Source organism: Mytilus trossulus, chromosome 4 (assembly GCF_036588685.1).
Source record: "Mytilus trossulus isolate FHL-02 chromosome 4, PNRI_Mtr1.1.1.hap1, whole genome shotgun sequence".
Classification (NCBI taxonomy): Eukaryota; Metazoa; Mollusca; class Bivalvia; order Mytilida; family Mytilidae; genus Mytilus; species Mytilus trossulus.
This window is the reverse complement of record NC_086376.1, coordinates 16,630,987-16,774,548: the sequence shown is the minus strand read 5'-3', so window position 1 is coordinate 16,774,548 and position 143,562 is coordinate 16,630,987. Positions and strand designations below refer to the sequence as shown.

The 143,562-nt window shown below is 32.2% G+C and overlaps 2 protein-coding genes across 2 annotated transcripts; one reads left to right on the top strand and one right to left on the bottom strand.

Annotated features, from left to right (window-relative positions):
• Positions 1-34,710: 34,710 nt before the first annotated feature.
• Positions 34,711-36,567, bottom strand: LOC134716456 (uncharacterized). The gene has a single exon (XM_063579456.1). The coding sequence runs from the start codon at positions 36,565-36,567 to the stop codon at positions 34,711-34,713; it is 1,857 nt and encodes a 618-aa protein (XP_063435526.1).
• A 40,585-nt stretch (positions 36,568-77,152) lies between these two features.
• Positions 77,153-143,270, top strand: LOC134713762 (adipokinetic hormone/corazonin-related peptide receptor variant I-like). Its single transcript, XM_063575050.1, has 6 exons — positions 77,153-78,082; positions 127,144-127,348; positions 136,403-136,525; positions 138,310-138,373; positions 142,184-142,272; positions 142,653-143,270. The coding sequence occupies exons 1-6, from the start codon at positions 77,456-77,458 to the stop codon at positions 142,778-142,780; spliced, it is 1,236 nt and encodes a 411-aa protein (XP_063431120.1). The 5' UTR covers positions 77,153-77,455; the 3' UTR covers positions 142,781-143,270.
• Positions 143,271-143,562: the final 292 nt, after the last annotated feature.

The window sequence follows — 143,562 nt, the reverse complement described above, 5'->3', positions numbered from 1 at the left end:
CCGAAGCTCGGATAATATACTATTATACACAAATTTTGACATCTATAAATGTAAATATCGAAAATGTTAAATCTGTCGCATAACTTATATTAGCCATTTAAAAAATACACGTATGTGCAAAATAGAAAAGAAAATCTCGCGCGGAAAGGCCGTACGATAAAATGACCCAGCATTGAAATAGGTGTAAATAAACCGTCCTCAAAATAGAAAAATCCGTCTGCTTATCACCCCCTCCCCGAATACCCCAATAAAATTCCAAATGGTCTCCCCTTTACCAGATACAAATACCCCACCCCATCAAAAGATCCAAATGATGTCCCCTTACCCGATACTGCAGACTTGATAAGATATAAAGGCCCTACCTTGAGCATGGTATTCTGTATATAGATACATTGAATGATTTACTACAGAAGGAAGAACACGACGATATCAATTGAATGAAAGTTTAAGTGTCAATCAATTGTACTTATATATTATTTAATGACCGATTTTTCCCCACAACTAGCAAAGGAGACATCTGATAACAGTATGACCTAACCGCAATCACATGAAATACTTTACAGCTAAGATAATGTTAAAACACCTAACCATTACTGTGGTGTTGAAATGTCTTATGACTCAAAACTGGATTTTTCCATGGTAGGATATTTGAAACATCTGCAAATATCGTTATAGTGTTAATGTTATTAACCGATTCGAATTGTTTTAATTTTCATTATTTTGAAGAAAAAAAGAGTAAAATCACAAACAAATACTGAACTCAGAGGAAATCCAATTGGAAAGTCCATAATCACATGGCAAAATCAAATGACAAAACACATCAAATACGAATGGACAAGAAATGTGCTTATGTTGTGAGTTTTAAGGTGTTTTCAAACTATAAAAGTGGTTGTTCTGCTTTGATTCTAGTACAACTTCCTGGTCCTTTACATTTTTTTCTTCTTTTGTCATGATGCCTTCATGTCTCATGAAGTGAAAATTACTACATCTTATGTAAAGTTGAATCACAAATGTTTAAACTAACCGATTATGTCAGTTTGTTTTGTTCACACATCGTTGTCAAATTATGTTAATATAATGGAATTTTATTCGACTGTCTTTCAAGTGAGAGAATGTCTGTACCAAATTAGGAATATGAAAGTTGTTGTTTGTTCGTTTGATTGGTTTGAGCTTTTGATTTTATCATTTGACTTTCCGTTTTGCGATTTTACTCTTAACTGAAATACAACTTTAGGGCAATTGTCATTGTTACATGAACTTTTTTAAACCCTCAGTGCAGGGTTTGATTCTAGTAATGAATTTGTTTTGTTTATCCTCACCTAGAATGACGTAATACATATACGTGCACTGTAATATCTTGATTTGCATTGCAAAATGCAGTATCTATCAACAAGTTAGAGATAGGAAAATGTGGTACGAGTGCCAATGAGACAACTCTCCATCCAAGTAATAATTTGTAAAAGTCAATCAATATAGGTCTGAGTACGGTCTTTAACTCGGAGCCTTGGCTTACACCGAAGCACCCCCTCCCCCCCCCCCCAAAAAAAAGAAGACTAGAATAAAACCATCCAAATAGGAAAACCAGTAAAAAAAAACGTATTGATACATACTTATATTATTACGGTCCTTATGTAGAAAAAAGTAAAATCACAAAAAAAGAAACATACGTTTACGTTATTTGTACTCCGATATACATAAACCATATCGAATTGATTTATAATTTATACTAATAATTTGTTCAGACGTAGGATTGACACATTTTTGTAATAACTTGTCACTTTGTACTCATAAATTATCATGATAAATAAACAGTTGATATGATACACTTCAAGGAATCTTTAATTAATTTTATTTATAACGTTAGGTCAGAAATTGACTGCCCTTGATTTCTTTTCAGTCAATATATATTATTAATAAATTATATATAAATGAGGAACAGGTGTATCTCATATAGATGGATCATTTTAAACATGTATAAAAAAGGCGTCATTTAGATTCAAAAATAATGTTTCATTAATATTTTAAGTTTCATCACTTGTGTATCAAAAAACATTCGTATACAAGATCATAATTTAATTTATCTCATAATAGTTTAGATCATAAAAGAATATACACCTGCTGCATTTTATTCTAAACCGAACAACGCATGCAGAAATATTCGACCTCTATAATTTCAAAATCTGAAAGTACTTACAATTTCATTATTTAGAGCAGGCGGGTATATCTATCCGAAACAATCGGTTGCGACAAGCACTGCTCGATATTCGTATTCATGATCTTTTCGAATGATTCTCTTCTTCCTGTACTAATCTGTTATGTGGTAAATGATGGTATAGGCAGTTGATTGAGATCTGCCAAAGTAGGGTCAGTAGATCTCAAATGTCGACTAGGAGTATGGTCTGGCTTATGACAGTCCATATATTTGAAAAGCGTCTGTTTTAACTCGAGCTCACAGCTATCCAATATTTAATGTAGAACCTGATAGGATAAACTCATTGATGGTCAACAATAAAGGCAACAGTAGTATACCGCTGTTCAAAACTCAGAAATCCATGGACAAAAAACAAATTCGGGGTAACAAACTAAAACCGAGGGAAACGCATTAAATATAAGAGGAGAACAACGACACAACACCGAAACGCAACACACACAGAAACGGACCAAGCATCAGACAAAACACCACGAGAATAACAAATATAACATGAAAATCAACATTACGTCAAACAAGCAAGAACAAGAGTCTTTTGGCAACATAATGCCATTTTTGTTCGTGAACACACGATACTTCTGTCGTGTTAAATATCCATAATCAGTGCATCTATCATATCCTCACGCGCCAATTACTTGGAGTTACCACTTTAAGACAAGTACATTTTTTTGTACTTCTATTTGCATTTGTATGAAAAGCACTCAAACCACTAAATTTTATACACTTTTTCGTATGTTCAAATGAAAGATCGATTACAGCTCTCATTTGAACAGTGCTTTTACAACAACAATAAGGGAATCGTTTATATAAGGTTCTTGTTTTGATTTATAAAAAAAACTAACAACAAATACATCGAAGACGATATCATAAAAATTTTTTTAATGTAAATTTCGAATTATAACCCTAGGCCTTGTTCATATTGATACAAAATATTTCAAATGCAAACAATCATCTTACAAATTTTCAGAACTATTTATGATGTTTCGACACTGATCAGACATCTGTCATGGTGGCTACATTGACACAGTTTTACATTCAACATCGATGATATACACATTCAAATCTTTCTTCCGTTTAACACTTTGTCAATTTAAAAGAACTTTATAATATGAACGCTTTATTCAGCATTTCCTAAAATTGAAATTAACAGAACACACAAAAACATGGGAGCTAGAGTCACTTTGTAAGCGACACAGACAGAGGCTTCTAATCATAAAGTAATGACAAACAATGGACTTAATATTTAGAAATACAAAAGTGAGACTGAAGAAGCCAATAAGAAGGTCATATTCGAAAACGAAATAAAAGCAACGAGAAAAACAAAGTAAAAGGACGACCGAATGCACAGACAACATTCTACAAATCAAACATTTATATATAACACACAGGTATGACGAACATTATCTTTATTAACATGTACAAATAGCCGAATCTAGGTTTTGACAGGTATTTTACATTATTCTTTTATGTTTAGGGTTTTTTAAACGCACTATGGTAAGACGTCAGCGATCATTCCAGAATGAATGCTGTATCAAAACAACAGAAAGAAGTCTTATTATTTCCCTCATCTTTTATTGATGATAATAAAATTGAGAATGACAATGGAGATTTGTCAAAGAAACCTCAACCCGACAAATGATTTGAAAAGAATACAGATGAAAGCATATATAATGAGATCATCGGAATTGGAATCCCATGCGTACGATTTGTGTTGTTAATACCTCTGCACATAGAAGAAGAAAAACATTGGCATAGAAATACAAAGTCTTGCCGATTGTTTTTTTGCATACAGTAGACAACTTATCGAAGAAATAAGAAAGAGTAAGAAAATGTAGTAGAAACGAGCACAACCTTATCTAATAGAGAAATTGACAAATACACCTCTTGAGATTACTCATCTGACAAACAAGTGCATCATATGGTATCAAACAAGTTCAACAACAAAAATTCATGAAAATGCTTTCAAATATCAGGAAAGAATGCACCAGTGATGTTTGACGAATTTATGTATAATGAAAACCTTTTTGATTGTCATATCAACGTTAGCTATGTTCTGCCATCTACAACTTTCGATAAAAATTGATGCCTCAAAATTCAGTTCTGATGGGTCGTGCTTTCAAAAGTATGATTGGTACATGTTTCAAAAGACATATCAGACCTTCAAATTCTAACACAAGGGGCTCACCTTTTCAAAAAGATCAAAATCAAACTGAAAGAGTTTCATTCCAGAGCACAACACAAGATGTTTTTTTTTTAAAATGAAACACATCTGCAATTCCTCAGGTTTACCGTTGGTAGTGCAAGGATGTGCACAGAACTGACATTAGATGCGTCAGTAGCTGCATTCAAAGGGAAGAATAAGTATTTTCAGTTAGGAAATACAAGTCTCATAATATGTGTGTGTACCTTTAGTGCAGGAAGACAAACTCCAACATATACCGCTCTTTCCAATGCTCTAGCAGGAAAAGAAGAACCATATCGCAATACCTAATGACAGGAAAATTGGTTTGGTGCTTTTTAAGATATCTCTAGCGTAAATGATACTAAAATTAAAGAACTCAGTCCCTTAATGAACAAACGTACAATTAGCCCCAACACACCTCAACATAAAGAGGGTTTTGAATTTCACCCCCAGGATAAAGGACACATCGAACATTAAGAGACTGCAACTAAACAATTAGTCTCGAAGACGATCACTTTTGTAATGCTTAGGTTAAGTATAAGAAAGAGATGGCAAAGGACAACTCTTGCTACTCTTTTATGATGACAAGGCTGATGTTAGTTTCGGCGATCCAGACCATGCTTTTTCAACGAAAGTAAGAGGAAAACAGTCAGTTGTAATAGCTTCAGCAAGTGGGATCGCTCAGGACTCTTTTATTTCTAACAACACGGTGCATGTGTTACTGGAACAATGAATCCCACTTTTGTTCATGTTTTAGTGGCCAAGTTACCACGATTGTTAGTAATTAGACTTTTTAGAAATATCTAGCACTTGAAAAATGATTGGTGGTCGGGAATCAATATCACAAGACTACTAAAATATTCAATACACATACACCGGAGCTGACCAAGACAATACTCTCGTGTTTAATTAGAACACTAAATCTATATATGATCATCCTGTCAAGTTGGACTGCAAGCCATTGCTAAACTAACATAGATGATAACATATATGAGAGGGTTATGCTCATGTGAAAAATGTATGTCTCCTAATAAAACTGTTAAAGCCGAAATCGAGACCAAACTAGTATTGCTGTCGTAAAAGAAACTGATAAATCAAAACAGAAACTTTTAGAACAGTGGTTAAAGGCTCTGGAGTTAAAATTGTAAGAAGAACGTCTATTCTTAATTGATCAATCATTCTCGCTTTGGATCTTGTGTCAGAATTAGAAATTAAGTTTATCTCAGTCGATTTATGACTTTTGAACAGGTAAAATTGAGAATGAAAATGGGGAATGTGTCAAAGAGACAACAACCCGACCATAGAAAGAAAAACAGCTTAAGGTCACCAACAGGTCTTCAATGTAGCGAGAAATTCCCGCACCGGAGGCGTCCTTCAGCTGGCCCCCAAACAAATATATACTAGTTCAGTGATTATGAACGCCATACTAATTTCCAAATTGTACACAAGAAACTAAAATTAAAAAAAATACAAGAATAACAAAAGCCAGAGGCTCCTAACTTGGGACAGGCGCAAAAAATGCGGCGGGGTTAAACATGTTTAGGAGAACTCAACCCTCCGCTAAACCTCTAACCAATGTAGAAAAGTAAATGCATAACAATACGTACATTTAAAATTCAATTCAAGAGGAGTCCGAGTCTGATGTCAGTCAGAAGATGTAACCAAAGAAAATAAACAAAATGACAATAATGCATATATAACAACAGACTACTAGCAGTTAACTGACATGCCAGCTCCAGACTTCAATCAAACTGATTGAAAGATTATGATTTCATCATATGAATACCAGGCACAATCCTACCCGTTAGGGGTTTAGTATCGTACCATTATAATATATATGAGACGAACATAACCAACAACTGGTTTTTGAATAAATATGTAAAGTTCCGATGCAAAGACCCTATAAGAGAATCAATATTAACGCCAAAATAAGCAATCTTTAATGACCTGACAACAGTATCGTAAATATATCCCTTCTTGATAAGTCTATTTAAAGTTTTTGGTAGTTGTATACTACTGGGGCCTTTATTTATGCCTACAATGCCTGGATTGAAAACATCTGAAGAACTCCGAACTACAAACTTCAAATAAAGAAATGCAATCATGATTTTTGCCGCATTGCAATAAAACTCTCTCAAGAGTACTGTCATTGGTTGCAGGATCCAGTGTTTGATCATACGGAGAATCAATTTAAACCTTAATTAGTGGTCAAACTGACACTGATTAATGATAGACCTTCACAATAAATAAATTCAATAGGAAAATAACAGGATCAAGAAAATCAGAAAAAAAACCAACTACTGACAATAAGATAGAATGGATATCCGAATCTACAGTATTGTATCAATCTATAAATGATTTAGAATTCTATAACGTAGTCATTCTCGCGCAAGAGTTTCATTTATCATTACACAAAATGCACGCATTGTTGTGTCTTGTAATGAACCCAGGAAGCCAAGAATAATTGATATTCACCATAGATTTACCGACAGGTAAATGGTGACGTAACAAGCAGTAAATATGACAACGCCTGTGATGGACATTCCCTATCATAACACCTTAATTTTGCCATAAATAAAATGTGATATGTCATAAATCGATTTAATGCATCTCACTAACTGAGGTATGATATTATGCCAATGGTAAACTTGATATACTAGTATACAGCTTTGGCACAAAATTGTTCAGTTGACTCTGATTTGAAGAAATAGTTAAAAAACATGTTTTTGCCGGTGTGTCAATAATGTTGGATATCATTGTGATAATTGTTGTTAAAATGACGTACTTTTGTAAAACGTTGTAAATCAGGATTATAATTTATACGCCAGACGCGCGTTTCGTCTTCATAAGACTCTTCAGTGACGCTCAGATCAAAAAAGTTATAAAACTAAACAAGTACAAAATTGAAAAGCATTGAGGACACAAAATCCAAAAAGTTGTGTAAAATACGTCTAAGGTTATCTATTCCTGGGATTGGAAATCTTTAGTTTTTCGAAAAATTCAAAGTTTTGTTACAGGAAATTAAAAAAAAAAGACCATATAATTGATACTAATGCCAACACCATAGTAAATTACGAATTTAATGTTTCATGGACAATTTCTCTATATAATCTACTCAACAATAATACCTTCTAAGTGTTTGGTTAGATTTGTTGAAATGGTTTTGGAATTAACTTTTGATGTGTTAAAACATCTGTAGATAGTCATGGAAATTAGAAGAAATTGATTGGGAATGTTTGATGTTAACAGCTTGTTCAAATGAGATCATTGTAAGCAGAAACTCTTTATATATAAGGAAGTTATGATATGAAATTTAAGCTACTAATATCCGGGATATATACTAATGTATTATAAAATTGGATTAAAACGTTTCACTGTTAACCCTGATCATGAATAGTTTTATAACATCTTGAAACATGCTTAAAGTGTTTCTACCAAATGTTACTTGAAATGTAATATAATTTGATAATCTTAATTAAATTCTTTCAAGACATATTGTATTTATATTGGCATTTCAATTACAAAAATACATTGCAAACTTAAGGTAGATATGTAGAGTTACCTCGCATTGCCTATCACCTTTCTTGTGAAAATTAATGACTGCATTTTAAATCGGAATTGCAATACAAAAATATATATATAATAATTTGTTTAAAAAAAAACACCAATAATGTTGCAGTCGACTGCTCTATGTTTTTTTTTTTAAATCAAACAACATTGCATTGCTATGAAAAAAGTAAAATCCCAATAATACTGAACTCCGAGGAAAATTTAAAACGGAAAATCTCTAAACAAATGTCTAAATCAATGATAAAACACATCAAACGATTGAATTATTGAGACGTGGGATATATAAACGTGTGTTGTCTAATAAAATTATACTTTTCTTACGTTATATAAAAAAAAGAACATGTGGTATGATTTTCAAATGAGACAGCTTCTAACAAAAGACCATTTATATAACGAAATATGTAGACATCTCTCTCACAAGCAAAACATTTAACGGTACAAATATACGGGCATATACTACAGGCACTAGGACGCATTCTACTGCATCAACACAGCACAAGTAACAGATCCTGAAGTTAATATAAAAAAAGACTTCTATGTTTTATTCGGATACCAAAAAGGTAAGTTAAATACACTGCACATTGAAATTACTATAACATGAGTAAAAGTAAAAACAAAAGGATGGATATTAATAAAAAAAAAAGTATGTGGGTTGTGCAAACAATGAAACAAAATACAGATTCGCTCTTTAAATAGATGGGACAGTAATATGTCAGGGCATTCGGCCAATGCTTGCATTTTCCTTCTATAAAATTTGAAATGAAAACGTGGGATGCGTCAAAGCGACAACAAATCGACTACAGAACTGATGGGTTTTCAACACAGAGAAAAATTACCGCACCCAGACTCAGGCTTCAACTTGATTCTAGTTGATAAAAAATGAACGTTACACTTAACTCCGAAACATTTGAATGAACAAAAAATTAAAATAAAAAAAAAGAAAAAACATTCAAGACTAACAAATGCCAGGGGTCGCTGAGTTAGGGCATGTGCAAACATTTGACGGTATTGAACATGATATGTGAGATTTAGCCCCTTCCCTGTTAGTCTTGTATTGTCTGTTTTCCTATGTATGAACTTATTAAAAAAAAGGGGTCACCGTGATCTACAAAAAAACTTTTTTAACCCAAACTACATATTTCTTTTGCCTGTTCCAAATTTAAAACCTCGCCAAATGTTATATGTCATATTATAATTTTTTTAAGATAATTTTGAATTCATTTCTGACCTTGAATCGTATTTTATTTTTAAACTTTGAACATTTAAAAAGGCTGGGGCCTGATTACGTGCTTCATACACGCTTGTCTATTATTTTATACTTAGTTGTTTTTGCTGTTTTATGATTTGTTGTGCTGATGCCCCATTGACGTATACCATCATAGTCGTTTGTTTATCCTATACTAGTCATTTACGTGGTAAAATGACCAGTTTGGTCAATTATGTTTCGATATAATCAGTTTGTTTACAGTATCATTTATATTTTTAACGTGATAATTAATCTCATTATGACATTTACTAATAGGGGCTTATCGAATATATCCCAAAAATCAAATATGCATATGAAAAGTTGATTTTGTTATAGAATAATAGGGAACGGCAATTAAACTAAAAAAAGGACCAGAAAACGAGATATTGAAATAGGGAAGTGATAATTTGCTTTTATTGGATTATATCAAGAGGACATTCATTAAAACTCAAATATTTATGGTATTTTTAAATCAAGAACGAATGAATCAAACATTTCCACGCGAGAATAATATAGGACACTAATAAACATTCTGACAAATACCAAATGTAAAGAGGAGGGCTGAATTTTGTAATTCAAAGATGAAACAGAATAGATATAAATTAATGTGATCTTATTTGATTTTGTCGGATTTGATTACAAGTACATGCAGTCAAAGCAGACATGCTATGCGTTTTAAAAGATTACTTTCCACAACATACCATTACCGTCGCGCTCTGGGAAGGAGTGCTTTGAATAAATTTGACAACGTAATGCACTTTATATCAGAGTTAATAGTAGGTATTCATGAAATTTGTATCTCAATTAGTAACTGGGAAAATGTGCACGTAAGAATATCAATTACTTAGACGTAGGGTTTGCGCCATTAGAATAATTCTACTTCACATATGACATATGCCCAAGAACAAAAATGAAACTAATTAACAATCATCGCAAAACACTGCATAGAAAACTAATGTCAATGTGTTTAATAAGAACTGTTGTGCTAACTGTCGAACATATTGTTGATTTTCTCTTTCAGAAGGAAGTTCAATAATTCTATTGAGTGATATTGCTTATTCTACACCAAAGTGTATTGAATGTTTTTCTAGTTATGAATTGTTACTCCACTGTTTGAAAACAGGACCACTATGAACAAACTTATATGTGAACGCAAATCACATATGTTATGGGGCAGTTCAAAGTTTGAAATTTTTAATAGATTCGTGTTGATTGCAGATAGTTCATTTTAATGAATATTTAAACATTTTAAGGATGGGGACACTTGACTATTGTAATAGACTGATTACCACCCATAAGATGTCGTTTTCAATGTTATGTAAGTCCGTTATTGGGTTATAACAATTTAATACAATACAGACAAATGAGGTATAAATATCAGTATGGAACGCCAAAACTGTCTTATTATGGCCATTTGACATTATATGATGTGAGTTTACCCTTATATGATGTGCATTTGTCAATATATGATGTGTACAAACCTTTATATGGTATCTTGTTGACATTATGTAATGTCCAAATATCCTTATACGATGTACATATACACTTTTATGATGTGCATATATACTTATATGATGTGCAAATATCCGTATATGCTGTGCAAATATCCCTATATGATGTGCATATTTACTTATATACGGTGTGCACATATACTTATATGATTTGCATATTTACTTATATGGTGTGCACATATACTTATATGATGTGCATATTTACTTATATGATGTGTATATACACTTATATGAAGTGCATACATCCTTACATGATGTGCATGTATACTTATACTAGGTGCAGGTTTCCTTATATGATGTTCAAATATCATTTTATGATGTGATTGTGTCCTTATATTATGTACAAATTACATTATATGATGTGCAATTGTCTTTATATTATGTGCATTTACCCTTATATTATATGCAAAGATCTTTATATGATGTAATTTTATCATTATATTATGTGGTTCTATTCACTTTATTATATGATGTGCAAATCTACTTATATAATGTGTTAATATACTTATATGATGTGCAAACATCCTTATATGGTGTGATTTTGTCCTTATATTATGCACGAATGATTGTATATGCTGTGCACATGTCTGTATATCATGTGCTTTTTTCCTTATATTATGTGCTAACATCTTTATATTATGTGATGTTTCACTTATATTATGTACAAACATCTTTATATTATGTACAAATATCTTTATATTATGTACAAATATCTTTATATTATGTACAAATATCCTTATATTATGTACAAATATCTTTATATTATGTGCGTTTTCCATTATATTGTGTGCAAACATCTTTATATGATGTGGTTAGACTTACTTCATTATATGATGCCAGAACGTCATTATATGATGTGCTTTCATCGTTGTTATGGTCAATGAACATGATTATGATTAGAATGATTATACCACGTGGATCATACGGTCTACGTCAAAACTGATTCCGATCCGATGTTTAAATAATTTTTACTTAAGATGGCGTCGACGCTAACAAACGTGGAAGCAGTGCTGACAAAAATTAATTTAAATGACTTGTTAAACAATTTCATTGAAAGTAAAGTTGACAATTTAGAAACGTGTCGTGCCTTAACAGATGCAGACTTGTCGCGACTGGGAATTACGACAATTGGAGACCGAACACGGTTCAGGTCAGAGGTAAATAAAGGTAAGAGCCAACATATAATTATATATATTTATTCATAAACATTTGCGGATACAGAACTTTTTGTTAGGGGAGAGAATGGGCTCCAGCAGTGGCGGATCTAGAAATTTTCATAAGTGGGGCCCCACTTACTGACCTAAGAGGGGGCCCGCTCCAGTCACGCTTCAGTAACCAATTTTTTTTCCCAAAAGTGTGTGGGGGGGGCACACCCCTAAATCCGCCTCTGTCCAGTCATGCGAAAGTGATTCCCTATATAACCAACCAATTTTTTTCAACTTAAAGGTTCCGGGACCTCTAGGCTCCCCCTAGTCCAAATAATTATGACGTCTTGAAAGGTTTTTCTTTTTTTTTCTTTGACGCCCTACATCGACGTCTTGAAAGGCTATTATATTTTTTTTCTTTGACGCCTTTTGACGTCTTTGGTTAAGGCGTCAAAGAAAAAAATATAATATGTAAGGCGTCAAAGAAAAAAAATATAATAGCCTTTCAAGACGTCATTATTATTTGGACTAGGCTCCCCCTAAATCCGTCCTTGGGCTATATGTTAGCACAGGAGTTTGAAATCCTAAAAATAAGGGGATACATATACCAAAGTCGACTATCAAACGAGAGAAGCTCTACTGTGATAGCCCCCTTATTGATAGGATTTCAAACTCCTGTGATGTTAGTCCAAATATTTCTGTCGTCTTGAAAGGCTATTTTATTTCGACTAGAGTATATGTATAAAAGTGAAGTTTTCCTTTGCCACAAGTTTGAAAAAGTCAAAGCCTGCATTAACCGTTAAAGTAACTGTTTTAGCATAGGTCCGTTAGGGACCCGCCCCTCCCTGCCCCTCCCTGACTCCTTCTCTAACAAGGGCTTTGTTTTTATCCAATCTGGATCATAAAAAAACGTAGGTAAAAAAGCAGTAAAAATATGTGCAAGTTGGGTGCTCTCACGTAATAAACTATAAAAAAATCAACGTCAAAGAAAAAATATAGGTGATGAGTGTCAATATAGTTACTATATAGAGAAAAAAATAAATGAATAAAGAGAAGTGGACGATCTAGAAGTATTCATAAAAGGGGGAGGGGGAGCAACTCACTGTAAAAAATTCTTTATTTTGTCTGGAATCCGGTAAAAGTAGTACATAATTTTTAATTTGTAATTTAAAAATGAAATAAAATAAAGCACATGTTTGCTTGCACTAATGGAACAAATTTTTCCACAGTTTTCTTTAATATTGAATTTGTAAGTGGAAAATAGGAGCCATGAACATAAATCAAACGGATTTCATTAAAAGTATATCAGTTATTCAACGTTTTACTGAAAAACTGCAATTATCAGCTTATTGCATGGCATTTTTCATATCGTATAAATTATCAGTCCTAGGTACAATATCAGCTCAAGGGTCGCATGACTCAAAGGCTGATATTGACCGAGGGCTGATAAATCATGCGATATGAAAAATGATTTATTATATATGCTCCAACAATGGCGAAAAAAAACCCAGATTAATGGAAAAATAGAAGTTCAAAGAGTGAAAAGTTCACAGACGTCTGACCCAAAAGGAAATACATTCAAAATGAGAGATGTCTATCAAATGCCTCAACAGAGAAATAAAACAACAGTATGACTTATTCTTATGAGAACGATTGAAAAAAAACAATTCAACAAAATACATAATGAATACGGTATGGAAAAATCATCCAAGTAATTTTCTGAGATATGTTGCATTCTTTTTAGAATGCGTTTTTTTATCATTTGTTAGTTCGTTTATCTAATTGATTGCTTGATATTCTTTTTATTGAATTTTACACAATATACTTTCCTGTATCCAAAAAATTCTTTTGTACCCTACTTTTTAATGTTTTTTCACTAAAAAGTATCATTGATGTGATGTGTATCACCCGAATGTCCAACGATAACGTTACTACGGAAAGGCACGTGCTAATATTTGAAGCATATGATAAATATTTCATATAAGCCCACTAAGCACCAATTCGAAATTTATGGAATTTACGATAATTTCAGTCTATTATCATACGGTTATAATCATACTAATCATATATTTAGTAGTATTAAATACAGTAGTTTGATAAATAGCCTGCTCGACTGCTGTAAGACAAAAGAAGAAATGAAGGTAACCCAGGTGCTAGGGATCAGAAAGCAGTTCACATATATACTCTCCTGTTGAAATATATGATACAGAGTATAAATCATTACCAGGCTCAAGCTAGCAGCCACTCGCTAGCAGTCACTACGCTAGCAGCCACTTTTCGGGTATGTCTATGAACCCAAAAATTGAATAAGATTCAAACGTACTCAAAATTCTTTTATCTATATATAACCAATGTTTAATATATAAACAAGTTGCTTTTTTTTTTTAAAAAGAAATGCAATCGTAAACCCAAATGCTTGTTTGACATTATATATTAGATAGTTGTTTAATAAAGATGTATTGTTTTATATTACTTTTGTTGTGCATAAGAATTAGAAACTGACATTGCCTGCTTACTTAATGTAATACCGGCTTCACACATCAACATATAGCTCCGACGTACGTCGGCCATGGTAAAAAAAATCATGCACGCTACCAATACGTTAGTAATGTTGATGCATTCAGCCTGTCAATCATATCTGTATCGTGTGCACAACGAGCTTAAAGCGTGTATTGGGTGTGCGTGAAGCGTACCTATGCGTTTCCCCTAGTCTTTCTACATTCCCAACTGCAGGTCTGTCTATATGTGAATGTATGTCAATAAGTCTGTCACATTCATCCGTCTGTTTACATGTTTACCAGTCCGTCTATGTCCACTGGTTCGTCTACTTTTTCACTAGCTTTGGAATAGCTTTCGGTAAGTGCAAGTACTTTTATTCCAGTGATTTGTTTCTATTGTTTTATGTAAGTGATTATTGTGCACCGTACCCATATCTTTAGGGACGCGAATTGCAACTGATATTTTACAGTTTTTTCTTGCGATGTGCTGTCCTAGGTTTGGTTCATATGGGAGGGTTGAGTTTATGGCCACCCCATTGTTTATGTGCCAATGCCCATTCTTAAGCTAGGAACATGAGTACAGTGGTTGTTGTTCATAGTTCATGTCGGTCAAGTTTTATTTCGTTAATTATTTCGTTATCAATAAGGCTGTTTAGTTTTGTTTGATTTTTGTTTTTAAATCTTAATGGTCGGGGCATTTAATAGCCGACTAATTATAAATAGTTTTTTTTTTTATTGTTGGAGGCCGCTCGGTGGCCTTTGAATACTTACTCCCACGTCATTGTAACTCTGATTGATACTTGTATCATTAGTGCTGGACCATGGTCGATCCTATGCACCTTTGAGGCAGGTGGGATATTTTAGTAGATCTTGTACAGCTCAAAATAATGGGAGCATTCCAGTGCTTCTATGTCTTGTCCCATGCTGCATGGTTGGAGAGGGTGTAATATCTTCTGTAGGTTTGATGAAGTTTCACCCGTATCGGACTTCTCCTGAATGAAGGCTTTAAGGAGACGAGTATTTTTGTATGCAATGTGCCCTTAACGTGTCTCAAACTTATCTGTAGCGTTTTCAACGCTCTTGTAGCGTGTATATTATGTGCGTGCAGTTTACAGGTATACGCTTGACAAATGCTTCAGCTGAATGATTGTTTTTTTATGTTCCAATAATTGCATTTGATGTATGTTTCATTATAATACGTTATTCTGATTGGCTAACTAGCAACCTCGTGATATTCCTTAATCAATTGCATTACACAATGCAACTTTTCATTTATGATGACACGAGGTCCCACAATAAAGTGCACAGAAAAATGAAATAAAAACTTGATAAAAGGCGTGTTTTCATGATCCTATAGGTAAAAATGTAATTATAAGTATTGAATGTTTTTTTTTTGTACCTTTATAGGGTTGTAAAAGCGTTGACCGTGCGCACATTTTTAGTATGAAGCGCTTCCGCGCTTCATATTAAATGTACTTGGTCAACGCTTTTACACCCCAATAAATTTACAAAAAAAAGCATTCAATTCTTAATTAAAATTTCCTGAGGTAAAAGCGTTCACCAAGCGTATACCTTTGCATTTCGGCGTACTTCAAACTTATGCAACGCGCGTTTAAACGCTTGCGTAGTGTTCCTCTGGTGAGCAACTAAGTTACGCATACGATGATACGGACTTTGTTAATTTTCTGTTTTGACTATTTGTTTTACATTATCATTTCGGGTCCTTTTATAGCCGACTATGCGAAATAGGCTTTGCCTGTTGTTGAAGGCCGTACGGCGACCCATAGTTTGTAAATCTGTGTTATTTTGGTTTCTTGCAGATAGTTGTCTCATTGGCACCAAACCATATCTTCTATGGGTGCCCGACCCCAACTTTGGACCAAATTAAAAAAAAATTAAGCCGAACCACACCCTTGATTTTTTCTCAAGTAGACCTTAGCTATTCAGCTTCACATTGCACCTAGTGGCAAAAAAAGTATTGCCGTAGAACATTTTTTATTTATATTTCCGTAAGGGTGGGGTAGGGTGCCCGACCCCAACTTTGGACCAAATTTTAAAAAAAATCTAAGCCGAACTACACCCTTGATTTTTTCTCCAGTAGACCTTAGCTATTCAGCATCACATCGCACCTAGTGGCGAAAAAATTATTGCCGTAGAACATTTTTTATTTACATTTCCGTAAGGGTTGGTTAGGGTGCCCGACCCCAACTTTGGACCAGATTTAAAAAAAAATCCAAGCCGAACAACACCCTGGATTTTTCTCAAGTAGAACTTAGCTATTCAGCTTCACATCGCACCTAGTGGCGAAAAAAGAATTGCCGTAGAACATTTTTTATTTACATTTCCGTAAGGGTGGGGTATGGTGCCCGACCCCAACTTTGGACCAAATTAAAAAAAATCTAAGCCGAACCACACCCTTGATTTTTTCTCAAGTAGACCTTAGCTATTCAGCTTCACATTGCACCTAGTTGTGAAAAAGTATTACCGTAGAACATTTTTTATTTATATTTCCGTAAGGATGGGGTAGGGTGCCCGACCCCAACTTTGGACCAAATTAAAAAAAATCTAAGCCGAACTACACCATTGAAATTTTCTCAAGTAGACCTTAACTATTCATCTTCACATTGCACCTAGTGGCGAAAAAAGTATTGCCGTAGAACATTTTTTATTTACATTTCCGTAAGGGTGGGATAGGGTGCCCGACCCCAACTTTGGACCAAATTTTAAAAAAAATCTAAGCCGAACTACACCCTTGATTTTTTCTCCAGTAGACCTTAGCTATTCAGCATCACATCGCACCTAGTGGCGAAAAAATTATTGCCGTAGAACATTTTTTATTTACATTTCCGTAAGGGTTGGGTAGGGTGCCCGACCCCAACTTTGGACCAGATTTAAAAAAAAATCCAAGCCGAACAACACCCTGGATTTTTCTCAAGTAGAACTTAGCTATTCAGCTTCACATCGCACCTAGTGGCGAAAAAAGAATTGCCGTAGAACATTTTTTATTTACATTTCCGTAAGGGTGGGGTATGGTGCCCGACCCCAACTTTGGACCAAATTAAAAAAAATCTAAGCCGAACCACACCCTTGATTTTTTCTCAAGTAGACCTTAGCTATTCAGCTTCACATTGCACCTAGTTGTGAAAAAGTATTACCGTAGAACATTTTTTATTTATATTTCCGTAAGGATGGGGTAGGGTGCCCGACCCCAACTTTGGACCAAATTAAAAAAAATCTAAGCCGAACTACACCATTGAAATTTTCTCAAGTAGACCTTAACTATTCATCTTCACATTGCACCTAGTGGCGAAAAAAGTATTGCCGTAGAACATTTTTTATTTACATTTCCGTAAGGGTGGGATAGGGTGCCCGACCCCAACTTTGGACCAAATTAAAAAAAAAATCTAAGCCGAACCACACCCTTGATTTTTTCTCAAGTAGACCTTAGCTATTCAGCTTCACATTGCATCTAGTGGCGAAAAAAGTATTGCCGTAAAACATTTTTTATTCACATTTCCGTAAGGGTGGGGTAGGGTGCCCGACCCCAACTTTGGACCAGATTAAAAAAAAAACTAAGCTGAACAACACCCTGGATTTTTCTCAAGTAGACCTTAGCTATTCAGCTTCACATCGCACCTAGTGGCGAAAAAAGTATTGCCGTAGATCATTTTTATTTACATTTCCGTTAGGTTGGGTTAGGGTGCCCGACCCCAACTTTGAACCAAAATAAAAAAATCTAAGCCGAACCACACCCTTGATTTTTTCTCAAGTAGACCTTAGCTATTCAGCTTCACATCTCATCTAGTGGCGAAAAAAGTATTGCCGTAGAACATGTTTTATTTATATTTCCGTAAGGGTGGGATAGGGTGCCCGACCCCAACTTTGGACCAAATTAAAAAAAAAATCTAAGCCGAACCACACCCTTGATTTTTTCTCAAGTAGACCTTAGCTATTCAGCTTCACATCGCACCTAGTGGCAAAAAAGGTATTACCGTAGAACATTCTTTATTTATATTTCCGTAAGGGAGGGGTAGGGTGCCGACCCCAACTTTGGACCAGATTTAAAAAAAATCTAAGCCGAACAACACCCTGGATTTTTCTCAAGTAGACCTTAACTATTCAGCTTCACATTGCACCTAGTGGCAAAAAAAGTATTGCCGTAGAACATTTTTTATTTATATTTCCGTAAGGGTGGGGTAGGGTGCCCGACCCCAACTTTGGACCAAATTTAAAAAAAAATCGAAGCCGAACTACACCCTTGATTTTTCTCAAGTAGACCTTAGCTATTCAGCTTCACATTGCACCTAGTGGCGAAAAAATTATTGCCGTAGAACATTTTTTATTCACATTTCCGTAAGGATGGATTAGGGTGCCCGACCCCAACTTTGGACAAGATTTTAAAAAAATCTAAGCTGAACAACACCCTGGACTTCTCTTGAACTGAATTTTAATGTGCGTATTGTTATGCGTTTACTTTTCTACATTGGTTAGAGGTATAGGGAAGGGTTGAGATCTCACAAACATGTTTAACCCCGCCGCATTTTTGCGCCTGTCCCAAGTCAGGAGCCTCTGGCCTTTGTCAGTCTTGTATTATTTGAATTTAAGTTTCTTGTGTACAATTTGGAAATTAGTATGGCGTTCATTACCACTGAACTAGTATATATTTGTTTAGGTACCAGCTGAAGGACACCTCCGGGTGCGGGAATTTATCGTTAGATTGAAGACCCGTTGGTGACCTACCGCTGTTGTTTTTTCTATGGTCGAGTTGTTGTCTCTTTGATACATTCCCCATTCCCATTCTCAATTTTATTCATAATTTTCGATTTTGTTCTAAAGTAACTAAATTATACAATTATGTTGTTTTTTATTTGGTCGAGTTGTTGTCTCTTTGACACATTCCCCATTTCCATTCTCAATTTTATACATATATTCAAAATAAGAAAAACAGCATCCCATTTGAATTTGTTCGATACTATATGGCTTATTGACAATTTAAAAAAAAATCAATATAAAACAAGAGTGCACACACTGAAATGTCTCGCCTTCTTTACTAATCCTTGATACTATCTTGATAGACCTAAATATAAAGCTTTATTACAACTGTCACATAAACTCAACATTAACCAAGAAAATGAAACATTGATCAATGAACCATGAAAATGAGGTCAAGGTCAGATGAACCATGCCAGGCAGACATGTACAGCTAACAATTTTTCAATACAACTATTGCTTATAAATAAAGAAAAACAGACCAAAACACAAACACTTAAAACTTAGCAATGGACCGTGAAAATGAGGTCAAGGTCAAATAAAACCTGCGTAACTGACATATAGATCATAAAATATTTCCATACACCAAATATGGTTGACCTAATGCATAAAGTATTAGAAAAATAGACCAAAACTAAAAAATTTAACTTTGACCACTGAACCATGAAAATGAGGTCAAAGTCAAATGACACCTGTCAGCTAGACATGTACACCTTACAATCATTCCATACACCAATTATAGTAGACCTATTGCATATAGTTTAAGAAAAACAGACCAAAACACAAAAACTTAACTATAACCACTGAACCATGAAAATGAGGTCAAGGTCATATGTCACCTGCCAGTTGGACATGTACACCTTACGGTCCTTCCATACACCGAATATACAAGACCCATTGCTTATAGTATCTGAGATATGGACTTGACCACGAAAACTTAACCTTGTTCACTGATCCATGAAATGAGGTCGAGGTCAAGTGAAAACTATCTGACGGTCATGAGGACCTTGCAAAGTACGCACTTACCAAATATAGTTATCCAGTTACTTATAATAAGAGAGAATTTAACATTACAAAAAAATTGAGCTTTTTTTTTCAAGTAGTTACTGAACCATGAAAATGAGGTCAAGAACATTGGACAGTTGACTGACGGAAAGTTCGTAACATGAGGCATCTATATACAAAGTATGAAGCATCCAGGTCTTCTACCTTCTAAAATATTAAGCTTTTAAGAAGTGAGCTAACACCGCCGCCGCCGCCGGATCACTATCCCTATGTCGAGCTTCTGCAACAAAAGTTGCAGGCTCGACAAAAAACAATAGCCTTGGCCTTGTTTTTTATAGGAATACCTGTTCAAGGTATAAAAATAGATAATGTGACGTAATTTCATGTACTATAATGAGCATCTACCGGGTTCTTTAAAACATGATTAGCCTATCTAATCGAATGAAAAGAATCAAGGGGAAATTGGTCATGGCTTCGGAATAGCAATGCAAATAATTCCGTATTGTACAAAACAAACAAACCAAATATTAACATCAACAATTCTTTATTTGAATTTTAATTTTAAGAAATGTGTTGCTAGATTGCCTCCAAATTTGCGTCATTTCTTCAGAGAGCTCGAACGACTGTGTTTTGCTGTTTTCCAGAAAAGAAAAAAAAAAAAGACGCAACCCCAAATCGACCTCATCGTTTGTTAATTTTATTGTGACTTATTTCATACTGTAGGTAAGGAAAAAATGCCATAGGTATCACTGTGAGATATTTAATTATTTTTTAGCACATACTCGCCCACAGAGAGGTGAAGATAGAATTGCACAGAATCTTGAAGAAAGAATTTCATTGTTTAGACCATCTAGGTCCAGATTTACTGCTACCACTAGTAGCAGGCAGAAGAATAAAAAACCCAGGACATGGACTTGTGAGTTCGTCTGTCTGTCCAACAGAGACGCCATTAAAACGCCTACCGGAGAAGAAAAGGTGGTGCTGAAAAGAGCAGGCTTGGGAAACAAGAAAATACAATTTTGTTTAGATGATAGTGAAGAGCTCTTCACAAAAAAACTATTTAGCGAGGAAGGATTCAACAAGTTGCGAGATTGTGGTGGGTTTGAGCTTCTACGATGCCAAAGCAATTGCAGATTACTAGAAATCATATCTAGTAAATATACACCAGAAAGTTTGAGGTCAATAATTGGTGGTCAATCTAAAATTTACATTCGACCAATTCAAGCAAACTTATCAATGAGTGCAAGTCCCGTTGTCCAGATTGCAAATACATCGGAAATAAAAGAAAAATGCAGATTTTGCGAAAAAGATATTCTGATAACAGATCTTAGAGATCATTTGAAGGATTGTGATGATAATGTACAAAATGTACAGTCAACAGAACCTATTGCAGAAATACAAAGCACATCTAGTTTTAACCTTCCAACAGAATTTGATTCGGTTGACAATTCAGATGAAGATCTTCCACCTTTGCATTTAGCTAGAAATAATAATGAAACCACTACTGAAATGACGGGACAGACTGAAGATCTATTGAAGCGAACAATAAACTCTTGCATAGATTTCTGTACCGAACATAAGGTAACAGATCCTGTTGACATTCTTCGGCACATACAAGAGAAAATTGTTTGTGGCCGAGACCTGGATCTTTCAGATGATGCCACAACTAATGATGGTGAAACAAATTTTATTTTGGTTGATAGGGATACTTTGTTGCAATCGGCTTTTGAAGAGATAACTGCCCTTACAGATCTTAGATTGACTTTGCAAGTACAGTTTTATGAGGAGGTATAGTTTTATACTTGTATCATTAATTTCAATTACTAGTATACCATATGCAATGTAGCCCATGCAAAATGTTTATGACAAGATGAGGCAATATATTAAACAAAGCCTATAAATTATACCATTGTTAATTTTGAAACACAAAAGAAAAGTATTTAGTCTGAGATTTATCCCCAGCTATTGATAAAGTTCATCCTAGGTTCTTCCCCGAACGGAGTATGAACCCACTCTTCTGTAGCAGTGAAATTATTCAAAATTTACTTGATATGAATATTCCATGTACAATGTTTTAACCAAAATATGTCGTTTAAACTTCTTAACTTATTTTTGGCATTTACGTCACAACGTTTACCATTAAAGACGGTGGCATTGACCGCCAGATCAAATTTGTCCAAATCATCAATATACCAGGATAAATAATGGTTTACATTAATGTTACTTAGTCATGTACCGATGTAGTCCCTTCCTACTCCAGCAGGAGCTGGGCTTTCAATTGTTCACTTTCACTTATATATATAACCTACTATGTATTACATCTGTCGTCGTTATTAAATCTTTTATATTCATCTTCTTCTGTTTTTCACTTTCTTTCTAAGAACTATACAACATAAATTTTTTTACAGTTAGTTAAAAATGATTTGTGCACATTAAATGTTTTGAAACGTTATAAAAATGATGTCGATAAAGTGGTAAAGATGGCAGATATCCATGGAAATCCTATGCGAGGAAAACACATATGCATCTGCTTCTATGAAAATGATTAGCAAATACTAACCTGTAGCTCTTTTTCAGGCCAGACACTTTACCCTTTGGCGACATTTTGAGAAACAAACCAAAACCAGTTAAGCCTCGGTCACACCTTACCGGATAGCTCGAACGAACGCCTAACGGATAACTTTTTTTCAATCCGTTCATGTCCGTTAGACGTCCGTTTTTATCCGTTAGACGTCCGACCATATCCGTTGCATGTCCGTTAAGCGTACGTTTTATCCGTCGACGTCCGTTCTGTCCGTTGGAATTTTTTTAGCATGTTCAAAACTTTGAACGGACGTCCAACGGATAAAATGTCCGTTGAACATCCGTTATGCGTTCGTTTTATACGATACTCGTCCGTTTCGTTTCCGTTTTGTAACCGTTACGTGTCCGTGGGACGTCTGGAAGATTAATTCACCAACGGACTTCTACCGGACGTTTAACGGATGTCGAACGGATGAGAAACGGACTTCTACCGGACGTTTAACGGATAAAACGGATATGAAACGGATAAATGCAAATTAAAAATTTCGCGTCTGAAATGCCAATTATTGGTATGTCAGATTTCTTAAGGTTCATGAATTCTTATCATTCATAATCGATCTTAGAGTAAAGTCACGTCTTCACAATCAAGCAGTTCTTATTCAGGCCAGACACTGCATTTTGGCGGAATTTTAAAGAATAAACCATAACCAGAAACATTTGAATATTTATGCGATTTACATTTATTATCATTGTCGCCTTTGGTTTTTCCGGATATCTTGTTCCTTCATTTTATCCGGTACGCTTCCGTTAGGTGTCCGTTTTATGCGTTACTCGTCCGTTGGATGTATGTTCGACATCCGTTCAGTCCGGAACGTGTCCGTTTCTCGTACGTTGCATATCCGGTGTGTGTCCGTTATGCATGATCCGTTACACGTCCGTTTTATTCGGTCAGTCCATTAACGGACTCTCTACGGATAACTTTTTTGTCAACGGACAACTTTTATTTTCATCCGTTAGGCGTCCGTTCGTGCTATCCGGTAAGGTGTGACCGTCGCTATAGATGTGACCACGTTAGATAGTAACATTTAATGTTTTCAATGTCGGGCTCTTCCAATGCAATATTTACAAAAAAAATCTCTATTTTAGGGTGCAGTTGATTTGGGTGGACCACGAAAGGAATTTTTTGCAATTCTAATGAGAGATATCAAACAGAAGTATTTTGATCCAGTTAAGGAGTGGTCAAAAGATTATGAGGTTATTGGGAAGATATTTGGTAATTATTTCTCACTAGATTATGCATATGTTCTTCTCGCTATATCTATTATCTAGATTACTTAGCTCGTAATTAGTTTCGGATCAATTTTTTTTGCTGACTGATTAAATTTTGTAAGTCGAAATTTATTGTGGGAGGAAGAGCGGTCTTCTCATTCATTCGTATAGATATTTATATATTTCTCGACAAAACATTTTTATATGATCTAGTACTTATAAATGTTTTTTTAAAACATATTTTCATAAGTAAGTAATGTTATTTTGCACTCGATAATATTTGCGTATCTATACGTAATAAGTTCGGATATCAGTCACACGCAGAATGTACGTGTCCAGAAATCTCTGCGGCAACTACACCTGTATGACATCTCATGGTAACACCCAATATATCTCTTACTTAATTCTTGGGTATTATTTTAAAGGGTATAAACACACTTATCATGTATTATATTTAAGCTTGGAACATAAAGCAAGATAACGAAATAATTGAAAAATGTTATTTTTAAATAACAGTCTCAACTACTCTGTATTTTAATATACAATGTATCCTATATTTATCTTTCTGCTTCTGTTCTAGCTCTCAGCATCCTTCAGAATGGAGCTCTACCACGAATCATGACAACAGATCTGATAGAAGAACTTTTTGAAACGGAGGAACCAAGGCAATTTGTAAAAGACCTTCGCAGGGGTCTTGATTCTTTGGGATTTTATCAGGTACAGCTATAAAATTGAGAATTGAAATGGGAAATGTGTCAAAGAGACAGCAACCCGACCATAGAGCAGACAACACTGAGCAGAAGGTCACCAACTGGTCTTCAATACAGCGAGAAATTCCCGCTCCCGGAGGTGTCCTTTAACTGGACTCTTAGCAAATATATATTCTAGTATAAGACTTAGTAATAAGTTCTTGATATTTTGTTCATAGATGTGCCTTAAAAAACAAGAGATACTGATAAAAATAGGGTAGTCTTGACCTACATTTCACAAATGAGTGACTGATTAAAGGTTTATGATAGGGTTCATATCTGAGATACAACTCGTAAAGAAAGAATGATATTTTATCAGGAGATGAGTCTTTAATAGTCAGAATCGAGGGTCCTAAAAATATGTTGTCTTTCACATAATGTTCATGGATGAACAAATAAGATGAAAGGCTGCGTTTAAATCCATATCTGAGATGAGGAATACAAATATTTTGTCAGTATATGCATTTTTGATAGTGCTGAGTTTCGAAATCAACTCGTGAAAATGAATTCGATGATATTCCTTTTCATTAGCTTCAATTAAAATATATTCGATTTCATCAACTGCACAATATAAAATAACATCTTATAGCATTATCAAATAACTACTAGTTATTCGAATGAACCAGTTCTGGCAATTTAAGATTTGAGTCATCTCAATATACAGATTATACTATGCACTTTTTTTTTTACCAAAAACCTCCATATTACCGGCCCAAAAATGTGGTGCGTGCACCAATTTACTCTCCTGTTTTTTTTCTTTTCAGTTGGTCAGAAGTTTACCCTCATTAATCCACTTGTTCACACCAATTCAACCAACCCCGATCACTTTCAAGAAAATAACAACTTTATTGAAGCCTGAGTTTGCTGCAGAGGGGTCAAATCGAATGAAAGCCGAAAAAAAAGTCTATTCTAAATTTCTTAAATATTTAAGAGAAGCTGCTAGTAAGTATTAGATTTAATAATACCCGATTTATGACTTATAGTAAACGTAATGGAATACTCATTTGGTACGAGTCCAAGTCTTTTCGTCGCTTCAGTAGTTTTTAAACTCCTATAATTGACATAGGTACTTAGGTACAGGACCTATTCACGTCGATCACTAATAAACCAATATACTTGTTTAAAGTTATCAGAACCCGCTGTTGATAGTGAAATAGGATTTGATAGCACAGAGAAAATACATGTTACAATGTACATCTGGTATATTTACATTAATATGACACAGAAAAACGCGAAATTTACTGTGAAAAACAAAATAATATCAGATTATAAAAAAATGAGAGGAGCTAAACAAATAGATTGTCCAGTCCATAAGACATACTAATGAAGTTTTTATACCATGCAAAAAGAATAATCCAGTGGTTATTCTACTTCATCAAAACCCTTTGACCGCTATGTAACACATGCACAAAGGCGTATCAATTCAATCTTTTCAAAGTGTCTGTAACATCAATTTTCGAATCATCCCATATATATTTTGAGCAATGTACGAATCAAAATATGTAGGGCCCAAAAAAGCACGGTTTAAGTTCATCTGTTGCCGAGTATCAACCACTTTTGCTATCGAAGAACAATTTTTAAATGAATCCTATGGAGGTACTGTGCATCTAGTATAGGCTTGTATGAACCTTACTATATTTCAGATTTTCGATTCACATCTCCCATAATATGAATTTATTTTGTTTTAGGTGGAAGAAGGGGCGATGTTAACTTAGCCAAAGTTCTGAAATTTGCAACCAGTGTGGAAGAGGAACCAATATTAGGGTTTACATTGCACCCAAGTCTACATTTTTCAGAGCGTAAATCACATCTACCCACAGGCAATACGTGCATCAACCGACTAATGCTAACAGTTCCAGAGAATGGAGGGAAGCTTCCTGAAGAAGATGTCTTGTTTAACTTTTTCGGTTACGCTTTCTGCAATGCTTACTATGGATTACAGTAGTCAGATCTTGAGTTCAATTACATTATGTGTATTTTGTTAATTACTAGCAGAAATAGAAAACACTGCTCCTCGTATAGAACATGTGTTTATACTATTAGAAAGATATTAAGACAGATTTTAAAAATTTATGTACTTCAAATATGATTTGAGTGTTTGTAATTTCCCTTAGCTTGATTGAACAGGAGTCAATACATTCCAGTATTGTATATTATATATATGTCAAAAATGACAGTTCCTTGAATCAGTTCTTAACAGCAGTAAATGAAAAACTGTTCTATCTAAGACATTTATCTTAAGCATGGAAGTGTTCATATATTATAATTGTATCAGGACTATAATTATGGTTAGAAATTTGTTAATGACGTCTAAGATTGTATGAAGTCTTGTGTTTTACTTTGACGATTGAACAATTAGTTTCATTATTTTGTAACTCATGTATGAATTAAGCTTGTTCCCATGCTTATATTTTGTTAAACTATAGAGCCATTGCTCTTGACTCTAAAATTTCAGGCATATGATTGTTTTTACTTAACACTGAAGAGAGAAAAGAATCATTTCTTCTGAATCTTCACGTGGACCGAGTTTTATTAAACTTTTAAGATGGGGTTTCATTGAAATCTATGTTCTTGTTTTACCTCACATATCAAAAAGAAGATGTGGTATGATTGCCAATAAGACAACTCTCCACGAGAGAACAAAATGACACAGAAATTAACAAATATAGGTCATCGTACGCGGGCCTTCAACCATGAGCAAAACCCATACACCGCATAGTCAGCCATAAAAGGCCCGGATCTGACAATGTAAAACATTTCAAACGAAAAAAACTATTGCCTTATATAAATAAATAAATGTACATAAAACAAATATGTAACACATAAACAAACGACAACCACTGAATTAAAGGCTCCTGACTTGGGACAGACAGGCACATGCATACATTTTGTCAAACTTTCAATCTACAGTGAATATTCTACTTAGAATACTTTTTAAAGCAATTTAGTATCTCCTGTGATATAATATGTGTTGCTTTTATTTCGTATGTCACATGCACCTGTGCATCTATGCAAATAAGTTATGTCATGCGTCCAATATCGAAATGTTCTCGTATGAAGGTGTGAAAATTATATGAAGTTAAAATACTTGTTAAAGAACTTGCTTTTTCACTATTTTTATAAGGTTTGGATTAATTTTTTTATGATAGATTGATTTACCATGATATCATCTCCATTTAACCATATTCTAAAGTATCTGGTTTCGGACATTATTCTCTATATCAAAAGACAATTAAATTCTAAATCAGGACAATGAAATCACCTTGAAAAAAGAAATTTAATGAGAGACTGAAAATCTCAAAGTTGTATACAAACTCATCACTTGAAAAACAAGAATGTGTCCACAGTACACGGATGCCCCACTGGCACTATCAAATTGGAATAAATTCTCTAATTTGGCATTAAAATTAGAATGATGTTATCAAAGGGAACATGTACACTAAGTTTCAAGTTGATTGGACTTCTACTTTATCAAAAAATACCTTGACCAAAAACTTTAACCTGAACTTTGCACTATCATTTTCTATGTTCAGTGCACCGTAAAATTTGGGTCAAAACTCTAATTTGGCATTTAAATTAAAAAGATCATATTATCATAGGGCACATGTTTACTAAGTTTCAAGTTGATTGGACTTCAACTTCATCGAAAACTACCTTGACCAAAAACTTTAACCTAAATGGGGACGGACGCACAGACGGACGGACCAACGAACGGAGGCACAGACCAGAAAACATAATGCCCCTCTACTATCGTAGGTGGGGCATAAAAAGACAACCCATTTCAAAAGAAGAAAATGGTCGAAACTATAAAACAGTACATGAAAGGCTTCATAGATAACTACAGAAGGCAATTTGAACCCCATCTGAAAACGAAGGCGAAAAGCGAACCCTGGTCTACAGAATAGTAAGCATTTAACATTCCGCATGTGACATCCGTCGTGTATGAGTAGAAAGAAACCAACTAACTCGTGATGACTATAGGAAATTTGCTTGAAAAGGGATGATTTCAATTTCACCGCTTTGAACTCTTGGTCCCTTGTAAGTAGCGACTTCATTCAAGGAAATCATGATGGAAAAAAATGATTATATCACATCAACTGGGAGATATACTCATATGAAGGTTTTATTAGAATTTTGCTACATAGCAATGAAAAATTCACCACTGGGAAGCTGCAATCATCGCGTGATCTTTCGGGGATTTCGCCTCCTACCCAGAGGTCCTCTGCCCTGGGGTGGCTGAGACTCGGTGGGGGCATTGGCTTCAAAACTCGGTCCTACCCAGAGGTCCTCTGCCCTGGGGTGGCTGAGACTCGGTGGGGGTCATTGGCTTCAAACTCGGTGAGAGTTTTGAAGCCAATGCCCCTACCCAGAGGTCCTCTGCCCTGGGGTGGCTGAGACTCGGTGGGGGTCATTGGCTTCAAACTCGGTGAGAGTTTTGAAGCCAATGCCCCCACCGAGTCTCAGCCACCCCAGGGCAGAGGACCTCTGGGTAGGAGGCGAAATCCCCGTAAGCTCAAAACCATCACAAAGTTTGAAGCCCTGCTGTAAACTATATCTGTAGGTGTTACACCACTAATTCGGCCCCGGCCATAAAGCACATACCAGAAAGTAGTACATATTTAACACAAAGATAGTTCCTACGCATGAGTGTAAGTTTTGAAATATGTAGAATATTTAGGTATTTTTGTTATCACATGACAGCTTGAGGACTGGTGATCATTGTAGAACACTTTTGGACTTTTAATTTTAAATATTAAAAAAACTGCACTAAATTTAAAAAAGAGGGTAAATGTTGTCTGTTTATCAGATCTAAAGTACCTGTTTTGGTACATCCGAAGTTCCGGGAACCAGTTCTTTCTTATATGCCATTATGTTGATTTTTTTCAGTACAAGACACCATAAAGTATGCAATTGCTTTGAAATGCAATGATTGCCACTTCATTTTAACTTAAAACAAAGGAGATGTGCCTGCTTGAAACAGAGGAATTTAACATAGAAAGCAATGGGACCATGAATTAGTGGTGTACTTTGTATTCTCCTACCTTATTCTATCGCAAGTCACTCTCGTCAAAACTATGTTAACACTATTCTAACGAAAAATTTCGACATTTTGAGATTTAAAAACACGCTGAGAGTTAGACATTGAACTCGGAAATATTTCACAAAAACACACTGCGATTAAAAAGACTGAAAATTACGCAATGCAAATTAAAAATTAAACACTGATAACTGAAAATTACAAACTGAGATGAAGTAACTGAAAAATTCGCACGGAATTTTGTAGTTACCCACCGACATTTGTGTGTACTTTTTATGCGCTCATATAATAGACCACTTTCGAGTTCATCCGTCACCGGAAAAAAATCGTCAATTATACGCGCTTTTATCACCGTCATTTGTGCGTTTAGGGGCGTCGTCACTTCCTTCCAATGTTGAGCGAGTGGTTGGAAAACTATAATTCTATATTGTACGAATTATTCGGCAAATTGAATTCTCAAAATTGACAATCAATACTGCTGTCATTAGGGAATTGTCAGTAAGTACCTACAGAGCAACCATTATTTCTAGTTTATCCTGCACAAAGATGATCACTAAGACGCTTGATGAACGTAAATAGTGCAGGGATACAGGCGAGCCCCTCTATCTGGTAAATGACGTCATAAAGGCGTGCATAATTGACGAGTTTTTGACGGTGACGGATGAACTCGAAAGTGGTCTATTAGCATACTGAATCTGACACCTAGGGGACACAACTCGTAAATTTTTAATATGGCGTTAAATGTTTAATAAAAACAAATAATTGATTCAACGTATAGAAAAAAAACTGTCCTGACTAAAAGAGCAAGAAAATACCCTTTTACTTTCACAAAATATAACCAAATAGTGAACATTTTTATCAAAATTTAAAAAAAAACCACTTGAACAAACTGTTCAAAGAGAAAAATGCAGTGACATTTAATGCCTATTATATATACTACTGTAACAATAGGAATAGGCCAATGTCATTGAGCTACAAAACTCTTCTGTAGGCGGATACACAGTTAAAATTAAAACACAAAAAAAAGAAGTTCTTTGTTAGAGAATAATGTAAGAAAGGCGAGATAAGTAAATTTGAATTGTTTACACCTAATACTGTGGGCTTTAAAAGTTTAATGAATGTGCCTCATATCGGAGTAAATGCATCTATTGTATGTATTTTTACATATACAATGTATTATCAAATTCAGCGTTGGTGTGTATGTAAACTTTTAAGCTATAGTACGGTACCTAGAAACAGTCGATTCTCGTGGATTATTTTTTTTGCATAAATACCGCCGATAATCTTAAAAGAAAGACCAGATTTATTCTTAAAACATCAGTTTGCATCTCTGACTCTTGATAATCTCATCAAAAAAGAAAGTGGAGTACACATTTTTAGGCCCAGGCGTGTTTGAGTAGGTTGTTCTATCTATACTTATATAACTTCTCTGTAACCTTTGTACTTGCATGGTTTTATGAGAAATCTATCTATAAAAGAAACGTATACAAGAAGCATTCGCCTCAGAATATATTTACATCTATTTATACTTCTACGTGTGTCTTTTTTCTATTTATTTCATCTCCGTGTATCTTTTTAAAATCTAAGTGTGTAATTTTGAATTTTCAGTATGTAATTTAGGGTTGTAAAGTGTTAAATATTAAAAAAAATTATTTTCAAACTCAAGACTTGGAGAAAACGCATGGATTATTATTTCATTTGTAACTGGCTTTTAGATAGTTTTCAGTAACTGCGAGTACGTTTTTTGAGTTTAATCAAGGCAACTAAATTTTAGTTTGTTTTATATTGTACTGTTAAATAACTGTCCCAGGTCAGAGGACGGTAGAGCGCTCATAAACTTGTTTTAAATCACCCATATACCTAATTTGCATGTCGCAAGTCAGCAATCTGTGGTGCAGTGGTTGTCGTTGGTGTGTGTCATATTTGTTTTTCGTAACGTTTCTTTTTTTAGTAGACCGTAAATTTCTGGTTTGAATTGTTTCCCATTTTTCATATCGGTGGCTGAATTTTTGTCTCATGTGCAATCAACCACATCTCCTTATTTAATACATTCTATATTGAACCGAATTGTAAAAGAAAAGGAATATAGAATACAAATATTGTAAACTGTTTTACTCAGTTTGTTTTTACGAAATCAAGTAGTGCTTCTTTTTTTAATCAATCTGAATGTTAAAAGACTTGAAAACAAATTTGAAGCACGACACGTTTCTTAAACAGAAAAGTTGCAAGCATTGATTTTACAATTAAGAATTCCTCTCAATAATTTGTACTGCTTGGTGATAAATATCGATTCCATAATATGAAGATGCCCAATTACTGGGGCAATGTAAGTTAAGTTCTTCTTGACAAATTGCATTTACTGAAAAAGCCCTGGAATCTAGAATTGGCCTTGTATCTTGTATACCGTCGTAGTCATTAAAATTGTCCTCATAATTGCCCTCAGTTCCATAATTTCCAATGTCCAAAATATCAAAATCTGTTGGATTATTTATCATTCCTGCTGTAAATAATCGGAGAGGCGACGATTTTGCAGTCCTTATGCGATGTTTTCCCCATGCCTGTGCCCAAACGCTCAATTTCTCATTTATTTTTGGCAAAAAAACGTGATGCAGCGCATACATCTTGTTGTCATCTGAAATATCAAGAAAACACTCTTCTTCCATGAAATGAAAAAGATCATAATAGTAGCACAATACCCCTTCGAACACGTCTCTCCACAACCTTTCGATTCTCTGATTGTGGCAGCTTTTCCCGGTAATCATACTTCCACGGTTTGGACCGCGCTCTTTAATCATGAAATCAGCTACTAATGAGTTTTCCTGTCCTTTATCTGAGCGCACACGTAAAGGTAACCCGTAATTTACAACAGCAGTTTTGAAAGAATCGAGGACTGTTGTTGCTTTATTATTGTCACGGCAATTAAGAAAAGTCACAAATCTGCTAAAACCATCTATTCCCCCTAACACAATGAAATTCCATCGGATTAGCTTGTGATTACTGTCAATATGCCAGATGTGATTAACACCATCCACGTTGTATATTCGTCTATGCAATCGTCTCTTCTTTCTGTCCTTTATGCCAATTTCATCAATTCGATGTAAGCTCTCTCTTATACGTGATCTTGTCACCTGTTAAAAATTGAATATATAGATAGATCATAGAAAATTAAATAGAAGAAATTATTAATTTCAAATTAAATAATCAATTTGACCGACAGTCTTTTGCATATTTAGAAAAGAAGAAGAGACAGACAGACTACCAGTACATGCACAACGTCCAATGTGCATGTGACAGTAGTTAAACTACAATGTAATTATGTATGCTACATGTAATAACTAAGTATTGCAATAATGAGCATTTATGGTTAAAGTATTCAGATTCCAAAGAGATACCATGCATTGTAGCAACTAAAGTAATATTTTGTCGTGCCGATCTAGTGCATACTTTTATTAAGAGATGAGCCTATCTGACGTGTTCCCTATATCATATGGCGAAGGTCGGTTAGCTGTAACAGCCAAAAATCATAAACGAGACAAATTAAAAAGCACATACAGAGTACACTCCGTTTATTAACGAAGAAAGTCATATTTGATGATGTAAATGAATTATGTTATCAATCGTACTTTTATTAGGGTCAAATGCAATACTTCATCAAATTCTGTAAATGACAAACACTAAGCTAGTACAGTGGTCACAACTAACGTGTTAGTATTAATGAGCTACACATTTAAAATAAAATCATGTGTTGAACTTGATACATAACATAGTCTTGCCTTTATGACTCGTCAGGAAATACAGTGGAGATCACTTCTAACCTCTCATTAGAACTGTCAGAATAATCTGTCATAGAACTGTTCTAACCTGTCCTAGAACAGTTCTAGCTAGAACTGTTCTACCCTAGAACTGTTCTAGGTAGAACTGTCAGGATCAGTTCTAGGTAGAACTGACTAAATCAGTTCTAGGTAGAACTGTCAGGATCAGTTCTAGGGTAGAACTGTCCAAATCAGTTCTAGGTAGAACTGTCCAAATCAGTTCTAACCGTAGAACTGTCAGCAGAATTGACTAAATCAGTCAGGACTGTAGAACAGTTCTAAATGACGTCACTACAGTAAGGGCACTTTAGAATTAAGAAGAAATAAATCACTTCCAATTACTTTGCTATTTAATAGCAGATCATTTTCTATATTTTTTACTAATCAAACGTTACATGTACACATATCGAAGTGAATTGAAGGTTATCCAACTCATCGGAGAAACATTTTTATAAGATTGCATTGAAAACATCATTGTTTACGTTTCTTCGTAACGTTCCCCGTCTTTAACAGTCTCTTCATAAAACTCAGCATTTGATCAGGCCTTCCTAACTTCCGGATAGGCGCCATATTGGAAAAAACTGGACATACTCAGAGAGGTAGGTCGTCAATTTGAAATGTTGAATTAAGAAAATCGAGCAAACCAATTTTGCATTGGATTAGTGTGTATTGTACTGTGAGTTAAAAATTTTGAAGTTATCATATTTTTATAAACAAAATTATTATGGTTATTGAGAAAAAGTTCAGGATTGCCAAGAATGTTGCGAAAACACATGTCTGATAAAACCAAGTCTTGGTTTTATGAATTTTTGACAATTGTTCGTTTTTGGATAAGAAATTTCTTTAAATTAAAGGTCCGATAAAAGTTTAATATGTTTTTGAATGTTTATATGGCAACAACATTGCAAATCGGATGCAAATTATGCATTTTGACGCACATGTTATGCCGCTTCATTGTTATGCAAATGAGCGACTATAACCGGTTGTTTGTGTACTTAAACACACAAGATGTATCATTGAAAACGTGTAGGCATTGTATGGTATGAATATTTCAATATATCTGTAATCCTGATCCTGATCCTAAGGTCAATAATTGACACTACTGTTCTCTGTGTGCTATCTTCCTCCTCTTATGGTACACCGTTGCTCGAGGTAATATCTCGCGGTACTTTGGTATACTTGTTTAGGCGCAGGATCGGGAATCAGGGATTGCAAGTTCTTGGAATCTCCCTGATTTTGTAATATATTCCCCTACAATTTGCGATGTTGCTTCGTAGGTTTCTCTTTTTGGTGGTGCTAGTATTGACTGTATATTTGTTGGATCGATGTTAAGTAGTTCCATTTGTATTCGCATGTCCTCTCTTTCTTGTTGGTATCTTGGGCAGTATAGCAGGAAGTGTTCTGATGTTTCTTCTTCTCCGCATTCACAATATGGCGTGAGGGATTGACCGATTTGGTTTCTGTATTTGTTAAGTCTGCTGTAGCCCGTTCTTATTTCTGACAATATTCTTCCTATTTGGTTGTTAGGCTTGTCTAGTTGTGCGTCCTTACCAACGATAGGAATTAGGTTGAAAAGCTGTCTTCCAGTTTCACTAATTGTCCATCTGCTTTGCCATTTGAGTTTTGTAGACATCTTGACTGCACATCTTACATCTGACATGGTTATGACATTATACTGATCATTTAGTGATGAGGCCTCTTTTGCAGCGTCTTTTGCCAACTGGTCCGCTATCTCGTTCCCGGCTATATTAGCATGGCCTGGGATCCAAGATAGGGTTGTTAGTATGCCGTGTCTTAAGAGCGTTCCCATGCATTCTTTGATATCAGTAATTGTGTCGATGTAGTTAGAAGATTTCCAGTTCAGAGTCAAGATGCCTACAGCAGTCTGGCTATCTGACAGTATTTTAAGCTCAGAAAACTGGTCCTTTATAGTCGTTATACAGTGCTCCAGGACCATTAGTATGGCTACTAGTTCAGCAAGAAGTATCGATCCTCTATTAGCTACTGGCCTCTTTAGACTTATGCCTTGGCTATTTCCAGAATATACTACTGCTCCTGCCCCACATGGTCCCGGGTTACCTTGACATGAACCATCAGTGAATGCCACTACTGTTGAGTCTGTGCTGTCTCCTAATAGGTCCTTTACAACCTGTTTACTTTCAACAGTTTGTTCGGCTGTTCTGTTCTTTGAGCTACCTAGACGACTCCAATAACTTGGTGATCTCCTTAGCATGACATCTACACCAGCTTTGTATGTGAATTCTGGTTCTATAAGTTTGATGTCAACTTTTGTGGCTTTGAACATGTCTATGGATTGGTTTATAGCTTTACCAAATGGAGAATCCTGTTGTTCATAGGTTGCGTTGTTTGTTAAATACTGTTCTAGTTGTTGTTTAATTGGTTCTGCTATGTTCTTTGATTGTATTTTTGCCAGTTCACGTACTGATATTTCCTCTATTCTGAGGTCTATGGGTTGTATGTTGGCTTCAACTTCCATTGCCTCTCTACCTGATGTTCCTGGTAGTCCTAGGCATATTGACAAGCCTTTTCTTTGTACAGCTTCTAATTTCTTCATATTCTCTGCAGATGTTATTTGCCAGACTGGGCATGCATACTCCATGATAGATCTAACCATGCTGTTGTATATTTGGAGTAGTTTTGATCTTGATATTCCTCCCATGCCCTTAATATCTCTAATTACATATATTGCATTATTTGCCCTCTTCTGCATCAGATTGATGTGGGTGTCAAATTTAAGCTTCTCGTCTAGAGTTACTCCAAGTAGCTTCGGTGTTGGACTATATCTATAGGAGAAGGAGTTGACTTTTAATGTTTTCTGCTCTGCATCTGTGTTGCCTTTTGAGAATAGGCATACTTCACACTTTTCCAGGTTTACATTAATTCTCCATTTTTCTGTCCATTTTAAAATAGTTTTGACATCCTCTGAAGTTCTTTCTTTCATTTCCTTTATGTCTTTCCCCTTATGCCATAAAGTGCCATCATCTGCAAACTTGCAATTTTCTCCTTTTGTGTTATCCATTATATCAGCTATGAATATGTTAAACAAGGTGGGTGAAAGTACTGACCCTTGTGGCAAGCCGATTTTGGTATCAAATTGTTCTCCAAAGAAGTTATTCAGCATACATCTGGCTGTTCGATTTGTGAGAAAGCTGTTTATCCATAACCAGGTTTTTCCCTTTATCCCAAGTTTATTGCTCAATTCAATTGCTCAATTCAATACATTAATTAATTGTTACATGTACTTTGACAGAGAGTTGTCTCATTGACAATCAATCATAAGTGCCATCCTTTTCTTCTTATTTATCTGTATATATTTTTAATACACACACATTTATATTATATGTATAATAATTTGAATTCAAACAAGTATCAGATTTTGTTCAGTTTCATTTCATTGGACATGGGAGGACACAATTTAGAACAATTACTCTCAAAAAGGGGGGGGGCACTACCTATACAGAAGGTGAAATATGCTGCTGGAATACATGAAGGTCATCTTTTCAAGCTTGAAAAATATATGTGGATAGGTCTGGAAAACTATCAGAAATATATGATTACATCATTAAGGTTCATCATAAGGAATTGAAAAATATGGCCGTGTTTACACCTAAAAAATTACTATGAGTACAGACATACTGGTACATCCAGGAAAATTTTAAGGCATGGCAGGAACTAGATATATTAAAGTTATATGAAGTCTACGTTTCAGAAAATTAAAAACTTACCTGCATTTTGATGTGCATTTTTTTCCAGTCTGCAGAAGATAGCAAAATAAACAAACACCCGAGTTTCATTTGATACGGTCCACTCAGTTACACAGTTTAAACCTGTTAAATCACCTATTGTTTACAGGTGTCTATTGTCCATCTATTGTCCATTTAAATCAATACTACTCACAACATTGATTATATGAGGGGAGCTTCTCAATCGTTTTCACTACTTAGTTAATTTTTGCACCCTCTGCAGGAACGAAAAAAAATGGATAGCAAAATCTAGAAAAGTTTATAATTTTCTGAAACATAAAATGCATTTAAAATTTATATATCTAGTTCCTGCCATCCCTTAAAACTGTTGCAGGTGTAAAGGTTAGTCTGTACTCAGAGTAAAATTTGGGGTGTAAATACGGCCATTTTAGCCAAAAGGTTATGATGAACCTTAAAGTTACAATAATTTCTTCGTCTCTCATCCTTCTTGGTGTTACAAGCTGTTTTTTCAATCTCTTTTTACACATTGGTATTCCACTTTTTTATTGCAGAGCATTAATATTGACAGGAAACCCAAACAATATAGGAAAAGGTTACATTTTCACCTATATCTGTATTCATCATGTTGCAAAACAATATATATCCATGTCAGATTGGTGAAGTTATTTCACTCAAGTATGGGTCCTTTAGCTACCCTACACTATGATATTTATTTATTCTTTGATTGATCCAGTACTTTATAGTCATGTCCATATTCATATTTTGTCTTCGTATAATTTCAGTCAGTGGAAATACTAGACACAACATCCTAGCTGGTTTTCCAATTTGTCCTACAGACTATGAAAACACTGCTGTAGTTCTTTGATTCTTTGATAACTTGTACATGTTGTTGTGATGTAACAAATCACTTTTCATAAACTACATGTACAAAATGAAAGACAGAAGGTAAGATATTAAAGTTATACTCAAATAGTTCTTCATTTTTTGGGGTCAAAGGCGACAGGACACCCTGCCACTTTTTAAGAACATCATCGATTATTTCAATTTATTTTTTTAGATTGAAATGATTTTGTAAAATTTATGTATTTATGATAATTTGATAAAGCTTAGAAAAATGTAAGGGTTTTGTTTTAAACTTTTTTTTTTATATCTGCAATAAAATGAGAAGTGTTATTGTCTTTAGACATTTATATATAGTTCACATTTAAATTGTTCTTTTAAATTGCATATTGTTATTTTTTTCTTTAAAATAGATTTGCTTTTTGCTTCATGTATAACATTATAATTTCAGGTTAGAATGCAGAACTGGTGAAGATGAAGGTTATAATTGTGATCTACATATTGATTAATTTGAAGCAGAATTTGTTCTTAAGAGTGAAATAAAAAAAAACAGTTTGTTTTAGAAAGATGTTCCACTATTACCACAACAACAAAAATATTCATTGTTTGACTGAGAGATAAAAATGTAAATAAAGAGTACTAGACACTTAATTTTCTTTTTCTATTCAATTTTTTTAGTAGCTATATACAGCTATATTACCAAGCTCCAATTAGACCTATATTTATTTAACCCTGTTTCCAAATTATTTGAAATCTTTGGTAATCTTATTCAATTATGTGGTCCTGAGATATTGGTCTATGTATCTAGTTCTGACAGTTCTTGTTGTGTTTTTTGTTTGACTTTTAAGATACATGGTCCTAGACTCTTTGCTATAGGATGATACCGTATGTATGTAGATATCCCTGTCACATTGATCATTATGGTGTCTTTAAAGGTAGTGTTGTTTGTTGGTGTATAATCAGGATCCCATCACATCTAACAAGAATGTGTCCTCAGTACACGAATGCCCCACTCGTTCTATCATTTTCTATGTTCAGTGGACCATGACATTGGGATAAAAACTATAATTTGGCATTAAAATTAGAAAGATCATATCATAGGAAACATGTGTATTAATTTTGAAGTTGATTGGACTTCAACTTCATCAAATACTACCTTGACCAAAAACTTTAACCTGAAGCGTGACAGACGAACGGACGCACATACCAGAAAACATAATGCCCCTCTACTATCGTAGGTGGGGCATAAAAATGCAAGTGTCAAACAAATAAAACTCAATATGACCAAAAGCAAACAGAGTTTCAAACTACTTACTTAGAACAAAGTCATACAGAATGAGAATGTGGTTGGCTTACACATACTGTACATGCAAATTCTCCTGTAACTTGTGACGGTGTAACAGCTTAACATTGAAGAACAAACAGTTGACACACAGAAATGTCACCCTTATAAAAATGAAAATATGTGGTAAGATTGCTAATGATTGAAAAAGACAACTCTCAACCAGAGACCAAATGCATCTACTGAAAAATGACTCATAAATTGTGTCCCTGCATGCAAAAGGTCTCTGGTCAATAAACCCTGAACATGGGCTGGTCTAAAAAAAAACTCCATGACTTTTAGTATAAGATGTGCTTCAGTTAATACAACCCGATGCATATCTAGAATTTGTAAAAGTGGTTTGTGGAGGGGTCCCAAAGCTAGACGAATTTATGAGTGAAACCTGCAAAAATCTTGACTGACCCTAAATGAAGCTGGTCCCAAAGCTAGACGAATTTATGTGTGAAACCTGCAAAAATCTTGACTGACCCTAAATGAAGCTTAATGAGAGGGGTGCGAGCACCCTAACTACTAAGTTTTATCCAGCTTCTGACAACTGCATTCCAAATATTGTGGACATACGATTTATGGATACATTGCTGACTACAGCTTACGGTTCATACCTAGCTGTTTATTTTGTCACAGCTTCAAATCGTCATAGTTAAAAAAAAAGTCATCGAAGATCTGCAATCCAGATTTATAAATATGCAAATTATAGAATTAAGGAGACAATATATATCAACAAAATTTGTCACTATAAATTGGGTTAGATCCACAGGCACTTGTCTCAAAAAAAAAATCCTGTATACCTTAATATAACACGTGTTATATTAAGGTATACAGGATTTTTTTTTTGAGACAAGTGCCTGTGGTTAGATCCGCCTATCCTGATTCAGTGAACAATACTTCAGATAAAGAAGCCAACTTGCATAAAAACTGTATATATATATTTCTGAATCTGCCACTGATTTCTATTATATCCAACGTCTGTATACTCGCATTATTTATATTTATATTTTATTTTATTAACATAATATTGATTTGAAAAGAACAGAAAGAGGTGAATAATGTAAGAATAAAATAGAAGTTTCGATTTAATAATATTGCAGATAGAGCTGGCTATTATACAGGGGCGGATTTAGGCGGGGGGGGGTGGCGGGCGTGCGCCCCCCTAAAATTTGCAAAGTATGGGTTGTCTTCAACTTGTTTCTGTATCAGAAGAGACCATTCCTTCTTAACATTCAAAGTATATAAAACAGTCAGTTTAACCAGGGACTTTCTATACTATTAAAGTAACTAAGTAACAGAATCAACTGACCTACAATTTATTCAAGTTCTATAAATATTATATACTTCAAGGAATGTGTCTGACTGAAAAATGAAAAAAAATGTTTTAGCAGTTAAAGTACAAACAATTGTTACATTGTATTTGCCGTTTTTATAATCAATTTCTTTGATAATCGAAGTGCCGAATTATGTTTACCGTAAATACATGCATGGCCGTATCCCCACAAAATAAAGATAACTTCGTGAATGTATCTCATTCTGATTTTAGTGGTTTGTGGCGAACACAGTATATGTATATATAAAGTCTGGCACGACTTAATATTAAAATATATAATGAAAGGACAATTGGAAATCACGGCGAAAAGTGGAAATTTTCGTTTGCGAAATCTAATACTAGTATCTAGTATTGGTCATGTGAGCTGATGTGATCTGTCTTGTCTCACTTTGCTTCCGTCGATCCACCCGTCTATCTGTCAACTCTTTACATTTCCATCGTCCTAACCAAGTTTGTCGATGATGGTGTTATGGAGTGTTAAAGTAATTCTTAAGTGAACCGGTTTCATTTCACATAATTTAAACCATGTTGAATGGCTAAGACACGTTGACGATCTGCAAACAAGGGCTTCGTATTTTTGTGATGTTTCTGTTTATCACATTTACCAGCACCAATGTCTTTCAAGGATATTTATGACCTGATATTGATATATTGATTATTTTAGAAGTGCTGGTGTCTTTAGTGTAGATTGGTCTGCACACTCAGTTTGCATAGGAACACAGAATCAAAATAAAATGTTCGCATGATCTTCACCTTCTGTTTTGGGTTGCAGCTTTATAAACTCTATCATAGATATGCAGAATGAATCTCTTCAGGGGCGGATGCAGGAATTTTCGAAAGGGGGGGGGGGGTGCTAACCCAGGGCAAAGGGGGGTGCAAAACATATATCCCGATACAAATGCATTGATCGGCAAAAATAAAGGGGGGATGCGCACCCCCGGAACCCCCCTCTGGATCCGCCACTGCTCTTACATGTAGTGCGTAAGTTATTGGTGTTAGGAGTTTGTTGAAGATTTTTCAAGTTTTTAAGAGACCTTGTCATCATAACTGAGAGTTTTTTCGCGGAACAGGAACATATATTGTTTTACATCTGTCCGTCCATGATACTAGTGATTGTAGATTGTTGTCAGGTTGGATTTAGATGGTTTCTACTTGAAACTTTAATTTCTTGCTGACTGTACCTCACAATAGTTCGAAATACCTACATTGCACCCCTTTAGAAGAATATTTAAAAAAAAAATAACCTCAAAAATGTTTGCCTCGCTCCGATCGGCGAATATAAACATTGCCCCCCCCCCCTAATCTGAAATCCTGGATCCGCCCTGTTATCTGAGGCTATAATTTGATTACACTGTCATGCAGAGGAGCCTTATATATAATTATATATTATAATACCACTTCACGGAGTCTCTTTTTAGTATCTAACATATTTGGATGACTTACACCAAATCACATTGATTTCGATCTTTGGTCAGTTTTTATTTGTGGATGCGGGGGATCCTTTTCAAGTTCAACTGAGGCTTTCCAATGCAGTATTATAATCAATTTGATATATATAATTATGGAACGCCGTAGCTGCCTTATGTGTACTTGTTTTTAGATACGCTTATACTTTTCAATATATGCACATAGTTTTTCTATATATGCACATACTTTTTCTCTATATGCACATAGTTTACTTTATATGCACATAGTTTACTTTATATGCACATACTTTTTCTATATATGCACATAGTTTTTCTATATATGCACATAGTTTTACTATATATGCACATACTTTTTCTCTATACGGACATACTTGTTCTCTATATGCACATAGTTTACTTTTTATGCACATAGTTTACTTTATATGCACATAGTTTACTTTATATGCACATAGTTTTTCTCTATATGCACATCTGTTACTTATTCGTTTTTAATGCGCGGAGTATACGGTTGCACTTTGGATTAAATCGTTTTTCAATTGTGTTCATGTCTCTGGTGGTAACAATGTGTTCTTACAGATGAAATGACCCTATAAGCGCGATTGCAACCGTTCCAGTGCTCGGTTAATACCCTGTTACTTATTCACTTATAATACGTTTGTTGTACGTTGCACCTTTTAAAAAAAAAATTCAATTGTGCCCATGTCTCTTGGTGTAACAATGTGTTCTTAGAGATGAAATGACCCTATTAGCGCGCATGTACCCGTTCCAGCGCTCGGCTAATACCCTGTTACCTATTCGTTAATTATTCGCGTATAATACATTTTGTTATACGTTGCACCTGTTAGGAAAGGATTTTCAATTGTGTTCATGTCTCTGATGGTATAAACAATGTGTTCTTAAAGAGGAAATAACCCTATTAGCGCGTATGTACCCGTTTCCAGCGCTCGGCTAATACCCTGTTACCTATCTGAGACTTACTTGCTTATAATACGTTTGTTGTACGTTGCACCTTTTAGAAAAGGATTTTCAATTGTGTTCATGTTTCTGGTGGTAACATTGTGTTCTTAAAGATGAAATAACCCTATTAACGCGTATGTACCCGTTCCAGCGCTCGGTTGACACCCTGTTACCTATTCGTTACTTATACGTTACCTATTCACTTATAGTACGTTTGTTGTACGTTCCACCTTTTAGAAAAGGATTTTCAATTATGTCCATGTCTCAGGTGATAACAATGTGTTCTTAGAGATGAAATAACCCTATTGCTGCGTATGTACCCGTTCCAGCGCTCGGTTAATACCCTGTTACCTATTCGTTACTTATTCGCTTATAATACGTTTGTAATACTTTTTATGTGTAGTGTGGTACATGTATGTTCAGACTTATTTTTGTTTGTACGTTTTGGATAATTTTGTTTGAATATTCCATGTGTAATGGCAGTGTAAACATTCAGAGTTTGAATTTATTAGAATAGTAAATTTATCATTTAAGAGAAAGCTGAACTTGTCACAAAGCTGCCACCAAAAAATAGGGACATTGCTTTAATCTACAATTTTCTATGACAATGATAAATGTTCATTAAGAAGAGCAAATTTTTATCTTTTATTCATCATATTTGATTTTCAACCATATTTGTCAGGGTTCTCCAAGGAAAATATGTGCAAAAGCAGAAACATGTAAATACTTTAATTTTATATAACAGGTAACAGGTTATTTACCGAGCGCTGGAACGGGTACATGCGTGCTAATAGGGTAATTTCATCTCTAAGAAGACATTGTTACCACAAGAGACATGGACAAAATTGAAAATCCTTTTCTAAAAGGTGCAACGTACAACAAACGTATTATATGTGAATAGGCAAAGAATAGGTAATGAAAAGGTAACAGGGTATTAACCGAGTGCTGGAACAGGTGCATGTGCGCTAATAGGGTCATTTCATCTCTAAGAACACATTGTTACCACAAGAGACACGGACACAATTTAAAAACCTATTTTAAAAGGTGCAACGTACAACAAACGTATTATAAGTGAATAAGTAACAGGTATTAACCGAGCGCTGGAACGGGTACATACGCCATTATAGGGTCATTTCATCTTTAAGAACACATTGTTACCAACAGAGACATAAACGCAATTGAAAATCCCTTTCTAAAATGTGCAACGTACGACAAACGTATTAAAAGTGAATAGGTAACAGGGTATTAACAGAGCGCTGGAACTGGTGCATGCGCGCTAATAGGGTCATTTCATCTCTTAGAAAACATTATTACCACCAGAGATATGAACTTAATTGAAAATCCTTTTCTAAAAGGTTCTTCGTACAACAAACGTATTATAAGTGAATAGGTAACAGGGTATTAACCGAGCGCTGGAACGGGTACATGCGCGCTAATAGGGTAATTTCATTTTTTAAAACCCATTGTTACCATCAAAGACACGGATACAATTGAAAATCCTTTTCTAAAAGGTGCAACGAACAACAAACGCATTATCAGTGAATAGGTAACGAATAGGTAACAGGTTAATTACCGAGCGCTGGAACGGGTACATGCGCGCTAATAGGGTCATTTCATCTCTAAGAACACATTGTTACACCAAGAGACATGGGCACAATTGAATTTTTTTTTTAAAAGGTGCAACGTACAACAAACGTATTATAAGTGAATAAGTAACAGGGTATTAACCGAGCACTGGAACGGTTGCAATCGCGCTTATAGGGTCATTTTATCTGTAAGAACACATTGTTACCACCAGAGACATGAACACAATTGAAAAACGATTTAATTCAAAGTGCAACCGTATACTCCGCGCATTAAAAACGAATAAGTAACAGATGTGCATATAGAGAAAAACTATGTGCATATAAAGTAAACTATGTGCATATAAAGTAAACTATGTGCATATAGAGAACAAGTATGTGCGTATAGAGAAAAAGTATGTGCATATATAGTAAAACTATGTGCATATATAGAAAAACTATGTGCATATAAAGTAAACTATGTTCATATAAAGTAAACTATGTGCATATAGAGAAAAAGTATGTGCATATATAGAAAAACTATGTGCATATATTGAAAAGTATAAGCGTATCTAAAAACAAGTACACATAAGGCAGCTACGGCGTTCCATATATAATAGTTAAAACAAGTCATTGATATCATATTTTTGTTATTTACAAATCTTTAAAAATTGTAACTCAGTTTAAGCAAATCAATGCTTACACGAGGATACCGCAAGTGTTATACATATGATATCCAAAATCAAAATTATGCAAGTGAAAGCACCGATAGTTTTTCCGCCGGGGAAAAATGCGTACTGGATTTGTTACAGAATTAAACTGGTTTAAAAAAAACATTTTATGTAAATTTCTTGCTGAAATATAAATTCATTTTTAATACTAATACTTTTACTCGATTAATGAAATTTGTATATCAGTAGATTAATTTAAACGAATAAAACAAATTTAATTTATTTTTTAAAGTATCCCCCCCCCCCCCCTTTCTATAGTTTTTATAATACACGTAGAAAACACTTTGATTGAGTACATTCGTGTGCTAAGACGTGTTTGTTATCATATTTTGGGAGTGTAGAAGAAGACCCCAAATAACCGGTCAAGGGTTCATACACTTATCATAATAAAAACACAAAAAAACTTTAAGCCAATCGAACTAGCAGGATAATTTATCGGTATGTTCGGACTGTATTCTTATTTGTTATGTAAAATCTAGATATTTCCGAAATAAAGCCGCCATTGTCTGATTATCATCTGAAGCGAGTTAGGCTCCCCTCTCTATGATTTCCCCTGATTTGATTCATGGAAGTTTAATCTTAATTTACCTTGTTTACCTTGGATTTACATTCATGATTTAAGATTCTGTTTTGACAAATGTTCAAACGAAAATTGTACAGTGGATGAATTATGGGATATTTTAACGAAAAAAGTGTTGTTAAACGTAAAAAAAACATGTAGGCTACATTTGCATTATCTCGTAAATAATCTGGGAGTGTGGAAGTTGGAAGTTGGAACGTCAGAAAAATATACTCAATGTGAACATGAATGAAACATTTGCCACTGGACTTTAGGCTACAACCAAAACCAATCATTTTCCTCCTTCAAATTATTCCAAGAAGAGAACTTCTCATACATGTACTTTTCATTTTAAAATAAAGTATATGAATCAGTCATGTAGTGTTGGATGATCCCGTTAAATAGTTTTGTTTAAAAAAAACCCATCATGAACTACACTGACTTAAAAAGTCACTTTTGTGACGATTCATTAATTAATAATTTAATTTTGGATGTAACGGGTCACTGATTGGCTGACGTTATTTTGTTATCAGCCCATAGATAAAAGTTAGTCATGTGATCGTATCGTCATCAACGTTTTTTCATTGTTTGCCAAGGTTTAAATTGGAAGTTAGAATTAAATTATAAGAAATGACTAATATTTTTTTCTGTCTATTTGAAATAACATAAAAAATGTGGTGCATGCACACTGTTAAAAAAACCTGCTACCCGCGTTATTCAGTGTGCATTAAATTTTTTATGTTATTTCTTCATAGACAGAAAAAATATGACAGTCATTTCTTAATAAATAATAATTTTATCGATACAGAGAGGAAATAAGGGCTCGCTAAATCGATTTTGAAATTTGGTATTGTCTTTATCATGCAGTATCTATCGTGACATAGAAATATTATTGGTTTACAATGAGGCCATACATGTATGTTATTTACATGATGAAGTATATATGTTCAGTTTTGTTTGATGTGGTCAAATAATGTTGTTATTAAAACAACTCAGTCTGATATATCGAAACTACTGAAAATTGTTAGCAATTCAATATTTTGAATATAAAGAGGACATGCTGTCATTTGAATTATACTATCCATCGTGATCGGTTGTTGTCTGCTCTTTGGTCGGGTTGTTGTTGCTTTGACACCTTTCGCCATTTCCTTTCTCAATTTTATAAGTGATTTACTATGCAGCTATATAATTATCTAATAAAGTGTAAATATAGTCAGTTTTGGTTGCTGCAGACACACAATTTTGTTATACCAGTCTGTCTTCAGTATGAAACCTACTGAAATTTGTTTATGATGCAATATTTTGATTAAAAAGAAGACACGCTGACACTGTTAATTGATGCAAAAGAATTAGGTGTTCCAATATTTCTATCATTTGTATTATACAATCAATTCTTACATAACAATATAACAGATTTACTATGCAACTAAAAGAGTTAACGGTACATAAAAAAGAGCAAATATGGTCAGTTTTGGCTGATGTAGTCATATATGGTCAGTTTTAGTTGATGCTGTCAAATATGGTCAGGTTTGATTGATGCAGACAAATAATTTCAGATATGAAATCTAACGATGTTTGTTTCTGATGCGATATTTTGAATAAAAGTCATGAAAGTAGGAAATGCACTCTCAAACAATGATTTTTTTTTTTTGTGGTCTTTAATTTCCAATATTGCAGTTATTTATATACTACACTCCCTCTTGACCTAAAATTATAACTGAAGTACTGTGCAGCTATATAGACTTGCATAAAAAAAGCAGATATGGTCAGTTTTAGTTGATGCGGTCAGTAGATTTTATTACACAACTCAGTCTAAAGTATGAAAACTACTGATATTTGTTTACGATTAAATACTTTGAATAAAAAGAAGACATGCTGGCACTATAAATTCATGCGAACAAAGTTTTGAGGTCATCATTGGTCATTGTTTTCCAATATTGCTGTAACTTGTATATTCCAGTCCCTCTTGACCTAAAATTATATCTGAATTACTGTGCAGCTATATAGATTTGCAGAAAAAAAGAGCAAATAAGGTCAGTTTAGATTGATGTGGTCAAAACATTTTATTACATGACTCAGTCTGAAGTATGAAAACTACTGATATTTGTTTACGATTCAACATGTTCAATACTTTGAATAAAAAGTGGACATGCTGGCACTTTAAATTCATGCGAACAAAATTTTTAGGTCATTGTTTTCCAATATTGCTGTAACTTGTATATTAAAGTCCCTCTTGACCTAAAATTATAACTGAATTACTGTGCAGCTATATAGCTTTGCAGAAAGAAAGAGCAAATAAGGTCAGTTTATATATAAAAAAGAAGATGTGGTATGATTGCCAATGAGACAACTATCCACAAAAGACCAAAATGACACAAACATTAACAACTATAGGTCACTGTACAGCCTTAAACAATGAGCAGAGCCCATACCGCATAGTCAGCTTAGATTGATGCGGTCAAAAGATTTTATAACCCGACTCAGTCTGAAGTATGAAAACTACTGATATTTGTTAACGATTCAATACTTTGAATAAAAAGAGGACATGCTGGCACTTTAAATTCATGCGAACAAAATTTTGAGGTCATTGTTTTCCAATATTGCTGTAACTTGTACATGTATATTACAGTCCCTCTTGACCTAAAATTATAACTGAATTATATATAATTACTGTGCAGCTATATAGATTTGCAGGAAGAAAAACAAATAAGGTCAGTTTAGATTGATGCGGTCAAAAGATTTTATTACACGACTCAGTCTGAAATATGAAAACTACTGATATTTGTTTAAGATTCAATACTTTGAATAAAAAGAGGACATGCTGGCACTTTAAATTTATGCGAACAAAAATTTGAAGTCATTTTTTTCCGATATTGCTGTAACTTGTATATTACAGTCCCTCTTGACCTTAAATTATAACTGAATTACTGTGCAGCTATATAGATTTGCAGATAGAAAGAGCAAATAAGGTCAGTTTAGATTGATGCGGTCAAAAGATTTTTGTATAACAGGTCCATCCGAGGTAAGAAAACTACTCGTAAACAGATATCACATTTGTTTAAGATTCAATATTTTAAATTAAAAGAGGACATGCTAGTATTATAAATTGATTGCAAATAAAATTTTGAAATCATTAATGTTTGCCAATATAATTGGTATCCTTGCCTTAAAATAAACTGGATTCCTGCAATGTGCAGCTAAAAGTATATAGATTTATATGAAGAAATTAAATATGGTCAGTTTAAGTTTATAGTGGATCGATGGCAGATCCAGAGGGGGTGACCCCTTTTTTGGACGATCAATGCATTTGAATGGGGACATATAGTTGGACCCCCCCTTTTTTTTCCTGGGTTGGGACCCCCAACCCCCACCCCCTTTTAAAACTGCTGGATCCGCCGCAACAACGTATTACATTATAGATGGTAAGATAATTTTGTTATTTAAAACGAGCCATCCTGACTCCCGGAATGACAAATGTAAAACAATTGAAATAATAATGCCCCCTCCCCCATATTAACGGCCTAATTTATGTTAAAAAAATGAAAGAAAAACAAATAATTTATGTAATACATCAACAAAAGAAAATCACTGAATAACAGGCTCCTGACTTGGAACAGTCACATACATGCAAAATATGGCGGGGTTAAACATGTTCTCTTGCCGACGAAAAATTTGAAATAAAACCGGCAAAATAGCAAAACTCTTTATAATATTAATCGCTATTTTGTCGAAGCCTTTATACATTTTTATTTAGTCAAAGATTTCTTAAAAATTATAAATCAATTCTAGCCGTAGAATTTATAAATCAATTTTAGCAGTAGGATTTATAAATCAATTCTAGCCGTAGAATTTACTGATAAATCAATTCTAGCCGTAGAATTTGTAATCAATTCTAACCGCAGAACTGTTCTAGAAGTAGAACTGACCAAATATTTGGTCAGTTCTAGGTAGAACTGTCAGGATCAGTTCTAGGGTAGAACTGTCAGGATCAGTTCTAGGGTAGAACTGTCAGGATCAGTTCTAGGTAGAACTGTCCAAATCAGTTCTAGCTAGAACTGACCAAGTCAGTTCTAGCTAGAACAGTTCTAACCTAGAACTGACTAAAAGGTGTCAGGCTGACAGTTCTACGTACTGTTCTAGAACAGTTCTCCTGACAGATTCTGACAGATTTAATGAGAGGTTAGAACTGATCTCCACTGTATAGTCGCAGAAAAAAATCACAGAAAGTTCAAATACAAATATTATTAGGTCGTTTTTTTTTCTTTCTTTGAGAGATGTGTGTCAAAACTATTCCCCATTAATACTTTTAAATAGAGAGCCATCATTAAGGATGTACTTAGGTGAGGTTTTGGAATTTGTGTCAAATGTTCGGACTCCTTGGTGTTTTCCCATACAATACAATGTAAAATTCTTTGCTCCAAAACACCCATTTGTTTTTTCATACAAGACTTAATAGCTCATGAAAGGTCATTTACCAAAATTTTAGAAGATTCTTAATTTTCTTTCTTTTGTTTTGAGACCTTATTTTACCACTGCAAATATAAGGTAAAAGTCAGAGTTAGCCTTTTCCCGCCATAATTTAAATCTCAAATATCTCGAAAAGGAGGTCCATGACCTATCAATATTTTTAGCTTATTTCTATCCTTAATTGATGCTCTACCAGCTTATAGTATCAATTTTAACTTCTTAATTTATTAATTTTCCCCTTACCTCACCTAAGTACATCCTTAAAAGATTTCTATCATTTTTTCAAAAACTACAAGTTTGAAATGGGAATTTTGCAACAGAATAAGTTAGAGAACTTGCATCATTAAAATTTTGTTTTGTCGTGATAAATCCAATCTTCAAATGGGTGCAATTTTTATTAAATATTCGAACAGTTTTGATAATAGTACGAGTTTTCACGAAAACGGTGTTAACTGAATGTATTTAGAGGAGATTTTAGCAGAAGTAATTATATCTCATTTCTGTGATTAAGAGTTACGTCTTGACCGTGAAAAGATTTTGTTCTTGTTAGTTTGTTTTTTCAGCCAAATATTTTCCTTGTGTTGTTTTGTTGTTTCACAAAATATTTTGCCCCATAACAACTCTTTTTATTTTCGTACAAGACTTCAATAGCTTTAAATGTGAATTACTAAGATTAAAGCAGATTCGAGATGTCTTTTCTTTCCATAAGAGACCCCAAAAAATTACCAATGCAAATTTAAGGTTAAAATTTAGATTAGCCCTTTCCAGCCATTTAAATAAAAACCTCAAATATCTCAGAAAGGAGCTCCATAACCTATTAAAATATTTTTTGCGTATACCTATATGATATTGGTAAACAGGTAACTTAAACCTATAAATAGCCGGATCTTCTGTAGTTTTGTAAACACAAACAACGTTAAACGATATTATACTTCATAACGTGTGACCTCACTTGTGTGGTAAAATTTGTTGATTGATATAACGTAAGGCTATTCTGAATGAATTATATATCTGCAAAGCGAGAACACTTTCCATGTTCATCAGCTAAGGGACGGCTAGCCTTTTTTGAAAAGCTATTACTGGTATTGTTCCTTAAATTAAGTAAAGCTCATCCGATTTAAAGTATCAATTTTTATCTTATCAATTCTTATCTTTATATCAATTTTGAACTCTTGATTTTTACGAGATCACTTCAATACTTCCGTAATAAAATTAAGAATACCAAAGTACTCTGATCTTTGTGTGATGATCCTGTTATGGGGTGGGTTACTGTCTGGTTGAAGTTGAATGATAGAAAAAAGTATTTGTACTTCGGGACAGGACAAATCTTTTGTGTATTTTATGAACACAAATTTTAGTCATTCTTACCATTACTGAACGCTGTGGATAGTTAACTTTGCACTGATAGAAAATAGTACAGTTATTTCTAGTATATTTGTGCTCATAGATATACTCGTATAGGTGGCACGGTAGTATTTCCTGGCCCATAAGGGATAATGATGGCCTTTTTAGAATTTTTTACCACTTTTTAACACGGCAAAAAATTCTACATTCACAGTTAACTGAAGTACTGTAATTTTACTTTTCAGAAATGAATTAAAATATGTAACATAGCCGTTTGTTTGTTTTGCCTGATTCATCCCTCAGTTTGATAAAATATGTTCAGTTGATACTGTTTTTTTTTTGTCCAATCACACTGCTTAGAATCATTAACCTAAGTGTGCCACCTATAGACATGATAGAAAAACGTGATAGATAATTGAAATTACGGGAAAGCAAAGACGTTACAGATATTAGAAAAAAGAGGAGGCAAAACAATTACTCTCCCGCCCAAAAAGAACATTTACCTAGTATATATTAAAAGATTCGACCAAATGTATGACACGAGTCGAAGTCAATTTTGTATCTCCTTTCATTAATTCCGGTACTAGTATGCACAAGTAGAAAGTTACATCTATTGTTTTAAAAGCAATACTTTTTAAAATGGCTGGGAGTTAATTAGTATAGGTAATAAAATGAAATGAAGTGGCAATAAAGTAAGAGAGAATGAATATACCTGTATAGCTGTCTTTTCGACTAAAAGTTCTTTAATCATCTTTTCGCCACAGCGAGGAAATTCCACCACTAGCTCCTGTATCAATAAGTCCAAATCTTCCTCCGAAATGTTTGAAACGTTTATTTTTTTTAAATTACACTGTCTCATTCTTCTATACACTGTACTTTCGGAAGCTGATAGGAGCTTTGCTATTTCACGAACAGTAAACTGGCATTCCAAAAAAAATTGAAGAATATCCTCTGGTATATTAAATTGCCTTATTCCAGGAGCTCGGTACATAGTCGAAGAACCATGATTTAAACACTTCAAACGAAGGTTCATTATTGCAGATCCATCAGTTACACCTAAATTTTGCAACTCATATTTCGATAATTTTCCAACTATATCTGGTGTAATCTTTTCATCATTAAAACGCGATACTAACGTACCAAGGTTTAAATCTTTCAAAATGTCATCCATTTTGCAAACAAGACTAACAGATTTGAGCGGGGTTTATCGTAACTTCAGAGAAGCGGATCGGAATCAGTTTTGACGTAGACAGTAATCGTTCTAATCTTAATCATGTTCATTGACCATAACAACGATGAAAGCACATCATATAATGTCGTTCTGACACCATATAATGAAGTTAGTCTAACCACATAATATAATGATAAGATCACATCATATAAAAATGAATGCACACAATATAAGTGTAAACGCACATAAAATAAAGACAATTGTACAACATATAATGCTCTTTGTACATAATATAAGGACACAATCATATTATATAAGGATACATGCACGACATATAAGTATAAATGCACATCACATAAGGATGTAAGCACAACATATAAGTATACATGCACATCATATAAGTATATATGCACATCATGTAAGTATATATGCACATTATATAGGTAAATATGCACATCATATAAGTATATTTGTACACCATATAAGTACATATGCACATCATATAGGGATATTTGCACAGCATATAATGATATTTGGACATCATATAAGTATATATGCACATCATAAAAGTGTTAATGCACATCATATAAGGATGTTTGGACAGCATATAATGTCAACTGGACATCATATAAAGGTTTGTACACATCATATATTGACAAATGCACATCACATAAGGGTAAAATCACATCATATAATGTCAAATGGCCATTATAAGACAGTTTTGGCGTTCCATAGATCAGCACAGTCAATGTTGTACTCAGTCTGTATATAGTCAGTTTGTTTGCAGTAACATACATCTATATAGTGCTATAGTTGACCTTGTCTTGTCAATTACATTCCAATACGGTTTTTGTTTTTAAGGAAATCAAAAATTCTTTCTTTCTTCGCAGATCAAAGATTTATGATATCATTTCTTTGCGATAGTTCATTGACGAAAAAACTTCGAAATAAGAATAATCATTAGTCAAACAGTAACTCATAATTTAAATTATTCTTTATATTTCGAGCTTGACATGCAAAATACTCAAAGAGGAAATTTCAAGATCACTGTTTTTACAAAGTCCACATGTGTGAACATTCTGTGTTAAAAACAATTTAATGATGAAGATTGTTTTTGTTCTATTTTTCTCAATTCCTTGTATGCTTGATTTACCTTTATTTCCTGGTCGTATATACAATGATGAAGTACTGTTAAAAAACATAAGCATTGGTTTCAAATTTAAATCTTCCAATTGGAGTGTTTTAAGATAAATTACCTTTATATCACGTATGTATTAATTTAAAGATCATATTACCTATAGGAAAACAGAACTTCATAAACACACACCAGTACTAAAGAGATTAACAGGTTGCCATAGATTCGTAAAAAAACCCTTATGTCTATCTTATCAGTCAACTCAAAATTAAAATATGTCTAGACAAAACAAAGTTTATGTTTAGATTGATTAATCAATAAAAGTATTAATAGGAACTGTTTCAGCCTTAGCTAACAAAAAGCGTTCGTCATCCTTCCTTTTTCAATGACAAAATGTTCTCCTCTGAAACCAATTTTGAACACAATCATCATTGACTTATTTCGTGTAAAAACGTACCAGATTGCATACAAATATAGTCGCTAGCAATAGATCAAAAAGGTTAAATTGAAAAATTAAATGATTAATCTAAAAAAAATGTAAAGGAAGAACTGTTCAAACGAGAAGTTATACCAGCTATTTTCACCAAATTGTCAGACGAAAGATGTTCTTAAAGGAAGACTTTCACGAACTTTTTGCAGTCTTTTTATTATATTTTTATATCTTATATTTTTTACTGAAATATTTGAAAATAGGTTTCAAAACTTCTGCTGCTATACACTTAAACAGTTCTTTTAGTGTAGTGAATACTAGTAAATATTTTGGGGTGATATAATATATTAGATATAGAAGACGTGACTATAAGCTTTTCTAATGGTTCCCATAACGATATTATCACTAGAAAAATCAACAACAAAAACAAAGTAGAACACTTACGATTTCTCGAGTGATCTTTGTCCGCTTTTGACGATATTAAACGTGAGTATTTATTTTAATGCACATGGCAATTAAGATTGAACGAAAAAATCTTGAAATTCGTTCAAAATACCTGTACTTCTATATGGCTCATTTGATGCCTGATACTACATGTACTTGTAAGTATTTGATGACGTGAATTACATGATTACATTTTTTGTTTTTGTTTTCAACACATCAATCTGTGTTCGTCGTTAATATCTACTAAATAAAATGACACAGAACGTTAAGCTCGCAACAATCAATCAATATTCTAAAACAAGAAGTTGAATTTATCACTTACTGACCTAAGTTTGGCTCAATATGGAAAGCATATCAATTTAAAATACTGGCCTGTAGATATTCTTCAATACGAAGACAAATTTAAAACTGTTCAGTAATGCAATATTGGTACAACAAATTAAAGGTAAAATGTGATAGTGATAAAACAATAGTAACTCAATGTACTGTCATTAAAATCTAAAAGATCCTGTAATGTTATGTTGTCATTTTAATGTAATATCTAACATTGCCATTAAAGCGGGGGGTTTGGCATGCCACAAAGCCAGGTTCAACCCACCATTTTTTCCTTTAAAAAAAGGCATGTACTCAGTCAGGAATATGGCCATTGTTATATTATAGCTCGTTTCCGTGTGTGTTACATTTCAACGTTGTGTCGTTTGTTTTCACTTATATTTGAGTGTGAATTCAAATTACTATAAGACGTGTCACGGTACTTCTCTATCCTAAATTCATGTATCTGGTTTTGATGTTATATTTGTTATTCTTATCGGATTTTGTCTAATGCTAAGTCCGTTTCTGTATGTGTAACATTGCAATGTTGTGTCGTTGTTCTCCTTTTATATTTAATGCTTTTCCCTCAGTTTTAGTTTGTTACCCCGATTTTTTTTTGTCCATCGATTTATGAGTTTTGAACAGCGGTATACTACTGTCTTTATTCATAGACATTTCCAAGTTAAGTACAATAAAAGACATTGACATTGACTATAAACATGTAAATGGTCGTTGTTAGTCTTGGATGATTTTCAATTTTAGTTTCATGTGTATATTTTGGAGTTAAGTATTACGTCCATTATCACTGAACTAGTTAACATTTTTGTTTAGGGGCCAGCTGAAGTACGCCTCCGATTGCGGGAGTTTTTTGCTGTATAGTAGATTTATTGGTGGTCTTGGCTGTTGTTTGCTTCTTTGGAGGTTTGTTGTCTAATTGACACATTCCCCGTTACTTAAACAACTTTTTGACAATATCAGTTTTTTTTCTGGATTTAATTTGGACTAATTACACTCAAAAATCAGTTTTTAAGAGTATTACTGGGCAAATACACGACAACAAATCATATTTAATCAGAATAATTCATTGGCCCTTTTTATGGGTCGTGAATGTTTTTAATTTATAAAGGTCCAAAAATGAAAAATGTGAAACAATATAAACAGGAGAACGAACGGCCTAATTTATGTACAAAAAATGAACGAAAAACAAACATGTAACACACCAATAAACGACGAACACTGGCATACAGGATCCTGACTTGGTGGGACAGGTACATACATACATAATATTGCGTGATTAAACATGTTAACGGGATCCCCAAATCCCACCCCTAAATAAAATAAAGTTTTATAAACCGCATTATATAATTAAAACGCATAATATTAAAATAAGCAATGCAGTTTTACTTTCCATACGTTTATACATATATTATTAAACATATGTTTATGTATGTAAATTCTTGTTTGATGCTTAAAATTGTGTGTAAGTTGTTTTAACTATTTCTCAATACCTGGTATGCTTGATTTACCATCATTTCATGGTCATATATACAATGATGAAGAACTGTTAAAAAATCATCAACATTGGTTTGAAATTCAAATCTTCTAATTTGAGGGTTTTAAGATAAATTTGTACCAAGTCCGGAATATGACATTTGTTGTCCATGCGTATGATGTGTTTATTCCTTTAAATTTGATTTTGACATTTGATTAGGGACATTACGTTTTGAATTTTCCTCGGAGTTCAGTGTTTATCTGATTTTACGTTTTGCCCTTATTTCACATATGTGTAAAAATGTAGATCATATAATAAAGAAGAATTAATTAATGTTTTGAATACTTCCCTATTGTGTAGGCAAACTAGAATATTTTCGTGTTGTAAATTAAATCAAATCACAAATTTTCCTTTTCCGTTTTTAGAACAAAAACAGATACTGCAATTCAAATGACAACGTGTATCTGTATATGATATTGGTTAAAAAATAGATAATCCACAACAATTCAAACAAATAGTGAAAATCAAATACTTATTAAATAATTCCAAACAAGTACAATATGATGTTCAATATTAAACTTGGAAGCTGTCAGGGTACTAATAAAAGCATATGCAATGAAATCCAGTATGCTTACATCTTTGTCACGTTTTCCTATTTGTCAAATGTTTCCTATTAGTAATCATCAATCTTTTTTTCATTTATTTCAATTATAATCTGGTTCTTAAGTTTCTACTTATACAAATAACTACAGACAACAAAATCTCTAAGTCGATTAAATTTTATCGTCTGCAAATTAATACAATTGTTATGGAATTAACCTATTGCCAAACAGTGTCATGATTGCATGATTGATATATAACATGTTCTATATTTCAATCTTGGTTTAAAAAAAAATCCTGGAATATTCAAATTTTTATTAGCATTGACTTTACGAATCTGGTGCTGCCATACCTTAAGGACATTGTCATGTTAATATCCAAAACGTGTGCCATAATATGAGATTTATCAAAGCGAAGTAAAAGGCTGAAGCCAAATATCGAATTTCTTAGATATAAACAAAATATAATTACGCTTCAGCATTTTCCTATTCGAATAATTGCTTCTAAATTAAATCAGGTTCTCCAATGGTATAAAACAGTCAAATAAGTCCTTACTTTTCCCCCAAAATGTGTATTTAGTTCAATTATATTACTGTCGTCATTCTTAAAATATTTATTAAATAACAAACTAGTCAAAACATTTACTAAATTTTATCATCGGTATAAAGACATCATTCGTAAATATAGCTCAACATGCAGACTTCTAATACGTTCAGGTATTTCACATCCAATTTTTTATGGAAATGTTCTTTATAAAGCACAAAGGTGTCAGTATTCACCTCAGAAACTTACAAAACCCTTGAATAGACTTATTAAGAAGGGATATTATTACGATACTGTTGTCAAGTCATTAAAGATTGCATATTTTGGCGTTAATATTGAGTAACTGATAAGGTCTTTGCATCGGAACTAAACACATTTATTCTAAAAACAGTTGTTGGCATGACACGGGTTATGTTCTTCTCATAAATGTTATGATGGTATGATACGAAACCCCTAACGGGAAGGATTGTGCCTGATGTTCATATGATGAAATCATAATCTTTCAGTCAGTTTAATTGAAGTCTGTTAACTGCTAGTAGTCTGTTGTTATTTATGTATTATTGTCATTTTGATTATTTTCTTTGGTTTCATCTTCTGACATCAGACTCGGACTTCTCTTGAACTGAATTTTAATGTGCGTATTGCTATGCGTTCACTTTTCTACATTGGTTAGAGATATAGGGGGAGGGTTGAGATCTCACAAACATGTTTAACCCTGCCGCAATTTTTGCGCCTGTCCCAAGTCAGGAGCCTCTGGCCTTTGTTAGTCTTGTATTATTTTAATTTTAGTTTCTTGTGTACAATTTGGAAATTAGTATGGCATTCATTATCACTAGACTAGTATATATTTGTTTCGGGGCCAGCTGAAGGACGCCTCCGGGTGCGGGAATTTCTCGCTACATTGAAGACCTGTTGGTGACCTTCTGCTGTTGTTTTTTATTTGGTCGGGTTGTTGTTTTTTGACACATTCCCCATTTCCATTCTCAATTTGATCCTTATCTGTTTTTACAGAAATTTTCGTATTAAATTTGCAGACTTGCAAAATACCACCAAAGATTTTTAATTGTCCATTTTAAATCTTCAGAATTTTATTTTTTTTATTTTGTGTCGTTGTTTTGATAGGACAATGTAAAAGAGGAGATTCGGTCAGTGCAAAGCAACTTAAATATTTTCACGCGATGAGTGTATAATTTTATAACACGTTTTATTTTTAATCCGATTAATCATGAATATGTTATAAAAATTGATAAAAATTAATATGCAAATTTGAGCATGTCTATGCGTTTACTTAAAGCACGTGTGTTCAAATCAAAACATGTTTATGTTTATTTTTATTGGACAAACAGCAAGTTATTACCGGTTTTTGTAATATCAATCATGATAATTTCATGCTAGACTTTTAGCGCTAAATTATAGTATTATAGTCTAGAATTGTCATTCCAGGTTCGCCTATCCGACAGTACTGTTTTGTTATCCACCCACTTACCCTTTTAAGATTTCATAGGAATAAACATAGTATATATTTTGCAGTAAAAAGTTTATATGAATCATGTATATATTACCGTAAAGATAGATTTCTTCAACTTATAGAAAAGTTTTCTATTGAAGATTGTTTTATATGTGAGGGCAGCGGTCGATGACAGCAAATTGGACATTTGTGTTATTAATTGTAATAAAATAAGCTTTCTGTGCTGTCAGGGCGAGCTAACAATCGAAGCTTTCTGTGCTGTCAGGGCGAGCTAACAATCGAAGCTTTCTGTGCTGTCAGGGCGAGCCGTTAATCGAAACTTTCTGTGCTGTCGGGGTGAGCTGATAACCAAAAAACGATGTTGAGTTTTACTTAATATATGCTTTATATTCGTTTGAAGTATTGATTAAGAACCTAAAGCTAAACTCTTTACTACAGAATGGACATAAAGACTTTTATTTATCATTATAAAACCATGTGTATTTTATTTTGAAACGATATACCAACCATATAATTACTAAACAACATTACAGGGTAATTTAAACTTGTAAATCTTTGAAAGTAAAAATTATTTCCATATCATCTAAAAATCCAATAGAATCTCTTAAAATCAAAACTTATGTGAAATGACAATATGTGCAGTCAGAATTGAGGCAGATATTAAAATTAATAGCACCATTAAGATGATTTATTAACCTGGCTTATGCATTGATAGCACGTTATTGATTATAACATGCAACCAAGAAATTTGTCTTTATGATTTAGTTTCGAAGAAGAAAATTTAGAAATGTACTTTTAGAATGAATAATTGCCAACATCTTCATAACTTATCTGCAAATTTATTCTCTAATTCTCACTTAAACGTGTTGCTTAGACTTGAGTTTTATATGTTGTGTTTTGTGTACTATTATTTGTCTGTTTTTCGTTTTCGTTTTTATCTATATATTTATATCTATTTTCGATCTAAGTGTGTGAATGTCTCTCTGGTATCTTTCGTTAGTCTTATAAACCATCATTGGAACCTTTTCATATAGCTCTCATCATGTTTGATCAAATTTTGTAATACTTATACACCAGATCGTTAATGGCAAGAGTAAATTAACTTTATGTGTTAAGCAGACAATCAAGGCAACAAGCCAAAACCAATTGAATGAAGTCCAACAGAGGCTACCCGGTTGTTACGACAGGGTATGTGTTTTTTGCTATATTTTGCTCATTGCTTAAGACTGTACCTTTTTTTTGATATTTTCGTTAATTGGTCACTGGTGGTTAGTTGACTCATTGCATACAATACAACTTCTTCTTGATATTTAATGGTTCTGAATATGTGGACTGGATACAACTACAGAGACGCAATCTCGATCATCCATGATTCTGACATTTGTCATTAAATTGCAGTTTTTAAAGTGATGTATATCATAGACATGACCTAATAGGAACATCTTTCTTTTGAACTTTTTGTACTAAACTACACCTTAAATCTGTTGTTTTCTAAATGTCTTATGGAGATTGATTATGATACAATTGAGGAATATGTAAAGTTATTCAACGGTAGCAATGGGAAAATTACCATTATCGATTATTTGTAATTTAGTATTATTCAATAGATTAAGATGGTTATACAACACTTTATTTTTCGTCAACATGGTTTGTTAACAATAATTTGACAATACATTTAAGGAATAGGAAATAAATCAGTGCAGAAAATATAAACCAATTGGCTTTTTGATTGTCGAATCATGTCATTCATTATTCATATTAGAATATTACAAAATGTACATACCGGCCCTGTGATTATTTAAATACTCTCTAAGTAAAATGTGTTGATAGCTGAGAGTTTGAAATGTGTTTGAGGCATGATATTTGTACTGCTCGAGGGTATGTAGTGTTATAATGGTCAGCACATTTTTTTAAAACAAAATAACACATGCAATAATGTTTTAACTCTTTGCTTGGCGGCATAGCTTATTGAGGTCTAACAAAATTTCAATATACATTACTAGTAGTTTTGTTTTCTTTTTTTATATGTTTCATAGTAATGATGGCTGCAGATGACATATATATTAAGCAGTTCTTATTATGAAGATAAAATACTATTAAATATGTATGATTTTTTTTTTTATTATTAATCGATTTTGGCTTTTAACTAACTTTCAGTACCTGCAAGTACTTTCAAATCGTACTTTCGTGTTAATTTGACCTGTAGATACAATTGTAATGTTTTTTTTTTTATTATTTTAAAAATGTTATCTATACTATCTATTGTCTAATATATACCAGCTGTGGTAAGTGTTTAGTTTGACTATATATTTTTGCTTCTGTTTATATCACTAAAAAATGTTTTCGTTCTCCATCTATACTGTATACTTATTTTCTTTTTCGTTATGTCATATATTTCATTTACTCGTTCAGTGCATGTTCATATGTGTTAATAAATATCTTTCTTTTGATTGAGTTTAGCCATTTCAATTGATTTTTTATAGTGAGCCGTTCTATTTTATGATGTTACACTAATGTAAGTGTAAAGGTGGGTTCCTGTTAACACGTTAAATTCCGCTGGATCATTTTGCACTTGTCCTTAGTCATGAAACTAATATTCAGTAAATGTTGTTTGTTGCTGTGGTTCATAAGTGTTTCTCGTTTTTCTTATAGATTAGACCGTGAATTTTCCCGTTTGAATGGTTTTACACTAATGTTTTCTTAACAACATTCCGAAATTTCAATATTGTATCGAAGCGACAGCAGAGGAAATAACTTGTGTGAGGGATGACACTTAAACGGGAAAAGTTGGTATACACTAGTAGTCTTTTTTTATATATAATAACAACATTATAGCATAAAGCATTGTTTTTCTTCGTTTAAGACTGACTTAAATAGTTTTTGACAGCTAACAACTGACCTTTCTTGCAATGTTACAAATTGCCGACAAATTATGAAAGCAACATAAAAAATGTAAGCTTCAAACGGATAAGTAAATAAATCATAAATCAAAATTGGTTTAGAAACGTTAGTTCCTCAATGATATCACACAAATTTGCAATACATCGTATTGAAATAAAACTTCAACAATGTTATCTTCATTGTTACTATGAGGGTATCTGACAAGGACAGTCATATGGCTAAATCCCTTGCGTGGTATTATTTGTTGAATTTTCTTCGACGTTTCAAAGACCTAGAGTTTAATAGTTTTTCTTTCGAAAAATGCATGTATAAAGAAAACATACGGAAATTGTTGTTTTTATTTTTTGATAGCGTTAAGTTTGTAAGGACTTCCTTTATTAACATTTGCCTTGAAGTCAGGTATGTATGTTGAACTTTTTTTACCTATTGCTTATTCCACATTATATACGCTGCTATTGTAATTAGTATCAAGTTTTCTTTGAACTTAATGCGTGTTCGTTATACAAATAATAGTCATTGTATTCATGACACGATCTTGTCCTCTACTGTCCGAATACTGATATGAATTATAAAAGATCCATATAAGACATATGTGTTTTGGGATCAATATTGTAAGATATATGAGTCAGGCGATCACTGAACATCTGAGACTTTCATGTATAAGAATCGTTTGAAATCATACACAAAATATAAGATAAAAAGATAAAATAAATATGAAAAGATCTTTGTATTGCTTGTTACGTGAAGTTTCAGAGAAAAGTGAAACGATCAAGGCTGCTACACTAAATTAAAAGCATTTATAAATATCGGGATAATTTACAACCAACATGTCTATGTACCAACAAAATGTACTTTTTTTTTCGTGAATATGCCATCTTGGTAAAATTATAGAGAAGGTACAGGTGTTCAGAAAAGTACAACTCTAAACATAATATAACAAAAATACTGAACTTCAATGAAAACTCTAAACGGAAAGTCCGTAGCGAATGGCAGAATAAAAAGGTTGAACACACAAAACGAATAGATAGCAACTTTCGTTTTCCAGACTTAGTACAGACATTTTATTATTTCGAACATGGTGAACTGAACCTGGTTTTGTAGAAAGCTAAATCTCTAACTTTTATGACTATTTTGAACAAGAATAACAGACATAACAGGTGGATAGATAATCCCTCATTTAATTTTATAATTTATTGTAACGTGATGTTCAATCTAACGTTTTCTATGTGGCGTTTCAGTGTTTGACTTTTCGTTGGTTTTTCTACCTGTTCGTTTAATTTTGAGCGACATAAAAAAAAAAACGGGTAATTGTGTTTAAGTTGAAAATCAGATAATATTAATCTCTTACTTACATAAAGAACACACAAATGTCCACTATATTCAACAACATTATTGTAAATCTAAATCTGTAATGCTCTGATAAATGCTTCTTTCATTTAGTGAACAACCATTGTAGATCTTGAATGAGTTGGATCTTCAAATAACGTCATTAATATCGTCATTCCTAATTTTTTTTTTACTGTGAATTCATTTATTTTTTATGGATATCAATGTTCGTGGAATTCGTGGGTACAGGTCAATCTCGAATTTAAATGATCAATGAATTGCATATTTGCCATTGGTTTGTGTGCAGACTTTGGCAAAACCATGAAATTAAATATCCACGGAAGTGTATGTTTCCCGCTATCCACAAAAATTAGTAACCACGAAAATAAATGAATCCACAGTATAAGAAAACAAAAAAATAGATTTCAGAAAGGAGACCGCCCAAATAATAGTTGAGATGTATTAGCTTCAAATTGCATTTCCATCTCCTCTGCTTTATGAAGGCATATTATTACATTAATGTCTTGTTTAAATATGAATTCTTTCGCATAATGGCAGGATTCAAAACGATATGGTAACCAGTCATCGTACCGATTATTTTTTTTGTCATGAAGAAGATGTTTTATTTAGCAGCTTAGAAATTAAACTTTAAATGACTAGTAGCTTTAAGTAAATATGTGGGTATTCTCTTAGATTTATATAATTCATTTTTATTGTCATCATTGCTAGTTTACCGATCTGACAGGTCTAGCCATTTCCAAATGATTCTGGAGTACTTTTCTTATGTAGAGTTGTCTATCCACTGTCCAATTTGCCAATTTAAGGTGGTTATATGAGCTCTTTCAAACATCTGAAACCCTCTCGCACAATTATCATCACCAATGTATGAAACAGTAATCTAGTTGTTGCTGCTGATAACTGTTTGTCATACTTATTCTCGGTAATCATGTCTTTTTATCTAAAAAAAAATGTTTCCAAATGTGACATTGTCATTTTATTTATCTAACTTTACGGTAAATGTTTAACTAATTTTCAAAAGCTGTGTGGTAACCTGTACTTATTTACATCTTTATACTTGTGTGTATTGACATTTTCCTCATTGTCATGCACTCCTTCTTTTATAATTGAGATAATGCAACCATACTGATTTTCCATGGTTGATTTATACCTACTCATAAACTGGATTATATTCGTGATTTCAAGATAGTAATTACTTCTGCCATATTCAAATTGGCTATATTTATTTATAACATAGTAATCTTAAATATTCTGTTGGTAACATCACAGCCAAATAAACAACATCAAAACTATTGACGACAAATTATAAATCACAGAACATAAAACAGAATACTGAAGGTTAAGCAACAAAGACCACTTTCAAATAAACTCATCATAGATACCAGGACTGAAATTATATATGTACGCCAGACACGCGTTTCGTCTGCAAAACACTCATAAAAAATGTTTAAAAGGCCATTTAGTGAACTCGGTTAGCCAGTTAGACTTTTAATTCAAACCATATATGGGAAGACATTGCTATTAATAGGAAAATGATAAACTCCTTGATCAGTAGACTTACAAACGATTTTTTTTTGTATTTGTTTATTTTTGTTTATTTAAACGTGTATTCAAAAATATTTTTGTATACAATAAACTCATCAAAGATACCAGTACTAAATTTTGTATATACGCCAGACGCGCGTTTTGTGTACAAAAGACTCATCAGTGACGCTCGAATCCAAAAAAAGTTAAAAAGCCAAATAAAGTACGAAGTTGAAGAGCATTGAAGACCACAAATTCCTAAAAGTTTTGCCAAATACAGCTAAGGTAATCTATGCCTGAGGTAGAACAGCCTTAGTATTTCAAAAATGAAAATAACAGTAAATTTATAAATATAAGCATATCAATGATAATTCATGACAGTACAAACGTGCTGACTAATGGGCTGGTGATACCCTCGGGAAATATTTCATAAATCAAAACTTAAGGTACACTGCGATTCTGATCAGAGACTGTTATCAATACTAAATTAGGCATTACCGGGTTTTTATTAGTTGATTGCTTTTCTGAACGGATTTTGTTTAACGTTATTCGTAACTTTTCGAAGTTGTAATTAAGAAATAAATTTCGTATAAAAAAATCGGTTCATTCTTGAAAATAACTTCACAAATAAACTTTTACAAAATATATTGGGCGGGAAATTCCATCGTTGTTGAATTTTGAGCATATAGAATAATAACAATTTGTGGGCTAATATAATTTGTTATATCTGAATAATTTTAATATTCAACAAGACAATCTAAAACATTGATCCAGATTCAGTCACAATTACTCGAACGTCTCAATTTGGCATATTTTGTGTTGAAATTATCACACTGGTACTATTAAAATTAAGTTTAGGGACGATTGTTTTGTGATCTAATCATAAAGCGATAAACATATAGTTTCAAGGAATGCAGGGCGATACCTGTTGGGTTGTAAGTAAATGATTAGACACCTAAATGCAGAATAAAGTGTTGAATTTCGATGATTGTGCAGTAAACGGCGAAAGTACCGCAGAACAGAATCCTCTCATTGGTTCAAGTTGATAGAAATAAACTCAGAATATTTACCAGGATTGAAATTTCATACATGCGCCAGACGCGCGTTTCGTCTCCCAAAGACTCATCAGTAACGCTCAGATAAAAAAAGGTTAAAAGGGCAAAATAAAGTCATTAGGCTAATGAGCGTTTGTCTCATTCCCAACAATTTAATCAGATAAGGCAAATTTAAGTTGAAGATATGTCGGTAAATAACAAAGGTATACATACCCCCCCAAAAAAAATATCTAAAGATTTTGAACATAGGAAGACTAAAGATGACTCTTTAAAATAAACAGAAAATAATGACTTGAAAGATTTTTATAATTTTAATAATCACTTATTTTCTTCTGTGTCTAGATAATAGTGACAGTCTCATCACTGAGAACATGTTTTATAATCCGATCTAAGTCATGAGGAATAAAAAGATTACATTTGACATTAAGTTAAAGAAATAATGCCACGTTTTGAATTTCCCTTGTATCAAATCAGATAAATCAGTCCTCTAGTATGAGTTTCATCTACAAGGAGTAATTATAAAAGGATAGTTTCATTGAATATTATTATATTGTTTTTTCCTTGTTCATTTAAAAGATTTCAGACCAATAAGTAAATTGCTTGAAATTTTCCGTCTTTTTGTGAATAATGTTTAATAAGTATCGGACAATATGAAAAAAATGCAAAAGAAAATGATTCATCGAAATGTGCAAAATATAATTTACCTTACGATAATCTGTATAAAACTCAAACGCTGTTCTGCACTCAATTGTTTCAAACAAAGATGTAGCAAATCATTGGTTTTGTTTGAACAGACTTTTGTTTGTTTCTTCGAGCTTCGTAGAAGTTATATTTGTGGCAACACGAAAGGCATAAAAAAGGCTGATAATATACAAAGGTAAAATTCTTTTCTTGTTGATGAATTATCAACCGTTAATTGCCGTTAATTGTTAAAAAGACAAATCAGAGCCAATGACTTTAAATGAATGTCTTTAATGAATAGGCTCATTGGCAATCATAGTTACATCTCCATGGTAAACGGTCAAGTTTGCCTGAGGTTGAAGTAATCTTAGCTTTAGTACTAAAGTTACATACTTATTTACGAACTGGACATTTACCAATCAATTGGCTACCACAATCATGTCGGTACCGAAGCACTAGATTCATACAGTGAGCTCGAGGCTATTATTGGTCATTCACCAACACTATGAAAAGTTGTTTTAAATATTGTTCAAGCAATCTATAGAAAAAAGAAGATGTGGTATGAGTGCCAATGAGACAACTTTCCATCCTTCGTAATCAAGTAATCATCGCTGTAATATCATTGGTGTCTAAATGTCAGTCATGATTGTAAAAGAGAGTTAAAGATAAAAAAAATATAAGTTGGTAAGCATAAAACGCATTCTGTTAAAACTAGAATATTTTAAATTGTTTTTCGTTTTAAGTTTCGGGACAATTTCTATTTGCTACGATTCTGCTACATGTGTATTTATACTTTAGTTTTTGCTACATATGTTTTTATACTTTAGTTTTTGCTACATGTGTATTCATAGACTTTAGTTTTATCCTGTAAATATATAGCAATAACCGTAAGTTCTGATTGGAATTGTTTGTTTGTATCGTACGGCTTTGTAAAAGTGACAAGTTCCAGTGTCACATTTAATCTTGTGAAAACTCAAACTCCTTTACAATTCATTAACTTATTTTGAATTGTTTGGATAGAAAGTAACGCCAGTGAACAGTTTTAAAACAACGATATACTATATTTGTGGCTACATTGTTTAAAAGTCAAGAATAATTTAAATTCATCTCAACTTATTAAGTATCTTCAGTCGGCTTGAAAACGTGCTTCAAAATAATGTCGCTGAGAGAAATACAAAGACCAATATCAATTAAATTACATATCTTTGACAGAAACCAACAAATAACAACATTACCAGGAAATTTAAAATAAAACTGATTAGAAATGACTTTAAAAAAAGATAAAAGCCAATTTGTACGAAACGTAGACTAATTGGTATAAATGATCTCTTCCGTTGAGAAATAGTGCACTGAAAGTTCCTCACAATATCACGGATAATTGAATGAATGCTGTTCCAGTTGTCCGCATTTATTTAAGTGTCATGCACTTTATTTTTTTACATTAAAAGAAGAACACTGTAACCCAAAAAGAAAAACAAGCTACAATTCACTTGTTAAAGTGTATTTATGATGATTGGTATTTCGTGACACACAGATCAACGACCGAAAGTCCAGACAAAAATTGAGACTTGAAATGAAACAAATGCATTCCGTTTTACAAAACCCGAAGCTTCATATCTTAGATTAAAATATAATAATGGATACTATAAAGCAAATGGTATATAGTTAACGTAACTTGATATGGTATTGCATTCTAAACATTGATATCCCGAACGAACTAGTATGTTTAACTTTTTCTTAAAAGCCCAAATGGCTGTTTTATATAGCAATGTCAATTGCAAGTTTATGCCAACACATTTTACTGTGCAACATTTGCTTAGAATTCATTGAAACATAGACCGATTATCGCTTGCATAACCATGATTACACCCAATAGCTACTATGTCATCTTTATTCAATACGAGCATAAAATACTTATTAGATTGTTATGCAAAGTGTGAAGACCGGAACAAAGAAAGGGACATTCTTATTGCCACTTGGAGGAAATGTAACAACTATATAGCTGGGTACCAGAAATGATTTTCCAAGTGTTCTTTAACAGAAAATGGACCTCACACTACTTATCGAATTTAACGCATACTTTCTACCAGTTGTCGTTGCAAATTTACACGTCCCACACAACAGAACAATACGCCGCACTGCAGATTCTAAAGGTAAAAACCTTAACTACCGGTACGGACATGTCCGAGAATTAGTATTTGTCTATAAACAATTCACCCTACAGGTCCAGACTTAATTGAAGTACGATGTCCTCTATAAGTAATGAGTCCACTGCTTGTGTGGATCCTATTTTGAGATGCCTATCGATCCTTGTCAGACAATCTCAACCTTATATAACTATATTAAGATAAAAAGGACAATTGGAATCCGCTTTTATGCTGTATATCCTAACTTCACAAATATCATTAAAAAAATGATTTATATAACTCGTTCAGAGTCATTAAGTTATAATTACCAACATTAAAAAAAGTTGAAATATTGTGAAGAGAACATTTCTACAAAACTGCAAAATTATAAATTTTTTAAGATTTTGATTAAATGGGAATTGCAAACAATGAGTGAAAAATTATAAATTTTTGAAGATTTTTATTAAATGGCAAACAATGAGAGAAAAGTTATGAAGTCAATATGTGAATATCTCCTGTAGAATTTTAAATTCAATCACCTATTTGTTGTTATTAAAGCTCCGGTCACAACAGATCGTACGATTTTGTGTCGTGGAAGATCTATAAAATAGTTGTTGTGGCACTGTCGTGCTAAATGTCCAAATATTTCGATCGGGCACATCAGCTACGACATGTCCACGAAGTGTACACGACAGAAAGAAAAAATTGTAATTGTACCGTCGTTAGTAAGTCGCAAGTCAGTCGTGCGACAGTCGTACTACAATCGTAAGTTGTTCAGGTCTATTTTTCAGGTTTTAATGTCATGGGATGCGCGTGCTACTGTTGTGCCTCTGTCTTGAATCATGCCAGGCTCCATCTGCATTAATCCAATGAAATCAAGGTGCCCTTCGATCTATGTACCACCAAATTCGGGCGTTTTGTTGGTTCTTATACTGTTCACCGGCTCGAATCGGCTTTTACAGGACCTTATTGTTTAGAGTCCAGCAAGGCGCCTATTCAAGAGGGCCAAGCGTAATCGTTCTGGTGGAATAGCCATCCTCTTTAAACGGCAACGGTATGTTTTTCCAAACATTTATACCCGCCGAATTGTATTCTTCTAAATTAAAAAAAAATGTTGCTCGACGAACGTACCACTGTTGTACAATGAATGTAGTGCGAGCATCGCACGAAATTTGGTATTCGTGAGACAATTGTGTGACTGTATCACAAGTGTCTTACGAGAGTCGTAGGATTGTCGTACGGTTGTTTTATTAAAATGGTTTATATTGGTACCCACGACAATGTGTTTATCGCACGACAGTAGCACGACTGTGATAGGACAATCTCACGACAGCCTACAAACAGTGACACGACAAAAAATCGTAGAGCAATAAAGGTGCATGTCCAATTTTAGTCCTGCGACACACGACAGCGCCTCGATTCACACAATATCGTGCGAGTTTCGTACAATGATCACAATGACCCGCGGTTTGACCAATTGTCATGTCGTGGCGCTGCATAGATGTGCCTTGAGTTCGTTTTGACCAGGGCTTTAGAAATCAATCCGGCGTTACATTTCAAAGTGGTAGGCAAATTTTTTTGAAAAACCTTATACAGCAATATGTCTTTATACAGATTTGAAAATTGAGAGAGAAATAACAACACAAAATAGTCATACAATAAGTCATAATTTACTTGTTTTATTTCTCTAGTCCATTCAAACAAAGAAACGGATATCTTGTTCGGTAAATGGCATACGAAAAATTTCATACTGAGAAAGATTTGCGCCGAACGCACTTCGTCTAAAAGAGACTACTTATTGACACTGAAATAAACAAAGATAAAAGGCCAAAGAAAGCATTTAGGAACAATACTGAATTTTATTTAAAAAAATAGATGCATTGTGAAAATGTTGAAACATAAAGGAAGAACAAAAAATTTAAACAACACTATTCCATTTCATGCGTCCAAAGCACTTTTCTTGGATAACCGTTATGAGGAATACTCACAGTTGAAAATTTGAACTCCATAAGATGTACACGACTTTACTATTCATATTGTAAATGTCACTTTAGTCATAAATACAAGGAACAGTAGTACACCGCTGTTCAATAGTTAAAAATCGTTTAAACCGAACCAAATTATGGTCACAAACCAAATTCATGAAATTGACAGATACTGGAATCATGTCTGTTTGCTAAACTTTTTACAAAATATAATTAGTCTTCAGAGAGATTTATAAAATTAATGACGTCTATTTTACGAAAAGAAAAATTCCAATGACGATAAGATTTCTTTCGTGTCTCTGATCCTGTCTTGGAGGTTGTTTCGTAACACTGAAGCTTGTAATAAAGACAATGCAAGTAAAATACCTTATTTATCCGATGTTGAAAATAGATTTTCATCAGACTGTACTCGTATAGATGTCTTAACGGAAATACAAATTTAAAACCAGTTTGCAACTTGACAGCTATGGTTACAAGTAATTTCCGTCTAACCAGCTTGTCAGAGAAGTAATGATGTCGAACTTCTCACAATGACATGTGTACCTAGAAAACTATGCATAGCAGAAAAATGTCTCAATTTTATTTGAAAAGTTCTTCGTTAATTACACAAGACAAACATGAGAACGCCAAATGACTGACGTACGTATATGTGTATAAGTTCTATATCAAAATAAAGTTAATTTCAAAAATGGGGAACATTTTGTTTCATTGCCTAATTATGGACCAAAAATTGTACTGTGAATATCAAAATTGAAATGGTAGAATATCTGCACCATCAAATAAAAAAACCTTGATTTCCTGGATACAAGATTGATGCTTACAAGGGGGCTATTAAACTGATAGTTCTAAATGCTGAAGTTCAAATAATACTTCGTAAATATTGCAGACGCTAACACGAGTTGTTTGACCGTTATGGAATATCCGTTTCATAGATGATATCTGATATGTTTCTTATGTCCAATCTACAATCCCCTTCCCTTTTCACGAATTTGATCTACCGAATTATACTATAAACCGGGTTTGTAATAATATCAGCATCACGACTGGTGACATATGTGAAGCAGAATCTGGTTACCCTCAATGAGCACCTTTTTGGTGGGTTTCTTGTTGCTCATTCTTAAGGGGTCTATGTTGGGTCTTGTGTACTGTTATTTTTCTGTCATGTTGAAACAACTGATATCTGTGAGATATCATTAACGCAGTTGTGTTGTTTGCGATAAGCATCTAATGACAGCTCTTTATCATAGTTGTTTTTCGTTCATTATTTTGTATAGTGTGTTCTTGTTTTATGCTGTTGCACCACTTGTCCTGGTTAGGGTGGGGGTATGGCGTTATTTAACTAATTTTGCCCCACATCTTCTATTGATGACCCTGTCACTAGTAAGGAGCCTGTAATTCAGTGATGGTTGTTTTGTTTACTGTGTGAAAAGTAAAATCACAAAAAATACTGAACTCCGAGGAAAATTCAAAAAACGGAGACTCGATCCCTAATCAAACGGCAAAATCAAATGATAATACACATCAAAGGAATAGTAAACAACTGTCATATGCCTGACTTGATACAGGCATTTTCAAATGTAAAAATGGTTGATTGAACCTGGTTTTATAGCGCTAAACCTCTCACTTGTATGACAGTCGCATCAAATAGTCAAAGTATGGTTACAACAGTCTTGACTGTGTCACAATCTCAAAACAAACATTTTTGCGCCCCAAGTCAAGAGCCTCTGGTCTTTGTTAGTCTTGTATTATTTTAATTTTAGTTACTTGTGTCCAATTTGGAAATTAGTATGGCGTTCATTATCACTGAAATAGTATAAATTTGTTTAGGGGCCAGCTGAAGGACACCTCTGGGTGCGGGAATTTCTCGTTACATTGAAGACCTGTTGATGACTTTCCGCTGTTGTTTTTTCTATGGTCGGGTTGTTGTCTCTTTGATACATTCCCCATTTCCATTCTCAATTTTAAAAATTTACAAAAACACACAAAATGTATATATATATTTGTTTTCGTTAATTATTTTCTACCTTAATAAGCAGCTCGTTTTATCGTTTGAATTGTTCTACATTTGTTATCTCGGGACCTCTTAAATGCTGACTATGCGCATGCGGTATTGACTTTGCTAATTTTTGAGCCCATACGGTGAACTATAGTTGTTACTTGTGTCGTTTGGTCCCTTGTGGTTAGTTATCTCATTGACAATCATACAACATCTTTCAATTTTCTCTTTAGTAGAGCCCTGAAATGACTCCAACTAAACTTATTTCAATGTTGACGTTTAATGGTAGGAAATGTCAGTGTTAATTTGAGACGCGTTTCGTTATATAATATTTCGATGGCCTGTTAGATCTAATTTAATTAAATTTAGGTTATAGTAAAGTTATAAAACAGATGATGTCGTATAGTTTTACAGACAACTAAATGAAGATGTATCTTTTTATCACCGCACATCTGCCTTTATATGGTTGTGAATACCATACTGCAGCTTACATAACTATTTTGGTTAACCATTAAACTTTACGATTTAAAGAATTTGAGATTGCATACAGTGTGCATTATTTTGCAACTAGAAAAATGATACGCGAAAGATGACAAAGTAATATTTAAAAGGTGACCAAACAAAATAAAATACAGACCTGCTTGTCATTTAGGATCATCTGAGCGTACTTCCGTGTGTTGGTCGGGTTCGTGTTGCACTATTAATTGGATTATATGTTGTTTTTTGTATACTTGGTTTGCCGTTTGATCGTTTTCCATTTTTTAACATGACATATTCACCTTTTCTTGTACTCCAAATGTTTCATGTCTCTTTCATTTCTACTGCCTCTCTTTCGTTTAAAGGTATCTCTGAACATTGTTGAGTATAATGGCAGAGTTAACAGTGAAATTAACCAAGGGCACTTACAATGAATAATATACCCTAACACATAGTAATAAATGTCAACGAGTACTCATTAAGTCTGCTAACTGCTTGCTGTCATATGTTAGTTATTTTCATTAATCATTCAGGTCCACCATTACAAAAACTGTAACGGTGAAGAATACAGCGTTGAAAAGTATGTGCCTTCAACTTCGTACTTTATTTGGCTTTTTTATTTTTTTGGATTCGAGCGTCACTGATGAGTCTTTTGTAGACGAAACGTGCGTCTGGCGTATATAAAAAAAATTAGTCCTGGTATATATGATGAGTTTATTTTGAATAGATATATTAGTTATTAAATAATACTTAATGGTATTTGTGTCTCATACTTTCATCCTAAATCTTTATCTTTCCATATACACTATAACTTAGACTTCAAATTTTATTATTGGCATTTGAAAAATGACTTTTGCTGTATGAACCTATCAGAAATCTAATTGGTCGCTGTGATACGATATTTTCACAAGCAATTTATTTAAATCAAAATATGTGTAAAGTACATGTTCCATTAGTTTTCTCTCACATTTTATACTTCTTAGTATTCTACAAGCAATGATTTTAAAGCGTTAACAAATGTTGCAGTTCGCTATAATGAGTTCTATGAATAAATCGTGAACATCATTATAACCAATAGCTAATGATTTGATAGTTATCGGGTAGAGAAATAGTTATCCAAATATTATTAATGTTTGATTTGTGCGCCTCATATGAAACCCATATGGAGGAATCGCACGTCTTTAGTATTTTTTTCATGTGTTTTTACTTCATCGCAATAAACGTTAGAGTTTGTATACCTAATGACAAAATTTGGCACCTAAAGCAATTATCTTTCGACGCGAGTAAGTTTTAGTAACATTTAATTTTGTTTGCTCAGGGTTATTGATTGTTTTATCGTCGGTGTGTGTTCAAAATAGTTCGTAGTCGTTAACAATTCGAAAGCTACTGGGGGGTGTTTATCTTTGTTATAAATGGAGCAAAATTTTTCACTTATTTATTAACAGTCATTTAAGGAAAACATAACATTTTTCTTTTCCTTAATTAAGATGATTGGAGGTTTGAATAATTTAACCCACAATCTTTTCATAAAATCTCCCGTATCAAGTAAGGAAATGACAGTTGTTATCTTATAGCTGTTGCATTGTCGTTTGTTTGGTGCACTTCAGTGTATCTGTTGTTTTGTTGTTATCCTTTTATAATTGATTTCTTTTCCTCGGTTTTAGTTTGTAACCCGAATTTGTTTTCTCTCAATCGATTAATGTCTTTCGAATAGCAGTATACTACTGTTGCCTTTATTTTACTTATATTTTGTTTTTCGGTCGAACTTTAGAATGAGAACTACAGTAGTGTATACAAACCCATAAGGAGAGGGACTTTGCTTTGTGTTTGCTCTACGTTATCTTCAGACTCGTGTTAGAAATCGTATGATGATTAACTGATGTTCAAACCAAGTAGAACTGTCAATGCTCTTCAATTTCGTACTTTATTTTGCGAATTTGATTTTTTTAATTCGATCGTCACTGATGTGTCTTTTGTAGACGAAACGCGCACCAGGAGCATAATCAAAATTTAAATATTGGTATCTATGATGAGTTTATTTTTAATATAAAAAAAATAAAAATAGAATATAGGGAATAAAATCTAAACAGAGTGAGGTCGTTTGAAGTGACTGAATACACATTGAATGCAGACAGTCAAACATGTCTGGGTAAGAGATTGTACAATAAGTTATATATGCTTTGGATTTTACGTGTAAGGACATGATTGTATGATAGAATTGATAGACGACGTTTATTGTGTGGTTAATCATTGGTTGTTAAAACGATTAACATTCATCTTGTTCAATCATGTCCATTAACATCAGCTGTTTACAACGATGTGCATAATGACTAGATCTGATAAAACCCAGATATCAATCAATGTGCAAAATTTTGTTTAAACAATTCTCAAAACAGATTCCTCAAGGTTGTTTAAAATAAAGTACATTATGGATTCATTGTCTGGTAAGACAGATACAAAGATTTTTTTCGAATTCCTTTGTAAATAAAAACATACAACTGCATGTCGTTTCTTATCAATTCAATATCTTGTACTAATAGTCTAGTTTGTGCGCATGTTGTCTTGCGTATAATTCGCAAAAGAGTAATCTACTTTGAAATTACAATATGATAACTCGTTGAATTTGCACTGTCGATTTGATTTATGGAAGGAATTTGAAATTGAATTTGTTTATGATTGTATCATTACAAAAACGATCATTATCACTTTTTACCGCACTCATTAAATAGATTCAGTATGACTAAATTTTATGTATCTTTTCCGTTGTACTGCCATTACATTTTCTTCAAGATTTAAACCCCACTAAGCAACTGTTGCCTTAGTTCGTAAGAGATTAAAAACAGGAATGTGTAATGATTGAAATGAATAAAACCAAACACCAATTGCTGCCTTTTTGATAAATTAAAATAACAAAATTTCTTGCTACCCATTATATTCTAATTTCTAAATTTTTCAATAATATCATTATAAAATTTAAAATGTTCAAAGCAAAATTGGTTACAATGTAAAACCATAGGGATTTGAAATAGATTTTGAAAGCGCCATTGATGTATGTCGCAGCTGTTGGTGAATGTTCGTGTAACTATTAAGTTTTAAAAAAAGTAAGTTTTTTTCAACATTGAAATAGATTGAAATTTGATTGCCTTTTCAAATTTTACAGCACTGTAACTCATATGAAAATCCCATTATGAGACGTCTCATTATATCTTGAATACAAGAATGAACTTTCCACATATTTTGTTCAATGAAATACTGCATGATTGTTCAATTAATAAATCCATCATAGCAATTTCAATATGCATTTACCTCAGCAAATAACATTAACGGTACTAAAGCTTTTAAATCAATTCCCAATAGTTTTATTAATTTTCATTCATGTTTCTTTAATCATAAAACTCTTTATCCTACATTCTCTGCTTGATAACAATAGAATAATGATCAGTAAATGATTTAAAATCTCTTTCACAGTAGTTCCGCCGTAACTATGAGCTCAGATTCATCATCACATGTAAAACCTCCTGGTGTCATTGATACGAAATATTACAGATTTGTTTAACTATCACCCTGTAAGATAAGGGCGTTACAATTCGATCTGCCAATCATAAAATTGGTAACAGTTCATTATATACTTCCTGGAAATGGACATCATTAGGAATATTTCTCGTGAGTTAGCATGTTAACGGTTGAACTCGTTGTATTATCGTATTGACTGACATATCGATTTAAGAAAATAACTGTTCTATGTTAAATAAAGGATAAATATGTAACTTCTCTTCATTCACAAACTTTCATGGTTGGCAGTCATAACTAAAGTTAATTGATTTTTATCTTACCTGCATTTCACTTCATATCTTTACATACATTTAAATGAGAGTTAAAGGTACTTACCAGTAATTCAAAATGTAAGAATTTACTGAGAAGATAAAAGGACTAATAAACAAGACAATTTTGTCATTATTTTTAACAAATATGACAGCACAAGAAGATCCGTTCGATTTTTTTTCATATCATATGCCAGATGTATCACGCTGGAATATTTCCGGTGGGTTTGATTCGGAAAGACCATATTCGTCGTGTACGGAAAATGGCATTTGTAAATGGGATTTAAACTTTACCGATGGTAAAACTCAAATTGTGAACCATTTCAATGGGTCAATTCCGCCGCTTCCCCGAGAAATGACATTTAATGATGATAGTGTTCTTTCTGTGATTGCATATTCTTGTCTCTTTGTGATCGCTGCTACCGGAAACTTGACTGTTCTGATAACTTTGTTAAGGAGTCGGACTATTAAATCACGTGTCAACACCTATATTATGCACCTATCTATCGCCGACCTAATTGTTGCCTTTGTTATGTTGCCTTTGGAAACCGTATGGAATATCACCGTTTCATGGGAGGCAGGTGACGCAGCATGCCGAATCTTGATGTTTTTTCGTGCTCTTGGATTTTATTTATCTTCCTTTGTTTTGGTGACGATAAGTCTTGACAGATATTTTTCAATAGTGCACCCAATGAGTATTCATGATGCTGAACGCCGAGGCAAATTAATGATATCCTTAGCTTGGGCTCTTAGTGTGATAGCCAGTCTACCACAGGTAAGTCACCGTTACTATCTTATTTTTGGTGGGTAAGAATATAATGCAAGACTTTGTGATCGCTGCTACCGGATAGTTTTCTCGTTTTAATTTTTTTCATTGTCTTATCGGGACATTTTATAGCTGAATATGCGGTATGGGCTTTGCTCATTGTTGAAGGACGTACGGTGACCTCTCGATTGGTCTCTTTTGAACAGTTGTCTCTTTTGCAATCATACCACATCTTCTTCTTTTTTATATATATTTGCACTTGTATAGCTGATTTTAAAGAAATTCGTGTTTTGCCTTATGCTCTTACAGAATTTTATATCAGGATCTGCAGGGATTTAGGAATGAAATACATTTTACTATTAATTTTGTCGTGATTTGGTTCTTTTTTATCAACTCTTGTGGGAAACATCTTATTCACATTTTCCTACGAGTAGGTCCAGTTATAACCAATTTTGGCCCCAACGTATGGCAGTTTTAGGACATTGTTAAAATGTAAACTGTTAGCTATTAATTGGAAAGTAGAATACTACTGCTACATAAATATGGACTGTGTTTGACAATACAATGCACATATGTCGGGTACTAGCATCATTAAGTCATGCATAATTACTATAATCCTCACAACTTCAGCATTTGAGCGAAATTTTACACGGTTTCCGTCTTAAATGGAAGTGGTCGCATTTGTGTTCATTTTTTATGTTTAGATGTCAGTTGTATTTGATGATTATACTTAACAAAGATAAAGGTTGAGAGTTAAAAAACGGATGCAACAACTTTTATGTTTGACAAAAAACATCTAAAAATTGACATATTATGGCATATTTGTTAGATTTTTCATATTTAAGGTTGAATGTGACGTCTTTAATGACTAACTCAGTTCAAACCTTTCGCATAAACTAATTGAATTGACTGAATAAGACATTATTTTTTTCAAACGAGTTTAAAATCTTTCATCGGATGAACCTGAAGTTTGAGGCCAAAATCGGCCCTTACTTCTTTAAGTTAAGGACAAATTAAAACTAATCAATTGAGTTCGAATGTGAATATTTTCATGTGTGTTTTTGATATTTGTTGTAAATTGTCTGGTGTGTTCAAACCAAGGCATTTATAATAACTTGCATACATGTACGTAATTACACAAGAGAATAACCACGGTTAAAAAACCTTGTTTGTGATCACTTTCAATAGTCACTACAATATGAAACGATGAACAGCATAAATACGGATTATATTATTTAACAACCATAGGATTCCAAATGAGGTTTGATCAATGTGTGTCTCTGATTAAAAGACAGATTAAAGGATTGCGTGTGGATTTGAATTCAGTGTAAACATGATTTTTATATGCCTCGCTTGGTTTAAAAATTGGATTCATGTTTATCAAATGATTTTATTTTATAGACATATCACATGTAAACGCATATTCCTATTATGTGGATATCCAAGATTGTTATAAATCTGAATTAAAATATTGAGTTTGTTTTCGAAAATAAACTCATCATAGATACCAGGACTAAATTAAGTAAACGCCAGACGCGCGTTTCGTCTACATACGACTCATCAGTGACGCTCGAGTCCAAAAAAGTTAAAAAGGCCAAATAAAGTACGAAGTTGAAGAACATTGAGGACCAAAATTCCTAAAAGTTTTGCCAAATACAGCTAAGGTAATCTATGCCTGAAGTAGAAAACCCTTAGTATTTCAAAAAATTCAAAAATGTGTAAACAGTAAATTTATAAATATAACAATATCAATGACAATTCATGTCAGCACAAAAAGTGCTGACTACTGGGCTTATGATACCCTCGGGAAAATACATCTCCACCAGCAGTTGCATCGACCCAGTGGTTGTTAAATATCATAAAATATCATAATTCTGTATGTCTGTTTATAACCAGGTTTAAACCACAATTTCTACTTGATAAAATGACTGCACGAAGTCAGGAATATGAATGGTGGTGTCGAGTCGTTTACTGAGTTTGTGCTTTTGAATTTGTCATTGGATTATAAGGAACTTTACGTTGTTAACTTCCTTTTAAGTTGAATTTTTCTTTTCTTATACTTTTTACGATATTTTTTTATTTTACTTTAAAATCAACAATTTAAAAAAGAACCAGTTATTAGTATTCTTACTTATACAAAAAAAAATAAACATTACGTTAGCGAAACATACGAATGATAATCATCGAGGGCAAATCAACAGTTGGAAAATGTGTTTCTTAATTCAAACGATAGGTCATACATACCTTCAATTAATCAAGGGCATACGATGACGTTGCTAATGTAAAACGTTATTTTTCACGATGTCAAACTGTGACAAACTGAGAAAAGATGCATTTTCCACTGATTTCTGTATCATTAAGACTTATATAACGCATACACGAGTTCATGTGAGCCACTTTTAAAAACTACATTTGACCTGATGATGCATGCATATTCTTTGTGTCAAAGTTTATGAAAAAATCACCATTGTTTTTTAATTAGAGTAATGTACATCAAAACATTCTGTTATCTAACTAAAATCATGAAATAGTGATAAAACTGAATAAATTCCAAAGAATCGCTACGCTAATTAAAAGCACGTTTAAGATTCTAGACCCTTTGTAAAAATTCGATTGCGTTTATATCTTTTAAAACAAAGATGTAAGGTGTATCTTTCCAAGCAATAGACATGTCAAACCATCGAAATTTCCTATGAATGTATGAAATTTCAACCCCATTAATTTGAAAATATAGCACGTGAAAGTATAATGATTTTTTTACATATATGCGGAAAAAGACTGTATGTAATCTTTTATTCAGTATGTGATCATTTCTGTATCGTATGCCCTTAATATAATGAACTGCTTATTTCATGAAAATTCACCTGATTCCTCTCATTAAGTAGATTGAATCGACCTTATCAACTGTAATGATAATCTTCATTACAAAAGTAATCACAAACAGGACGAACGTTCTTTTTCTATGGTAATTTTCCCTTTCTTTATGAACAAGATTAGGTTTCATTTTTCTTATCTATAGAGCATAGGTTTGTTATTCGTTTCGGTATGAGAGTATTCATATTGATATATCATAGTTTAACGAATGTACCAAATTCCGTGCTGAAAATAAAGGAGGACAACTGTATCATAAATTGTAGCTTTAATACAGGGAATTATTTTGGAAGGTAATTATAAAGTGATTACAGTACACACCAAGGTGTTTACGGTTATACCATTCACAAGGTAAACAAGCTCAGGAATAAGTATGCATATAAACTCATCATAGATACCACGATTAAAATTTTATTTTTCGTCAGATGCGCGTTTCGTCTTCAAAAGATTCATCAGTGACGTTCAATGTTTAAAAGGCCAAAAAGAGTACAAAGTTGATGTTCTCTGTTTCACATATCATATTTGCCTTGACTTTTAACGTTTTAACTTGGGATCCAAGGGCATGTTTTAATACGGTTGAAATATGTTATTGTCTAAAGATTATATTGGAACACATCTTTATCGTCTTTGGGTTTATCAAACGTATATTAACGTAGTATAACTATAATGAACTATCACATTATGTTCACGACATAATATAGTGGTTTTAATATTTGGATACTTTTTAAGATGCTTCCATTGTATCAGTAAGTTCTATTTTACTTTTTTTTGCAACATTGATACGAAAATGTTGACCTTATAAATATTATTTAATTGTGAAGTCGTTTGATTATTGTTTTTTTGAGGTACAGTACAACTTCTTTTGTTTAAATAGCCAGCCATAATTTAATCAATTAGTACTAAACATATGATAACTGTTTCGGATAGATAAAGAAAACAGATATTAAGTAGAAGGTTATTTTACATCTGTTAATATATCTCAGAAAAGTCATAAATATGTAATAAGTTTGATAAATAGCAATAATTGTCTTTTTATTTGATAAAAGTTATTGAAGCTAGAAGTGTATATATGTTGGTTTAAGTTTACAGATGACTATCGTGTAATTTTTAGATAACAAACGTTTTTGAAATAACGTCACTAATTGACGAGTGTATAGATATTGAATGCTGAAGATTAATAAAATTGATTATTTATTGCTGAGGACTTCGTTTTAAATAATATATATCACTAGAGATTTTGATGTTGTGCATTTGAAATAAGTTTACCTAACAACAACGTTGAAATCTTACATTAAAAAATGTACCCTAGAACATTATTCATATTCCTATGGACAATGAGAACTAATATTTGTGTTGGCTTTTATCACAGTTCATGTGATACATCTATAATTGTATAATCAGCTGTATTCCCTGGACTAGTTTTATTGTATTATAATTGTCAAAGCTCTTCATTCGTATTCACATGCCTAGAATTGTTCAGCTGGCTGTATTAACTAATAAGATTACATCATATACTTAGTCCGAAATCGAGGTTACGGACACAGTGAATGCTTTGTCTGATTTATATTTTAAAACAAAATAACACACACCTCTTTTCAATTTTTGAAGAGACAGTTAGTCACGGCATATGATTTGAAAACCCTTTTTTACAGATACAAACATGTTATGAGTGTTCGGCGAATGATACATTTGGATCAATGATGAATGTCTGCATTTTCGAAAATAAGTAATTACCATATGTAAGGTTTTATTTTTACCAGTTATACTTAATTGTTGATGATGCGATAATAAATCAACAATTACACCTCTTTTCATTGGAGAGATTCGTGTTGTTAAAAAACAAGTGAGAGTATATGCAGCATTTATAATTACTGAATCATATGGAGAATGGAAATGGGGAATGTGTCAAAGAGACAACAACCCGACCATAGAAAAGACAACCGCAGAAGGTCACCCACAGGTCTTCATTATAGCGAGAAATTCCCGAACCCGGAGGAGTCCTTGCGGAAGCATGCAAGAAGAAAAGAAAACACGTGAGATGAATCTAATAATTATAACAAGTTCAAGCAGTAGAAGTTAATGTACCTAAAATTTTGTCAAACACTCGCTGCCTGCGCAAACTCTTTCCATCTTACTATTTTTCCTATTCTATTGAAATACCCATAACACGTCATAAAGAAAACATTTGAAGTATACCGGATACCTCAACTCCAACTGCTAAACGTTGTTGTACGATACGCCAATATTTAACTTTGACATTGACGACGGTCGTAATAAGATCACAACTTGTGTTGCTAATGTAAATTAGCATTAAAATTAAAATAGGTATGTAAGTTTTCACAATATTACCGGGCGATCATGTTTTATTCCTTTACATATCATATGAAATAATCATCTGCAAAACTTGAAGCATTTACATTTTGCGAAGCCAATGACGTTATAATGTAATGACAATGTAATGATTGAGACTACCACTATGCACCAGCCGAAATTCAGTGTACTTGTAAACATATGATAACATATAATTTTACCAGATATAAAACCAGTAATATGAGGTAGTTCATACGCGATTTCTTTCGTATCATAAACACACGAATCGCATTTTTTTTTCTATTTTGTACTTTAAAAAGATAGTGTTTATACAGAAGAGATCATCAATTGAGCAAAAACGGAAAGATTTGCTTTGATTTTTCGAAGTTTAATGCAGAAATGCTGTTCAATATGTAGCTAATAAGGTTACGAGAAGATTATAAAGTGCCTCATTACAGATTTAAGTTGTACGTTTTTACCTCTTCATGCAATTGACTTTACGCAATAGTGTTTTGCGGCTTTGCAACTGGTATTCATTTTCTGTTAAACGTAAAATTTTGAAGGAAATGAAGCAAAATCAAATAACTGCCATCCATTACATAAAATGGTTTCAAGTGTTACGCAATATAAATTTAAGGTGGGTATTCGTTTCAACGCTGATCAGTTATTCCGATAAAAACGATTTGGAAAATTATATAAATATGCGTTTAATACACAACACAGTAACCACACAAAAGACTTCTGCTCTCTACAGAACAGAAATTTTTGTATATAAATTATCCAAGCTCTAAACCCTTGGATTGTAAAAGATATTACAGTATGTCAAACAGATGTTTTCTAAGATCTTTGTTTATAGCAAAACTCCATAGATGACAGAGTCATTTTGTTAAACAAAAGAGAACCACAAATAAGGATCATTGTGTCTAGCATCTGACACACCAATGCTACATGTTTGTGACGTTAGGATACTGTTCCATTTTTAAAAGTACCTCCCAACAAGTATAAAACATAGTTTCAAATCATACAGTCACTATTGAATCAAGTAGTATGACAGAACGATATTTGCTACGAATAGACAAAGATCAAAGATAAGACTAAAGTTATTTCACGTCTGTTGATATATGTCAGAAAGGTCTTAAATATGTGATGATAAGTGTGGTAAATTGCAACTTCTACTTTTATATGATAAGAGTTATTTAAGTGTAAAAGTTGGCATTAATTGGTTAAACATTAAAGATGATTGTCGTAGGTTAAGATAATAGATGATGTTACCACAACTTTATTAATTGACAGTTATATGAATGCTGAATCGTAATTAGTGTATAAATTATTGCTGAATTCTTTGTTTTATTCAGTGTTAATCTGAGCTGTAGCATAAAGTTTAACTTAATAAAAACTTGCAAATTTGCATACAAGATGCGTACGTCATGATTGAGACTACCACCGTGTATCAGCCAAAGTTTAACATAATTTTATGATATTCAAAACCAGGAAGAGCTAGTACTTACAGGATTTTCGTCTGTTTCGTAGCTATAACAAACAAATTGCATACTATTTCTTTCCCTATTATACTTTAAAAAGATAATGTTTATACAGAAATGATCATCGAATGTAGCAAAAACGGAAAGATTTACTCTGACGTTTGAGGTTTATTGTAAAAATTCTATGTAACATGTAGCTAATAAGGTTACGAGAAGATTTTAAAGTGCCTCATTACCGATTGTTAGTTTTTACCATTTCTTGTAATTGACGTTACGTCATAATGTGTTGTGGCCTTGCATTTAGTATTAATTTCCTGTATACGTAACATTATAAAATCGTATCAAATGTTGTGTAATTTTGATTTTTAAATCCTTTTCAACGCTTATCGGTTAATCCAATAAAGTAGATTTGGATAAATGTACATTTTTAAATGTGCGTTAAAACACAGAAACCACACAAAAGACACCGATAGGTCAACATGCCGCCTCAACAGGCCACAAATATTTATAAAATAAGTCAAGTTCTAAATCGTGCTGATTATAAAAGAGATGTCAATACATGTATATCAAACAGAAGGCTTTCGAAGAACTTTGGTCATAACAAAATTTCAAAATGATAAATACACTGTGTTTTAACGAAAGACAACCATTATTAACTTCCTCACGTATGGCATTCGACAGACCAATGATATATGTTTTGCGTCGTTTGAATACGGTTCCATTGAAGTATTTAACAATTTCTTTTAAATTTGAATGTAATATATAGAAATTGTTTCGAATTATGTAGCCATTATTGAATCAATCAGTATAAAATATACAATAATTGCTACATATAGACAGAGATAAAAGGTAAGCTAAAACCTTATTTCAAGTCAGTTGATATCTTTCAGAAAAGTCATAAATATGTGATAATAAGTTTGATAAATTGCAACTACGACGTTTTATTTGATAAAAAAAAACTATTGAAGCTAAAAGGGTATAAATGTGTGTGAAAGTTTAGAGATGACTATCGTTATTTTGAGATTATAGATGATGTTAACCTTACATCATTTATTTAATTGACAAGTGTATAGATACCGAATGCTTTGTAGAGGGGTTTATTATTCATTGTTGAAGCCTTCGTTTTAACAGTGTGAAACACAAGGGATTTGGAGTGTGTGCTGTAATATTAAAATAAACTAAAAACCATGTTGAAATTTTACATTACAGATACGTTTATCACATGTCCATAGAAATTATCTAGTATAGTGTATATATTTAGGAATATGTAATGTGATTGTGAATGAGACAACTCTAAATGGCACAGCAATTAACAACTATAAGCCGCCTTACGGCTTTGAACAATGAGCAAAGCTGATACCGCAAAGCATTAGTCAGTTTCCTGTAAACAATGAAATCAAGTATTTGATAGAACGGATCTTTATGTTTGCTTTTTAACAGTTCACTCTATACATACATTATTGTATTTTTATCTGTATTCCCTTGACCAGTTAATTTGTATTACAATTGTATTACACTTTCATATTCGCTTGTCTAGAATTGTTCTGATGACTGTATGAACTAATAAGATCACATCACAGTCTTAGCCCGAAACTAAAGTTAACGGACACAGTGATGTCTGAATTCTATTTTAAACAAATAAGAACACTTCTTCTTTCAATTTTGTAAAGCCAGACGGTCACGGATTACAACTCGTGGATATACTTGCAGTTTAAAGAGAAAACAAAAGTTTGCTGTCAGTAATATTCGGCGAATGAAATTGGTGGCTAAATGTTATTCATCACGGTGTATACATTTGCTTTTATAACAAAGATTCAAGTTATAAGTTTTATTGTTACCCTTGCTTTAAATGTTCATGATGCGATATACAAGATGTAAGATTAGCCAATTACCCCCGAAATCATTTGACACATTAAGGATAAAAAAAATGTCCCAAGTAGAATAACCACATATTTACGTCATCCTCTAAATATTTGATATATATGTTGTTAGAAAATAGACAACAGGAAGTATTTATAGCTTTTTACTGACGATGATTGAAAAATACCACACATAAGATGGTTCAATTAACCAATTATTACAAATTCAAGCATTAGTATTAAATGTACACGAATATTCAAATATTCATCAATCAATTTCCAGGCTGACGATGCCATCATTTTTAATAATAAAGATGTTGGTTTTTTTTAATGGATTACCAGTGAAGCGTTTCAACAAGAATATTTCAAATATCCCGTAAATCTCGATACCAGATCCTAAACGTTGTTGTTTAAAGTTACTCCAATCACTTACCTTAAAATTGGCGGCAGGCTTTTTAAAATAGAATATCGTGTTCGGTATGTCAATTTTCATCAAGATTAACATTGTTGTGTCTATTTTGAATTTCCTGAAATGACCAGTTTCACATGTTTAATTTTATAACATGTAACAGAAAATGAAAGTATTCAAGGTCATGCAAAACCGTGACTTATATCAATTAAAGTTTGCCAGGATAAAAAAAAATAACTAAATAAACCAAGCATTTAGAGCAAATCTGACAAGATGTCAAATTGTTTATCAGGTCAAGATTTATCTGCCCTGAATGTCATGTTGATATATGATTACTTATAATTTTGCGAGGTTTAAAACCAAGAAGAAGAGCTAGTTCGTGTGCATTTTTCGCCCGTTTCGTTGCAATAACAAACGAATTGCATATTTATTTTGTACTTTAAAAGATAGTAATTATACAGAAATGATCATCAAATGTAATATAAACGGAAAGATTTACTTTGATTTTCGAAATTTATTACATAATTACTATTTAATATGTAGCTAATAAGGTTACGAGAAGATTTTAAAGTGCCATCATTACCGATTGATAGTTGTAATTTTTTTACCTCTACATGCAATTGACGTTACGTAATAATGTTTTACGGCCTTGTCTTCATTTCCTGTTTAACCAAACATTATCAAAGAAATGAACCAAACACAAATAAAAACGTATCATGTGTTGCGTAATCTAAATTTCAAAATACGGAAATTGTTTCAAAGCTTATCGGTCAAAGCGACAAACTAATTTTTACAGTTATTAATAGATATAGGTCATAAATACAGCACTCACACGAAAGACTTCGAGAGTTCACCATGCTAGACTCAATATGACACAAATGTATTTCTATTTGTACTCATCTGATGAACTATGCATTTTTAAACTGATTTTTAAATTGATTTTTAAATTGAATTTTATAGTTTGTTATTATATTTTACTTTTACACCATTGTTCAGGGTTGGAGGAGTGTTGAGTGCTCACACAACCTGTTTTACCCCGACACATCTTAGTGTGTTTGACCCAAGTCAGGACCTTGTGTTTCAGGGGTTGTTGTTGGTTAATGTCTGTCATATTTATTTTTTATAGAAAAAAAAATAATATAAATTAGACAGTTAGCTTTCTCAATTGAATTGTTTCATGTTTTTCATGTTTGGGAATTTATAACCGACCATAATACGGTTGATTCGTTCATTGTCGAAGAGCCGAGGGTTGCCTTTAATTGCTTACACCCATTTCATTTGTATTGTAGAGGATGATTGTTCCTTTGGAAAACATACCATGACTCATTATGTTTCTTAACCGACACCAAAAAAATTACTATCAAGTTTTTGAACAACCTGTAATTCTTGATTTACAATTACTGTAACATATACTAAGTATACCGAATAAATGCGTGACAACAGATAGTTAATATGTTAATCAACATAGCACATAAAAAAAATATAAAGACAAAGCATAAAATAATAGTGCCAGATGCGGCAGTTTCAGATGATTAAAAATATAGACTTCTACTTGCTTTCAATTATCTTTGTTACATGAACTTCTTTACGCAAATTGAACATGTGTTGTTAAAATGTAATGACATACAAAAACGTCATTTTAGTACTTCCTTCTGTTTAAAAACTGTACTTGCTACTTATATAAAAGAAAAATTTAAAAAAGAATCACTTCACACTTGAATATAATTAAAAGGAACACAATAATATAATAGCGACATAAATCTGTTTCATAAAATCAAAAAGAACAAACAATTAGATGTTTCAAGTTGATTGTATACATGAACATGTACTTTTAGTTAGTGTTTTTTTCCCGTCTGCTTATTGTAAATGTTATGATGTACTTTTATTCTCTGTACATTCCGGATTTGACTGATTCTGACATACATGACACGAATTCTCAACCAAAATATTATCCTGATATCGATAGGATTTTATACTACGACATCTCATTGTAAAGTGATTAAAAGCTCTTCTCGTAGACAGTTCATAAATCTTACTTGTATTATCTCATCATGTTTTGTAATATAACTACAAGAAAACAAATTATGTGTCCTACAAATGTATGCCATTTCAGTCGACTAGTGGATAAAGTTGACTTTTAGTGCTAGTTTCTTTATCTTAATTTTCAGTAAAAAATTCAGTATTGATAAGATTAATTGAAGAAATTGGAAAAAAATATTCAATTTCAAATTTGAAAAAATGATTTTGGAATTCAAATTAAGCTTTCTTACAGCTACAACACGGTTTATCTCTTATTAATTCCAATGAAAAATACTTCTCCCCTGTCTTTAGGGAAATGAAGAAATAATCTAATTTATATAGCCAAGTTTGTAATTTACATTTTGCAATCTATAACAAATACCTCTTATTGTGCAGCTAATCATAAATTCTCAATTAGCTTCCGCTTGGAAAACTACAAAATAATAAAATTTTCGATTCCTTGACATTTAGTTCGAAACGTTATTTCATTCCTTCAAGGTTTACTCACTGTAAAAAAAAAGTACTCCCAGTGATGAACAATCTTTTGTTCTGAATAACAGTAGGATTTCAGTTTGTCCACACCATATAAAACAAACAGATAAAATAAATTTGAATATAACATGATATTTAACAATTCGGAATATTCATATCAACATTTGTTTGATTTGTTATGTCAATGGTAAGATATACCTTAAATTTTGTATATGTATTACTTAAAAGTGTTCAGGTTTGGTTGTTTATTTAAAGATCTTTTCTGCAAAGAGAGTGCAATACTCTTTTCACTTTAAGAACTATTGCAACAAACCTTTAAGCGGTACGTTTAAGGCCATGTTTAACGTGGTTGTCCTATCTCCCGGACTCTCTTCCCGTTCTCATCCGGAACATGCATGAACTATTTCTTACCGGAAGTTAAGATATCAATGAATCAATTAATTAAGATATAAAACAATGAAATCGTCCCATTATGTTCCTGAATATAAGCATGTAATCGGAGATTGACTAAACTGTTTGGATGTTGATGCTGGTGGGGAGATAATATTATGATACATCATAAAAAATACTAAAGTGAACCTCAAAATTCTTCTTTGATATAACTATATATGCATAATTATGTAAATTACTTGAATCAACAAGAGTCTGTCTAGTTTCAGTATGATATTATATATTGTGCAAATAATCTCTAGCGATTAAAGTTTTCCAATACTAATACTCAGATAGAGTGCTATATATGCATAGATCACAAGTGATAGAAAATGTTACCAATAATAATAATGAAAACGAAAAACAAGAAAACAAACAAATTGCTCATAATCCGACAGTAGCTCAAGTAGGTTATTATAAGGAGTAGCATATACACTGGTTTTCCTGTCTAAAGACATGTTCATATTACACAATTCATAAATATAGGCTGGTAAAAATCAAAGGCCATTTTCGTATTTGATATCGAGGTTGGTGATGAGTTTTAGTAACATGGATAGTTTATGTAACATGTCAAGTCAAAATCGAACTTTTAATAGAGATTCGCATAACATTTTCATGGTAACACCAATTTCCAATGATGTAATTTGATTGCAGTTTTGTAATTACTAGGTTTGGTAGAAGTTTGCAAGCCATGTATATTACCAAACATTTATGGGTATCAAATCTATATGATCTTTACTATGGCGTGTTATACAGAAGAAATAAAATCTATATGATCTTTACTATGGCGGGTGATACAGAAGAACTATTTCGCTATTTACAATTAGTTTACCAAGACAGTGGTAAAATCTTCTTCTGACTGATGAAAACATGACACAATATTACATGCAGCTACATTTAAATTGCATTTGGAAAAATGTTGATGCGCATTTTACGATAAAAGACAATCTATAAATCAAAGTTTTTCGTAAAACAAATCTTATTTGTTTTTGTAAAGCTGAAATGTTAGTGTCGTTATTTTGTGGTTGTGTGTGCGTGTACATGTATAAAATGTGTGTTTAAAAATACTAAATTAAAGAAGTGAGGATAGATAATTTTGTTAAACAAAAAAAAGCAACCCTATGATTCCCATAAAATTAATAGTTAAGTGTGATTATCAAATATTATTGCTTTTTTTTAAAAGCTTCAATGTCAGTTCTATAAACAATAAACCTTAACGGGCAACTTTGTTATATCAGAGTCTGCAAAGGTTTCATATTTATCATTTGATAACTATTTGTAAAGTAACAATACTCTTTTCACGAATTCCTGATTGAAATCGTTAACTCTGAAATATTATTGTTAACTGGGAAATATATACTTGTTAGTGAGGCGCTTTTGACAGCTTGTTACATATATACCGCTGAAACTGTCTTGACTTGTCCTTGTCCTCTATGCATTGTTAGGTGTATATAAGTCATGGAAATTATAAAATTATTTGATGCATGCGTATGGTATCTTTTATTTAAAATACATTTTGATTGATGCGATCAAAAAAAAAATGAAGATACCAGATCTATGCCATAGAAACACCAGTCTTAACAAACACATAATCCAGAACAGATATCTATTATTGTCTAACATATAATAAAACAGTTGTTTTGCCATCTGTCAAGCTCGTAATAGTGCATATAAAAAAAACATTTGGAATAACCGCCAGCTTACACACTCGTGACAAAAATATTTGAAGGCCAAAAACATAAAAACCGTTTAAAGACAACATTTGCAACAATAAAGCTTCAATTGCACATTTTAAGTTATAAACGAGATTAAACTCGCCTCACCTTGATACCTAATAGTACTTAAATGCATTTATATATTTTCAATTGCGCTAAAATTTACAAGAAACATGTAATTATTCACTTTACTTAAAAGCCTTTTCCTGCTTAAAGTTCAAATTGCTGACAAAGCCACACTTCTGACGTCATTAAGATATTAAAATCCAATTGATATAAAGTCGGGTTTTACATTAAACAAAACAAAATCAAATTGTATGAATCTTTATTAAAACACTTTAGACGGTATACCAGTACCAGTTCGCTTTACAAACTTGAGTTGTAATGAAAGGTTCCCACTAAAAAAAATTCCAATATCACGATGTTTAGTAAGGATTGAATAAGCTGATGCAAAGTGGAATGATGTGTTCCAGGTTAAAGCGATTTTTTTTTCAAAAGTCTTGACTAATAAAGTGCTTCATCTTTAATATCAATACAAATAGCAGCCTTTTAATTAACACAATTAAAAATGTTTTTGTAAACAAAGACTGCAAAAACAAATCGATACTTTCAAAACGTAAATTGTTTTCTGTTGTACTGTGGTTCTTTTACTAGAATGACTTTCAATATCAAAGTTTCTATCAAGCAGGAAAAGTCAAGTTGAAATTCTCATAAATGGGAATGTTGGATTATTTATTTATATGCCATGACATAAAAGACAAATTATTTTCAGTGATGTAAATTATATTAAACGATTAGAAATACATCATTAATATCTAATTAAGGACCCATTACCAAGCATAAAACAGAGTTTTCAACATTAAATCATAAATGTTTTCAAGATATATCCCATCCCCTTAAGGGAAGGATGATACTGTAAGGTAAAAATGTAAAAAAATAATAAAAAAATATGGCAGATAACAACGACTGCATAATTACAATCGCCTGCGTTTTGACGGAATATACATGTTCAGATCAAATTTAATAAAGGCTATTTAGCGCAGTCATTCAAGCTACTACGATGCGTTTTTCACAATATATTATGTTGATTGTACTCATAAACTTGGAGATAAAAAAAATGGAATAAATTTCGTTGCATTTTATCAAACCCCTGCCACAGTATACTTTTCTATTCTATCTGATGTTTTTTATTTTATTTTAGGAATTAGCAGTATTTGGTTTGTTTTGTAGTTCCCTGTTTTAATCAAATAAAGATAATTTCATGAGTAAAACTATTTTAAACGCTCCCTTCAAAACTGCTATAGATTTGATATAAATGCATGATACAGATTTAAGGCTACACGACTCGCACCTAATCTAGGAATCGACATATCTGATTGACGACTTATAGTTACAATATTTAAATCAATAATATGAGGTACGCATAGCCGAAACTTAACATTTCTTTCTTACACAAACGATGCAAACAGCTAAGCGCGCACATGTTTTGATCATTTCCTTTAAACACACGTTTGCAAAGATAACATAAACTTGACAAACGATGCAAACGCTAAAAATGCGACTGCAGTTTGTCGTTTGTCGTTTGCTAGCACAAACGCTACATTTGTTTCTATCTACAACCTGATTAAACGAAGTACAATGTATTTGTTTCTAAGTTTGTAATAAGTCTGTTTACCAACAACATGTGCATGCATTATTGATCATTATTGAAAGTTCAAACCGGGTCAGTAAAGACTTATTACACGATGTATTTGTTTCTACTTTTGTAGCGTTCAGAAAACACCAGCTCCTTTGTTCTACCAGGGGTAATCTGAGCAGGTTACCACTACCAGATCAACCTAGTTTGAGTTTGTTTGTTTTGCAAGCTTTCCTTTGTTTTGTAGCGTTTTGGCGGGAATAACTTATCCACAATAAAACATAGAACTATTTATGTGGAGAAGGCTAACTAGAAATATTTATGTATAAAAATCCAGTGTCTATTCTGGGATTCGAAATCAAAACCATTAGCATATATACCTATGATTGAAAGCCTCCAGCCAACTGGATGATTTTATACTGACCTCATTGGTTAACTATTACCTATAGCTAATTACGGTAAATCCCAAACTCACTTTACTAATAGACGACATTTAAATTATGTAGCAGAACATTCATAGAATCAAACCGATTCGTGGTTTCTCAAATGCGTTAAAAAAAATTATTTCATCTTTTACAGTAACTTCATAGATCATACAAAAGTTATCGCCTGATGGGTATTTTCAATTTCGGACATATGATATATGGTATAAGTAAAAAATATGGAAAAAAAATTGCAATCATATGACCTCGATTGCAGTTTCATGATACAGATCTAGAGGATAGTACACGTGCTTAATTTGAGGTTTACTTTTTGTGACTAAAATATCAAGCTGTATATATATATTAAAAATAAACTCGAAGGCCGTACGATTGTCTATGGGTGCTAACGGACCCATTCCATTTGAACTATGGTGGATAACTGTCTCAATGGCAATTTCACAACATCTCCTTATTTTTATATTGTATCGATAACACCCTGTGATTTTGATCGGCGCTTTGGTTTCTGTATTTGTGAAGTCACTTTAGTGCTCTCACATTTCCATGAGGGATTTCTAACCCTAGAATTACAACTTTTAAATTAAACTGACTATATTTCGTTTAAGTTGTTAGTAATCTAGACTGATCGGCGAATACATAAAAAATGCTGTTTTTATACCTTTTATTTGACAATTGAATATCTAACTGATTATGAGAATTGCAGTAATCAACAATTATGACCTACTTGTATTTCTCGTCTAAGAATAATGACAGACAATCTAAAACTCTGTATTTACTTTAACTACTTTATGGTTTCTATTTTCCCTTCATTTGTGCTTCATCTACTGGTTAATCAAAATCGTTACCATAAAACATCGTTACAAGTAAAAAAAAAAGAGAAAGTAATTTGTCTATGTAAGCGTTTAACGGAAGATATATTTTACTTTTGTCTCATGTTCTATTGGTTGGATTGAAAAATATCCTAGATCGATGTGAGCCAATGCTCCCCGTTGAAGGCCGTATTTTATCTATAATGGTTTACTTTTACAAATTGTGACTTTTATAAAGAGTTCTCACTTTGGCAGTCATACCACATTTTCTTATATTCATATATGTAATAGAATTTCATTTTGTGATTTGAACAGGACAACGGCATAATCATAACAATAAAAATATGTTTAGAGAATATGTTGTGTATATGTTCCGGACCATATGAGTATTTGGACCATACGCGTATGGTCATGACCATATGCGTATACTCATATGGTCCGACCATACGCGTATTGTCCGACCGTACGCGTATGGTCGGACCATATGAGTATATACTCGTTTGGTTATAAACGGGCCGGACCATATGGGTATTTGGACCAAATAGGTATATTGTTCAATAATATACATGAGAAAACGTTATAAAATAACAATTATTGATACATGCAATTGTATTATTTACAATTCAAATAACATTAAAAAGTGATGCCAAAGTTAGTTTTCATCGCTAATTGTATTCTTACATGGATGCGTAGGGTGACCTTTGCATCCACACGGTACCATAGTTATCTTCCCAGGTCGACATTTTGCCATGCATTCACTCGTTATAACATATCGGTAATGAAAAAATATGTGTTTACTATAGTTTTGAGTAGTGATAAAATTGTGTGAAACTGCTTATTTTTTTTTCTTTATCTTGTTATTACTAATTTTAAATGAAAAAAATGACCTTTGGTAGTGTCTTTTTAATGACGTGACAACTAGACGGGTTACATAAAGAGGTTAGCATATATATCTACCTGTTAATTACCCCGACCATACGCGTACGGTCCGACCATACGCGTATGGTCGGACCATATGAGTATATACCCATATGGTCATGACCATACGCGTATGGTCCAAATACTCATATGGTCCGGAACATATATCTTTACCAATCAGGATTTGTAGTCTTAATATATTGACTTTGATTGTAAAAAAAGGCGGAAGATGTGAAAAGGACATTCAAACTCATACGTGAAAAAAACAACGTAAAACGATATGGCAAAAGAAATCCCAAAAAACATCAAAACTCCAACTTTAATACGAAAACTAAAGAATGAGAGCAATAAGTGTACTCGTTTAAAAAAAAACATATCACAAAATCATTTTGATAAGATAAATCCTTGTTGTTTAGCTATGAAAAATAACGAAATCGTAACTTAATTCGCCATTTTCTACATACAAGTATTAAGGAAATACATGTACCAAGTCAGATATATGACAGGTTTTAAGCTTAGATTTGTCATTGTCGTTTGATAAATAACTCTCCGTTTTGAATTTTCCTCGGAGTTCGCATTTTTTGTTCTTTTACTTTTTACTTTGAGTGTCACCATAATTATGATTTACATATACATGTAATTGACAATTTGAAAAGAGTTGTTTTTACATTATTTTTCATCAAGTTGAAAATGTAAAGAGATATAGGAAGATGTGGTATGAGTGCCAATAAGACAACTCTCCTTCCAAGTAACAATTTATAATAGTACACAAAGGGTTTGAGAAGTTAGACATAAACATTGACATTGGCTGAAAATAGTATCTCTTAAACAATTACAGAGAGTTACATAAAAAGAGCTTACGCAAAAGATCATGTTGTAACTTTTGGTAATACCATTGTATTGAATAGAAATAACAATTGTATTGGAAATAAATTGTGCTTGTTAGGTATCGTTTATTGTCCTTATTTAAGCTCAACTTAGACCAGATATATGTGTCAAGTAGACTAGAAAAAAACATCCGAAAAATGTAAACATGCATCGCAAAAGTTTTTGTGGCAGTTTTTTTTTAACTTAATTTATTGGTCGAGTATTATATGACCATTATTACTAAACATTTTTGTTTCGGGGCCAGCTGAATCATGCCTGTAACACGTGTTATTGTCTATTGGCTTTGTAATAAATCAGACCTTTAGTTATTCATTGTATTCTGTCGGAAATTTTATAGCTTACTATACGGTATTGAGTGTGCTCATTGTTGGAGACCAAAGAGTTCCCCATTAGTGTTTATGTCTTCAACAATATATGTGTTTCATTGACAATCAATCTTGATATTTTATATCATAATTTATTTATGTACTATAAGCATTCTTAAATAGTTCATATACAAGTAATATTTTGTACTTTCTGGTAGTACGAATAAGACATTATGAATAATGTTTCATTAGCATTTACACATATTTTAATGAACTCCATCATCAGCAATAATTGTAAATAATCCTACTGTGCTTGACTGAACCATATTTACATAATATCGTATATCTTTTTGTCAATATCTGATTATTGGCGAAATTAAAAGATTTCGCTTTAATTTTCTGTGTGGTAATTAGTAAGATCTTTACATAACTGGATTTCCATCGATGAACCTTTTAGGTGCGTTTGGAATGTTTCAACCTAAACAACATTCGAATGCATATATTTTTGTTGGCAGCTTATCGTGAATTATGTCAAGAATGATTCAGATACCTAATGTTTTGTATTTGCCTGTCCTCCAGTTGTCTAATAAAAAATCAAAATTCATACATTTTTGAAGGACTATGACTAAGTTTAAGTCAGACGCTTACTATCAAAAGATGTCATTTTGTCCTTGATGGGATTGCTTTTATTTCTTTTGTTTTATATTTGCATGAATTATGGGTTTTATATTTATTTGTATTATCTTAAACATATCTTAAATTTGTCAAGATTGAGGACAGGAGGGTTAAAATTAAGATTAAACTATTCTAATCCGGGAACATTTGAATGTAAAAAATTGTATATCTGTTGTCCCAATTCGCTGTATAAAACTGTATCCCTTTAAAGAATATCGATTATGCCTACCTTTTTTTTTTTTTTAAGTTCTAGGGAAATTTCGAGTTTATGGCAGAAATTTGAATCGCTTCCATAATCTACACTAGGGTGCGATTAAGAGCTTGCTGCAATATATTTACTCTTGCTTTTTGTTGAAGTCCAAAATCGCAACACCCATTTTACCGGATGAATATATGACGTAGTTAAAAAGTTTCAGTTTTCAATGCTGCTTTTTTCTATTTTAATCGTTGGAAAATTACTGAGAATTATACGTAACTTATAATTTAAATCATTACAGATAAAGCTCTCAACTTCAAAAAACGATAACAACACAACTGCTTGATAAAAGGGAATACATAATACGCATCAATATGCTTTTAGTGCAAAATACCTGATTTAATAGCAAGGAAATCATATTATCTTATAATCTAATAATGGCCATATACTTTTAAGTTTTAATGGGAGAAAACCGTACATTGTCTGATGCTGATATATCATTCACGTGTATGATCTGAACAAAACCATGCATTGCCAATATTTTTTACCTTTTTTGTCACAAGTACAAAATTATTTTATATTATCCGACAGTGAATATAATTTTAATGTACATATGAATTCAATTTCAAATATAACAGAAGGCTGTGAAAACTTTTAGAATCTCCTATGACAATTTATGACAAAAGAGAACAAGCATTGAGCACAGAGTGTATGTAAATACTTTTATCTTACCTCCTATTCATTTCTAGGAATTTGATTGGTTAAAAAAGTCCGTGTGGATACCGTGTATATTTGATAATAGGTTAGAATGGAGGCTGGGTTTCTTTCATACACGGTTAGTAGTGGAGTTACGTCCCTTTATATTACATATTAGGTGGCAGGGAGGCGGGGCTTATTTCATACACGGTTAGTAGAGGTGTTAAGTCCCTTTATAAAAACAATACGGAACTCAGAAAAAATCTTAAATGTTCCAATAGACGAAGAATTAATGATTAAGATTGAAATAAATTCCGAATGATTAAACACATTTAAACCTAACAAGTTGTTATCGTTGTCTATTGTTCTTGTAGAATCAATGGAATTAGTTTCTTATTGCTAACAGTATTGAAGACTGGTTTGCTCAATATGATAGATCACAAGTCTAACTTTTACACGTTAATATAGTCGGTAAGATACATTCGTTACATATTTTGCTGATGACATAATACGGTATATATGGGGTCAGTAAATTCCATATATACCGTATTAGGTACATGTAACTAGCACACTATGTAACTAATAATAACTGAAGTTGCGTACAGAAAGAGAAAAAAATACAATATTTTAATTGTATCCCATCTTTTGACAATCTTTTTTATTTCGATATTAAAAGGTAAACAGTTTGAAATCAAAATAAAAGATAAGCCACAATAAATTCACAATATAACTGTATCCTCTAATTATTGGTGTATTATTAAAATAAGTAAATAGATAATATTTATGATTGGAACACTTCTACTATCACTTATTAGGAAATACTGACTGCAGAAAATATTACATAAATTTGAAACTTTTTTTAAAACCTTTTTGTAGGCTAGCATAATGATCTTTCAAGTCGCTGTCACGGTTAATTGTTCTGTTAGAGAAACTATCATGATTGTCTCGCGAAAATGGACAAGGGACAGATTGAAAATCAATTCTGATGTGAAATAAGATCGAATCAATATTTTGTATCTTCATATCATAGCTGGTACTAAATGTAAATAAATCTACTTCTCTGTGTGTCACAGATGTCATTTATAGAGTCCGTGTTAATGTAAATAAATCTACTTCTCTGTGTGTCACAGATGTCATTTATAGAGTCCGTGTTAATTGGTTCAAATCAAGAAGCACTAGAAAATAGTATTTATAAGCAAAATAAAAATGAACAAACTAATTTTGTTGTTTGTTTATGCCTGAAACATAACAAGTTAGATAAAAATTGGAAGTCGATTATAATTACATTAGTATTTGATAGTTTGTTCCTGGGTGGTGTAATAATGTAGTTGTTTATCTAAGAAACGTAAATACTTGTTTTATTTTTTTCATAGTCACCAACACGATGTTCAAAATGTCGCGCGGTGCTAAAAGATGAAAATCTACAAATCAAGGCTACATAGTTATTATTGAAACACGCGTTCAAAAACAGGAGTGTTAAATTATAGACCTTGAAAACAATAGCCTTTAATGTTTCAGTTTACATGTAAATTTTACTTTTATAATTAGCATTTTGGTTTCATGTTTTGACACTAATACAAACGAGATGATTGAGTGGGGTGGTATAATCGGTAGTTCTACGACAAAAGATGTGGGCTCAATACAATTGATCAAATCACATTTGGTTCTTCAGGTTTGTCCATATAAAACATTGAGAACAACAGGAAATGATTAAGAATTAAATGACGAGATGCAGTATCAAAGGATTATTTATTTACCTTTTGTTAAGTAAACGTTTTTGGTTTCTGATGTCCTTGGACCTAACGAAATATGATGCATTATGTTCACTAATTCATTATATATTGCTAATGTATCTGAATAAAAATCTCTCATTATTATAAACAATGGTATCAAGAAAAGGTTCGCTGACATATGATTCGATTAATATGGATCAAACAGAACAATATGGACGGGTCTATTGATGGGATTTTACGTCAGGTTGTAACGCTATTGTTTTCTGACTTGTCTGTAATACGGTAGATTGAATGTGTGGGAACACATTGAAGTTTAGTTAGTAGGAAACAATGGTATACAACACTTACAAATCAAAATAACAAAGCAAATCGAACAATACAAAGTATACAAAACAAACTTTTCAAAACAAGAACAAAAGCAAAAACAAACAAAAGAAAATGAAGGAAGGGATTGAAAGAAAAACAATAACGAAAATGAAAAAAAGTATATAGAAAAGAGAGGCAAAAAATTGGCACACAATCGATCAAAAGAATTGAAAATGTGTGCATTCACAGAAAAACATGTGTAGTGCTTAAATCAAATAATATCATTTCCCAGTATTGTTCATTTAGTTTTGGCATGAGCATATATGTTAGCTGGAAAGATTATGCATTGCTCTATTCAAAGGAAAGTAATGAGTTCCTAAAAAAAATCGAAATATATAATCCCTAGTCAAACTGCGAATCAAATTGGAGCACAAACCCATTATACAAAAGCATAACAACTGTCATAATCCTGACTTTAAACAAACATTTTTTTATGTAGAAAATTGTGAATTAAACTTGTTTTATAGCTAGGCAAACCTCTCACTTGTATGACAGTCACACATCATTCCATTATATTGACAACAATGTTTGAATAAAACAAAGTTAACAGACATAATAGGTAAAAACAATATCAAGAATAGGGGTACATGTTTCACCAGAGTTATCAATTAAAAATGCATAACTTCTTTATGCGAAATTGTATACGGGTGTGTTTTATATTGTACTGCATCACGTACGATTATTATAATTATGTCATTATTTAAATATGGTGTTTTTGACAATATCCTCACTCATAAAAAACATATAACCTTGTGTTTCGGTTTATTTAATGTAGTAATGTGTAGACTCGTTTGTACATCATAATGTGGTCAAATAACTTCTTGTCGTTTTAAATAAAAAAAAGTTCATCGGAAGGTACTAAGAACTTGTAGATAAATATTCCGTATCAGCTTCACAAATAATACACTATGGGTGGTAAGTATAGATTCTGGCTTCAGGCGTTGTTTATAATCTTAATAACGCGTTAAAGTATTCTTTAATTTGTATCTATGTATAGTACTTACACTGTTTGGTCTGTTGATAATATCCATTTGACGTGGATCTGTACTTATCCGTCCTGTCATTGTGCTTTTTAAAATTTTTGTATTCTTATCTTTCATTATTACTAATGTACTTTGTCTATATGCCTTTTGGTGCTTCTTTGTTACATATTTTATGTTTTTATGGTGATGAAGGTTATAACACAATGCTGACTGCTGTACTCCTTTGTAGGATATTGTAACCTATCATGTCTGTTTGTTTGGTTCACACATCGTTGTTAATATGATGGTGTTTGATGTGACTGTCATACAAGTGAGAGGTTAATCTAGCTTTTAAACAAGGTTCAGCCCACCAATTTCTACATAAGAAAATGTTTGTACCAGTTCAGGAAAATGACAGTTGTTATCCGTTTGTTTGATGTGTTTACGTTTATTTTTTGCCATTTGAATAGGAACTTTCCGTTTTAAATTAGTTCAGTTTGTTTTGTGATTTTTCTTTTTTGTACCTGTATTTCAGCCTTCTTAGTTAATTTTGTACCTTCTGTAGCATAAAAAATTGCATAACTGAATACAGGTAACATAAAATGCATGTAAAAATGTATCATGTGTACTATGGCTTAAAACTGTGTGAGGGTTAGCGTTTTTCTTAACTGTAACTAAGGTTGAGTGTAAAGCGTAAACAAGGCCATACTCACTATTGCCATTTGATGACCCTGCCATTTTCCATGGTATGGTTTTTACGTTTTACATTGAAATGAAAATTGATTGCATAAATAACTATTGATTAATCAATGGCAAGTAATTATTAACTTTATGATAATATTTACCTAGAAGATTAAGAGATTCACGTTTACCATTTAGTTCTCCCGGCATTGCAAAATCAAATTATCAACAATTTTTCAATTAACTTTTTAATTGAATTGTACAATTAATAAAGTAGATATTTTTTAAATTATTTGATCAGTCAATCTCACATTGTAATAACTGGAACTTTATTTGAATTCTTCAAATCTATTTTTTTTATTCAAACATTGAATTGATATTTAACTATTTTGATCTGAGCGCCACTGATGATCTTATGTTGACCAAACACGCATCTGACGTAATAAATTATAATCCTGGTACGTACATGTATCATAACTATTTACACCACTGGGTCGATGCCACTACTGGTGGACGTTTTGGTCCACGAGGATATCATCAGCCCAGTAGTCAGTGTTGAAATGAATACCAATCATATGGTAATTATTATAAATTTCCTGTTACAAAACTTAATTTTTTTTGATACATTAAGTCTTATCTTATCCCAGGAATAGAATACCTTAGTCGTATTTGGCAAAACATTTTGGAATTTTTGGTTCTCAATGTTCCTCAGCTTTGTATTTAGTTGGCTTTACAACTATTTTGATATGAGTCTTATGTAGAAAAAACGCGCATCTGGCGTAATAAATTATAATCTTGGTAACTTTAATAACTTTTGTATAATGATGTTTGAAAGGATATACACGGTCCGTTCAATATACAGCCAATCCAAATAATTTGTTTGCTACAGTTGAAAAAATGCTTTTTAAAAGCTTAGCATTTAGATTTGTGTATACTTGTGTGTATTGCTTTGAATGGTGTTAGAATTTTATACTGTAGTTTTTGTGTACGTCTATTAAGTAGTGCAATACCCTTATTCATATTACATTTTAACCCTATGTATTGCTTATGTAATATATTTGCGCCCCTTTCATAACATCAATGTGGCGTGATGTGTGGGAGTTATCTCTCGTAACGGCTATCTACAATAGCTTTTCATGATTTGTATATATCGTTTAAATTGCTTTATGTATTCCCAGTATTTTAAAATTTCATGTCATGAACATCGACCTTACATCATTATAAATTTCCTGTTACAAAACTTAAATTTTTTTGATACATTAAGTTTTATCTTATCCCAGGAATAGAATACCTTAGTCGTATTTGGCAAAACATTTTGGAATTTTTGGTTCTCAATGTTCCTCAGCTTTGTATTTAGCTGGCTTTACAACTATTTTGATCTGAGTCTTATGTAGAAAAAACGCGCATCTGGCGTAATAAATTATAATCTTGGTAACTTCAATAACTTTTGTATAATGATGTTTGAAAGGATATACACGGTCCGTTCAATATACAGCCAATCCAAATAATTTGTTTGCTACAGTTGAAAAAATGCTTTTTAAAAGCTTAGCATTTAGATTTGTGTATACTTGTGTGTATTGCTTTGAATGATGTTAGAATTTAATACTGTAGTTTTTGTGTACGTCTATTAAGTAGTGCAATACCCTTATTCATATTACATTTTAACCCTATGTATTGGTAATGTAATATATTTGCGCCCCTTTCATAACATCAATGTGGCGTGATGTGTGGGAGTCTACAATAGCTTTTCATGATTTGTATATATCGTTTAAATTGCTTTATTTATTCCCAGTATTTTAAAATATGTCATGTCCTGAACGTCGACCTTACATCTAGTTTTGTTTTTCTTCAATTCATGCATCAGATATTTTATTTATGTATTTCATAAAAGTTTTGTATCTGATGACAATGCAATGTTCTTCATGGCAAAAGCAATTTGTATATAGATTTATAAATCTACAATATTTGGATAAAAACATTTTTCGCCTTAAGTGTCATGATTGTTTCCTAAAAACTTGTTACGATCACACAAGAATAAAAGAAGCCAATTGTCTAACGTAATGTATATCATCTACATGACAATGAGACGCCTAATGAATGCATATGACAGACGGCAAAAATAAATAGATATCGATTTTCACTAAACTTCTCCCTTGTTTTTAAATTGTTCAGTAAGTGCGCTAATGCATTCATCTGACAAATTTTAAACAGAGCGGACACGTACAATTACTAATCATTCATTATATAAAAGTTTTGTTTCTAGTAAGATCACATTTGTCTGGATTTGAACATATATCATGACATCCTTGTAAACAATATCATACTCCTTCAGTGCCTGATCTTATTTAACTTCTATATGATTTTATGTTAATTATAATTTTTTATATAATCATAAAGGGTTTATTTTATTAGATTGAATCATTGTTTTGTTATATGACTATGTGTGTTTTGTTTCTTTTGTTGTTGGTGGTGGTAGAGTTAGTATTTAATCGAAGAAAAACAATATTGTTTTGAAGAATTTCAAACATTTTATGTGTTATTCAAAGTGTTACATTTTGGATTCATTTATTTTCGTGGGTTTCAATTTTCGTGGATCGATGAAAACTTGCATTTTTGTGGATATTTGATTTCCTGGTTTTTCTAAGCTCTGCTTTTAAAGCCTTTAAAAAAGTTTTAATTCGTTGAGAATTTATATTCGTGGAACACCTGTACCCACGAAACCAACGACAATTGGTATTCAACGAATGATAATGAATCCACAGTAGTTTTTATTATATTGTTCTAGTATACAGACAACCGTATGGAAGGATAAATAGTTGTAAGGAATCGTACGTGACTACCAACCTCGTGTTATCGCAGCGTTCATACTTTGTTTTATAATTGGCTCTTCAATCAATTGAGGTAAACTCACAACAGGTGTGTACTATCAAGACCCAATGTATCTAATTTTAATTGCATACATTTTTTTTTAAATTGATTATTTATCATGTACAAATATCTTTCAGCATGTAAATTAACGAAATCGTTTGATCTTCTTGTCTGACGTAAACATTATATGAAAATGTTTCTGTTTTCTTACAGTGAAATTTCTTAGAGCGTCACAAAATTATCATTTGCTAAGGAAATTTACAACAGTGTAAAATGGTTTTGCTGTTAATATTCAAAACCTATTAGGCTATTATTTAAAGTGTTGTTTTAAATTGAAATTTATAAATACCGTAAGTATACACTCACACAATTCTCAGGTCATAACGCAACAAGAAACTTTGGTTTGATTGCCAGAGAGGCAAATATCCATCAAAGGCACAAGAACATAAATTTGAGCAAATATTGGTCACCATTACAATCTACAATGAACAAATCCGTTTCAGCAAGATACATAAGACACTGAACTCGAATTATATCAAATAATTCAAACAAATGACCGATGACAACCACTGATTCACAGGCTCCAAAAAGAGGGGCGAAAGGTACAAGAGGGACAGTTAAACTTATATATCGAAAACAAAATGACAATGCCATGGCTAAACAATCAAGATACATATAATAATACAAAACACAACTAAGAAAACTAAAGACTTAGCAAACGCAAACCCGACAAAAAACTTGTGATGATATCAGGTACTCGCTTTGGGAGGGTAAGCAGATCCTGGGGACAGACCTAAACAGAATATTGTGAATTTAAAATTAAAATAACTAATAGTGTTTATCCTTTCCATAACTGGTTTCGATGGTGTAACAGTTTTAAAAACAACAAAATCTGTAAAAATTAGCCAAGCAAATTCTTTCTTCATTCGATCATAACAAAGTACAAACATCATCTAACAAAATGATTTAAGACTTGAAGTACGAATATGATAATAATTGCAGTTACTGAGAGGTTTAAAACTTATAAGTTAATCACTACATGTAACTAACTATTATCAAAGTAGTTAAGTTAAAATCTAGTTATCCGTATGTCAGTACTTTATATTAATCTGCACATAATTGAAACACCCTTAAATTCATAAGGTGATTTTCATAATTGAAGGAGTTCTCTTTTTGGAATAATACCATCATTAGTTCATTATACATTATAGACACGTGTCCACACGTAATGTAAAAGTTATTTGCTACTACCTTATATATTATATAGCTTAACAGTTCATTGATATATACATGAAATTATTATTATTTATGAAATAATCACGAAGAAAAAGAATGCTAAAATTAGGAGATAAATGTATTGTAGTTTAAGCTTGGCCTTCGTAACATGTATATTTTAACCTAGCGACAATCAAGTTTTACGAAGATAAATAATAAAACATAATACAATAAGCTCCATTCTGATGCAGCATATTACGATAAAAACCATTTGGTGAATAAGTTGGGATTAAAATGACATAAAAAGTCCGCGAAACTGTTGCAATAATTCTAGCAACTAAACAATGTGACGTCATATGTATACTCACGATGTCAAACATTAACAATCGACGTATTTATACTTTTCGTACGCTTATGAAGGGTTTCAATGTTGACTAAAAGATTATTTTGAGGTTTAAAATGTGACTTTCATAATGTTGAATTTCAAAAACAAGAAATATGATAAAAGAGTAGTGTATGGTTAAACATACTTCGATGTCTTGGGGATCTTTATTACAAAAAAAACAAACTTTATCAAAGCTTTTATTCGTTAAGCACTTTTCTGCATAATAATAATGCAAAAGGAAGATGGTCTGAAATTCAAACAAATATTTGATGAAAGGAGTTGCATAACGTAAAACTTTCATGTTGCTGTCTTGTTAATTCAGCAAAAATATTGTTTTAAAGAGTCACTTCTTACTTAATCAATATTCTATCGCAGACTAAATTGATTTGTAATCTTGACGCCGCGGTATCGGTTCATTAATTGCTGAAATAAAAAAGAAAAACCTAATAATTGACAAATAAACAGTTTATTACAAGTGTATCTTTGGTATTAGATTTAATTGTCGATACTTCTAGACAATACGCCCCTTAATGAAGCAATAACATCTAATTAAGAATTTTAGGACTGCAATTATATGTAAGCCGATATTCCTTAAAGGCATGGTATTACTCGTATCAAAGCTTAATTTGCCGATATCCTAACAAATTATACTACGTCAGTGTATTCGTCATATAAGCATAAGGAGATGTGGTATATTTGCAGATGAAATACCTAGCAACTAGTCGTCAGAGTTTAAAATATGCGGGTGTAAGCAGTTCAAGGTCACCATATATCTTTAACATTGCAAAAAATTTGAAGCAAGTTTGATCTTCCTAGTAAAGATTTTGTGTTTTTGCGCTTTTATCTTTTTGGAATATTGACATTTTATATGAATTAGGAAATTTGATATGATTGGCAATGAGAAAACTACCAAAAGGTAATGTTGTAAACAACTATGGTTTACTTTGAGGCTTCCAACAATTTACCAAATAGAAAAAATAAAAAAGCTATAATAAAATGAACGGCTTTACAAAATGTAAAATAATTCAATTGAGAAAAGTCAATTTTACCTGATTGATGCTACCAATAGTTATTTTAAACAAAACAGTTGCCAGACAACAACTAAAGAAAACCACTATATAATAGATTTCTGATTTGTGAATTATGAACCAATAGTTTACTGTTTGATTGGTGTTCATTGTCACTTGCACTTTTGTACTGTTTCGTAGCAGTCAAATTTTATAAGTAGGAAAAGTCGAAGTGTCGGGCGAATAATTCTGACCTTCGGTAGGATAACTGACTACCCTAGTCAATCAAGATTAGAAAATTGGTTATTGTTGCTATTTTATTCATTCATCTGCTCTGCTCGTTCAAAAAAGATTACATTTGAAACGTTATAATACTCCTTCATCCCAATACGTCAGACATCTTGAAATTAAGGGCTAAGCCTTTTTGCAAGAAAAACATAATCAACACATTTATATTAACACTTAAAAAGTACATTTTTTTTACGATTTCTGTAAAGACAACAATAGTCTATTGACTTGACATAATACAAATGTAAGGATTCAGCACGAAACTGGAAACGTTGTTACATGTGATTATTGTCTGACTTCAAGGGCGTAAGAGATTGAGATTCAATTACCGGATATCCGTTACATTAGATGAAAACGTCATTGGACAGTTAGGACACTTAAGTCACGGATTAGGATTGTCATTATCCAAATGCTCCATCACTAGATATGTTTATCTAAGCTTTAGTAAGACTTTTTTTATATGGACGATATTTCAACGGTGATGTTCAAAATTACTTTAATTTTCAACATACTGTTTCTTTTATTTCGTATTCTCACAACTAAATTACATAGCTTTCTAAGTCTTCTACTTAATGTCTACTACTGCGATATATAGTAAGAGGAAAACAAAGAAAAGACCATTTGGTGACAGTTTCACATGTCTAAGATTCATCCTGTCATCATCATTGAGTTACATCGGTTTTGTCTATAAAGTCGATATTTGTTTATATCCTGCATGTAACTGAGAAGGATTGATTGTTTTTTTTTTCATATTCGTCTTCTATTAGGCATAGATTACCTAAACCATTGGACAACTTTTTTGGAATTTTAGGCCCCTAATTCTCTTTAACTTTATACTTGTTATGCTTTATATTTTTTCGACCTGAGCGTCACTGATGAGTCTTATTTAGAGAAAAAAAAACGCGCGTCTGGCGTATCAAATTATAAGCCTGGATCCTTTGATAACTATATCCTAATATTTCAAAAGTGTGAATAATTTGAAATACTAAGGTCTTCTTATCCCAGGCATAGTTTACCATAGTCGTATTTGGTCCTCATTGCTCTTCGAATTTATACTTGTTTGGCTTTCTAACTATTTTGATCTGAGTGTAACTGATGAGTCTAATTTATACGAAACGTGCGTCTGGATCATCAAATTATAAACCTGGTGACATTGATACCTATAATGAATATAGATCAAGAAGTGAAGAATAATAAATATGCTAAAATGAACATATGATTAAGCCTTTGGTTTGTAAAACTATATGTGGCATTCAGATTAGCCATTTAAAAACAACAACGGTTAAATGGCCATTGGCAACAAATTCATGTTCACCGAGTCACATAAAATGTAAATTATAAAAATTCAATCCTGATTTCTATGATGATTTCTTCTCATATTCGATTAACAACATACTATAACGTATATTCAAATTATAAAATGTCAATTGTAAAGGTAATTTGGTTGATAATATGTATCATCGTTTCTGTTTATTTTAGTTCAGACGCTGCCTAATTAACTATCGAGTTGACCTCCAAATACTGCCGACGGTCTTGTAAACGAAAACAAAATACACGAACACACATTATAGAGACAAGGGTGTGAGGCCGACATGTTTGAATATTAGACGCCTGTTTCGTCAACATAAGATTCACCAGTCTATCGAATCACACAATTTGAAACGCTTATAGAAAAGTACAAAGTTTAAGAGCATTGAAGTCTCAACATTTCGAAATGTTTAACAACTTCATCTAAGGTAATCTATTCCTTTGGTAGAAAATCCTTAGTATCTCAAACAAAACCCTAGTTTTGTCACCACTAAATTTATATTGACTATGATAAGTCATACATAAAGTTAAACCGCGATCCGCCTAAATTATTTTTTTTTAATCCTGGTTCTAATACTTGATAAGATGTTGGTTCGTGCAGTTATTATTATGCCGGTTAGAGAATAGCAATGTCTTTTTGATTCTCCGCTTAAAATATGCATACACAATTATGAAACTTTTAAAAATAAAACAAACATGCAAAGAATTATAGCGGCAATCCTTTTTCTAAATTGTCCTTTATTCAAATGAAAGTGAAAGATGATTAGTTAGCTGTGTGCTGTTACTTGTCTATCTAATTGCACTGAGAATATTCTCACGTCTTCCCGTTTTTGCTTGATTGGCACGTTAATTATAGACGTCATATTTGTTGGAATATTTGTTGGAATTGACTAGGAGAAAATATTTTCAAAATGATGTACCAAACTCTTAAAAATTTCAACAATCTGACAGTATATTGTATTTTAATACAACTATTTATCGAGATTGCTCAATAGAATGTGAATATAAGTATAATGGTAAAGTAAATTATAATGATAATAACGCAAATGCTATTTAATTAACAACTATTTGAAGACACTGCTGAATGTTTGACAAAAGCAAGAAAAGGATTTCGTTATAAAATACAACTATGCAATTTGATACAATTAGTATACACTTATCTATGAAACTATTAAAATGTTCTATATCAAAAATAAGTAGTAAATGACTTTTAAATTTTCTCTGTTTTAATATTTGGGTATCTCCATTTCTTTTAATCTTCTAGGGTGTTTGCGGCTTAAAAGGAAGATATTCAACCAACAGTTTTAAGTGGTGAAGTTGAAATTATCTCGTCTTTAATTTTACAGTCTACGTATTATGAAGTCACAGAAGATGTTCCAAATGTCTTTACTGAAATCCTGTTCCCTTTACCTCAAATTTTTATTTGAGCAGTCATTTTTATCTCACTAGGTTTTAAATAATATATTGCCAATAGCCATAAGAAGCTGAAAGCCATCAAAAGTACTAAGATCAGTTTTTATCAATTAAGTTAAATGAACACACTTCCGCGAACCCAGAACCGTTATAAACCTATATCTCTTTATGCGAGTAAACACGTATGTTCTTTTATTTTATTTTTTATGGAAGTTATACAGATACATGCTTATACTCATTGTTTGCTTTAAACTCAGTAATCAGCTTTTATTGTTCAATTATTTGAACAATTTTCATTTTAAAACGTTATAATAGTATTCTGTCAAAATAGGAAAGAGACCTTTTTAAGGATGAAAGTTTAAACACAAATTTGAGAATGATCAACAAATTGGTAAAACTATAGAATCAATATGATTTGTTAAACATTGTATTTTCAAGACAACGATAGTATATTGACTTGACGTGATACAGATATAAGAATTCGACACGTACATTTGTAACTGGAAACATGTTAGATGTGACTATTGTCTGACATCGAGGGCGACAGACATTCAGATTCAATTAGCGGATATCCGTAACATTAACAGTTGGCGTCATAGGACAGCCCGTACTCTGAAGTCGTGGATTAGGATTGTAGTTATCCAAATGTTCCATCAGGAGATATTTTTCTTTGAGCTTTTAGTGAGAATGGTTGAGATCTTAACTGCGATGTATAAAAATTTACTTTGAGATTTTATAATTTTCTATTTACCTACAAGTCTTTTTACCTAATGCATAATTCTTTGATATTACTTAAAAGAGAAACAAAAGCCGTGTCCAAGCTTCATCCCTTAGAAACATCGGTTTTGTGTAAACAAAATAATTGCGTGTTTATATCCTACGTGTGGGTTTACCTTTAATCGTTTTCTGTTGTATATATGAATATCAATGTAATCGGGAATAATAAAGATTCTTTTCCGTACATACAAGTAAGCCTGTTGTAAGTATGGATATGTATGTGACATTCAAATCTCCACAAAGAAATAAACAAAGGTTAACAGCAGTTGGAAAAACGTCATTGAAGTAAAGGATATAAACCACAACAATAAAAATATGAAACTCATCATAGATATCAGACTTAAAAATGTTGCACGTCAGTTTCGTTTACAAAAGAACGATAACAAAATGTTAAAACGACCAGACAGTTGGTGACCTAACATCTAAAACGGTTTTGCTTAATGCAGCTAGGATATTATGAAAAAAAAGCAACACGACGGGTGCCATATGTGGAGCAGGATCTGCCTACCCTTCCGGAGCACTTGAGATCACCCCTAGTTTTTTTGGGGGGTTTGTCTTGTTTATTCTTAAGTTTTCTATGTTGTGTCATGTGTACTATTGTTTGTCTGTTAGCCTTTTACATTTTTAGCCATGGCGTTGTCAGTTTATTTTAGATTCATGAGTTTGACTGTCCCTTTGGTATCTTTCGTGGGATGCAATAAACAAGAGGGACATTACATCTCATAAGTCGAAAATAAACTGACATGTCAAAAAAGAAAAAAACAATCGACAAACAATAGTACACAAAACACATCATAGAAAACAAAGCTACACATACCCCACTGAATTATATTTACTTGGAATGATCTCCGGTAATGAGACCCTACTCCACTTTTGGCACCTGTCTTGTTGCTCATGTTTGTGCAAACATATCCATTAGGTAGAAAAACATTTGATTTATAGTTATAGACTGGAGAATAGAAATGTCCATTTGACTCTTTTCCTAAAATATACAATTGAAATTAGGAAACTAGAATAGAATAAATATGTGTGGAATTATAGAGTCAATCCCTTTCTTTTAAATAGTCGTTTATTCAAATAAAACATGTTTTGTCTGCCGAATTTTGTCTCTTTCTAATTACACTGAGAGCAATATTTGTTACCTTTTCAAAACAAAACAGTTGAAAAAATATAGGAATGAACAATTGACAATAATGATTGTTAAAACTGTATGTGTTCATACAAATTTATTTTCTTGGTTTACCTATTTATATATACTGCTGTCGTAAATGGATCATAATCTTGGATTACATTTAATCGTATTAGATCAGATAGTATAAGTATAATAAATACGTGTTGGAATGAATAATGAGAACCCCTTTCTATTTTTATAAATAAATAATTAATATTCATAATAGATAATGTTTTATAATTAAAATAATGGTTTATAATTGAATACCACTTACAGAAATTACATATAATAGTTGTTGAGTAAAAACTTACAGATGCATTAAATGTTGTATTCAATTTGTGAAGTATTGCGTTCATCATTGTTTCATATTTCATATACTAAATGGCCGTAATTACACAGAATAATTAAAAACCATATTTGATTTAAAGTTTGCAGCAAATTTTAAGGAAACAAAACTTAAAACAACCAAGTTCAAAAATGTTGCTTCATATTTTTTTTGTAGTTTCTAACTTGACTTGATTATAATATAATTATTGTTACGGCACATTTTGTTAGCGGTAAGTTGAAAAGGATATGCTAATTCATTGCTGCGAGGCAAAAATAAATAAAATAAAATATTAAATACCAATTCATAATAAAAGTGTGTATATCATTAAAGCAGTGAGGTTTGACTCTGTGTTACATAAAAAAAAAACTGTTATGCAGAGTTTTCCTTGTTGAAAACTCCGTGTACGTTCTTTTCTTTACTAAGATTACTGCTTGTAAACATGTAGCAAATTTAAGCTGACCTTATGATAAAAGCCTTACACGAAGAAAATGTACCGTAGTATAATTCTTATATGATTTGCATATCTATAAAACTGGAATTTGATTAGTCAATTAGAATTTTTCTCTTAGTTAACACTTCGATAAACCATGTTTCCGAAAATACTTTTGTAATCTATTCATGCGCGATACACAAGCTTGCATTAATCCCGGGATTTTCCGCAAATTGAGATTTAAAAACAATTGCATAACAGTTGTGACTATTCTAATGCATAAATAACAAACAAAGGAAAAAAATTTAATGCACTAAAGCTTCGAAAATGTATATATAAAAAAAAAAAAAATCCGCGAAATTTCAAGCAGGATTTGGCGAATTTACGTCATGGTAAAACACGACGTCATACGAATAGAAATTTTCAAGGGAAAGATTATTTCGTTACATGTACGCTTCAAATTCGGATAGCACTGTTAATATTTAAATGAAGTTTTTGATTCCGTTGTATTTATCGGACATTTATGATTTTAGAAAGTCAAGATGGCGGCGTACTCCTTAGTTACGACTTGCCATTGTGCTTTAAGTGGTAAATATATTTAGTAGCTATAAAAAAAATGTTTATTAAATATCACAAATATTTGGCTGAAGAATTTTATAAGGATTAAACACACTTTTTCTAGAGGTTATTGATGTGTAAACCGGGGCTCTTACTCACAAACTCAACATACAAGTCTTTCGGACTTTTATTCAGGTTGTGAGTTAATCGCCCCGGTTTACATATCAATAACCTCAAGAAAAAATGTGTTTAATCCTATAATAAAATAAGAAAATCTGGCTTTATCGGGCTTCATTTCAAACTTTCTAGTTGATCTCGTGACTTCTTAGTTCATAAAGGTTCCATAGCACAAGTCATTCACATTGATTTGGTAGACACCTACAGCAAACAGTTATTGTTTATTCTCCATTTAGACAACAATTTAAAATAAAGTGCGCCTGAATAACTGTCAATGAACTACAGAAGCAAACTTGTGTGAATAAATCAGTATTCTTTAATCAACAAAAACCAATTGGATTACGACACATGACAAACGATTAAAAGGTTAACTATGATGGACAGAAACTTGTATGTGTCATCAATGTAAAGATTCTGGTAAATCAGATTTTACATCTCCCAAAATTAGAATGATATCACTTGATTTGCTTGTTTGATTTCGAAGTATTTTGAGCTTTAGTTTTTGTCTAAGTGAGATTTTGATCAACTATGATGGGCCATAACAATAGCAGTCTATGATGACAATACTCCACTGTTATAGCTAAAGCGGTTTGAAAATTTGACATTATTTTTAAAGCTTGCACTCTTTGAACACCTTTTTTCATGAATGATGTCTACGAGAGGTTGTTTTGACAAAATTTTAATTTCAAACTGATAAATAAATTCATCTCCTTTGAGCATAGGTGAGTGTGAAGCGTAATGTGGTTCTTCGTTAAGTTCAGACTTTTTTCGAACAGTAATTCCTCACTGTTTATTACAGCTTTTTTTGCATTCCATTTGTTATCAATGATGGGACAACATTTGTCGTTACTTAATTCTAGTGTAAGCTGTTATATGCTACTAATTAACTCCTTGTAGACTAATCCATTGTATACTTTCGCCGTATAAGCCCTATCATAATATTTCAAGGTTTTTGTTAAAATGAGATGTATGATTATATGATCCTTTCCTTCTTAAAATGAATTACTAATTATATATCTCATTCGCAATACTAGTATTTCAGTTGCAATCGGAAAAAATATCTAAGAGTGTATCTAGGAATCTCGCACTAGATGATACTATTACCATCAGTATTAGTGATTAGAGTGTAATAAATAAAAGGATAAGTGATGGCTATGGATGTCAGTCGTAGAACCGTCATGATATTAATCATTGCAATTTGTCTCCCTTCAATTGTGCGATCAAATGTGTCTGATGATGAAGTCTGAAACCTAACAACATGATAAAACCTTACATTAACCTAATTTTAATTAATTGGATCGAGAGAAATCGAAAAACTAAGCACTATTGAGTGCACCATTTAATTATAATTTGTAGACACGAGATGATTTTGGTGGTTTATAATTGTGTAAGTAATCAAGATCTATTTGTTACCAAAGTAAAATGAACCAAGCAAATAAGCATTCAAATATCGTCTGCGATTGCCTTACTTTCAATCTGATTAAAAAGACAAAATTATGTGTCCATGCTTTTCTAACAAGGACTTGATAGTGCAACGTCCTCTCTTTGATTTTTAAGTCCTAATTTTGATCTTCGAATCTATTTGACAATTTGGTACTGTAGTTTATTTGGCTGACATACCTACTTCAGATCAGTACTGTCAGATTCCTATAGGTGAATCATTGAGATATTATATTATTAGACTACAAGTTTCAGCTTTCAGTTCCGTTGTTGTATCAATAAGTTTTTTTTTGTTTTTTTCGGTCTGGGTTTTTTATCTTCCTTGTATGGCTGCTGGAACAATTTTTTTTTTATTTTAATTAGATTTGTAATCGGCGAAAACGAAACGCAAAACGGGTAACGAATCACAAACGAGTACATACATTTGTACTTACTAATTCAGGCGTTGTCTGTTTATTTTTCGATTTATGAGTTTGACAAGTCTTGTATTTTTCTACCCTCTTTTGTAATTAATCAAGGTAACAAAATTTAATAAAGATTCAAATTCTCATATCAGATATGATTGGTCGTGTTGATTTGTCTACTGAAATAGTAGTCTATGTTTATTACACATCGAGGGTCACACTGTCAGCCTACAATCTATAAATGTTTATTTGTTTTTTTTTTGGGTTTTTTAGGGTTTTTATATGCTTATTTGTTTCTTATGTATCATAAAACTACTAAACTTCAGTTCAAAAGCTATGTTGTAATCTCATATTGGATTTGCTTATGGAAACAAATCAAATTATTCACAGCGTGCATAAAAACACTATTACGTCATTACAAAAGATATTTCTTCTCTGAAGCAGATAATAATTTTAAAATTGATAAATGCATGTTGTATATCCACTCAAAGCATAAATGGTTGTACCGTACATCATCATACTTATCGCAGAAACAAAATAAAACCTAATTTAATATCAAGTAAGAATGCTTGGTACCAATGATAATTGTGTTTTAAGTTTACTTTTAACTAATATCCGATGAATGAAAAACACTGATGCAAAATTTGCATTTGCAACATTCACTCCTCATCAATAGATGTAAAGACTTTAATTAAAAGTGTAATATAAAATCAAATGATTAAAATCAAACTGGCAGTAAATTGGTTACGGATAACTAAATTTTTTTTACTCTTCTATGTACAGTCAATAAAATTAGATTTGTGTATAGAATGAAATGAAAAAATTTGAAACAAAAGTATTCAATTAAGTTTTTTATACTAATCTTAGTTTAAAAGATCTACAGTCTATACTGGAAAATGCTTTAAAGTCACGGAATTTGATGAGACCGTCGTAAAAGTAAGAGGTTTAGCGCTATAAAACTATGTTCAATCCACCATTATCTACATTTGAAAATGCATATACCAAGTCAGGAATATGACAGTTATTGTTCATTCGTTTGTCGTTTGACTTTGCCATGTGATTAGGGACTTTCCGATTGAATATTCCTCGGAGTTCAGTATTTTTGTGATTTAACTTTTTACATATATATTTGTAAGCATTTGTGAATCTTATGACGGTGTCTAATATACAATAATATCTACATTGTTTGCATGATTCTTACATTAAGGTGCTATTTTAATTTTGTCGCCATAGTTAGTGTATGTGTATTTGACATGGTTCTTGAAGCGTTTGGTTCAATCTTACAATTTTATGTACAATAGTTTATCATTGCTTGACAGATATCAACCTGTCTATCTCTTCATGTAATGGTTTAGTACTGTAAAATCGAATAAAAATTTGTTGTTAGTCGTTTATCTAAACAAATGCTGAGAAACAAACCCGAGACAGACTAATATCAAATCGAAAAAGTCTATGAGAATAAAAACATTACAAATAAACGCAACAAATTGTTTCAGATTTTTAGAAGCGCAAAACATGAACATGCGAAACGATCCCAATTTAGATTCGACAGAATTCCGCTTTAGAGTGCATCATGCTGTAAATCATTCCTCATCACTCATTTATTTTACAATAGTTATAATACAAGCTGCAGTACTGTTATCTGATATTGCAACATTTAAATCGCATTCTTTCTCTCCTGCAATGTCATATTGATGTATGATTGATGTTTGTGTCTGGCTTTTCTCCTCAAAGCAGCATATAATTTTCTACAAGGTAAATTATGCATAAAACAATGTATCAAAATGATCTATTAAGACTGAAGGTGAATGCACATTTTCAATAATTCATATTTTATATGAGCATCCCCAAAGTCTGTACGAAGAGACATTTATATGTACTGAAGGATTGTCGTCTGTTTTAAATTAAACAGGACAGCAGTTTATGCACCTCAGCAGCCACTGTGGTACCATTACTCAATGACTGAGCATGGAACACGTAATGTTATATAACCAAATTGTCAGAGTAAAAACGATATATTTGTCGTTTTTAAAGAAAAAAATCAAAGTTGTCGTTGGGTAATAATTTTTTTACGCAGCAAGTCGTGTGTAATACCATGGTCTTATCGATGTAACTTCCTTTCAAGCAAATTAAAATCTCTTTGTGCAAATTATTGTGTGCAAATAAATATTTATAGAATAGTAAATCGAGGAATTCTTACAGGGAAAATTATTCAACGAGTGACCGAACAATACATTAATTCACGAATGCGCGTATCGAGTGAGGTAATTGTCAATTTTTTTTGGTCACACGTTGCATATTTCACATGTGAAAACTATAGTATTTTATTTCAGTAAGAAAATCAATGTAATGTATTGCAACCAATGTAATAAATTGAAATACTATTCACATAAGTGCGCGTTCTATGCAACCCTTTTTCTCTTTATTTAATTCGGGAACGGAAACCGATTGACCGAAGGGTTATGTATTAATTATGTTTAATTATTTTGAAAATCTTTGTTACTTTCTCTGTTCCATAACTTATAGTCTCTTTTTTAAGCGGAAACATTTATATTACATGCGTATACGATAAAGTTTTATGCTATTATTCTGAACACACTTACTGATTATCTAAGCTAAAAATATAGTAATAAAACTTCATGGTAAATTTGAAATGAGGAAATAAATTCAAAAGAACAAATAGAATCCTCGACTATTTCAACCAAAGGAGTGACCGAAGACAACTGACATATTTTAGACATATTCTAAAGATTATGCTTAGTGGATATGTTTTGATAGATAATGTTAACATCCATTAAATTGATATAGATACATTATATATTATTTAAATTGTGGGAGACTTAATTGGTTAATGTTACAATATGTAGTATCTAGCAGCAATCATTGTGTCAATATGTATCATCGAACATAAAATTGCCTACTGTAACAAATCTTATTATATTATTTGAATTAAACACAAATAACATTTAATATAACAAGTAAAAAATTTATGTACGCATTCGTTTTAAATGTGTGAAATGACTATCTTATTGAATTCAGATGTTTACTTACGAAGAGTAACACAACACATGATATTATTGCACGATCCAGAGACTCAGTAGTCTAGCCCCAGAGTCAATCTCTGAAAACATGTGTAATATTTGTCTGGCTTTAGTCGTCTTCTGTTCTGAATTGAATTGAAATATAATTTGGTTCTAGAAAAAATAGTTTAATTTATTTATCTGACCCATTATCTTAAAAATTTGTTGTTAATGGTAGATCTTAACTTTGTATATACAGACTATTTAATTTAGTGCCTGAAACCTAGTGCAGATACCTATTGTTTGTTTTGAACTGTGAATCACCCCAAACAGGTCATTTGATTTATCTGTCGATTGTTCATGCGTTGTTGTTTTATGAACGTATATTTCACAAACTAGGACCTTATTTCACCAGGTAAGGAATAAATTTCATAGAATAGGATAAAATTGAGAAAGAAAATGGGGAATGTGTCAAAGCGACAACAACCCGACCATAGAGCAGACTTATTTCACAATGTAGGGGGAAAAATTCATAAACCCATATCTTATTTCACCAGGTAAAGTGTGGACATATTTCATAGAGATGGAACAAATTATATAGAAATTGTATGTGAAAAAAAGTTCACCCGGAATATATTTCATGTGATATTTGTTCCACTGAAACTTTTATCACAGGAAAAAAATTTGGCTTACATATAGACTTCATTTTAGTCTCAAATACTAATATAATGGGTAGACTAAATCATATATAACGTGTTGCTATGGGAGTATTTACTTCTATATATCATTTTTATATATAAAATTGAAAATGCCAGTCTAGCTGATCAAATAGTTATAATTAATATAGTGTACATGTAATATTATAATTGCATCTTGATTAAGCACTGTCGCTATCAAGGAACCTGCAATTGCTTTTTTTCACTCTATGAAAATTCCCTTCCATTACAGTTTATAACTATAAGTACTATACACATTGGTTCTCAAGATAAAACGCTACGTTCGTACACTAATTAAATGGATAAACACTGAAATCCTAGAAATGATATATGTCTGCTGTTTAGACTGTTTACGTCGTTTGTGTTGCTTCTTTGAATGAGCTATATACGAAAAACATAACAAAGGCATACTCAATGTTCAAGTTTAGATTTCCAAAAAGGATTCAAATGACCAAAATCCTATTGTAATGGCACATTTGACAAAGTAATTATCTATCAGAAATTACAAGGTATGAATGGTACTATCGTACATAATATATGAATTATATATTCGTGCAGATGGGATGATTATAAATATTGAATGATCATATCTATTGTTGCACCAAGAATTGGTGACACTTTATATTTCAATGTTAAATGTTTCCCTCTGGGAACAATAAGTATTATTGAGTCAAGTTTATAGCTTGGTATCCGTATATTTTAGTGGAGTTCCTTTCTATATATATAAATTTACTATTTAATGGATCAATTGCTTAAAAACAGAAACGAAGTGAAATACTGTTGTTTAATCAGCGACATAAAAGAAACAATGAAGACCTGATTTCCCCAAAGCGGTTTATAAAGGAGAACAAACAAAGCTAACAACTTGAAAAAACAAAATATTGCACTGTGAAATCCAACAAAAAATGTAACAACTCCTTCATGTGAAACATTGTTGCATTAATGCATAAACCGAAAATAATGACAATCCTTAACTCCATTCTCTGAGGACGTTATAACTCATTCAAATTCAGAACATTAGATATACCATAATCATATTGATGTGGTAACCAATTTTGTTTGAGATATGAATTCTGTAAAATTAAGTTATATTCACGTCACAAGCATTTCAATTTAATTTATTTGATCAAATCATAAAAGTCTGAGGAAGTCTTACGTGTAACAAAATATGTAGAAAAAATTATTTCAAATTTGTCCTAGATAAACAAATTCAGAATGCTCTGTTAGATATTTCTATTCCATTAGCCTGAAGATGTAACCATAGCATTTCAATTTAATTTATTTGATCAAATCATAAAAGTCTGAGGAAGTCTTACGTGTAACAAAATATGTAGAAAAAATTATTTCAAATTTGTCCTAGATAAACAAATTCAGAATGCTCTGTTAGATATTTCTATTCCATTAGCCTGAAGATGTAACCATAGCATTTCAATTTTACATTGTAAACCAATCTATTGCATAATCAGACTCTCTTAATAATCTGATTCAAAATGAAATAACTTAGTCTCCAAATTCATTTATTCCAAAACACGATTAACAAAATGAGAAATCATTAGAAATTCACGTCGTCTAACGTATATCGCCATCTCTCCTCAACTTCGTACTTTGTTTGGCCTTTTTATTTTTTTTGGATTCGAGCGTCTCTGATGAGTCCTTTGAAGACGAAACGCGCGTCTGGCGTAAATAAAAAATTAAACCCTGGTAGCTATGATGATTGAATTATGTGTGAGCAAAGAGATCCTTGTTTAAGGCCGTACTTTGGATTAAATTATCATTTGGATGGAGAGTTGTTTCGTTGACACTCATAACAGTTCTTCTTATGTCTAGGGAATGTTAAATAAGTAGCTGTGATATTACTCCGGTAAATAGTCTAATTCGGTAGATCACATTCGAGAAAGGGAAGGGGATTGTAGTTACGTCGTAAGGAACATATCCAATATCATTTGTGAAACGGTTATTCCATGATGGTCAACCAATTTGTGATGGCGTCTTTAAAATTTACAAAGGAATGATTTCAACTTCACCAATTGGAACTCTTTGTTTGATAGCTTCCTTGTGAGCAGCAACCCTCAACCAAGAAAATCATGATGAGAAATGCAAGCATGGGGAAATCGTATAAATTGGGAGATATATACCCCGTATGCAGGTGCTGCGGGAATATTGCTACTTAGAAATGGAAAGTTCACAATTGAAAAGCTGAAATCATCTCTTTTATCGTTAGTTTTTGTTTTTTGAACAGACCCTCATTGTCAATTTTTAGATGTAAGTCAAGATATGAGGCCGACTTAACTGTATATGTGGTATCCTTTATCTCTAGATCGATGAGATACATGCGTTCAACTGAGTCACAAAATTCGTTGATTTAAGCCACTACACGTCACTGCATCGCCGTCAAAAATAAACATATATTGTTAATAACGATCTGAGGTAAAAGAATAAACCAAATAAGATATGACAGACAACAACCAGCAAAAAAACACTTATTTACAGGCTCTTGACATGCAGAAGAAGAATGTTGTAGATTAAACATGCCGATGAGAGCTCTGATCACATACCCCGGGACAGAGTTGTTTTACAACAACATTAGAACAACATATAATAATCTTGATAATTTTGGTACAATAAAACCTGAAAATGATATAAATTAAGGTAACAGTAGCATACTGCTTTTTATAAACACATGCAACAGAGATACAGTACCAGTCGAAAGTTCTACCAAATTAGACTATTTACCGGATTTGTTATTTCATAAGCAACACAACGGGTGCCACATGTGGAGCAGGATCTGCTTACCCTTCGGGAGCACCTGTGATCACCCCTAGTTTTGATGGGGTTCGTGTTTCGATGTTGTGTCATGTGTATTATTGTTCGTCTGTTTGTCCTTTTAATTTTTAGCCATGGCGTTGTCAGTTTATTTTCAATTTATGAGTTTGACTATCCCTCTGGTACCTCTTTTTAATGAAAACTATTTCAAAAACAATAATTACAACTAATGAAATTAATGATGTTCTCCTTGTTTTCAAATATCAATAAGTGCACATTCAACGTATCAAGTATGAAGACCCAAAAAGACAATATGAATAAGAGAGACAGATCTGTTTTGGCTGCAATTTATGTTCTAAGAATATAAGGCAAAACCTATTCAATTCAAAAATCAACTTTAAATTTAAACCTGGTTGTATAACTAGTTAAAACATATACTATCAGAATCTGTTGAAACATGTATGTTCTGGTGTCTTACAGTAACCAGTCTTAAGATTGAATTTTGCAGTTTACTGTTCTGCATTAAAATAAAAACCTGTTGTATATTTTTCTATATTTCTTCTGATATTTTTTATAAACCTCCCCATGTCGTGGTGTCTTGACAATTTATATAGTAACTATAATATCGTAATGTTGAACTGTATGTCTGGGGGAAGCTATAACATCATACGAGTAATTCTATATGAAAAAGATAATTTCCTGAAGTAATATTTTGTGTTTGGTTGTCTAGTACAATACCATTTATATTGACTTATATAAAAACATGACAGGTAGGCATAAACAGTCAGAAATTTCTACTGTTCGAATTAAATCTCGGATAAAGTTAATTAGTACTATTTTCATGTGTTACGTTTTATGTACAATAAAGTGAAACTGTCATATTTTAATGAAATGTCTGTTGTTACAAGCAAAACTTGAAAAGGCAATTTATGAAGTCTAATGTAAACGAAGAGAATATGACCCGATGAGAGTGCTTTCCAGAAGTTTGAACTTAATAGGAGTCTGCAGATACAATTTATCGTTTTTAAAAAGCTATATATCAAGATCAGTCAAGTTTCATTTTTTTCTATAATTAACTACAGCTATAATTAGTTCTGAATATTAAGCATATGGAATAGGCGATAATCGTCTATAATCGAACAGCAAGAGCATTGAGAAACAAAAACAAACATGCCAAGCTCATGTGGATAATAATTATTCAGTGTCAGAATACTATTAAAGCACTTCTATGTTTAAAAAGTCGTGCTCTGCTTCAAATAATTCCAACGTGAGATTTTTATGTGTATTTTTGATAGTTGTAATGAATACGACGATGTCTCAAATAAAAGCTAAACATTGTATAAGGCTATTTTTACCAATGGTCTATTCTGTTCATTTCACAATATTTGTTGGTTATGCTCGCAGTTAGCGTCCACTTAAGGTGGTATATTTGTTTGCGATAGTTGCTGGACAGTAACAAATAAAATACCACCAAAAATATCTGTATCCAAAAGTAGATCAACTTTGATATTGTCCTCACTGTGTATTTAGTTCTGGTTGTTAAATCTTGCTTTTTTGACATTTTTATATTCCACCATTATATGTGCACAATGAGTTAAATCTATACATGCTATACAAAAATTCAGTAATTAATTTTATATGATGCACATGTAATAAAACAACATATTTCAGACGCGTTTGTCAACTATCAATAATAACTGTTATGGATACATCCTGTATTCTATCCTACACTTGGTTTTTGATAAAGCATCTTTTGGATTTAATGATTAAAGAGTTTGAAATGTTGGTTAAAACGGAAATAAAATCCATTTCGAAAGGGAAATCTGAGTGATTTTAAAATGTGTTTTCATCAGTCATTTTGACGCTAAACGGTTTCTAGCTGCGATAATTGCACTCAATTTCAAGGACTGTTAAATAAATAATAAAAATTCTTTGATGCCTAAATAGACTTTTCTGTGCAAAAACATTTGAAATAGATGAATTGATTTGAAGCGTGACTGAATTACAAAACCTTTAACAAGATAGTGTGAATTAAGTATTAACTAAGAGTTAAAATATATAGGGGAATAATTTGTTAAATGATAAAGTATGTTTTGATATTTGAGCTATGCAATATGTGGCACAGTTTTAATCATCTGTACTTTAAAAAAGCCGTACCACAAGCAGTTGTTTTCTGCAACAATGCCAAATACTTAATGACATAGAAAAATAAGTCACTAATGTTTTGGTGAGTTGCTATTACCTTTGAACTACTGGCTTTCAGTTACTAGTACTGTGTCTCCTTGCTTTTTTTGCTAGTACCTTTTGTGCATTGTATCGATCTCATGATTTGTTACCATTTTCTACCGAATTTTTATCGTTAGTGTTTAATGAAATGCTGTTAAACCACTGCCGCAGGTATGATTGCGGGTTGGCGGCCGGATATTTTTCACTTCACCATATGATATTTATGCTTTTTTCTTATTCTCGAGTCTGTAATTCAGTAGGTTTTGTTAAACATAAATCTTTTTTTTGTATATTGGTCATGTCGGGATCTTTGATAGGTTAATACGAGTTATGTTTTTTGTTTATTGGTGAAGGCTTTACGGTGACCAATAGTTGTTAATTTATTTTTATCATTGTGTATATTACACGTTAATAAACCATGGTTGAGAGTTGTTTCATTGACAATCATTCTGCATATCCTTTGTTGTTACATAACTATTATGAAAGTGATTGCTAGAAGATCTTGTATTTGATGACTAATCACAATTCGATGATGAATGATATTGATGATGGACTGAAATCTATTTTATCAAATTGTTTTAAATCCAATTTCATCACTGTTATTTGAAAAATCCCTTGAACTACAACTTATATAGAAATATTTATTATATTTGCAACTATTTTATTACATAAATAAGTGCAAAACTGTATCAAAAGCTGAATTCAAGAAGGTCCCTTGTTTCGCTGAAAACATCGTTGTAGTGCTCTGTATAGTTTTTTGTAATGAAGTTTGTTTTATGAAATGATCAAATAATAATTCATATTTTGTAATCTGTGTTTGAATTATGCAATAATGGTTGTATAAACCGAATCAAATTCGAATAACATTACAGTAAGGAAAACTGTCATATCATCAATCTTGCTGATTTGATTTTCGATTTAATTACTTTACACCAACATCTATTTTTTGATTGAAGGTTCATCAAAGTAGTTCTAAATTTTAAATCAGTGAACACGTTTGTATTAGATATCGTAAAGCTGATTTTGGTTTGATATGCCTATGCTATTGACGAATTGACAGATGATTTATAAACTGATTTTCATTATTGTACATACAGTAACATGATTTGCTCATGATCAGTACGTAGTTCATCTTCCCTGAAATAAATGAAATCATGCCATTTTGAAATCCCCTTCATTAGTTATTTAAGAAATTCATAAAATACGAAGGTTCCCACTTTTCATTACTTTTTTTTATTTTTCCGTTTGGATCACATGGTTCCTGAAGTGAGAAAGTATTTCTCAGTCAAATTTTGGTTTAAGCGTTCTGATAACAGAAACGCGCATTGTCTGTACTGTTTTTATATTCACTTCTAGCAATTAGTAGATACAGTTAATATAGTGCAAGTCCCTCAAGCCAGAATTCAGGGCTCCGGGACTGCAATGACTTGAATCTTATCACTTTTTAAATCCTCCACTGATAGGTTAGTTACTATTACAAAACTGAGGTCTTAACTTCCTATAGCAAATTTGACCAAAAATAGACCCTTTTGTCCATATGTCCGTAGGTATCTTACCCTTATTGGGTTGTCAATTAGTTAGATTAAAGTGTTTCGGATGCGGACACATGTAAATTATAAAAGTTTGATTTCCATTCAAAACACTTCTTTAAAGGCATATGAATACGCATCTTTTATAAACGTATGACATATCAAACAAGATGTTCTTGAAACACCTATAATTTGCGAAATAGTAAAATTATTTTATGAGAGCTCTTAATTTGATGCAAACATTTTGAACTTTACATCTTAAACAATGTATTATGTTATAAAGATATAACGCAGATACTTTTGAAATACTTTGATCTAGTGTCCGTATTTAAGTTGAATATATGATCCGTCCTACGCTGTTTTCAAAAATCGCTATCTTGATTTTAAAATTTTGACATTCTACATTTGTGTCTGCATCTTTTCTGTGTTTTTTTCCTCCTGTCTATGAGTCGTTTACGGCTTAACTTAACTTAACTAATTGCATCAATTTGGCTTAGGATGATATTCATTCGAAATCAATAACTTACCGAAAATGTCACAATTACGCTATCGGTACCAGTTTTACTGCAACAGATGTGCATATTGACAATTAATGTCTCTATAGTGAAGCTCGAGGATTAAATATCTAAAAATCAAACATCATATACAAACTAGGCAGAATTTCAAATATAAGAAACGGCCAAACATGAAGAAAATAATAGACAAGGAAGCAATAATTTGAATGAGAAAAATGCAACACAACGAGATAAAGCAAATACCCTCAGAGACTTAGTCTATTAGCAGAAGAACACGGGATTTGTTTTGTGTTTGTTTTTTATCGCGGTCTAATTTTATCAAAGTACACCTACAAACGCTTACACTTTTTATAGTTACAGATAATACACATTTCATTGGGTTGAAACAAAATGTGCCTATTCGATCTTATAATACATTTTTGGAAATTTCTATAGTTATTTTCTTATCAAATGGTCCAGTTTCGGCGATCATACCCAAAACACAAATACAAATTCCAACAAAAAAAGAAAAACCTATCTTGATTACTGTTTGTTAAAACTCTTGATGTATGACATTACTTCAAGAAATGTGTTGCTCATAGACATGCTTTTCTAAATTTATTGATGTCTGTGTCTATATCTAATTGTTTTTTCTATTTGTAGAGTATAATATTCCATGTAGAGCGACATCCAATTTTTACTTGGTACACACAGTGTGTGACATTTGGTTTTTTTCCGACACCAAGACATGAGCTAGCTTACAACTTGTTTAATCTAATCACAGTTTATGTAACACCTTTGGTAATCATCACTACATCCTATTGTTTGATACTTCATAAAATCTCAAAGAATGCAAAGCTAGCTAAAGGTATGTTAAATCATTTTCTTATTTGTGATTTTTCTTATTAATCCTTACATAATGCAAACACATATTTTGAACTCATGTTAATCTTTTTGTACTAAATGTACAATTTTTTAACACTTCCTTATTAGACAAATGAAACAGCGCAAACATATATCAAATATCATTAAACAAATAACAAAAACATCTGCACAAAAAGGAAATTAAAAAACAACGAGATGATATTATTCTAATAAGAGTTGTTCCTTTGATATTATCATGTTTATAAATAATGTATAGTTTCAAATCGTGACGCCAAAACTGACCTACGTATATTGTCTTTATATTTCAAATTGATTAGTATTTGCAATCATCATAAAGCCAAAGCAAGTAAGAAAACAAGAACGGGTTCAAACACTTTGAATAATATTCACTACTTGACCTCATCAGACGATAATATGAATACTAATATAAGACGTCAATTCAGTGATGGAGTCGTGTTCTAAATTTCCAGATGGTATATATATATCATCATTTTAATATTTAGTGCATCATTACAATGTACATTGATTTTATGAATCTTTCCAATGTTCAAGTTCCTCAATCCTTTTCAACTTCGTACTTGTTTTTAGCCTCTTAACTTTTTTTATTCGAGCGTCACTGATTAGTCTTTTGTAGATTAAACGGGCGATGGTGCAAATTCAAAATTTCATGCCAGGTATCGATGATAATACAAATTGAGAATGGAAATGCGGAATGTGTCAAAGAGACAACAACCCGACCATAGAACAGACAACAAAGTTAATTTATATCACACGAAGTGGTTTAATCTTGACTATGAGGCTTGATTTTGATTTCCGATGATAAAGATACATGTTTACTTGTATATATGGACCAAACATCAATTTCCCAACTTGAAACTCAGTTAAAGCTTTTCAATACTAGTGTAAGGTTTGACTGTAAATAACGTAATAACGGGAAAACAGACGGAATTTTTTGTTTAAACATTTTCACGAAAAATTTAATAAAAACCAAATGTAGGTATTGTATAAAGTTATCAGAGGGGCAAGGAATATAATTTAATGCGCCAGACGCGCATTTCGTCTACATAAGACCTATCAGTGAAACTCAAATTAAAATAGTTATAAAGTCAAATAAGTAAAAATTTAAAGAGCTTAATGGACCCAAAATTCGTAACAAGTTGTGCCACATACGGCTAAGGTAATCTCTTCCTTGGATATAAATTTTACACACTGCCGATAACGATACAACTGTCTTCCTAGCCTTTATATCTAGTACCGTGAATGAGATGAAGACTGTTAAAAGTTAAGATATTAAATATAGATAAACTTAGGTTTCAACTCACTCAGACAGAAATTAACTTAGATGGTTTGGCTATACATATAGGAGTGTTTGTCATGTACATGTTTTGTATGTCTTCAACTGTTGCGGTTCTAATACATCTCTGGCTTTCAACTATTTGACTAAATATGTTCCCGATGAACGTGGGTTTTTATTTTGTTGTTTGTTTTGTTTTACATAATATGTAAAAGCAATTTAACTCGTAATATAGTCATGAAATATTCATTGCTTTATTTAATGACACTTTCAAGGTACAAAGCAATTATAAGAAATCATGAATTCAAGAAGGATAAACAGCATATTCAAAACTTATAAGATGAAGAAAACAAAACAAAAAACGGCTTACCTGGAAGTTAATTGTATTAGAATAGATTACAATTAGAAAAAGTTAAGAAAAACGTGAAAGAAGAAATGATTCCTCCAATGTTCATTCAAAATGTTTATTTCTTTTATATGTTATGAAAATCTGACATGTCACAAAGGAATTTTAAGTATTTAAAGGAAAAGTAATAGTTTTGAGAGCATTTATATATTATTTTTGAATATCAAGAAATATTTGAAATTAACATGAGGGGAAAACAGTCTAAATAGAGACTTTATGTGTTAATTTCTGTGTCATCCGCTCAACATGTTCTTTTTTTTAAAACATGAAAGCACAAAGCGAATCAAATAATTGAGACGTTGTATAAAAAAGATATTTTGACGTTAGTTAACATTATATACTAGTGTATACAACTTTACAGAAGTATGGTTTATTTTTAACAGTTGTCACAACAACTGGAAAACTTTTCATCAAAACTAAATTAAATTTTTTGGCTTCACTGCTGATTATACTACATACATCTGTTTATAAATGATATTACATAATTATAAATAAAGAGAATACAACAGAAAAGGTATATAAATTAAACATGACCTCAACTTTGATCTTTTACCACAATCAAGTATACCAGCGGATTTCAATTAGTTCATACATTGCAATGCTTTTATGAGTAGTTCCTATGGTTCATCAATAGTTCATCATATTGAATCCCAACAGGGAAAACAACCGAAGCTGGTTAGTTGTAACCAAAGACGATTCTTTCTCAACTCTTTGTATTATATCAAAGAATATTTAAAAACGTAATTACTAGCATGCTGTGCCCGACCAATTTCAAAAGAGAATATCGGTCATCAAAACATGTTAAAATAAAAGATGTAGTACATTTTCAATACCGTATTAAAAATGTATTTTCAGAAAATTAATGATCATAATAGAATGTATTGGCTACTTTAGCGCGAAATGATATTTATGATACCACTGTGACGTGAAGAAAGTGTCAAAGTTGACATTGTCGATCTACAAAGTATTACTTGACACTAAATTATAGTGTAGCTGCTTGACCAAAATACGACGATATATTCACATAAAGAACATTGTATAAGATAACATGTGCCTATTCTGCTTCAAATATGTTTTTCATGACGGAACTTTCTTGTCTAGGTATTAATGCCTTCATCCGAAATGCGTCTATTAGGACAATTAGTTACTGTCTTACCTCAAATAAACATGGTTATATTTAAAATATTTATCTGAAACGTCAGAATTTGAAAAATATATCATTCAATTTTTTTTTCAGTCTTCTAGCCAATAGTCAGATCTAATAACTACTGTAATATCAGATCTGTTCAGAAAATTTGTTTGCAATCATTTAAATTTGTTTGCAATCAGATAAATTTGTTTGCAATCTGTTCACTTATCGACCGATGCCCCTAAGTTGTTTTAGATAACATGTGAGGATAAATTTGACAGATCCAGATCAAAGAGAAACATACTGATGTTTGACAGCCATCAAGTTTAGATTCAAAGTATTTCTTTTTATATCAAAATTCACTATGACAAATGGTGGCCCTTTCATGCATTCCCTTATTGTACGTAGTGAGAATAGTTCAATATCTATCAACTTATCAGCCCACCACTGTTTCTTATCTTACTTAAGATATTTCATCTCATGCCCTTTGCTAATTTAAAAATAGTATTTGCCAATATTTCATAACCGAGTAATAGGTTGTTTTTTTTGTAAATTTGCTTTAGTTTTCAATTGCGTAATATGCAGTTTTTGCCAGTTGCTGATGTTTCGTCTCAGTGATTTATATGTTTCCGGCTAATCTTATATCTTATCACTAGCGTGGTAAATTAATCATGAACTTATGTCAATAGCGATGGCTTCCTCCGCAGTAAATAAGATGTCTGTCCAGCTTATCTTATATTTATATCTGATTCGGTCATTAAATAAACACAGATAAAATTAAACAATTTTTCACTCACTCTTTTTACTTGACATAAAAAAGAAGATGTGCAGTATGAGAGTTGCTCATCGTTGAGGGCCGTTAGGTTAACAGGCTCTGAAATGACGATGTAAAACAAGTCAAACGAGAAAACTAACGGCCTATTTGAAGATGACTTTTAATATTTTTAATGTCACACCCGTCGTGTTGCTTATGTTATAATAAATCAAGTAAATATCTAACTTGGTAGGTCACATTCGTGGAAAGGGAAGGATATTGTAGTTACCACATAAGGAACATATCTGATATCATCTGGAAAACTGGCAACCAACTCATGATGGCTTCCGTAAAATTGACGGAGGGATGATTTCAACTTTACCATTTGGAACACTTAGTTTAACAGTTTCCTTGTGAGATGTAATCCTTTATCAAGTAAATCATGATAGAAAACACAAGCCCGAGCATATCGTATGAATTGGAAGATATATACTCCGTATGTAGGCGCTGCTGGAAAGTTCACAGGTTAAACTGACCCTCGTTGTCAATTTTTAATTTCAATTGAAAACTAATAAGAATGACTATTACTTGTCTTCACTTCTATTTTTTTTTATACCATTTTCACGAAAAATTTACTAAAAATCAAATTTAGGTCTTGTATAAAGTTATCAAAGGTTCCAGGAATATAATTCAATACATCAGACGCACATTTCGTCTACAGAAGACCTATCAGTGAAACTCAGATCAAAATAGTTATAAAGTCAAACAGGTAAAAAGTTAAAGAGTATTGAGGACCCAAAATTCGTAACAAGTTGTACATATTTAAAAGCAGCTTAACTCGTTATATAGTCATGACATATACATTGCTTTATTTAATGACACTTTCAAGGTACATAGCAATGATAAGAAATCATGAATTCAAGAAGGATAAACAACATATTCAAAACTTATTAGATGAAGAAAAACAAACAAAAACACTTAACCTGGAAGTGTGCTCATACAACCAGGAAATCAAGCAGCGACTGTTCTAAATATGTCTCACTCATTATGTCAAAATACCGTGGTAGGTTCATTGTAGAGACAATAATCGTCATAATACGCCTCTGGTAAATAATGTTTTCGTTAACACTATTTCTTAAAGATTTAAAAACGGGATTGACGATGTTTCCGATAAATTTCAAAGTGGCAACATTTTCATAAACGACTTCCTGTTTAGAAAATGACAAATCTTAATATTTCAAAATAATTGTATTAGAATAGATTACTTTGTATTTGTTTGGCTTTTTAACTATTTCGATCTGAGCGTCAATGATGAGTCTTATGTAGACGAAACGCACGTCTGGCGTATACAATTATAACCCTGGTACTTTTGATAACTATTTACAATTAGAAAAATTTAAGAAAAACATGAAAGAAGAAATAATTCCTCCAATGTACATTCAAAACGTATATTTCTTTAATATGTTATGAAAATCTGACATGTCACAAAGGAATCCTAAGTGTTTAAAGGAAAAGTAATATTTTTGAGAGCATTTCTATATTATTTTTGAATATCAAGAAATATTGGAAATTAACATGAGGAGAAAACAGTCTAAATGGAGATTCTAGGTATTAATTTCTGTGTCATCTGCTCTCTTTGAAGAGTTGTCTCATTGAAATCCTACAACATGTTCTTTTTTTTTAAACATGAAAGCCCAGGGAGAATCAAATAATTGAGACGTTGTATGAAAAAGACATTTTGACGTTAGTTAACATTATATCTTGATGTCTACAACTTTTAACAGAAGTATGGTTAATTTTAACAGTTGTCACAACAACTGAAAAACTATTCATCAAAACTAAATTATTGTTTTGGTTTCACTGCTGATTATACTACAGACATCTGTTTATAAATGATATTACATAATTATAAATAAAGAGAATACAGCAGAAAAGGTATATAAATTAAACATGACCTCAACTTTGATCTTTTACCACAATCAAGTATACCAGCGGATTTCAATTAGTTCATACATTGCAATGGTTTTATGAGTAGTTCCTATGGTTCATCAATAGTTCATCATATTGAATCCCAACAGGGAAAACAACCGAAGCTGGTTAGTTGTAACCAAAGACGTTTATTTCTCAACTCTTTGTATTATATCAAAGAATATTTAAAAACGTAATTACTAGCATGCTGTGCCCGACCAATATCAAAAGAGAATATCGGTCGTCAAAACATGTTAAAATACAAGATGTAGTTCATTTTCAATACGATACACAAAATTTATTTTCAGAAAGTATGATCATAAAAGAATGTATTTGCTACTTTAGTGCGAAATGATATTTATGATACCACTGCGACGTGAAGAAAGTGTCAAAGTTGACATTGTCGATCTACAAAGTATTACTTGACACTAAATTATAGTGTAGCTGCTTGACCAAAATACGACGATATACTCAGATTAACAACATTGCATAAGATACCATGTGTCTTTTCTACTTCAAATATGTTTTTCATGACGCAACTTTCTTGTCTAGGTATTAATGCCTTCATCCGAAATGCGTCTTTGAGGACAATTAGTTACTGTCTTACCTCAAATGAACATGATTCAATTTAAAGTATTAATCTGAAACGTCAAAATCTGAAAAATTATATATATATATTTTTCAGTCTTGAAAAATTATATATATATATTTTTCAGTCTTGTAGCCAATAGTCAGATCTTTTAACTACTGTAATATCAGATCTGGTCAGAAAATTTGTTTGCAATCAGTTCACTCATCAACCGAGGCCCCAAGTTGTTTTAGATAACATGGGAGGATAAATTTGACAATGCCAGATAAAAAAAAAACAAAAACATACTGATTAACAGCGAACAAGTTAAGATTCAAAGTATTTCTTTTTATATCACAATTCTCTCGATCAAATGATGGCCCTATCATGCATTCCCTTATTTTACGTACAATTGGAGTACCGATCGTTTCACTACAGATAACTTTACAAATACAACTACATGTAAACTTACTTTTCAATCATTTAATTGAATTTCTTATTTTTCGAGACTGAAACCCTGGATTTGTTTACACAACAAACGAAGAGTGTCATATTCGAAATCTATGTTAATGTCTAGTTTACAAAAATATAAACCTGCAATCTGTGATATTTTATTAAACGATGTAACAAAACAGTGAGAGCCCAAGTAGATTAGTTAATGCTAATTGAATCACCCCCCTTAATAAAGTCACTACTTTCTTACTAACTAAACAGTGTAAAAGTACCAACTAAATTAGGTCTGTTCTATTGCAAGCATGAGGTTTGAATTCGACATTTTACATTATTTACAACTTTTATAACAAACGAAAGTAAAATTGCAGCAGAATTTGCGGTTTTTTTTTTTTTGTTTTTTTTTTGTTAATTTGCTTTAGTTAAGGTTTCAATTGCGTAATATACAGTGCTTGCCAGTTGCTGATGTTTCGTCTCAGTGATTTATATGTATCCGGCTAATCCTATATCTTATCACTAGCGTGGTAAATTAATCATGAACTTATGTCAATAAAGATGGCTTCCTCCGCAGTCAATATAATATCTGTCCAGCTTATCTTATATTTATATCTGATTTGGTCATTAAATAAACATAGAAAGAAGTAAACATTTGTGCACTCACACTTTCTACTTTAAAGAAAAAAAAGTAGAAGATGTGGTATGATTGCCAATGAGACAATTCTCCACAAGAGACCAAATGACACAGACAAAAACAACTATATGTCATCATACGGCCTGCAACGATGAGCAAACCGCATAGTCAGCTTTAAAAGACTCCGAAGTGACAATGTAAAACAAGTCAAACGAGAAAACTAACGGTCTAATTGATGATTACTTTTGATATTTTTGGAAGGTGTGTCAGGAATATGTATTTTCCACAAAATGATAGAACTTCATTACACAAATAAAGAAATACCAAGAAGGCAGAGGTGGAAAATGGAGGAATGATATCAGAGTGATAGTCAAACTCATAGATTGAAAATAAACTGACAAACGCCATGACTAAAAATAAAAAGACAAACAGACAACTAATAGTACAGAAGACATAACCTAGAAAACTTAAGACTAAGCAACACGAACTCCACCAAAAACTGGGGATGGTCTCAGTTGCTACATGTGGCACCCGTCGTGTTGCTTATGATATTACGAATCCGGTAAATGGTCTAATTCGGTAGGTGACTTCGTGAAAAGGGAAGGGTATTGTAGTAACGACATAAGTAACATATTCGATATCATCTGAGAATTGGTTATTTCTTAACGGTCGACCAACTTGCGATGGCTTTCGTAAAAATCTACGAAGGGATGATTTAGACTTCACCATTTGGAACTCTTGGTTTAAAAGCTTACTTGTGATCAGCAATACTCTATCAGGAAAATCATGATAGGAAACACAAGCCCGAGATTATCGTATCAATTGGAATATTTACACTCCGTATGCAGGCGCTGCTGGAATGTTACTAAATAGAAATAGAAAGTTCTTGGGAAGCTGAACTTATCACTTTTGTCGTACAGTTTTGTTTTCAACTGACCCTCAATTTATAACTTCAATTGGAAACTAATAAAGTTGATTATTACTTGTCTTCACTCATATGCTGATCAATGATAATGCATGTTGACCAAGGTTGCTTTTGTTAATTAGTGCTGTCTTTGTTTCATTCATTCGCATTTTTATTGTTTAAAAAATAACGTAGGGATAAACTTGAGTAAAGATACAATCAATATGATTTCTTTCTAGAAATTATCTGTGAAAAAAGTTCTCCTAGAACATATTTCATGATATATAAGTTCCACTGGAATTTTCTGCACAGGAACATATTTTGCCTCATAACTACACAAAAAGTCATGTAATATACTGTTGCTGCTATAAGGAACTCATTAAATGACACTCACTTCGACTCGGTCAATTCAACACATTCGTGATGTAATGATTATGTTGCTTTGGAGTCAGTACTTTTTCTTATTTCTCTTGAGACAGTTTTTTTTTGGCAGGTGAAAACCCTTTCATATGAAGTCTATTTGCACTGTTCACTTGTGTGATTGTGTCTTTTTATTGAGATTCTAGTCAGCCATTTCTATTGATATTTTATAGTGCGTCTTTTTATGTTGAGATGTTACACCATTGTTTCATGTAAGAGAGAATGTTTGTAACTATTTAGAACCTGATGTTCAGTACTTGTCGTTTGTTGATGTGGTTCAAAAGTATTTTTCGCTTCTCGCATACCACATCTTCTTTTATCTACGTTTGATAATAATGTGAACCTGCATGAGAGTATCGTTCTAATTTAGATGTACAAATGACATAGTATCGAGCAGAGGACTTTATACTGATGAAGAACGGGACGCTGACAGTTGAAAAGTTTCTAGTTTGAAGTCGACTATAAAATATACTTAGTAAGCACTAACCTTTGATCTCAACTTTCTGATTTCAGATGATTGCCTTGAATATGGTGAATTTAAATATAGATGTCATACGTTTCCAGCTCATCACTGTGCCCGAGCAGGAAAAATAGGAAAAGCAAGAATACGCACATTAAAGATGACGTTAGTAATAGGTATGCTTAATACTATATCGTATGCAATAATTCTTAAGTTAACATTACCACATAAAAAAATAATAATAACAAAAATATTATACCCCAAGGAATATCCAAAAAGAATAAACTGACAAAATAAGCCTTGAGCCTTAATATTACACATTTGACAAAACATAGTTCTGACATGGTAAAATCATTTTCCGGAAGTATACTTGAATAAACCTGGTTTTATAACAAGATATAACAAGATATAACAAGATATATCAAGATGTAACAAGATATATATAAAGTACCAACAAATAGAAAGTACCAACAAGTACTGAATCAATCAATGTTCTGCACACCAATTGAAAGTATATGGGCAATGTTCCTAATTTTGCTAAGAGAAATCTATATACATATAGCATACAACTAAAAGACGATGGTTTTTCAATAAATCTGAATATATATGCCTTGGTGTAAAAGTATAACAAAGGGATGGTAGTGGATGGTTTAAAAGGTTGAGGACAAAAGCAGTTACAATCGACTAGGGGAACCTATTTCAAGCATATTTTGCACCTGTCCTAAGTCAGGAATCTGATGTGCAGTAGTTTTCGTTTGTTTATGTAATTTGTACGAGTTTCTCGTTTCTCGTTTTTTCATATGGATTTGACCGTTGGTTTTCCCTTTGAATGGTTTTACAATAGTAATCTTAGGGTCTTTTATAGCTTGTTGTTCGGTGTGAGCCCAGGCTCCGTGTTGAAGGCCGTACATTGATCTTTAATGGTTCACTTTTAAAAATTGTTATTTGGATGGAGAGTTATCTCGTTCGCACTCATACCACATCTTCCTATTTCTTTAAAGTAGAATATATGTATTATTCATCGCTTCCATGACAGAACAGCTACATCATCAGAAAGTATATTTGGAAATATAAAATGAAATCATGTACATTTTATAGGTCTCTTTATTTCCGTAACTAGCACGGTTATACGTAAATTGCTTCTCCTAACGGCAATTTGTTTCCTTGCTTGATTACGATTTACCTACATAAACAGAATAAGATACAGACTGATCATCTATATTTATCTTCAGTCTGAGTCACGTAAAACAAAACTCGCCATTCACTTTTAACCCAATTGATGACACGCATAGGCGTTAAACATGAAATTATAATAGGATAGGTATAATAAATGGCGTCAACTCCAAAGTTATTCAAAAGTTAAAAATAAAATATATTGTCTGCAAATACGTCCAAACATGATGAAGAAATACAAAAAGAAATGTTTAGGACAGCATACAATCTTTTTGTCATACATTAGCAAGTGAAATTAAAAATTCATGGCGATATGCTTTTTCTTGGATTATGATGTGTATGTATTTTTCTCCTGTGATTAGAAAAAAAACAAATCATCTATTAAGGTTACCCGATTATGTTATTGAATCATTTGATGTTCTTTTCAAAATAACATTGTTCAAGCATTACAGAGGAAGTTTGTATCTATGGTTCTCTTTTTGTAGAAAACGCACTGTTAAATGAGAAAATTGTTTCCATTTAAACTAGTTTCGTTTTATACCTGAATCACAACCAATCCCATTTTTAATATCATTCAATGGCAGTACTACCTCTTTATTACGGTGCAATAGTCTGAATATCTAGTTTGTTTTATCGGTAAGCATCACAAATTAAGAAGGGTAGGTTTTTAATTACATGCATTATAACAATTAAAATTTTGATAAATATGACAATAGTTTAAAGAAACCTGTTGGTGCACAGTAATAATTTCAATCATCTCACTACTCATGTATTTTGTTTATTTTAGTTACAGTATTTATTCTGTGTTGGACACCTTATTTCTTTATGGCGGCATGGTGGTGGATAGATAAGTAAGTTTAATTGTTACAGTAGCTATTTGATAATTATCATCTATAAGTATAAGATAGTAGTTATGTTGTAAAAGGATTTGTTATTTGTTTTTATCGAACGCCCGAATAAAAACCACTAATTAAAACTTCTATGAGTGCTTAAAACCAATCATTAAAAATGAAATTTCACTGAAACAAGAACTTCCAAGCAAAACGTTGCATGGCTTTTGTTTCTGGTAAATGATTAACAGTACGAATGTGTACCAATGTATCTGGCAGAACATAAATAAAACAGTATTCGGCTAACAGTTGGACCATATGAATAACTGATTTTGTTTAACATGTGTTTTCAAATGATTATTATAATAACACAGTTATAAACAACTTAAAACAAAACAATAAAACTTCTATATGCCCAAACTGCTTTTTTGGACTTACCTTCATCAGGAACTTATACACTGTAGCCGAATATCTAAAAGCTATAGATGTATACGAAGCAAATGAGTTGACGAGCTTTATTAACAAAAAGGGCATTATATAATAGTCAAAACTGAAGGAGTTCAAATTTTAATTTCTCGATATCCTAATATATTTATAAAAGGACAATTTTAAGGATTAGTTATATTGAATTTTAACACCGAAGCAATGGCTACTGATATTGTGATTCTCTCTTAATGTGTTGCTTTTATACCAATGTGTCTACTTGGTATTAATGTCATATAATCTAAATGTGTCTGGTGTACAAATATTTCTTTCTTCAATCATTGATTTATATTACTATTTATTGATAATAACTCATTGCATCAGGAAATGTAGAAATCAAATTATTATTTGTCAGGAAATGTTTCAACTCATTTTCGTCACAAAGCCACGTGGTGGTCTTTTTACATGCTGATCGTATTTCTAGTCAATGATTTCTTTCCAATGGTCTGTCAATAACGAAATTGCGTGTGTTATAACCTTATAATTTTGAATCAGGAAGTTACTTGATAAACAGGTATTTCTTTTTTTTTAAACGTTAATGGAAAGATCAAAATTGTACATATCTAACTTTATGTGAATAAATAATATGAAGTGAATGTCAATGAAACAAATACAAACTATTAAAATATTAATAGGCAATATTTCATCACACTATATATAGTCGTTAACAAAATACAAATGTTTAATATAAGATCGCAACATTGTCAGCATTGTATCATACAAGTGAGAGGTTTAGCTACATGTAGCTATAAAATCACGTTTAAGCCATCGTTTTTGCTTAACAAATGCCTATTATAAGTCAAGAAAATGACAGTTGTTGTTGTTATCTTTTCGTTAAATGTGTTTAAGTCTTTGATTTTGAACTTTTCGCTTTGAATTTTGATCAAAACTCGGTATTTTTGTGAATTTGCTTAGTAATGAGATTTTCCCAAACAAGTGTGATACATTTAATCAAATATTTGACTAAATGATACCAAGTGTTTTTGGCTCCTATATCAGCTGATGAGCTATGTGTAGAGTGATAAGTAAAACTCTAGTTTTAAATTGGGTTTTCCATCGAATGAAGAAGAAAAAATTATCCTTATCATGCATTTGTATCAACTACGGTTCATAATAAATTAATCATAGATACCATGATTAAAACTTATATTTACGTCAGATATTTAATCGAGAGATGGGCATTTCATGCTTTTGTTAAGAAATTTAAGGCTTTCTGGATTCTAGACATAATAGGGATGGATGGATTGTAGTATCACAATGGGAAGATTTGTTAATAAATGTACATGTATAGTCGATATTTATCTAAAAAAAAGTTTTATTCAAGATTCATATGACTTAAGTTAAACACTTTTATTCGTATGAGGCACAACTTTGTACTTGTTTGTACTTGTTTTGCTTTATAACTATTTTACATGAGCGTCACTGATGAGTCTTTTGTAGACGAAACGCGCGTCTGGCGTATTCAATTATAACCATGGAACCTTTGATAACTGTATCTAGTATTTAAATTATATTCTGACAATATCCACGTTGACATCATGACGATAAGTATTCCCAGTAATAAGTATGGGGATTGACAAAGTTAGTAATTGATTTTTGCTCTTCCTTGTTTTATATAACCCTATTCCAACAGAGAAATTAGTATTCTATTTGTTTTCTAATAAAGTTCTGGAAAAGTTTTGCTTCAACAGTTGTCTGGGTTGTTGGTTAACCTTATTGGGATATGTCTTCTTTTATAGTCATATGACATTATATAACCATAACACTACCAATATATTCAAATTAAAGATTATAAAACTATCAGCATCTAGTTCAACTTTGTAATGAAATATAAAGACACATTACAGATATTGGAAACATTAAACTTAAAACGAAATTGGAAAATTTTAAAACAAAAAGTAATTGTAGAAAGAATAGAATACTGAAAATATACACAATTAAAGATCGAAAAAAACTCAGCAGTATTTCAAGCAAGATCATACTGAATAAACGATTACGCGATGTTGTTAAATAATGAGTAGTAGATTTTTACTTTTCATTACTTTTACTCGAGTGAGAATACCAATAGGTCTTGACATAATGATATTGGAATTGTAATAAAATTAAAGAAATTCGCAATTTATTGTATTTATTGTATAATTCATTCGGCTATCGGATTTTTCGGTGTTTTTATTATATGAAACAGTTTGGTGTTGGTACCAGCTTTTATGTTTTAAAACAATACGTTCTGGATTAAACTTCTATACCATGTATTATGAAAAACAAATAATAGTAAAAAATATAGACTACTCGGTCATGATTTCGTTATTTACATTCATATTTTTTGGTAGGAAGATTTGACGAAAAAACGTCATTTCTTTATTTTTCTCTTTTGATGTTTTTACATGTATGTAAAAAAGGTGAAAAACAATTCTATACATAAGGAAATAAGGATACAATATTTAAATTGTCAAATCAATTAGTGAAAATATCATGCTTTCTGAACCCGATAAATAACTTTATTTCACAACTAACACAGAAGTTAGAAAAAATAAGCAAGCAACCTTTTATAATTATTTAGAAATAATACAAAAATAAAAATAAACTGTCTTGTAAAATCCAGTTATAATACGAGCATTGCTAAATTGAAACATCAAATACTTTCTAATAAAAGATTGAATTGAAAATATGTTATATATTCACAAACTGTGTAAACTTTGGGCAATTTAAAGCTTGACAACAGCTTGTATAGAAGGCTATATATGAGTTTGCCTGTCCCTCTGGTATCTTTTGCGCCTTGACTATCTACTGTTAAAGCCTGGGTGTTCTTTCTGGGTACACTATGTGTTTAATTGTGATGTTGCTTCATTGACGTCTCTTCCACATTTAAAACACTTTTATCTAAAAACAAATTTCATTTCATGTATAAATCTTTATTTTGTAAATTAATATATAATTGTCCAAAATCATAATTCAAATATGTTTTATAGTCATTGAACAATGCTAGATTACTTTAGAACAAATCTGTTTGTTACAAGCACTGATATTAAGGATGAAGAGATATTTGTTTTGTATTATAGCTTTGCCCACATATGAATCTGGTTATTAATAATCATCATATTATATTATCCTGCTGACAATCTAATTCGGTTCATTTTTGTTATCTGCGCTTAATATTTATTTTATAAGCACGGGTTCCTTAAAATAGTTAATATATTTGTGATTGAAGAAAAACAGGAGAAAATTTTATTAAGGAAGTGCGTGAATGATTTCATATATAGAATGTCTCATTGCCCTGCAGGGTACAACCTTGATACATTGTACGTACTAATTACTATGTGTTTCTGAATAGCTCTTCCTTTTTTCCAGGAAATCCGCCCAGGCTATCAACCCAAAGGTACAAAGAGGATTGTTTATATTTGCTGTTTCCAATTCGTGTATAGACCCTATTGTTTATGGTATGATAAGTGTAGTTTAAATCATAATAAACGTTTGATGTGTTCAATTCTTATATTGATATTATAGTAGATGGTTTGTTAAGTATATTTTAGATATCATTAGTAGTTTGGTCTTTAACTGATTGTTTATCGAACGGTACTGATTTTAAAACGTAATGATGAAATAGTTTGTAGCTCAAACCAAACAAAAAAAAAACACCTTATGGTTACTTACCTTTTCACTCAGTTAATACATTCAATCAATATTTTACCACAAATCATATCTTGATATTCATAAATCATATACCAAAATATATTTTTTTCTTATTTTCATATCAAGTATTAAAGTATTTCTTTAACTATGTTTTGTTTTTAATTTTAACTAGCAACATCTTTTATAGGTATGTTTACAACAGCTTTTAGACGTGAAGCACGGAAATGGAGAGGTTGGTTTAAGAGACGACTTAGTGAAATGGGCCTGTATACATTAACACCAAATACTGCAATAGCACAGGAGTTCTTCAAATGAATCGAATAACATTCTTGTGATATATACCATAAGTGTCTTACACAGAACTCTGATGATTTATCAATTGTTAACTTATGATAAAGAGTAAAAAATCTATTCTTTTTCTTACAAGTATATACATACAGCATTACAAAAACATTTCTGTTTTAAAAAAAAAAATTGTTTGTTTACATTTTTACTATTACTGACGCATTTGCGTGTTATATTATGTAATGAAAGATTCTTCTTCGATGATATTAAAACATGCATTATGCAATACATTATTTGATAAGCAAATTAACAGATTTCAGGTAACAACCATTTAGCATTCTTTAAAATATGTAATGTCTTTAGTTTTTAGTGAAATTAAAAAACCTACAAAACAATGTAATATTAACAACTATGTTTGTTTCATAATAATGTGGTTACTGTTTGCATAATATATGCATGACTCACAGTGTTAAAATATTTTAATCTCTAGGCAAGTTTCTTTCATCAGGGTAAATTTGTCAAAAAAAACAAATTAACTCTTTTAAAAATCGGTTGAGATGTTGCATGACCAAAACAAGGGCCAAAAATTAAATACATCTCAATTGTTGTTAAAATCGGCTCAATATGTTTATATATAAAGAACAATCATTGTTTCAATAGAATTCATAAGAATTGCAGTTGAACAATGATAACATATATGTGCCCTTTTTATGACGGAAACGAGATCTCCGTTTATTAGTTGAAACATATTTAATTGATTAGAAGTTAAACACACGGACTATTGCCAACTTATCATTCAAGAAGCATTTACT

Excerpts from the sequence above, each read along its gene's own strand:
- LOC134716456 (XM_063579456.1), bottom strand. The coding sequence starts at position 36,567 with ATGGATAACACAAAAGGAGAAAATTGCAAGTTTGCAGATGATGGCACT.
- LOC134713762 (XM_063575050.1), top strand. The coding sequence starts at position 77,456 with ATGACAGCACAAGAAGATCCGTTCGATTTTTTTTCATATCATATGCCA. Across the intron at positions 78,083-127,143 it reads TGATAGCCAGTCTACCACAG|AGTATAATATTCCATGTAGA; the intron begins GTAAGTCACCGT and ends TTCTATTTGTAG. Across the intron at positions 138,374-142,183 it reads GCATGGTGGTGGATAGATAA|GAAATCCGCCCAGGCTATCA; the intron begins GTAAGTTTAATT and ends CCTTTTTTCCAG.